The sequence below is a fragment of the Cryptomeria japonica genome, chromosome 6 (assembly GCF_030272615.1).
Source record: "Cryptomeria japonica chromosome 6, Sugi_1.0, whole genome shotgun sequence".
NCBI classification, from domain to species: domain Eukaryota; kingdom Viridiplantae; phylum Streptophyta; class Pinopsida; order Cupressales; family Cupressaceae; genus Cryptomeria; species Cryptomeria japonica.
Window position 1 is genome coordinate 236,889,213 of NC_081410.1, and position 144,179 is coordinate 237,033,391.

The window sequence follows — 144,179 nt, forward strand, 5'->3', positions numbered from 1 at the left end:
GAATCATAGTGGAGCAAGTGAAAGATTTCACAAAAACATGGAGGAGGTACACAAACTTTATGAAGAAATCAGAAAGCAAGAAGAGTTTGAAGCACTATTAGCCAGAAGGCTACCGAGAGGAAAAGGTAAGTACAAAGGAAAGTTGCCTTTGAAATGTTTTAACTATGATAGAATAGGACATATGGCTTCTAATTCTCCTAACAAATAATCCAGTGAAAAGAGAGATTATCAAGATGATAGATAGAAAGATAATCATTACAGAGGACACCGAGACTTCAGAAGAAGAGATAAAAAGACATGTCTAATAGCTGATGAGGAATCTAATGATGATAAATCAGATGAAACTGATACAGAGGAAGTTGTTTATGTGGCTATCAAAGATGGATCAGATGAAGAAAGGTATGAAGAAAAAGCTTTAATATCTCAGATAAATACTATTGATTCTTGGATCATAGATAGTGGATGCTCACATCACATGACAGGTGATAAACATAAGTTTGTTATGTTAAAATATTTTGATGGAGGTTATGTAAGATTTGGTAATGATGCACCATGTCTAGTGAGAGGTAAAGGATCTATAACACTTCTTGACAATGCTAAATGTAATGATGTTTATTGGGTTGAAGGTTTGAAATACAATTTGTTGAGTGTAGTAGAGCTAAATAATGCAGGATATCGAATAGAGTTTCTGAAAGGAATTATCAAAGTTCATGACAAGCATGGGAAGTTAGCAGCTACTGAGACACAAACAAAAGGTAACACATTTCACCTTGACTCAACTTGGAATAAGTGTCTATATGCAAAGATAGATGATATCTGGTTATGGCATAAAAGTTGTTGTCATGTAAATTTTGATAATCTGATCAAAATAAGTAAGAAGCACCGAGTAAGAGGTCTACCGAGTCTTGAGAAACCTGAGAATGCTGTATGTCGAGGATGCCAGATGGGAAAGATGACAAGATCAAGCTTTACAAATAAATCCTACACTTCTAAGGGAATTTTAGATCTTGTGCACACTGATCTTTGTGGTCCTATGAAAGTTCAGAGTTATTATGGTAATAAGTACTTCATATTATTTATGGATGATTACTCAAGGATGATGTCAGTAATGTTTTTAAAAGAAAAATCAGAAGCTTTTCAAATGTTTAAATGGTACAAGGCAAGAGTTGAAAATGAAAAAGGAAGACAACTGAAATGTCTAAGATCTGATAGAGGAGGAGAGTTCACCTCTGATGAGTTCAACTTATTCTACAATGATCATGGTATAAAAAGACAAGTCTCTGCACTGAGAACTCCACAATAAAATGGAATTGCTAATAGAAGAAACAGATCAATTGTGGATTGTGCAAGATCCTTGATGATAGAAAAGAAGGTACCTCAAACATTTTGGAGAGAAGCAATAAGCACTACAATTTATACCCTGAACCGAGTACAACTAAAGAAAGGAACCTTGAAGACACCATATGAAATCTGGTATGACAAGAAACCTAATGTAAGTTATTTTAAAATCTTTGGAAGTAGATGCTATGTTCACAAAGATGACAAAAATGGTAAGTTTGATCAGAAAAGTGAAGAAGGAACATTTCTTGGTTATTCTTCTAGAAGCAAAGCATTTAAATGTCTGATCAAATCCTCTAACAAAATAGTAGAAAGTGCAAATGTGAAAATTGATGAATTTGTAGAAAGAAATGATGAAGGAAACTCCAAAGAACCAAAAGATTATGAAGGATTTGTATATGTTCAACCGAGAAGTCCTACCGAGAAAACTGCTAAAAGAAATGAAGGGTATATCTAGTTACCGAGTGATGAAGAAGATCATACAGAGTCTATCGAGCCTGTATTAGCCAAGTATGTTAGAAGGAATCATGCATCAAGTCAGATTATAGGAGATAAGAATGATCCAGTGATGATAAAGAATAAACTGAGATAGAACACATGCTTGATATCTGAATTTGAACCGAGGATAGTGAAAGAGGCATTTAACAGTGAAGATTGGATAAATGCAATGATAGAAGAGATTGATCAAATCAAGAAGAATGACACATGGACACTGGTCCCAAGACCGAAGGACAAAAATGTAATCAGTACAAAGTGGATTTTCAAAAACAAGCTGAATGAAAAAGGTGAGGTCATTCAAAATAAAGCAAGACTAGTTTGCAAAGGTTATGCTCAAGAAGAGGGAATTGATTATGGTGAGACTTTTGCACCTATGGCAAGACTTGAAGGAGTGAGAACATTGTTGGCATACACTGCTTACAAGAATTTCAAAGTATATCAAATGGATGTCAAATCTACATTTCTGAATGGTATATTAGAAGAAGAAGTTTTTATTGAACAACCTGAAGGATTTGTTGAAGGAGAGAATAAAGATCAGGTATGTAAATTGAACAAAGCTTTATATGGTCTGAAACAAGCACCTAGAGCATGGTATGAAAGATTACACTCTTATTTAATAAAGATTGGTTTTATAAGGACAAGTGAAAATAGCAATATGTACATGAAGAATGATGAAAATGGAATACTGATCTCAGCCATATTTGTTGATGATATTATCTTTTCTGGAAATGACTCTTTATGCAAGAACTTTGGAAATGAAATGAGCAAAGAATTTGAGATGTCATTAATCGGTGAGATAAAGTATTTTATAGGTCTACAGATACTGCAAATGAAAGATGAGATTTTCATTACTCAATCCAAGTACATAAAGGAAATCTTGAAGAAATTTGGAATGGAGGATTCAAAACCAGCAAGTACTCCTATGACTACCAACTGTAAACTATCAAAGAATGATGAATCTGCATCTGTTGATGAGACACTTTACCAATCTATGATTGGAAAGTTGCAATATTTTGTTCACAGCAGGCCAAACATAGCACATGCAATAGGTATAGTTGCAAGATTTTCTACAAATGCCAAGGAAACACACATGATAGCAATCAAGAGAATTTTCAGATACTTGAAAGGTACTAAGGATTATGGCTTAGTATATCAGAAAGGAAATGAATTTTATTTAAAAGTTTATACTAATGTTGATTGGGCAGACAACATAGATGACAAGAAAAGCACAAGTGGTGGAGCTTTCTTTTTAGGAGAAAGACTAGTGAGTTGGCTTAGCAAGAAACAAGGATGTATTTCACAGTCAACAGCAGAAGCTAAATATGTTGCTGCAGCATTAAATTGTACCAATATAGCATGGATCAAACAACTATTGGAAGGCATAAATGAGAAAGTTACTAAGCTAGTAACTATATTCTATGATAATACTAGTGCCATTAACATTTCAAAGAATCTTGTTATGCACTCTAAGTCAAAACACATCTCTATCAAATATCATTATCTTAGAGAAGAAGCTCAAGAGAAGAAAGTGGTCTTGGAGTATGTTAGTTCAAAGGAACAAATAGCAGATATTTTCACCAAGCCACTACCAAGGGACACTTTTGAGTATCTCAAAAGTAAGTTAGGGGTCCTACCCCTATCTTCTACTCACTGACCGAGTTCAGTGAAAGCATCAATTTGATGACTCTAAAGAATATCTTTTAGGAGTTGATGTTGATTTACACACTTTAGGATGTTTTCTAAAGGTGTACAGGAAACAAAAATAGGGAACAAGAATTGAAGATAAAATGCTCTAACCAAGACTGAGTTGATACTGAACAGCAAAGGAATTACTTCACACAAGAAGAAATTATGTATTAGTTTTCTTTTGGCATTGTTGTCAAAGAGAGAGAAGACTAATGACAACGGGAGAGCATTTCAGAAATTTGAGCAATCACAATCACAACAATCTGAATTCAAATCTTTTAGGTCAAAATCAATTGGTTTTGCCATCAATGCCAAAGGGGGAGATTGTTGGCATTATAACATACATTAAGAGATTGTTGACATTTCAATTAGGATATTGAGAAGTTTGTTGATAATTATGGATATAACTAATTTAGGATGTTTACTGTCTTCACAATATTATTTTGTCATTGATGTCAAGAAATTGATTTTCTAATTTAGTAGGATGTTGCCATATCTTAAGAAGTATGTTTTGAAGAGAATTAAGATGTCGGTAAAAGACACAAAAAGAATGTGATGAATAAGGGGATGAATAAGTTATTCAATGTGCAACTATTACCGAGTTAGACAATGATGAGATCATGTTGTTTAGATTGTTTTGATATCCTACATATGCTATTGTTTGTAAGGTTAATACTATACTATGTTACCGAGCAAGGAACCTAGTCGGTAAACCCTAAGGTTATCGCTATCGGTTAATGAAGGCGGAATGTCTACCGAGTGAAGTTTAGTATTTACCGAGTTGCAACTAAGTAATAATAGAATCCATTGGATGTATACATGTGTTACTTAATGATGGAAGCTGATGAGATGGATATGATTAAATGATTGATACAATGTGTATGAAGTTTGTTAAGGATCTATGTCAATGGAAGATCGACAGGAAGATCTACAGCTCAAATTGAACCACAATACCCTAGCACAAGTTCCAAGAAATGTATGCAAGTTCCAAGGCGAGGTAAAACATTTTTAGATCGAAGGATACATTGAACCTGGTCAAGATTGAAGATCTGATGGCTATGATTGATCATGGGAAATGTGATCAAAGAGATTAAGCGGTTAGCAAATTGTTGATAAACAATGTATGTGGGCAAGTGTAAGCACATGGATGCTACATAGTGATTATCGAGCACAAAAGCTTGAAGACCTATTTGAATAACAGAATAAGGAGCCCATTAGAGGGACAAGATAAGTCCTATGACTAGATTGTATTGAGCAAATAAGAATCTGCTTTAGCATTTTAGATGCAAAGTTGCAGACATACTCATTATTGTTGTTTATTTGTAAGTGATAGAAAATCTCTTGATGGAGTGGACTTAACAGTCTTATTTGTAAATCCTCTAGCAAGGTGACATTCTAATTGAGTGTTTGAAACCCTTTAACAAGGTCACTTCTAACAAGGTGAAGATCCTAACAAGTCTGAGGGAAATCCCTTAACCAGGTCACATCTAGCAATGTGTTTGTAATCTTTAACAGGATTTGCTTTTAACCAAGCATACTCTAGAAGAGTATATTTCTTAGTGGGTCCGAAATCCCACAGTGGTTTTTCCCTATTTGGGTTTCCACGTTAAATCTGGTGTTGAATGTGTTGTGATGTTATCTATTTATGAGTTTGCATGTTTTACAATTTTGGTTACATATATCTGTTAAAGCTACCGAGGTTGAATCTATTGATTTCATGGAAGTTTAAGTTTGTATGATTCACCCCCCCCCCCCTCTCATCTTGTTAGCTTGGCATCTGTACTTAACAATTAGTATCAGAACTATCAAACCCGGTGTGGGAAAAACCTCGGTGGGATTTGTGACCCATAATATTCACTTACTGGCCATTAAGAGAATATTATTGCTACAATAGGGGCCTGCACATGCAAGAAGGCCAAGTGCCTAGAGCTCACTGCTCAATTACAAAAGAAGTCACACTGACTTACAAAAGTGGATTATACTAATCCAATGTCTTGTACTGCTTTAGATTAGCATCTACTATGCCAGATTTAGTACCAGTTTAATCTTTGCTACATACATAAACCCTTATCCAATAATTCGCATATTAGGTCTGCTACCTTTACATTATATTTCACATCATACTTCTTACAAAATAATCTACAATGATCTCATACATATATGAGTCATATTACAATCCTCCATGTCATCTTACAAAAGATTTTACAATTAATTACAAAATATATTAACACAAAATTGTTGTCGGCTAGGGTGTCAGTGTTCTTTTCGATGTCGGTGTTTTGTATGCTGTTGTAGAGTTTGTCAGTGTCAGTGTCAGTGTCTGCCTACCGGTATCACATGATTGCAAGGTTGACATCAATGACAATAGCTTTAATCACCTACAATATCTCATTGGAGTGTGCATTTGCCAACAATCTCCCCCTTTGGCATTGATGGCAACACTCATGAGAAAAATTCAAGAATGTATCCAAAAATTGAAGTCCAAAAAAAAATCTTGCCAAAAATTGTATGTCCAAAAATGTGTGCCTCCCCTGAGAAGATAATCTCTACTTCCTTGTGACTATTTTTCTCATCACACTACTCCCCCTTTGACATCAATGAAAAAGGTTGTCATTCATTGTCAGTGGAGTCCTACGTGGATTCTTGTAACCAGTGGGTTATAATCTGAAAAATATCTGTCAAAATCAGATTTAAACCATTAGTGAATGATTTACCGTCTTTTAGTGCCTCTTGAGTTCTCTGCACTGTACTAGTGAGTATGTGCATTTTCTCTTCTGGTGTCTTCAGTCTAGGAACTAGAGCCTCAGATATTTATTTTCTCAAAGAAATGAGGTAATCTAGTTTTGGACCAAGTCTACATTTCAAGTCCTTTGCTTTATCCTTTATTCTCTCTTTGTCCTTCTCAAACTTCTTGATTTTCTCTTCTTGCTCTGCAATCTTCTTCTCTATCTCCAAAAATGAATCCAATGTACCTATTAGATTGTCATTAGTATTGTTAATCTTATCTTGTGCTTTGCTAATTTCCTTATCTAGATCCTCTGTTAGAATGTTTGTTTTACAAGTGTCTCTGTACAATTTCTTGAAGTCAAGAATTATCTCTCCAAGTTCCGATAATAGGGTGTCCATTTTCTCTTTGTTCTTCTTCACAAATTCCTCAAAGAATTTCGCTTTTTCTTTAATCATTCTTTCCTTGAATGTATCCTCATTTATTTGATCAATAGTCAATATGTTGTTGGTGATGAACTTAGACAATGTGTCTAGTTGACCTAAAGAATCTTTGTTATCTACAATAGACTTTGGTGCTATCAGTTTAAGAATGTGAATTGTATCATAAATAGCCTTATAGGCTTGTGCATTGTACTCTATGATCTTATTTATTGAATCCAATAAGACCTATGTTACATTTGTAGGTCTGAAGTCTACCATAGAAGTACTAGATGTTTGTCCAACTGCCTTTACAATAGCCATGCTACTAGTTGTGGTAATCACCTTACTTGATTCGACCTCTGGTAGGGCAGTCTGTGTTTGTCTTTCTACAAACAAAGGTTTAAGCTTTTTCAGTTTTGGTCGGTGGCATTGTTTCTGTCTGAACCTGTGCTTCAACCTATACCTGTTATGGTTTCTCTATCTATAGCTTAGAAGTTTTCTCTGAGATTTCAACTGTCAGTTTCTTAGATGTAGTCTCAGTTTGTACCTTTGTACTTTCCTTAGCTGGTTCTTCTGTTGGTTTTTCAGTTGTATCTACTGGTTTCTCAGTGGTATCCTCTGTCGGTTGCTTTGTTTGAGTAGGTTTTTCTATGCTTATCTCAACTTCTACAGCCGGTGACTTAGTAGTCACAACAGTCTTCTTGTCCTCGGTGGTTTCTCTTTCAACCACAACATTTACTTCTTGAGTGTCTATATTTACAGTATACAAAACTTCAGACTCAGGATTAGTATCCTCTAGTGGAGTCTCCATACTCTTTGTGGCCGGTTGACTGTCAGTAGTATCTACCGGTGGAGTATCTAAAGGAGGTGGGGATACATTATCAGTTATTTTCAGGCTTGGAGAACCACCTACCTTACCTTTCCCCTTATCCCTATCCTTTTGATAGACTTTAATAGTCTTTGGTCTGAGTAATTCTTCCTATTTTTCTTTTTCCACAAAGAATATATCCCATGCATCTATTGTTTCCTTAGAGACTTAATTTACTCTACCTACCATCAGTGCTACATGTCGGTGAGAAGTGGAGAATACTGTCTGGTTTTCTTCACTGATTAGTTTATCTATTTCATCTGGTGAGTTGATTGGATGTACTACGAGTAATTTTTCAATCTTGATTTTCTTGTCCATCCCAACGATTCCTAACCTTCTAGCTTCTAATATCCTATATAGATCATTTGGTATTTCATCAACAATTTGCATCAAAAATTTCTTATAAATATCTAAGTGTAATATTACACTGTTTTCTATGCTTTCCTTGTCATCTCCTGATAATGTGTTGTATAATTTGATGATGTTCTTCAGTTTACCATCCTCGATGATTTCACTCAAGAGTTTATCCACTGGAGCAATATCCTATTTTACCTTTTGTAGCGTCCTAAAATTGCGACACTTGTAATTTCAATTGCATTCCGGTCTTCACGATGGCGACGCAACACGCAACCTGAATGGAGACCCTGAAACTTGCTCACGACACCAAAAACTGCATTTTTCAAGTACCCTGGCTTGAACCTCCTTGCACCCTGATGTCCCGGGAGGTGGGACCAGAGTGCCCAATGCCCTGGTCCCTCAGGACCAGGGCGCCCAGCGCCCTGGTCCCTGGGTCCTATTTTGGGCCTGGTCTCCTAAGGGGTCTCAGGTCTTTTTGTTTGCAATTTGGAAATTAACTTTCCTGGTCGGCCTAAGGTCGGGAAAATCAGTCTATCAGCCCTAAATGACAAGTATATAAACTACATTTTTCTCTCTCATTTGGAGATAACACATACATGACGGAAAAAGCGTGGAAACTATACTCAAGCATTCAAGCATTCCTTCAAGCAATTGATCATTTCAAGTCTCCATTCAAGGCTAAGTGTTGCATTCAAGACAAGGATTCAACCATTGAAGAGGAGATCACATACTACATGCTACATACAACATACAAACATACAACAAACAACAACATCTAAACCTTCGCACATAAGGATACAAACATCCTTAGAACAAGGTATTAGTACTTGTTTTACAGTCATTTACATTTACAGCTCTTGCTCATTTCTTGGTTAATTTGAAAACCGGGGTTTGACCTAAAGGCAAACCCCAGTTCCCTAACCCCCCAATCGTCTTCACTTTTCTGTGTGTAGGTTGCAGGTACGCGGCTGAGATTGAAGATCTGGAATCCTTGTGCAGAGACGAACAGATCCCCCTTCGTTTCGCGGATTTTTCGGAGGACCGTGGCACCGGGCGCCATCGTCCCGACAACTTTTGCTCAAATTTGCAGGACAGCACCGTATCGAAATTTTACTGCTAATTCCAGGTCCGCAGCTTCATACTGTATTCCTATCTCAGTTTATAAGCGAATCTTTCTCACTTTCTATGCATTCCTAGCTTAATTCTTCTATGCACATTCTTTACAAAAGAGGGTAGCCTTGCTGTCATAACCCTTGAAACTCATTTAGCATCCAATCTTGCATTGCATGGGATTGGATCTTGTGGGTTTCAACCCCTCTTTTGAATGTAAAGTCTCCCCCCTAAGTGAAAACCATCGAATCCTAGCGAACCTCCCTTCTCTCTCCTTGGAGTTGGAAGAGGGGAGAGCAACTAGGGTTCGATCGTGATTTTTTCGCTTTACATTTTGGTGAATCCGATGTGAACATCCTTTCTGATTTTTCATGCTTAGATCTGAAAAAATTGATTACATTTCCATGTTTGATCTTTTGCAAAATTTTAGAGGTGATTGCATAAAAACCCTAAAATTTCTTTTTAGTAATTAAGCTTGTGAAATATTTAATTGTTAATGCTTGTTTCAAATCTGTCCTTCTATTACAAATTATCAATTCATATCTATGTTTTAATTTTGAAAATTAAGCGGTTAAGTGTCAAAACCCTAATTTTTGAAACCCTCTTGATTCAACCTTTGTCTGACAATTTCACTGATCAAAACATCTCCAAATCAGCTGTAACTTTGGAGTCCGCAATAAAATCATAATATCTTTCATCCCTGAAAATTTGGAAAAAAGTTGCGAGGACCGTGGCGCCGAGCGCCATTGTCCCCGACATTTTTTCCGAAATTTCGGGAGCAAGATCTTACTGTATTTTCCTGCTAAAATCCAGAATTTTGGCTGATTTTATCAATTTTAACACCTTCAAAATTACAGTCAAAGTTGGTCTTGTGATTGCTTGGATTAAGGCTTTTAAACATTCAAAAATCATTGAAACTGAAATTTTGTGTCAAAATTGTGTTCTTACTGTCCTAAATCTGAAAAGTGCATTAACATTCATTAAAAATTTCAGTGCTTTATTCAAATTCTTGCATTTTGTGACTTTTGAAATTAAGTGCTTAATTACAACAACTTTGATTTCCGCTTTCAAAATTGAATTTTGCGTGAAATTGAGTCAATTTTTAAATTTCAAAATTTGCATTACTCTTGATATTCCCTCTAAAATCATAAAATTCAAAATTTCAGTTTCCCTCTTTTTTTTCAAAATTCAAATTTTGCATTTTTCGACAATCTGGGTAGGGTTCAATTTTGAGATTGCAACTTTAATTTGGCCTATCTACAGATCGTAAAATCACTCAATTTTTTTCAGATTGGCTTAAAAATCATCATACCTTTCATCCCTACAAATTTCGAAAAAAGTTGCAAGGACCGTGTTGCACTCCGAGCGCCACAGTCCCAGACATTTTTTCTGAAATTTCGGGAAACTGTCGTGATTGCATTTAACAGCTTAAATCCAGAAGATTGGCTGATTTTACTGAAAATTGCTACCTCTAAAATCAAAATTTTCTCTCCTTCTCTAGTGCATGAGTTTTACAACAATAAGCCCTACTTACACTATTCCCGTTAGACGAAGCCGTAGAATTAAGTCTCTCCGAGGTTTAACTACTGAGGAGATGGAACCTAATTTGAATAGCATTTTTAACGAGGACATGGGTAATTCCTCTAATCCTCCTAATGATGAAGAAGCTCTCCATGAGGTTTTTGAAGAACAACTTTCGAAATTGGATAACCAATTTGACGATTTTTGATAATGGATGTCTCAAGAATACCCCGATAGTCAAGCTCTTCCTTTAATTGAGGGTCTAAAACGTATGCTTCAAAGTGATAAGAATGGAATTGATATTTTGCGTGGTATTGCACACATTGTGGATTCGAATGTGATGCCTATGAAGAGTTGTGCTGAAAATTTGGGTTATACACAACCTCCTACTCAAGTCAATCATTCTATTCCTTTGATGACTTCTATTGCTAGCATACCTACCTTTACATCAAACATAATGGCTACTTCTACACAAGACATTCCCCCTGTGATCACTAGTCATGGGGGCAATCCTCCCTCTTCTTCAATTAACCCTATCCCTTCATTCAATCCGACTTCTTCATTCATTCCTTCAATGAGTGTTCCTATTACATCTCCGCAAATGAACATGACGCAAGGGGGCAATTCATTTAATCATTCCATTCCTCCTTGTAGTGTTCCTCCTATCCAATCATCTCCTATGACTAATTATCATAGGGTCCCACCACCTTACTCTTTACCTTCTTTCAATAACATAACACCTCCATCTCAATCTAACACATCTAATATGAACTCTTCGACTGAAGCGACCATTAACAATCTTGCACAAACTGTCTCTTCTTTACAGCAACAAATTGCCTCTATGAATCAATCTAAGTTTAGTGTGCCCACATTTGATGTTGCGAGCCCACTTTCTCTTGACATTGTTCGAGCTATCCCTCCTAAACATGTTGAAATCTCGTATTTGGAGCTTTATAATGGTAAAGGAGATCCTCTAACACATGTTAAGACTTTTCAAACAATTTGTACCGATTTTGCTTATGACCAAAGGTTGCTTGCAAAATTGTTTACTAGAACATTAAGAGACAAAGCCCTACAATGGTATTGCTCGTTGCCTTCCTATTCTATTACTTCTTTCGAACAACTTGCAAATGCTTTCATTCAACAATTTCAAAACAATATAAGTCCTAAAGTTACTTTGATTGATTTAATGCATTGTAAACAAGGTGTTAAAGAAAAAGTGACTGATTTCATTGGTAGATATAAGCATTTGTATGCTCAAATTTCTTTTCCAGTGCCTGACAATGATATTCAAAGAATCTTTATTTCTAATTTACAAAAAGATATTCGAGACAAACTTCTGTTTTCTGAGTTTACTTCTTTCCAACAGTTGTGTGCAACTCTTCACAATTATCAACTGACTGTGAGTCAAATGGAACAATCACATCCTATGGCTCCGAGTGATAAGGGTGATAGCAGTCAACAACCATTTGGGAAGTTTAAACCGAACAGAGATTCCATCAAATTCAATGAAAACATCATCAACAACAATGTGAATGCAGCATCAGGTGTGCCTCCTATTTCTAAATTTTTCAAGAAAGAAAGAAAGTATACTCCTTTGAATGAATCATTGCATAGTATTATGAATATGTTATTGGAACAAAATGTGCTTACTCTTCCTCCTATAAGACAAATTGATCCTGCAAAGATTACTTCACCTTATTTTGATAACAAATCCTTTTGTCAATTTCATCGTCAGCCTGGGCATGATACTGAAAAATGTTTTTCTTTAAAGGGTAAAATTCAAGATTTGATTGATAATAATACTATTTCTATTTCTGGAGTGAATGATAAAGGCAATACATCTGTAGCTCCTCCTAACCAAAATCTTCAGATTTTCACTGATCCATTACCTTCTCATACCTCTAATACAATTGAGACTAATGATTCCTCTTTTTCATCTGATGGTCTTGTGTCTATGGCTCCGAATGTGATTAACTTTGTAGAGCAGCAAGAAAACCCTAAAGAACCTTCCATCACATTTGATTCCAATGAAACCATTAGGGCACCTAATGGTCCTTTATACATAGTTGCAAAAGTCAAGAATACACCTTGCCGTGGAGTGCTTATTGATCCTTCGTGCATGGTTAATGTTATTACTGAAGAATTTCTTTTTACTTTGAAATTGAATCAAGTGATTTATGACAAAACGGATGTGATTGTGAAACTATTTGATGCATTTTCTTCTCCTGCAATTGGTTCTATTACATTGCCTATTGAGGTCTATAACAAATCCCTTGATGTGAACTTTGCTATTATTCCATCTTCCGAACAATTTCGTGTGAAGCTTGGCTATCCTTGGCTATCTTCCATGAAAGCTATTGCTTCTCCCATTCATAAGTGTTTGAAATTTCCCCATAATGGTGAAGTTGTTACTGTCAATCATAGCCTCTTTAAACCAACTGAAAGAACCTCTAGTGTTCCTCTTGATTACTTTTGGCCTAAACAATTCCAATCTCTTCCTCCGCGAAGTGATCATCTTTTCAAATCTTATCAAAAGTGGAAAACAGATATGATCCTATCTTTAAGTGAACCTAGAACACCTAAACTTGACATTCCTATCATTCTTGAGAAGGAAGTTCTTCCTTTGAAAGATAAAACTAATGTCTTTCCTCAAGAAGATTCCCAACCCATCCCTATGGATGTGACTATGTCTAATAAACTTCCTAAAAGTAGACCTATACCTCCTCGTCATGATGGACTTGGTCTTCTTCCTAAACCAAATATTCCTCCTTTAAATGGAGCAGTTCCTCCTCCTTTTTATAGAGAGAAGAGACCTTCTTCTTCTCCTATTATCCAGCCTAAGAGACCACAACCTAAACACCCAAGTGATAGGGATGAGAACATTCCTCCTCCTCAATCTTCTTCACTTCCTACTAAGACTAGACGAAATCGTTTTGCACGTGAACGCCGACGAAAGCGTCGTCTTAGAGCTCAAGCAGCTGCTTCTCAAACTTTGAAATCTCCAAAAACACCTTCAACAAGCATTATTCCATTTTCTCCTCAGCCAGACATTGAGCCTAAATCTCTTAAACATAAGATGCATGATGGTCTTGATCCTGTGCGAGTTAAAGATCCTATTTTTATAAATCTTGATGATGATATAGATGAAAATGTTATTCATGATGAAAATGTTACTCCTGTTCATTCTGATAGTGAATATGAACTTGTTGATATTGATAACCATTTATCTACTGAATTTTCTAAAGCACTTATCCTAGCTCCTAGACAAGAACAAAGTGGCTCGGAACATGAACATAGCCCTTGTTTGGATCTTGTGATAGCTCCATCTGTTGTGTTGGATGTTCCTCCTCTAGCGTGTTCCCTGCCTTCCCGAAACATTGATCAGCAAGATCGGGGGGTAGATGACGTGCTAGACTAGTTACATTAGCATAGCAGATTCTCTCCTCCTCTCTTGTGTTACTTCTTCTATATGTTATTCTCATTCTTCTATCTATTGTCCTTAGTGTTGTCTACTTGAGGACGATGCAAAGCATTGAGATCTCTCGATCTCTCTCATGTTGACTCAGAAGACACATGTGTTCCCTTCTTCTAGGTGACCTTCCTTGATTGGGGAATGAAGAACAATTATGCATACATACATATGATACATATACATGACTTATCATATAGCATACTGACCCCAAGGAAAGCGAAGTCACCTCGTGCTTTGTGTTTTATGTCTATTATCCTTGGGCTTATCTCACACTCGGGGGCTAAATCCTTGCGATAACGTGCTCCTTTCCTTTCTCATTCTTATGTGTATCACTACGTTAAAACAATCACCCCCGGTGAGGCGTGTGCGATCGCTTTAACGTAGGGGGGCATACATCCCGTTCATATCTTTTCAAGATACCTGAAAATTTCTTGGCAAATTTAACCTTGCCTTGAAAATTTTTGATATCTTTCTTGCATGACTCATAGTGAGGGAACCTTACTACTGACAGTCATGGTTCTCCCTTGTGATCTTCCCTTTTACTTTGTCAATCGAAGTCGTAAGATCCTTAGTCCACTGGGGGCTTGGTGTGTCTTGCCTCCTTGACGTGGTGAAAGTTTTTCAATGTTGTTTCCTTGTACTTTACCGGAAGTATGAGCATACATACTCCCGCTAAAGTGGGGGCTAAATGTAGCGTCCTAAAATTGCGACACTTGCAATTTCGACTGCATTTCGGTCTTCACGATGGCGACGCAACACGCAACCTAAATGGAGACCCCGAAACTTGCTCACGACACCAAAAACTACATTTTTCAAGTACCCTGGCCTGAACCTCCTTGCACCCTGATGTCCCGGGAGGTGGGACTAGAGTGCCCAACGCCCTGGTCCCTCAAGACCAGGGCGCCCAGCGCCCTGGTCCCTGGGTCCTATTTTGGGCCCGGTCTCCTAAGGGGTCTCGGGTCTTTTTGTTTGCAATTTGGAAATTAACTTTCCTGGTCGGCCTAAGGTCGGGAAAATCAGTCTATCAGCCCTAAATGACAAGTATATAAACTACATTTTTCTCTCTCATTTGGAGATAACACATACATGACGGAAAAAGCGTGGAAACTATACTCAAGCATTCAAGCATTCCTTCAAGCAATTGATCATTTCAATTCTCCATTCAAGGCTAAGTGTTGCATTCAAGACAAGGATTCAACCATTGAAGAGGAGATCACATACTACATGCTACATACAACATACAAACATACAACAAACAACAACATCTAAACCTTCGCACATAAGGATACAAACATCCTTAGAACAAGGTATTAGTACTTGTTTTACAGTCATTTACATTTACAGCTCTTTCTCATTTCTTGGTTAATTCCAAAACCGGGGTTTGACCTAAAGGCAAACCCCTAATCCCTAACCCCCCAATCGTCTTCGCTTTTCTGTGTGTAGGTTGTAGGTACATGGCTGAGATTGAAGATCTGGAATCCTTGTGCAGAGACGAACAGATCCCCCTTCGTTTCGCGGATTTTTCGGAGGACCGTGGCATCGGGCGCCATCGTCTCGACAACTTTTGCTCAAATTTGCAGGACAGCACCGTATCGACATTTTACTGCTAATTCCAGGTCCCCAGCTTCATACTGTATTCCTATCTCAGTTTATAAGTGAATCTTTCTCACTTTCTATGCATTCCTAGCTTAATTCTTCTATGCACATTCTTTACAAAAGAGGGTAGCCTTGCTGTCATAACCCTTGAAACTCATTTAGCATCCAATCTTGCATTGCATGGGATTGGATCTTGTGGGTTTCAACCCCTCTTTTGAATGTAAAGTCTCCCCCCTAAGTGAAAACCATCGAATCCTAGCGAACCTCCCTTCTCTCTCCTTGGAGTTGGAAGAGGGGAGAGCAACTAGCGTTCGATCGCGATTTTTCCGCTTTACACCTTCTTTTTCTTAGGAGTCATTTTCTTTACCAGAGGCCTTACTGCCTATTGTTTTTGTCTAGTTCTCCTGGGTGTAGGTGAGGGTACCGGTGAGGTTTTTATTTTCCTTTCTACCCTTTTAAATACTGTTGCTTCAACTTTCTTAACCCTTTTCCTGGACTAAATTCCACTTTCTATTATTTCAGCATTTCCAAAAACTTTCTCAGTAGGTTCCTTGGGTGCTTCAAGGAGGTCTTTTGCATAAGTTTCAATAATATTGTCATCTATCTCATAGCCCATTTTAGTTACCTAGATAGTTCTAGAGACAACTACCTCCATCCAGATTTCATCCTTTTTTATTACAAAACAAATTTCTTTCTGATACTTGTCCACAATAGCTTGTGACAGTCTTACTCTAGTTTTCATTCGAGCCTTTAATGCTTGAAAGTGTTCATTTAAGTTTTTCTCCTACTTTTCTCCCATATTGCTCAATAGATCCAACAGTTGTTTTCCTACCGGAATGTCAAAACCAAAATCTCTTGCACCAATATCGGGTACTTGTTTAGTTATGTACAACATCAGACAAACAAGTAGATTTCCAAATATGAATGTTCCTTTCTTATCTCCTTTAATCTTCCCCAGATTGTCTATCAATTCATCTTTGAGCCATTCACATACATCTATTCTAGCTTTGTTGTTGACCATGTCATATGCACTTTTGATAAATAGGCTAGAAACCGAGTTCAACCTATTTACATGTGTAGCTTTATAACCTAAGATCATACTGATAAATCTCACATTTATTTCCTTTACATCGTTTACCTTTAGAGACCTTTTGTCGAATGTTGCATCGGTTAAATCCATTACTGTATCATTTGAGACTCTCTTTGTTTTGTCAAGTCTGCTACCGGTGGAAGGTAACCCTATTACTACCTTAACAACTTCCTTTGTGATTTTATGAATTGTATCCAGCCAGAAGAATTCACCATGAACTCTCCTTAACACAATCCTTATAATATCCTTGGGAAAATCTGGGACACTAACGATTTCAGTAAAACCTAGGGTCTCCACTATCTTATGTTCCAGCTTGATATTTCCATGTTCATCACAAATCACGGTGCTATACATGTTTTTGATTTCATCATCACCTAATTCTTCTATATTACAATGTATATACATCCTAGGGTCTTCAGCATATACTGATCCCTTAGGAATTTGAGAAAGTGCACCTATGCTATCATCTTTCTTCGCTATTTCAGGAACCAATTTGAAAACGGGTCTAGGGTGCTTAATTACTTCAACAACAGTAGGATTTGCAATAAATTTAGGAGTGGATGAAGATTCCATGATTATAAATACCTCAATCTGTCTTTAGGATGAATGCTTTGATGAACTGCTTCACTTTTTTGCTAAGGATGCCTTCGCTTAGGAATTTTCATGTTCTTGAAGGTTTGAATGCTCGGTGAATGAAAAAAGGAGCCAAAACACTTATTTTATAATGTTATTTTCTCTAACTATGACATTAAATGCTCACCAATTAAGTCACAACTTAACTCATCTACCGGTATAGAAGTAATTTCAACTTCTCACCATCAACTGAGGTAATAATAGCATGTTTTTCATTTTGTTGCTAAACCCCCAAAGGATTTTCCTTTAGTTAGATGAAGAGTCTCCTGTCGGTGGAGTGATACTCTATTCTACCAGTGGAGGGGTATTCCCTTCAACATTCTGATCTGACTTTTTGATCCATTGTTTTTAGAATTATTGTTTTACCTCTTCAACCTTTTCTTTACCTTTCAAACTAGGACCTTTTTTATTTGCCAGTGGGGATTTGCTTCTACAAAATTTTGCAATATGTCCAATCTTGTTACAAGCATAACAAGTCACATTGTTTTTCTGAATAGCTTTCCCATATCCTATGCCGGTATGTATTCTGCATTGATTAGATAAGTGTCCAAGTCTTCCACAAACATAACATCTTACATTCATTCTATAATTTTCAGAGTTATGACCAACTTTGTTGCATTTAGAACATTGACCAGTGTGTGTATTGGTGTTCTGATAATTTCTAGATCTACACTGATTTTCTCTATGACCATACTTGTTACAGTTAAAGCATTTCCCATTGAATTTATAAGCATTAGGTTGTCTTACCATTTTGCTATGATCATGATTGTTTGCAGTACCAGAGCTTTCACCAGTTTCAAAGACAAGGCCATTTGTATCACCATTAGGTTTCTGATTCTTCAGCATGTCACCAAGTTCTTCTAAACTTTTCTTGAATTTCTCCTTGTGTTAATTTGCAGCAGTCAGTTCATTCTCCAAGAATCCTTTATGTCTAATGAGTTTAGTTCTATCATTTTGTGTGTGCATTAGATTTGTCTTCAACATATCATTTTCATGACTGAGTCTTGTGTTTTCATTTCCAGCATCATTTAGTCTTCTAACCAAGTCTTCTTCATTCTTCTTTCTGTCTTCAATTTCTTTACAAAATCTCATAGTCATATCTTGCATCTCATTCTTTGTTGTACTGATTTCTTGTCTTAGCTTGTTTACCATATCATTAAGAGTTTCCTTTTCATCTTCCTCTTTTTGCATCTTCTCACAAAGTTCTCTTCTTTTATTCCTTGCTATAGTGTAATTTTCTTGAAGTGCTTGAATGATATCTTGAGCAGCCTTCAGATCATCCTCAAGTTTGATATTCTTCACCTTTTCTGCATCATAGTCTAAAAGAGTTGTTTCCAATTGCTTTCTCAAGTTTTCCATCTCTACTGATGTCAAGATCTTCCTCAAGCTGTTAGGCTTCTGAAATAGAGGACCAGGCTCTGATACCAATTGTTAGGATTCCCAAAGATACTGAGAGGGGGGGTGAATCAGTATCTTTCCGGTAATAATATTTTCTTAACTTATAACATGAAAAGTATATTAAAACTATGTACCGGTAAACTAGAAATAATGCAGCAAATAATAATAACAACCACAACATGAAAAACACACCATAACACAATGTTTTAATGAGGAAACCCGGTGTGGGAAAAACCTCGGTGGGATTTGTAACCCATAATATTCACTTACTAGCCAATAAGAGAATATTACTGCTAAAATAGGGGCGTGCACATGCAGGAAGGCCAAGTGCCTAGAGCTCACTACTCAATTACAAAAGAAGTCACACTAACTTACAAAAATGGGTTATACTAATCCAATGTCTTGTACTACTTCAGATTAGCATCTGCTATGCCAGATTCAGTACCGGTTTAAACTCTGCTACGTACATAAACCCTTATCCAATAATTCGCATATTAGGTCTACTACCTTTACATCATATTTCACATCATACCTCTTACAAAATAATCTACAATGATCTCATACATATATGATTCATATTACAATCCGCCATGTCCGCTTACAAAAGATTTTACAATTAATTACAAAATACATTAACACAAAATTGTTGTCGGCCAGGGTGTCGGTGTTCTTTTCGGTGTTGGTGTTCTATATGCTGATGTAGAGTCTATCGGTGCCGGTGTTAGTGTTTGCCTGCCAGTATCACATGATTGCAAGGTTGCCATCAATAACAATACCTTCAATCACTTACAATATCTCATTGGAGTGTGCATTTCCCAAAATGATGAATATGCTAGAAGTGTGGAACAACGGACATCCAATAAAAAGCGGGAAACTCTTGGTGACATAAAGATTGAATTAGTACATGGATTTAAGGATTGGAAAACACCATATAAAGAGCCATCCCAGGATGAGGAATTTTATTTGCTAACTGGAGAAAATGAAAAGACCCTTTTAGTGGGGAAAATTACAAGCAACTTCCCATAGTCCTAAATAATCGTATAAAAGTTGCTTCCATACAAAGGGCTATTTTGAGGGCTGGAAGGGTTTACAGTCACAGAGAATTGTTGACCCCTCTAGAAGCTATGAAGCAACTTGTCTTTATAACTAGTAGCCATAGAATGGAGAAGTTAAGGAGTTTGAGGATCCATATTTTGCCAAAGTCGGTAGCATTAAACAAAGTGAACAAGAGAATGCAAGGAAAGCAAAGGAACTTGCAAATAAATCTTGATGACAAGAATGAAAGGACCAACCTCTTGTATAGTTGTTTCTGAGCATCTATCCATAGCAATTGTACCTTTTTCCTCCCAATTTTTGCACCCTGAGCTCATGTAATGATGACGTGTAATTAATTTTTTTTTAAATACCTCGTGTTCGTCAGAATTCTGATGTGAAATATGAAATCAGCACTATCGAGAAAAGTCAACCCAATGGTAACACACAAGTAGAAGCATGTGATTGGGATAGAATACACCAATGAAGTCCATCGATAGAATGCACCCTAGCGGCAATGGATAAATCTTGTATTACCGATAGCCAATGATGTTATTGGTAAGACTTATCCCACTGGACACTGGAAAAAGTAAAACACATCAGCAAAGGTTACGGTGATAAAGGGTCAAAACTTATGCTGAGGAGACATAATGTATCAGGAGGAGCTATGCTAAGGGAAAAGACATCGGATAAATTATGCCCATTGCCTGAACACATTTTAAGCTATCCCGATGCCTGATGAGACTAGCAGGATAACTCTCACCGATCAGCAGGAAGAGAGGTCATCAGCTTATGTTATCCCGATGAGTAAGAAGAAATCAAGAGGCTATGAAAATCATCTGACCAACATATGTCGACCAACAGGTAAAATCAGTTTCATCGGGATGCCGATGTGAAATTTCAACACGTCTAAATTTCGACGAACACGGGGTATACTTTAAAAAAAAAAAAATTAATCTGACAAAGAAATAGAAATCCCATAGTCGGTTCGAAATGTTCATCGGTTTTTTTTCTGAATTCTAACATGAAATTTTAACACATCGTAATTCTGATGAACATGGGGAAATTTTTGAGAAAAAACAAATTAATCTAACAAAACAAAAGAAATCCCATAGCTCGTCGAAAAACCGCTCCAAATGTACTAGTGAGTGAAAACCCTGCACAATTGATGAAATGAAAGTACACAATATAATACAGATTTATGCCCATTTGTGGGCTTATTTGGCAAAGAAAATAAAAGATATTACATTTTGAGTGCTTGTTGCCAGCCCTAGGTAGGGTTTGGATAGTTTTCACCAAAATGGCTATAACTTTTCAAATACAGATCCAAAATTAATGAAACCAAAAGGAAATTAAAGTATATTCATGCCACTTCAATCTCAAACTAGTTTCCAAAGCCAATCAATGCATTTTATGGTGGAAAACATGTGGATAACAGACTACAATATTCATAAAACTAAGAAAGAGTGCAAGGAATTCAAAAGTTTTATTATTCAAAGGCTCTAAAATTGACTGTTCTTCTTTAAAAAATTAGTCCTAGTTCCTCATTGTGCTCTTGGTGCTCCTGCACCACTGTGTTATTTCTCATATATTTAATGTTTGGTATATTTAATGTATTATTCTTTAGGTGATGTCTATGTTCCTGTGCAAACGCCGCCTCATTAGAGGCCATCATCCCCACCTATATTATCAACTGCAATGTTGGCAACACATAGCATGCTGACATCCACTAGTGCACATCATATTGACTCGGGAGTTGGTAGATCGATCTCTCTTTTTCTATGTGTTTATTTCCCTTGAAGTGTTCTTTCTTGGGGGCATTTCATAGTGGATTCATTTTTTGCAGCAAGATATGTACATGAGGATGCAGAGGCCACTAGTGGTGATACCATAGCAACATTTCCTAGATCTTCTTGTATTGCTAGTATGAGAATGTTGCCAATCACATTTGTGTTCAGCGAAGATTTGCTTCCCATAAAGATAGAGAAGGTTCCAGGTACTTTAAAATTATTGTGCTATATAGAATAATTGCAATTTACTTATTGATCACTCATTTTGGACTAATCATCCCATGATTTGTTTGCAGGAAATGATTTTTTTAATAAAAATCTTAATGAAATTACATTTGAGATATTTGGGCCCACCATATGTAAATGATGGAATGAGCAAGAAATAAATGGTTTTTATTTTAAAGCATGTAGACCATGGTGAGCAAGTTGAGCATGATCCAAGTAGACAACATTAGGAATGTGATGGGGCCCCACTAGGTAAAGAGGACCATTGTTATTCCTTTAAACAAATTTAATTGTAATTGATGTATTGATTAATGTAACATTTCGTGTTTCAACTCTAGAGGATTTAGAGGGTGTTCGGGATGTTGAGGATGAGGCTAGACAAAATGATCAGGAAGATGATGTGGCCCCATCAGGTAAAGAGAACCCCTGTAATTTTCTTTTAATTAACGGAATACTTGTAACAATAATAATAAAACTCATGAATTTAACCCATTTCTTTGTTATTGCAGTGAACCCCCCTTTGTATGCGCATCCTCATCATGAGGACAGGACTAGGCATACATTAACTAGATCATGAGCAAAGGGAAGAAGAACTGAAGAGGGGACAAATGATGAGGACAATGATAGTCTACTTAGTCTTTACGCCCAAGCTTCAAAAAGAAAGGAAAAAAAAATGATTGTAATCTTATTATATGTTAACAACTGGATTTTATGTGTTAATGGATTTAATTATATGTTAATGAATGATATGTGTTAATGAATTTTGATGAATGTTACTTGTTAATGAATGTTAATGAATGATATGTGTTAATGAATGTTGATGAAAGTTACATGTTAATGAATGTTACGTGATAATGAATGAATGTTAGACTTTAATGGGAAATTTAGAGTGATATTGGGGGGCAAGGGGGGGAAATGAGCTTCCACCTTCACGTGGTTGGCCCTATTAAGTAGAGAATATTAAACTATTTTTGAAACAAAGAGAAGCTCAATAAGGTAACGCACTTTTCAATATTTCATTATGCTCCACTATTAATCTTATTGATGGTAAGCATCTTGTTTACAGGTTACATATTCAGTGTTGCGGGTTGTGAACATGCTTCTATGAGACAGTTCCCCATTACAAGTGAATGCATGCCTCATTGGTTTTGTGAGTTTGTTTTGTTCTAGAACAGACATACTTTCTTTGTTCATTCCTTAACATTTGTTCATTTTCTTTTAGAATAGACACACTGCCTCATTTTGTTCGTTCATTGTTCATTTTGAGTTTATTTTGGGTCGAATTTGAAGAAAGAGCATGCAAAGAAGGAGGTGGAACTGTTGGAAACTGACTGTTAAACTAAGTTATTGATTCTTCACTAAAACCCCTAGATCTTGATTTTGATTCTCTTGGGTCCTAGTCAGAGCTTGATTCCCCTTGGATTCATCCAAGGTCCTTCTTAGGTGGTTGGATCGTCAATGATTATTCATCATCTGTTGTGCCTAATTTTGGGGCAAATTAATAAAGTAGTGTTGGCTGCAAAGTGTAGAATTTAAATTGCTATCTCATATACATTGCAACCTTTTGTAAGGGGTGTGATATGACCCAAACTACTATTCAAATTGCAATTGTCATCAATACGTATCTTGTCATCATTGGTGCAATCCATTCTTTATTTCTATTTTTGTTGATTTCTTCATACTATCATAAGGATGTGAAACTTCTATTAGTTATTTCTTATTGGTCAACTAGTTATCATATTGATTAGTAATCAACTTTAAGATCTTCCAATAGTTATAGTGGCATTATTTCTCACTAGATTTTTCCATCCTACTATCTTGATGACTAGATATGGTATTGTCAATATTTTTCTGTGGGTTTCAAGACCTAATTGAGCATCATTAATCAAATCGGTTTTTGCATCTATGCAATTCACTGTATGAGTGTTTACTTTGATTTCATTTCAGTCTATCATAAACTAGATAAATTCAAGATTACATTTGCTCTCAACTTCATTGGAGTAGATTTTATATCATATATTTGTTTGTGTGTGTGTGTGTGTGTGTGTGTGTGTGTGTGTGTGTGTGTGTGTGCGGATGTACCCATACCCAAGAATATTTTTTTTGCCAATTCCATGAATCCATACCCGATTTGTATCCGTATGCATACCCAAATCAGTAACTTATCTCTTAAATTATCTAAAAGACATCTTGTCTCATGTATGACCTATGAGGGGCTTCTAACTGATGTAGAACTAATGAAATTGTCCTCAAAACTCCACCTTTTCAAGCCTCAAACTAATGATGAACTTAGAAATCCACATTTTCTCTAAAAACTAATGCCTGAACTGATGAATGATACTAAGAACTTGCATTCTAACTTGAAGTTCACTTAACAGAAACTCCCACCCTTTATTTATTTTTATGTGCATGTTTATGGTAGTCCAATCTACTAAAAAATACTATCATGACTGTACTTTCATTTCTCATAGAAGGTGATCATATCTCCATGTTGCATTGTCTAATCTCAAACTTACTATCATGTGCCTTTATATTTAGAACTTGATTTCTATCATAATCCTTATTCTTCACTCCTCATTACTGGTCTGCAACACGGTATCACCATTGTACAAAGCCTTTGTGCATGCCTTATGACTATTACATCTTTGAATGCCTTTGAGTCCTTTTTTTTCTTTGATAGACTTGATCTTATCTCTCTATGACTGTACCTTGTCTTTGATTTGCTTTGCGAAAAGGATTTTATCGACTACAATTGGCATTGATGTAATCTCCTTGTATTACCCTTAAGTTTGGAGCCTTGAAATGGAGTGTATGCCTGATGATGGCACTATCTACTTTGCTTTCTACAATATTCTCATGTCTCCAACTCAAATGATTATCTTTTATGACTAGATATATCTTTGTAAGTGTTTTCTTTGTTAATTATTATCTCCTTGAGTTGTGTATGCCTAAGATTGAAATACTCTTCTTGATAGTCTTGTTGCTCACTATTTTGTAGAGTTTTCCTTAGGCACATGCACTATCACATGTTTCCCTTTAAACAAGGTCTAGGACTATACCTAACCCTACATTGTTATCCATGACTGCATACTGAGTTCTAGGTCTCTATCTTTATAATATCCTCCTTTGATAGTATTTTTAAACAACAATATGACTATCTATATGACTATTTATGAATGCTTTATGTACTAGTTGTAAGACATTTTTGGCATTTACTATTATGATTCCTTATGATAAGTCTTCTCATGCATTCTTGTAGCTATTTCATCTTTATCATCCTGATAATGAAGTACCTATTGCGCTTAATCCTTTGTAAGCTCACTAATATTAATCCTTTGTAATCAGCAAAAGTCAACCCGATGGTAACACTGACAAGTAGAAGCATGTGATCAGGATAGCATACACCGTTTAAGTCCATCGACAGACCACACACTAGTGGCAATGGAGAAATCTTTTCTTACTAATAGCCAATGAGGCTATCAGTAAGACTTATCCTGATGGACATTGGCAAAAAGTAAAATGCATCAGCAAAGGTTACAACGATAAAGGGTCATCGATGTAGACAAAAGCAGTCGAGATTTTTTATTTTCTTTAAATGTTGGGGAAGGTCGAAATTCCAATGAACACCACAAGACAACTGATGATATTGCCATACCTGCGATGTCAAAAACATTGCAGGATGCAGCCTCGTCTGTCATCGTAATCATCAAAATTTTGACATCTCCTTGAAGATGTCCATTGGTAGAACACACGCTAGAGACAATGGAGCAATCATGTCTTGTCGATAGCCGATGAGGCTATCAGTAAGACTTATCCCGATGGACACTGGCAAAAGTAAAATGCATCAATAAAGGTTACGATGATAAAGGGTCATCGACAAAGGTTACAATGATAAAGGATGCGATGAGGTGGGAACTTCGATGTCTCCTCGTCAAAAAAACATGTCGCGGGTCCATAGAAATTTCAGACGTGGTGTTGTCAGAATTTTGACGTGAATCCCATCATCGGAATCACCGAAGAAAAAATAGCGACGATGATTTTCTCCACAAATACGTCTGAATTTTGACATTTAGTTGTTTGAGTTCCGATGAATGGTCATCAAAAAACTGCTCCAAATGTACTAGTGAGTTCATATCCATTCAAAGTCCTGCTGATGTAATAAATATCCCTTTCTTTGTCTATTGGATCTTCTTGTGCTATCAGTGCCCCCAATGATACTTATGTTGGTGATATATAGAGGATGAGTGGCTTGCCTACTATTGGTGGTACCAAAACTGGTGGATTCATCAAATATTGTTTGAGCTGGTAGAATGATTTTGCACATTTATCTTCCCAACTGAAAGGTATATTCTTATGAAGTAGATGATTAAATGGATGACATTTATTTACTAGTTGAGCAATAAATCTTCTAATGGATTGTAGCCCGCCCTGCAGAGATCATAGCTGGCTAATGTTTTTAGGCGGTGGTATCTCCATGATAGCCTAAACCTTTGCTGGATCCACTTTGATGCCTTTTTTTGATACAATGTAGCCCAACAGTTTGTTGGATGTGACCCTGAAGACACACTTCTTAGGGTTTAATCTGACATTGAATTTCTCCAATTGTTGAAATATTTTATATAGGATGTCGAGGTGTTTAGATCTTGTGAATGATTTAGCTAACAAATCATCCACATAATCCTCCATCAAAGTATGCATCATGTCATGGAAGATTGTTGTCATGGCTCTTTGATAAGTTGCACCAGCATTTTTTAAACCAAAGGGCATGACAATGTGAATGCAATTGATCCTCTGGAGCTATCTTGATTTGGTTATAGCTAGAGAAACTGTCCATGAGAGATAGCATTGTGTGACCTTCTATTAGATCGATAATGGTATCGATGCTTGGCAAAGGAAAGTCATCCTTCAGACATGCCTTATTCATGTCTCTAAAGTCTATACAAATCCTTATGCTTTTATCTGGTTTGGAAACTGGTACAATGTTTGAGATCCATTTGGCATAGTCTATAGGTTGGAGGAATCTGACATCTAATAACTTCTTCAGTTCTTCTTTGACTAATAATGCCACATGTGGATTCATCTTTCTTAATTTTTGTTTGATAGGTTTAGCTCCAGGAGCGATGGATAAGTGATGCATGATTAGATTCGGATCCACTCCTAGCATGTCAACATAAGACCAACCAAAATTTATTTTCTTATCCTTGAAGAATTTGACAAAATCTGGTTTTTCTTTTTCTATGAGTGATTCTGTCATATGTATGATTTTGACTATTTCTTCAATGCTGATATTTATTGATTGAGTTGGCTCAATCAAGATTGGTGACCTTTCCTGGTAATGTTCAGGAAGAGTGTCAAGTCTCCCATATTTAGGTGTCTCAAAAAGGTTTTCACCTTTAGATTCATCCTTTATTTTTACTTTTTTTTGTTTTTGCGATCTAATACTGTCATTAAATGGTTTTCACTATTATAGTCATCTTTTATTTCATTTTTGCAACGAGGAGACTTGGCACTCCCTTGATTGCAGATATCGGTATGTTGTTCACTGGTGGAGCATGTTTATAGGTTGATTGAGCATAGGTATTGGACAATTGATTCATTGTTTGGGAATATCGGTATATCATGATTTTCGGGCTCTTCCCAGTCTATGGGGTCAGGATATATGAGTGGTAAGGAGTCATTTGGTGGGTTAAGATCAGTTGTTGTAAGTGTCATGATGGAGACATTGTCATAGTTGTTTGGGATATTGGTGAGGTCTATGATATTCTTGAGGTCTTTGATGGTATTCTCTTCAGCATTGCCCTGTTCATATTATCGCCGCTCATTCTCACTAGCCTCATAGGTATGTTGTGGTCCGAATTCAAACAGTCAAGATCTTGAGCCTCGTCCCTTATGAGAAATGGGTGTGTATGTGTGGATTGTATCCACCTCAATATATTCAGTAATATCAGAACAACTATCCCACTCATACTCATTGGAATTGGTTTCAAATTCATTGTCCCATGTTACCTCATTGAATCTAATAAGTATGTTGTATGGTGAGAAAAGATCACTGATAATTAACACAAGTTTAATAGCTTGTTATGATTCAGGATCGGTGCTTGTTTGTACTCTTTGAATTTTTTTCATACACTGATTCCTTTCTTTAAGTAGCAATTTCTCTAGGTCATGGCTTAGCCTTGGTTTGATCAGGTTATTGTACATGATGTACTTTCTTATAAGAAGCTTCCTCCCTTTGAATAGCGAGTTCTTCTTGTCGTCTCTCATTTTCTTCATGTTTTTTCTCCTTCCTTGTCTTTTCTACTGCTTGGTTCAATGCTTCTTTCCATGAGTCTTCGTTATGTTTTTTCTTTTCTTTCCATTGAGGTTTTTGATGATGAGCTCTCTTTTGCACAGGTGGTTAATGTTGGCCATACCCAAGTCTTGTGTTGTCTTTTGCAAATTATGACTGAGCTTGTATGGGTTCTATGATGCCTTCTTGGCACTTTCCAATAGGTCCTTTTCCTTTGTATCCCATTCGTTGCATAATCTGGAACCCATTTCCATATTGTTTTGTTGGTACGGCTACTTCTAGGGTAGCAGCTTTGATTTCTTCCTAATCCTTGTATAGCCAGCTAAGGATATCTTTATCTTTTGATTCTTCGGCCAGTGTGCCCATTTGGATAAACTTACCATCAAACTTTATGATGGTTTGTGATGCCTAATGTCTTGATGTGGAGGGTTGTCCATAAGACCTTGGTGATGTTGGCAACTTAGATAGACACAAGGGTTCAAAAGAGTACTCCCCCATGCCTTGGTCCTTTATTTTCATCTTTTTCTTAAAGTTCATGGATAGAGACTTGAGTTCTTCTTGATGGTTGAATGATGAGGAAGCTTGGGCCTCCCTATTATGCAGAATCAGGCTATCTTGAGCTACCCCCATAGCATTGCAATACTAAAAAGGGTTAGTATCTGCAAATATTGAAATTTCTTGTCCATTATAGGGGAACATGATACATTGATGGTACGTGGAAGGTACTTCTTGCACTTCATGGATCCATGGATGACCCAATAGTATATTGCATGTCAATTCTATGTCCAAGACTTGACACATGGTGTCTCTTTGTACATGACCTTCCTTAGTGGGTAGTATCACAATTCCTTCGGATGATCTTTCTTCATCATCATAAGATTTGATAGTGATTTTATTTTTGGGATTAATAGCTTTCTTAGAGAAGCCCAATGCACAGATAAGCTTGAGGGTACATATATTGAGACCAGCTCCCCCATCTATTAATACTCTTTTTACCCGATGTTTATACACTAAGACTTTGATATGGAGCGAAGTGTTATGCAGATGATTCAAATAGACATCATCATGTTCAAAAAAAGATATGTTGTGTGGCATTGTCATATGGGTCACCATGGCTTGGAATAGATTGACATCCAAATCATTTGGAATAGTTGTTTTGACAAGAGCTTGCTCCAAGATATCCCTGTTCTTTGGTGAAAGTTTGAGAAACTCAAGTATAGATATTTGAGTAGGTGTTCTTCGTAGTTGGTCGACCAAGCTATATTGACTCTTGGGGAGAGTTGTTGATGTTGATGTGTTCCCCTTCAAGACATATTTATGCGCTCTTGTTGTCACATTTATCGATGCATGTTCTTGTTTGTCTTTGATTTTTATGACATTCACTTGATTGTCATATGCTGATATGTGATTGATGATGTTTTCGTATATGTGATTAATATGAGCTCCTTTAGTGTTGTTTGACGTGGATGCTCCTCCCTTGTTGTAATTGGGAAGGGGATTTTTGAAAGCTTCATGGTCACCATTGGTTTTATGACCATCGACCATTAAGTTGCCCTTGTCTATCATGTTTTGAACTATGTTCTTCAACCTCATGCTTGATCATTTGTGCTATGCCCCTTGTTTCGATGATAATCACAATAATGTGAGTCATTCCACCATGATGGTTTGACTTGGGGTTCAAAGTTGCTTGTGGCTGGAAATGTGATGATCTTATTTGCCAATAGTTCTCAGAATGCTGATTCTAAGTTTTGTCCTAATGGTGTGTATATTTGTCGATACGGGAAAGTATTAGTGTTGTCTCTTTGGTTTGTGTTGTTCACCTAGTTGTTGTTGTTGTTTCCTTGGTGATTCTTATTGTTGTTTGACATTGAAGCTCCTTTCTTAGTATTTCGTTGATAAGTGTTAGTGCCTTGATTAGCATTTCTTTGATCATTATTGGATGGTGGGTTGCCTGATAAATTCAACATTGGTTGTTTAGACTTTACGTTGTTGGCATCGATTACCCCACCATTAACAATGTTTTTGTTCCTTGTCCAAAATCTAGATTTGTCTAAGTTGTTGTTATTGTTTTCATTGTTAAAGGTGTTATTGTTTGACGAACTAACACCTTCCTTAAAGAATTTCAAAGTTCCTTTCTTGATGGAATCTTCTTCTACTTGGATACCATTCTCTATTAATTTTGCAAAAGATGATATACATTGTAATTTGAGATGATAACTCATTTCACCATTCAGATTGTCTATGAAGATTTCCATCTTTTCCTTTTCAGGCACATCAAATGGATATCTTGCAACAATGCTCCTCCATCGTTGTAGAAACACCATGAATGTTTCATTGTTCTTTTGTTTTGTATTGCACACATCAAGCATGGTGATCATCTGTTGGATATTATAGGAGTATTGTGTTATGAATTTATTCACCAACTCATTAAATGATCTAATGGGAGGTGTGAGTTTTGACAACCATTCCATTGTTTTCCCTCCCAAAATTCTTGGGAATAATCTCATTAAGTATGTGTCATTGTGAGAAAACTCCAAGCTCATAGTACAAAATTCCCAAACGTGATCATGAGGATCACTCTTACCATCATAATTTTCATACTTAGGTATATCTGAATTTGGGGGAAAAGGTACCATGCTCAATCTCCTATCAAAAGGATAAGGAATTTTTTTGTCTAATGAGTATCGTATTGTGGTTCCTTGTTGCATGTCCTGCATTTATCTTTGAAGTGTTTGGATTTTTTGTGTAAGAACAACTAGGGGTGGATTTGTCCTTTGATGGGGAGCATCCCCTCATTCATTAAGATTGTCCTGATTGTGGGTATTGTCTTGTTCGTGAGTGTTATCTTGTTCATGGGTGTGATCTCGCTTGCGTATGTTTTCTTGATCATGTGCTTTTTCTTTTCTCATTTGTTCTTGATTTTAAGCATAGTTTCTCGCCCTTGTTCGTGAAATTCTCTCATCTGTATTCCTTAAGTTTTCTGTGTCAAAATCCTCAGGAATATTGACTCCTTTATTAGTTAGCATGAGTAGATATTTTTGCTTATTTGCTTCTATGAGTCTTTCTATGAGTTTTTGGAAAGTCGTTGATGATATGATGAAAGAATAAGTATCCAGTAGATTACTGAGAGGGGGGGTGAATCAATAAACTAAAAAACTAATACAAAATCCCAAACTCAAAATCAAACTCACAAAGTAAACTCACTTGTCAAGATCAATACTTAAATATTATCAACATCAACCGGTTTTACTATTATACCAACTTAACAGTAAACAAATTCAATCTTGTAAACATCAAAAAATGCTTAATCAAATATCAACATATTACATCTCTCAATGCTTCCAGTTATCATGCCTTATCAGAATAGTTAAGTAGTTAATCAAATAAACAAATAAGATCATAACCACAAAAACATTCACCACTTGACATAAATATTTATACGTGGAAAACCCAAATAGGTATAAACCACGGTGAGATGAGACTCACAAGGATAGCTATCTAAACTCTTCCGAAGTTCACCCTGTTAGGAGCCAAGCCTGTTAAAGCTTTTACAATAAGTCCTGTTAAGAACTGATTATGTTAGGAATCACCCGGCTAAGGGATTTACAAAAATGCCTTGATGAAAAGCACAATACCCTGTTAGGAGTAGCCTCAGCAGAGGGTTTGAGAAATCCAAACTAATGGACCACCTTGTTAGAGGATTTATTAAGTAACCAAGCTTGTTAGAGCTTACCTGGTTAGGGGATTTCAATTATGATGTAATTGTTAGAAAACAACAAGTTTTCTTGATCTATCTGAATAGAACTACATTTGCTTGATCAGATCCTTCTTAAGCTTCAATCTACCTTTACTCAAACTGCAAATCCATTCTTCGCTTTGGCAACCACGCACTCAACTGATTTCTACCAACTTTGCCAACTCTTTTACAAAACAACTTCATCGACCTTAAATTCAAATCAACTAGGTCGATAACACAATGAAAACCTAATTCTCATCATCGATATTACAAACAAGTCGATACAATCTTGACCATTAGAAATCATAACAATCTCTTCACATTCTTCAAGAAAATTCCAACCGCTCCATGATCACCGCTTCATCGGACTTGTAACTCATCACGTGCTATGCATTTGATGCAATCCACTTTGCTCCTTCCCAAGACAATCAAACCCACCAAAATAACTTGAACTTATCCTCATACAATGATCACATGTGTCTCAATCATTACTGCTCAATATTAGATCTTAAACCAACAAACTTGGATCAGTTAGGGTTTAACAAAAACAACTGGTAGGGTTTACCAGTTATAGAACATATAAAGGTTTTGCTATCTAAAATTTCATTACTCATGTAATTTTAGCCAAAGGATGCATTTTTATCAAATGATTGCATTTACAGAAGGTACATTGCAGTGTTTTTAAAAAGTATTTTCATTTGTATTGAACAATGATAGATTACAAATTGAGTTCATGCATTTGAAGCATATTTATACATGCACTGAATTCCTTAAAAACCTCACACAAGCCGTGAGCTTAGCATTTCTATCTTTCCTACATATCCAAAATAGAAAAGGATAGAATCAAATAGTGAGTGTAAGGATAACCAGTCATTGCCTTGGGTTGCTTTGACTGGTTATTGGCTGTCCCATTGCCCTTATGACTTTTTTTTCTCGATCTTCAAATTCTGAACAACCCCTACTTTCCTGCACAAAAGAGAAGAGGTGTCAGATTCAACAGATCTACACAATGAAAGATTATCCTACAATATACCATTTATCATATCCTATCTTATTTCTGTTTTGAAAGGGCGGGAAAGATAAAGACACAAATCACTGCTTCAGGAGAAAGAAATGTTTATGCTAATGTGTTTGTTTCATGTGCAGATAATTAGTTACTCTAATTGGCATGTGCCCCTGACCGAGGCTCCCTTCGGGTATGAGCCTGACATACCTTTTTAGAATAACTAATCTCAGAATATCAAAATGGAATGATGAAGAAAACAACTGAAGTATCAAAGGGACATATTTGTTTTAAATATGAAACCTTTTACTTTACTATTCATGATATATATAAAAAGAAAGCATTAATGGATAAACTATTTTAAGGGACATATTATTTCAATGTGAAACCTTACAGTATTTTAAAAGGTCAATGCTACATAGTGAAGATAAATGATTCAATGCAACAGGTTGGTATAGAAACAGAGTATCTGAAATATTTTAATGCATGTTCAAACAGTAAACTTCAATGAAATCAGAATCAACTGGTAATGAAATGAGTGTCACGAGCCCGTGCTTGAACTTCATTTCTACATAAGATCAAAATGCACAGTCAGGAGACATAAGGTTATGACTAATTGGAGCAAGGAAAATCTGCACTGTTATTCGATCTATGTTGGTAAGTCTGGGAGCATTTTCAGTTCACCTGGAGACTCCTCTACATATCTTCAATTATTAGAGACCTGCATTCTCAAGAACACCTTTTCCAAAAGGGGAAAAAGTCCACTTTTTCATCGCTCACAGAATATTTGTATTTGCTACTTGCACAACTTTTCAGAATAAGCTTATTAGCATGTATGTGAAGTGCGGAAGTTTGGGAGATGCTCGTAAAGTGAATACAGTTATTACAGCACACCGAAGACATGGGTATCTTCACAAAGCAGTCACATTATTTTACCAAATGCAACAAATAGGTCTCCAACCAGATCATTTCACATTTGTCAGCGTACCCCTAGCATGTGCCAAAATCAAAAATTTAGAACAGGGTATGGACATCCATCAAAGCATAAAAGATAAAGAAAATTTTGTCAGATGTTGTAGTTGCAACTGCCCTGGCAGACATGTATGCAAAATGTGGAAAAATAGACAGAGCACGTGAATTGTTTGACAGTATTCCTAAAAAAGATGTCTTCTCATGGAATGCAATGATTGTAAGCTATGCACAAAATGGGTTTGTTCAAATAATCCTCACACCAGATGAGAAATGTCAAATTCGAAGTTGTTTCTCTTCGTAAAGTTCTTGATGTGCACCTTCGATCTGATGTCAAAACATTTGAGCATGACGAAGGAGTGAGTTTTTCGAAAGGGTTGATAGTTCCAAAATGCTTCTGGAGAATAGAGTCTCTTCAACAACAATGATGTTCATTTGGAATTTATGGAAGGACAAAGTTTTATCCTCTGTGTATTCATTTTTAAAACTAGAAAAGCACCAGGAAAGAGAAGAAGATAAAATCTACATTGAATTTGCTTGTGAATATTTTAGCACCAGTAGCATACATATATTTTTTCATATAGAAATAATTAATGGCGGTAGCAGCATAGAAGAACCTCACCAAAAGATTTCACAAAGCAATAGAAATCCGAACAGCAATGGTGGCATCTCCTTATCTCTCAAACCCTCGAAAAGCTTCTTCAGCTGTTTTCTTCATTTTGCAAAAATGAAAGGGCTAAGTCAATGCGGAAGAGTATAAGATTTTAGGGTGATGACAAAGCCCTTTGTAATATTTATCCTTTTCTTCAAGTCCACTGGGCTTTGTGAAAACAAAATATAAAATTAATAAAATATATTTGATAATATCAATGTTTAAATGTTTCATTAAGCATCGATATTATCAAGTATGTTTTATTTTATTTTTTTTATATATATTTTGTTTTCTTTCTTTGTCTAAGCTTGCATCATTTTGTAAAAAATATTTAATTACAATATCATTATAAATTGTAATTAAGTATTATTATTATTAAAAGTGTAAAAGATGTATCTATGTGCTAAAAGGAGACTAAGTCTTTTGACTTAATTTTGAAGGATGAGTTAATTTTGGAGAGATAAGGCTACCATTGAAGAAGCCTTTTCGGTTTGGAGACATAAGGAGAGCATATAGGAGTATTCATGACTGCTTGGGAAATATTCAAAAGGAGTTGAGATAATTTTGGAGGTAAGGACATTTTAATAGGAACATGAGGTTGTTTGAAATCAAATGGAGTAAATTTAGGGAGGTTGGAGCACTTTTAGGCAAAGGGTCGAGTTTGGACTTTTTCATCATTTTAGGGAGCTTTTATTACTTGGTTGAGCTTTTTGAGGCTATTTCTAGTGATCTGTTGGGTTGGTTATTGATTGAAGAAGACTTTTCCATGTTTATAGCCCTTTTTGGTGTCTTCTAGACTCCTCTTTTTGAGGCCCTTTTCTTGCATCCGACCCAATCAGTTGGGAGGTTTTGTACTTAGTGTCTCGGAACACTTGAAAGGTCAGTTCAGATTTATGCAAGAACAGTGTTTTCAGAGACAGTTTCTTGTCCTTAGCATTTCTTTTGCATGGATTCTGTAACTTAGATTTAGAGATATTATATATGTGACAGCATCTTTTGGAGCGGTATTCTATGGAATCAAGCCTTGTTTTCCTTCCATTTTTTTTGTGTACAAGCATGATTGATGAAGTTAAATTTGTGAGTTATATTGCTCCTTGTTTACTTGTCTCAAATAGTACCTTAATAAAGGAACCTATGTATGTTTGCAGGTCATAGTATGTGTTTAAGAGTTCAAAACTTTTGAGTGAAGAATTACTCTTCCTCATTGGTTCATCTCAGGACCTTATTATGAAACACTTATGTAAACTTATAACAGGAAAGAAGTGTTTATCAATTAAAGTAGAATATTGTAGACTGAGGTCGGTTTTTATCATTTATCTCTCACATTTTGGTGTATCACCAGGTTCTAGTTAAGTTTAGTTCAGTTTTAAGTTCCATTTCTGCAATTCTTATCCTTTACCCTGCAAAGTTAGTTCAATATTAGAGAGTATCAGGTGATTATCCAATAGGAACCGGCCTAGGAACTGGAGGTTTCATTTCAGGTTATGCATTGCCCACATGCAGAAGTGAAACCCATGTTAGGCCAGATTGCTAAACTTATAGTTTAGTAGGGTGCAAATTTGTGCTTTAACAGGTTTAACCTTATACATCGATTTAACTTACAAACTACCATACTGGTTTACAACATCTTTCATAATTTTATCACATTGGTTACAAGACAAAAGCAATAACAACAATAACATCATCAATATCTTGAATACCGTTACCGATTCAATTGACATCAATGACAACATAACATATCATTAATGCAATCTTCATGCAAATGCCAACAATCTCCCCCTTTGCAATTGATGGCAATACAAATATCAACGCCTCTGATTGTTGTTATGGATGGGTGATTAGGAATCATGGTTTACATTACCAAGTATTTGCCATGCTCTGTATGTCTTCAGCTTGTCATTAGATTCCCTTTGCCAGTCACATAATTCTTCTCCTCCTTTAACAACAATGCCAAATTGAAAGTAAAACATGTGATGTTGAATTCTCACTGTGCATCAACAACATACTGCAACTTGATGCTCCCCCTATAGAATACATCCACTTCTTCATCAATCCATGTAAAATTCCAGAAGTAATTTAGGGACTAATGGAATCAGCATCATATTCAACTGACCTCATGAAGGGGTACAACCCCTAGTTGTCTTCTAAGACACTCAAATGTAGTCTTAGGCAGAGGTTTAGTAAAAATATCTGCAAGGTGCTCCTTGGTAGAAACATGCTCTAAGATAACATCTTTACTTTGAACTTTTTCCCTCAAAAAGTGATACTTCAATTCAATGTGCTTAGTCCTTGTGTGCAAAATAGGATTCTTAGAAATATTAATGGCACTTGTATTATCACATAAAATCTTTATAGGTTCTGAGATCTTCATCTTAAAACCTTCCAAAATGTGCCTCATCCAAATAGATTGTGTGCAATTCATATAAGTTGCGACATACTCAACTTCAGTAGTATATTGTGAAGTACAACTCTGCTTTTTACTACTCCATGAAACTAGCCTTCCTCCTAGAAAGAATGCTCCACTAGTAGTACTTTTTTGATCATCAATATTACCTGCCCAATCAGCATCTGTGTACACCTTCAAATCAAAATTTTCTCCATATGGGTACCATAATCCATAGTCAACTATACCTTTCAAATATCTAAAAATTCTCTTGGTTTCTATCAGATGTGCTTCCTTTGGATTTTTCTGAAATCTAACAACTATACCAACTCCATGGGCAATATCCGGTCTGTTATGAACACCATAGTGTAATTTGCCAATCATTGACCTGTATTCTTTTTCATCAATAGACTTAGATGCATCTTCCTTGGACAATTTACAACTTGTAACCTTTGGTGTTCCAACTGGTTTATAGTCACGCATGCCAAAAGTCTTCAAAACTTCTTCAAAACTTCTTTCACATACTTAGATTGAGTAATGAAAATACCATTCTTCATTTGTTGTATCTGCAAGCCTATGAAATTTTTTATTTCCCATACTAATGACATTTCAAACTCATTCTTCATTTCATCTGCAAAATTGTTTCTCATGACATCATTACCTCCAAATATAATGTCATCAACAAATACTTCACTGACCAGTATTTCATCTCCTTCAGACTTGAGATAAATGTTGTTGTCATCACTAGTTCTTGCAAAGCCTATCTTCATCAGATGTTTATGAAGCCTTTTATACCATGCTTTGGGTGCCTATTTTAATCCATATAAAGCTTTAAGCAATCCACATACCATGTCTTCCTTATCTGTCAATGCATAACCATCAGGTTGCTCTATATAAACCTCTTCTTCCAATATCCCATCAAAAAAAGTAGACTTAACATCCATCTAATATACCTTGAACTTCTTATGGGCTGCAAATGCAAGTAATGTTCTAACTCCTTCCAGTCTTGCTACTGGTGCAAAAGTTGTTGCCATAATCCTCTCCTTCTTCTTGCACGTAACCTTTGCAAACTAATCTTGCCTTATTCCAAACTACAACAACATCTTCATTTAACTTGTTTCTGAACACCCATTTAGTACCTATAACATTCTTGTTTACCGGTTGAGGTGCTAGGGTCCAAGTGTTGTTCTTCTCAATTGATCCAATTTCTCTTCCATTGCCTTAACCCAATGATCATCACCAAATTCCTCCTTAGCACTTCTAGATTCAATAGTGGAGATCATGCAAGAGTTCTCTCTTATTCTTCTTCTAGTAAGTACTCCAGCATCCTTATCCCCAATAATCTGCTCAAGACTGTGATTCGGTCTCACATACCTAGGAATAACATGATCATTCTCTTCAGGTTCAACTTCTTCATTATCTTCTTCTTTTGAATTTATTTGTTCTGGTTGAACAAGTGCATCAGAATTTGCTTTACCGATTTCAGATTTAATTGTTTCAGGTTCCAAAAGCAAAATGCAAGGATCTTCATCATTTTTCTCTAAATTGGTTTCTTTTGAAATTTTAGGACATTCATCTACTCAAACATCAGCACTCTCAAAAATTCTTTGTGACCGGTTGTTGAAGCATTTGTAGGCCTTACTCTTGGTGGAATAGCCAAGAAATATGCCTTCATCACTCTTAGCTTCAAACTTTCTTATGTAATCACCTCTTTTAATAAAACACTTACTACCAAAGATCTTAAAATAACTAACATCAGGTGATCTTCCATACCAATATTCATAAGGTGTCTTGTCCTAACCTCTTTTCACTAGAACCTGGTTCATTATGTAGATCATTGTACTTACAACTTCTCTCCAAAATGTTTTCACAACACCTCCTTGTATCAACACTACCCTAGATGCTTCAACCATTGACCAGTTGTTTCTTTTTGCAATGCCATTCTGCTCTGGTGTCCTTGGTGCAAAAATTTGCCGCTTGATACCATTCTCATCACAATACTTAGTAAACTCCATAGAAGTGAATTCACCACCTTAATCTGTTCTCAAACATTTTATCTTTTTGCCACTATCTTTCTCTGCTAAGGCTCTGAACACCTTGAATTGACCAAAATCTTCATTCTTATCCTTGAAGAATGTGACCCACATCATCCTTAAACAGTCATTAGTGAAGATCATGAAATATATATCACCTGAAATGCTTCTAGTTCTTATTGGTCCACATAGATCTATATGAACCAAATCTAACAAGTGCTTAGCTAAGAAAGACTTGCTCTTAAAAGTTGAAAAAGTCATCTTTCCTAATTGACATTCTTTGCAAAGAGCATTAACTGGTTTGTCTATCTAAGGTAGACCTCTTACTATCTTAGACTTTCTCACTTTTTACAATGTTGTCAAATTTTATATGACAAAATATCCTATGCCAAAGCCAGTTATCCTCTATCTTTGCAATCAAATAGTTGCTAACTTTAGGATTAAGATAAAATAGATTACCTCTGGTTTGTTTCCTAGTTGCAATCAATTCACCTTTGTTGTCAAAGATTTTGCACATACCATTTCTAGAATCTAGTGGGTAACCTTTGTCATTTAGTTGTGCCACACTCAGAAGATTATGCTTTACACCTTAAACCCAATAGACATTGTAAGCACTGCTCTTCCCATTGAAAGAAATAACTCCCTTACCTTTAACCATACAGGGTGAGTCATTGCCAAATCTGACAACACCGCCATCAAATTCCTTCAAGGAAATAAATTTGCTCTGATCACCAGTAATGTGATGTGAACAACCACTATCAATGATCCAATCATTAGAGTTATCCATCCTAGATACTAGTGCTTTCTGATCTGACATCTCTTCCTTAATAGCCACAAACACAATATCTTCACTAGCTTCATCATCAGATTCATCATAAGTAATACCACTGTCAATAGCTATAAGACAATCTCTCTTGCCTTTACCTTTATACTTCTTAAATTTGTCTCTCTTGTATTCATTTTCACTATTAGGGCAATTTGCTACTATATGACCAATCTTATTGTAAACAAAACATTTCAATGGTAGCTTACCTTTGTATTTGTCGGTGCCTCTAGGCAGTCATTTTGCCAACAATGTTTCCATCTCCACTAAACTATCTTCATCATCAACATCTTTGTTGGATCTAGATTCATAGCTATGGCTGATATCTCTATTTATTCTCACCGATGGGTTAGAAACAAAAGCTCGGAATGCATATTATGATTTATGTACACTACTATCATAACCATTTAACTCAAAGCAGTAATTTTTCCAATGATAGAGTCAAGAGTTATCTTAGTTTTGTTAATGGACTTCAACTTCTGAATAGCTGCAACTCAGATAGCATAGACTGGTAATAGGGTTCTCAGTGCCTTACTGATCACAGTGGCAACTTCCACTTTCCCTCCCGCACTCTTTATTTTACCAACTATCTCTTTTATCCTTTGACCATACTACTAGATATTCTCACCTTTAGACATTCTCATGTCATCAAATTTTCCTCTTAAACTCTCCTCTTTAACAATCTTAACATGTTTATCACCACTATAAATCTCTTCAAGTTTTTTCCATACTTCATATGCAGTTTCAAGACCATGAACATCTACATATTCAACATCAGACAGGGAACTTATAATAACTTCCAATGCTTGATGATTCTCTTGTTGTTCTTTCTTCTGATCATCAGTCAGGATACAAGTTGGTGCAATATACTTAGTTTATATATGATCCCAATACTAACTTCCAAGACTCTTAATGTAAATCTTCATTCTATCGCTCCAGATTCTATAGTTCTCTTTGTTGAACTTAGGACCTTCTTTCTTCATCATGATCTACAGGATATTTTCCTCAAGCTGTTAGGCTTAGAGATCTAAGAGGAACTAAGAATCTCTAATTCCAATTGATGATATGATAAAAGAATAAGTATCTGGTAGATTACTGAGAGGGGGGGTGAATCAGTAAACTAAAAAACTGATACAAACCCCCAAACTCAAAATCAAACTCACAAAGTAAACTTTCACTTGTCAAGATCAATACTTAAAGATTATCAACATCAACTGGTTTGACTGTTATACCAACTTAACAGTAAATAACTTCAATCTTGCAAACATAAAAAAATTCTTAATCAAATATCAACATATTTCATCTCTCAATGCTTCCAATTATCATGCCTTATCAAAATAGTTAAGTTGTTAATCAAATCAACAAATAAAATCATAATCACAAAAACATTCACCACTTGACACAAATATTTATATGTGGAAATCCCAAATAGGTAAAAACCACAGTGAGATGAGACTCACAAGGATAGTTATCTAAACTCTTCTGAAGTTCACCCTGTTATGAGACAAGCCTGTTAAAGATTTTACAATAAGTCTTGTTAAGAACTGATTCTATTAGGAATCACCCGGTTAAGGGAAGCACAATACCCTGTTAGGAGTAACCTCGGTAGAGGGTTTGAGAAATCCAAACTAATGGACCACCTTGTTAGAGGATTTATTAAGTAACCAAGCTTGTTAGAGCTTAACTAGTTAGAGGATTTCAATTTTGTTGCAATTATTAGAAAACAACAGGTTTTCTTGATCTGTTTGAATAGCACTACATTTTCTTGATCAAATACTTCTTAAGCTTCAATCTGCCTTTACTCAAACTGCAGATCCATTCTCTGGTTTGGCAACCACACACTCAATTGATTTCTACCAACTTTTCCAACTCTTTTACAAAACAACTTCATCAACCTTAAATACAATTCGACTAGGTTGATAACACAACAAAAACCTAATTCTCATCATCGAGATTAGAAACAAGTCGGTACAATCTTGACCATTAGAAATCATAACAATCTCTTCACAATCTTCAAGAAAATTCCAACCACTCCATGATCACCGCTTCATTAGACTTTTAACTCATCACACACTATGCATTTGATGCAATCCACTTTTCTCCTTCCCAAGACAATCAAACACACCAAAATAACTTGAACTTATCCTCATACAATGATCATACGTTTCTCCATCATTATTGCTCAACATTAGATCTTAAACCAACAAACTTTGATCGATTAGGGTTTAACAAAAACAAAAGGTAGGGTTTATCGGTTACATAACATAGAAAGGTTTAACCTTATACACCGGTTTAACTTACAAACTACCATACCGGTTTATAACATCTTCCATAAGTTTATCACACCAGTTACAAGACAAAATAAATAAAAACAATAACATCAGCAATATCTTGAATACCATTACCGGTTCAATTGACATCAATGACAACATAACATATCATTAATGCAATCTTCATACAAATGCCAGCAACCACATTCTCTTGACATTCTTGGAGAAGCTCTTCGGTGATCTTTGTTTCTCCCATATTTACATATTCATCAAAAGGATTGCACAATCTACGACTCATGCTGGATTCTAGTTGTGATTCCTTCCTTTTTTTTCTGAGATCGAGTGACAGTAGGCATTAATATATCTCTACAGTAGTGGATTCTTCTTCTTCTATTGGGGTTCTTGGTGGAGTCGGTGGCTCAAGTCAAGCTTCGTTGTCAGTGATAAGAAACTTTGGAAACAAGGTGGGGTTAATCCTTCATCCCCTATTAAGATGTTGGTTGAATGTCACTTTTTGAACATAAGCCCTAATTCTCAAAGGTTCTTTGTCAAATTTGTTGGTTTTTCCTTGGATATACAACCACATATGATGCAAGAATGCACGATGTGATGAAAAGAGTTGACGGTTGATATAGAGATTTTTTCTCCTCTTGAAAAGTGACTTAGAACTAGGTTGTCTCTTCTTCAACTTAGTCTTTTGATGAAGACTTCTTCTTCTCAAAATGTGGGGAGTGGTCATACACAAATGATCAAAGTTGATGTTGATGTTGGATATTGATAATTATTTTTTTGGAAACTCAAGTTTACTTGTCAAGTAAAGGTTTAGTTTGATTCTCCCTTGCGAAAAAGTGTGCCAAATGATATGAGTCAAGTTTCACGATGTAGAAACTTAATTTGACAACTTGAGAACCTAACTAGGTATTGTTTTGATAGGAGTTGTTGGATGATGGAACCTTTGATCACTCTCTTTGATGCTCCATAATCTTGTTGGATGAAATCTTATCTTTTAAGATAATTGAAGATTTGATATCTCTTTCTAAGGGTGCTTAGTTTGATTTGGAAATTCTCTTTTCTCCAAGGTTTTCTCTTTGCTCTTTGTTTTGAATTTGATTGTTGTATCAATTGATCTACAAGATGTTTTAATATCCATGACAAGAAGACATAGCACACATGAAAACAATGGTCATTCCTATGCTAAACATTGAGTGTATGTTTTGTGAGGATGTTTTCAAATCCTTGATGTTGTTAGTTCCCGAAGACAACTGAGAGGGGGGGGTGAATCAGTTGTCAAATAAATTCAAAACAAAACAACTTAACCAACTTTAATGCTTAATACTAGCAAACCAAACTTTTATGTCGGTAGATAGTTTTATCAGTTAATTACAGTACCAGTAAATATTAATGAATGAAATAGAAAGACAATAACATCCACAACAAATAACACCAATATTTGTATGTGGAAATACTGTAAGGGGAAAAACCATGGTGGGAAACCTTACCCACAATCAGATGATACTACTGCAGATAGTATGTGTATACAAATGGGGTCTGCCCTTGCAAAAAGGCCAAGTGCCTAGAGCTCACTACTCAAACACAAATAGGAGTCACACTGACTACAATTGGATGGGTAAATCTAATAAGGATGTACTGCTCAAAATAGCATCTTACTGTGTTGGATTCAGTACTGGTGTAGTTCTGATTATCCTCACAAAAACCTTGCTTCACCTTCAAATGATGTTTGTGTGTAAAGCTCTGCTTATTCTTGCATATACTGAATTATTTCTTCCTTCACATTTCACCCTTGATCTTACAAATAAGATCTTACCTTTATATCATAACCTAAGACCAATTTTAGTAGGTCAGCTCTAAAGGATATTACAATAAAATCAATTTACAAATAAAATAATATCCGATGTAATAACCGATTCAACATGTCATCTTGATGCATTTACAACAATAATAAAACATCTCCATAGCATGTTGTGTTGATCCAGAATAGATAAGCATGACGGTGTATAACTTGGACTTATTTGTCGGTAACAGCACATATGCAAACACGAATAGGCCAATGAACAAATCTCCAAGACAAAGTGTCCAATCGATGTCTTTGACATAACCAAGTGTTTTCCATATCATTCCAAGTGTTGGTGAACATTATATCCTACCGGTGTACCAGATACCGGTGACTGTGCATAAGTCACTTGCTTGCCGGTGAACATTGCTAATCATCCAAAGTGTCAGAGTTGATAAGTGTTAGTAGGTGTTGACATCAATGACAAAACCATACCAAAATACGAACAACCTCTCCCTTTGGCATTAATGGCAACACAAGATGGAAAAACCATCAAAGTGCCAAATAGAAATGCCAAATACCAGAAACCAACAATCTCCCAAAAAGAGATCATAACCAGAAATCAAAATACAGATACAGAGAGTAATCAGTTTCTCTCAAAATAACAATCTCTCCCCAAATGAATAATCTCTCCCTAAGAGATAATGTGTTTTTCCATATTAATCTCTCCCCATTTGACATCAAATGCCAAAGCCAATACGAGACCAGATTCAAATACAAAATACCAACCAATTCAGTATACCAACTGCTCCCCCTGAGAAGTAGCTTTCTCATCAAAGCTGGAGTAAAAGATTCCTCTATTAATTCTGTCGGTTGATGAGTAAGATCAACTATCTAAGTCTCTATCGGTGGGGGTATGACCCCAAGCTGATCTCTGAGATATTCAAATGTCTCATTTGGAAGAGGTTTAGTGAAAATATTTGCAATCTCCTCTTTAGTATTCACATAAACCAGTTTTACTTATTTTTCTTCAACATTCTCTTTCAAAAAATTTAGTTTGATAGAAACATGTTTGGTTTTAGAATGTAATACCGAATTCTTAGATATATCAATTGTTGCAGTGTTATCACAATAGATAGTTATGGGTTCCTTGCATTTTACCTTTATGTCCTTCAACATTTGCTTAAGCCATAATACCTGTGTACAGTTAGTTGCTGTTGCAACATATTCTGATTTTGTTGTTGATAAAGATGTACAACTTTGTTTCTTACTCAACCAAGAAATTAATCCGTTGCCAAGAAAAAATGCTCCGCTGGTGGCTCTTTTTCTGTCATCCACATCCCCTGCCCAATTTGCATCTGTGTATGCACATAATTCAAAGTTTTCATCTCTAGGATACCATAAGCCAATATTTGTAGTGCCTTGTAAGTACCGGAAAATCCTTTTTACCACTGATTCATGATTTTCTCTAGGATTGCTCTGAAATCTTGAAAGAATACATACTGCATTCATAATATCAAGTCTAGTTTGTGTTAAATACACTAAACCTCCTATCATAGATTTGTACCTAGTCAGATTAATAGGTGTAGATTCATCCCTTAGTGATAATTTGTCATTTGTAGTCATAGGTGTGCTTACCAGTTTAGAGTTCTCCATCCCAAATTTCTTTAATAACTCTTTCAAGTATCTAGATTGACTCAAGAATATACCTTTATCAGTCTGTGAAATCTGCAATCCTAAAAATAATTTTCTCTCTCCAATCATAGACATTTCAAATTCATGTTGCATTTTGATAGAAAAGTCTTTACATAATTCATCTTCTCCTCCAAAGATTATATCATCAACAAAAACTTCTATAACCAAGATGTCATCATTAGTCACTTTGTAGTATAACTTGTTGTCAGCATTACCTTTAGAAAATCCAATCTTCAAAAGATACTTATCCAATCTAGCATACCAAGCTCTTGGAGCTTGCTTCAACCCATACAAAACTTTCCTTAACCTGCAAACCATATCTTTGTTATTTGTCAAAGAAAATCCATCAGGTTGTTCAATGTAAACTTCTTCTTGAAGATCTCCATTCAGAAATGCACATTTAATATCCATTTGATATACTTTGTAGTTCTTGTATGCTGCAAAAGCCAAGAATAATCCAACTGTCTCAATTCTAGCTACCGGTGCAAAGGTTTCATTATAATCAATTCCATCTTTCTAAGAATATCCCTTACACACTAGTCTTTCTTTATTTCTGATTACCTTACCATCTTCATTAAGTTTATTTCTGAATACACATTTAGTTCCAATCACATTTTTATCTTTAGGTCAGGGAACTAATGTCCATGTGTTATTCTTCTCAATTTGCTCTAATTCTTCTTCCATAGCTTTAATCCAGTGTTTATCTTCATATGCCTCATTAACTAATGATGGTTCAATTTGAGAAATAAGACATACCTCTTCATTTGCCAGTCTTCCTCTTGTCATAACTCCTTTATACTTGTTTCCAATTATCTGATCTTCAGAGTGATTCAGTCTTACATACCGAGGTGTCTTTGTTTGCTGTTGTTCCTCAGTTACAGTGGAATTTTTAGATGATACCAGTGTAACTGGATCTTCATTTTGTACTGGTGGGTTCAATGTCGATTCATTTGTCAGAATCTCTATTGTCAGTTTAGAGTTTGTATACCTTGAAGTTCCTCTGAATTGTTCATCAATCTTTACATTTGTACTCTCAACAATTTTCTGCAATCTTTTGTTAAAACATCTGTATGCCTTGCTCTTAGATGAATAACCAATAAATATTCATTCATCACTTCTAGGATCAAATTTTCCAATATACTCATCTCTTCTAATATAGCATCTACTTCCAAATATTCTGAAATATTTAAGAGTAGGAGTAATACCAAACCATAGTTCATGAGGGGTCTTACTGGTTTCTCCTTTGATGTGAACTTTGTTGAATGTGTAGACCGATGTGCTTACTGCCTCTCTCCAATATACATGTGGTAGATTTGCTTCAGATAACATACTTCTAGCTGCATCCAAGATAGTTTTATTTTTCTTTTCTACAACCCCATTCTATTGTGGTGTTTGGGGTGTTGATAACTGTCTTCTGATTCCATTCACTTCACAAAATGCATTAAATTCCTTAGATGTAAATTCTCCTACTTGATCGAATCTCAAACATTTGATTTTCTTACCGGTTTCATTCTCTGCCATTGCTTTGAATAGTTTGAACTTCCCAAGTGCTTCTGATTTTTCTCTGAGAAAAGTAACCCAACACATTCTAAAATAGTCATCAATAATTAGCGATGCACTGCAAAAGGGACAAGGTTAGACTAAAAGCCTATGGTCGTATAACACACAAAAACACAAGAAATTGTTAGTGTTATTCAATCAAAGACTAATCTAAACAGGCATATCAAAAGAGACACAAAAAACAAAGTAAAACATTTAACTACGAATGTAAATGCAAGAAGACATCTCCAAATGTCTTCTACCATGCTCTTAGCTTCTTCTCCTTTGTTCCTCTCCTCTCCAAGTTCCAAATTAGTGTAGCTCTTAGCATTTTTTTGCACTATGGATGCTTATGGAGGTTCAAGATTGTAAATGATTACTCTAAATGCTATGCAAGTATGAATAAACTAGAAATGAGATTATTATCTAATCTAGTGTTGATTTTAATCCAAAAGAGTGAATATGAGTAAGATATGCTAAATGTTATCTAAAATTCTCTATAACTTAGATGCATACAAGTTTTCGGGATCTCGATTATGAAGAAATGGGATCTATTTATAAGAAAAAATGAGCAATGGATGGTTGAGATTGAGTAATCTCAACAAGGGTCAGGATTGAATGATATTCAATCCATGTGATAGCTTTCAACCCAATCCCAGGATGACAAGTGTCAATGTGAGATAGGTTGAGAGGAGAGGGAATAAACATTAAATGTTTGACATGACCTGAGAGTTAACTTGGGAGTTAAGGTCAAGGTTAGGTTGAATGAATAAATTATTTATTCAAAGAATAAACCTTTTATCCAATGGATAAACTCTTGTGCAAAGGCAAAAGGGATAACCATGGTCAAAGCAATAAATGCTTGAGGAGACACATGATTGCAAGTTGAATTAACCATAAATGGTTATGTAAGAGCCATTAATGGTCATGTAAGAGCCATTAGTGGTTTTGGAAGACTTTAGAGGTTAAATTATTGAACACACAAAGCATTAAATGCTTTTCAAAGACTTTGAAGTTTTTGAGAAGTGACTCCAAGTTGCTTAGGAATGTGACAATAATTAGGGGATGGATTAGGTTAATTAGGAAGGGGTTAGAAGAATCTAGAAGGGGGTTAGGTTTGCAAGTGGATTTGGTGGGTGAGGGAAAATAGGATTTTTATTTAAAATAAATTAATTTATTTCAATAAATGTGTGCAAGTTGCATTTGTAGGAAAATGCAAGTGGGGGGATAAATGATTTAAATAAATGTTTTATTTAATTTTTTTAAAAGAGGAAAAATGGGGATTTTAATTAAATAAATAGAATTTATTCATTTAATTGATTGTGAATTTGGTTTAATGAATTAATTAAAATAAATTGAATAATTTATTTAATTAATAGAAGAATGTTTTAAGATGAATTAATTAAATATCAATTTAATTAACTGATGGCTTAGTGAATTTTTAATCAAATAAATAGCAAATATTCATTTAATTAAAATAGACAGATTTATGTGATTACATTTGCCCCTCTTTGAGACGGTGCAATTTTATTGTGTTGTTTCAAAGAAAGAAAAATAGGAAAAAATGCCTCATAAAATGTTGATTTAATGGGTGGTATGCCCCCTCGAGAGATGGGCCAAAAAATTTCGAAAAATCGGGCGATCTCTCAAAAAAGAATGAAAATTGGCAGGGTGATAGAAGAGAAGGAGTTAGCAATGCTGGTGAAAAATAGAAGAAATCGGAGATAAAATGAAGAAATGGAAGGCTCAAGAAGTTCACGGCGGTGAGCGGGGGAAAATTATGGTTACGACAAAGGGTTTATATGGGGAGAAAGGGGTGAAAACAGGCTCATTTGCATCTGCGACCATAGTGAAATTATAGCTCTGATAGTGATTTTCTGGAAGAGCAAGGAGTAGTCAAGATGCCGGTACCAGTAGCAGAGCATCGATTAGAGTGCATCTGTTGATTCCAGCAGCCAGACGACTACGGACCAACGGTATGTAAATTTGAATTTTTAAATTTTCTGCATTTTTGATATGTTTTTAGCTAGGTCCAAGTTGAGTCAAGACAATAGCGCTGAAACTTTGTTTTAGCACTTTTGTTAAGTGAAGTAGTGCTTTTGTGCCGCAATGGCGCTTTTGCATAGTTATTTTAGCGCTTTTGTTAATAGTGGCGCTATTGTATAGTTGTTTGAGCACTTTTGCTAGTTTAGTGCTATGGAGTGGTTGAGTGAGCATTTTTGCTGAGATGTAGCGCTATTGTGTAGATGATATAGTGTTATTGTAGTTTGAGCGCTTTTGCATAGTTGATTAAGCGTTTTTGTTAGGGTAGTGGCGCTATTGTTAGGAGATAGCGCTTTTGTGCAGAAAAATAGATGCCCCAGTGTTTGAACAAATAATCTTCGGATGCCAATGATGGATGGCTGCAGATGTGAAGCGAGAGTTGTTTTGAACCATAGCAGCCCTGATGAGACTTAGGTCATTAGAATAAATGTCTGTTGAAGTCTAGGTGTGCCATGATTGCTTACCTGTTGAGACCTGAAGATACTTGATCAAAGTATCTATTGATAGTCTAGGTTTAAACTTAAGAAAGTTTGAAACAAAACAACTGATGATGATGGTCGATTGCAATTGTGTGGGAGGATCTGTGCATCTTATAGTTGCGCGAGAGACATCCTGCCACATAGGGGCTGCGTGATTGGTTGACAGAGGCCGAGGTGGATTGCATTGCAATGACTGGGTTGTACGATGTTATGCATATGTTCGTGATTCGAATGAATCACGGTTTGATGACAGCAATGGCTGAGCACTGGCATAGTGAGACATGTAGGTTTCACTTGGCTCAGGGGGAGATGACTGTGACACTAGAGGATGTATGGTGCATCTTGCATATACCTATTCGAGGTGAGCTAGTGACATATGATAGAGCGTGGGGTACCCTATCAGTGCATCGATTCTTTGATGAGGATGTGTATATTGATGATGGCGCCATAGCCTAGGAGGATATTGCCGCATTGTACAAACCATTACCAGTAGTGTTGTCAGGGATCATTGGGGGGCTACTATGTCTAGATAGGCGATCACATGGTTTAGCCATTAGTTGGGGGTAGGTGATCAAGCAGATGATGACATAGGGGACTTGATTTGCCTAAGGGCCATGCATGCTAGCACACTTATATCATGAGCTGCATGAGGTCGTATATCGAGGGAGGGGCTCATTGGCAGTGGGAGTGACACTGCTACATATTTGGGCATGGGAGCACCTACCAGTTACCCGACCAGTTAGTTTTAGGTTTCAGGCAGTCGACCAACCATATATGTACATGTATAGTGGTATGATGAGTCAGCCCCACCTAGGGAAGTTAGAGTGGTGGCGGTGGGCACTGGATGATCTTGATGCAGTTATTTGGAGACCTTATATTGAGTGCGAGCCCTGGGAGGATGATGCGGAGGCGCTGCCATATGTATATGACCCAATTCCTCATTGGGAGGATAGCCTACCATGTGGAGAGATAGTTTCCAAGCAAATTCATGAGACAGTTTGGACGATAGCAGGGATTGCCTAAGGGATCAGGGGAGTATTCTAGGGTGATACGAGAGAGGTATGCATGGGGGCCAGTACTACCCTATGATCAGGCTTTGGCAGAGTTTCGAATGTTACAGGTGAGGTCATGGGATATACAGCTGAGGGTGGTAGATGCAAGGGTGTCAAAGGAGTGTACACAGTATATGGTGGCTCATCTGATACTTTAGATATCAGATCCGACAGAGTCGATTCCCAATTTTGAGGAGAGGGGATAGAGACGAAGGAGGAGAGGAGGTCAAGGACCGATAGTAGATGGCAGTGATGGAGGAGGAGGAGGGGATGGTGGAGATGGAGGTGGAGGAGGTGGTGATGGAGGAGGGGATGGTGGGGGTGGTGGATTCCAAGGTGGAGGTGGTAGTGGTGGTCAAGTGCATCAGAGAGGGAGAGGCGGTTTCCCATTGTGGATATCACAGGGACCTCTGATGTAGGGAGGAGTTAGATTGGGTGGGAGAGGTATGAGGGAGAGAGAGGTATCGATGGAGAGAGGGGAGGGAGCCACTGGAGAGGGAGCTACAGGTGAGGCACCTATGGATATAAGGGAGGGAGAGATAGGGGGTGGTGATCTTCAGGATCATATGATATTACATTTGTAGACTCAACTTACAGCAGCCTAGACACAGGTGGAGGTTGCAGCTAGAGATGTGCAGCTATTTGCATGAGAGTCAGAGCTGACTATAGTGCTACGAGAGAGGGATGGTGTAGTGGAAAGAGTGACTTAGTTGCAGGAGAGAGTGCGGGCCTTGGAAGGAGTACCAGGACAGGGGCCGGTTGTGGAGGCTTTGGTGAGGGAGGTCCGGCGAGCACAGGCCAAGATAGAGTATTGGAGGGGTTTATATGAGCAGGTGGTGCCAGCTAGTCAGCGAGCACTGAGCTATTCACAAATGTGACAAACTAGGTCAAAGCGGTCTTAGAGGATACAGAGTAGTGGGGGTGTGATGGGTCCTCTACGGAGAGATAGGTCAGGTGGTGCAGGAGCTAGTGGGGGTTTGATGGGGCCTCCACGGAGAGATAGATCAGATAATACAGGGGCTAGTGGTGGAGCAGGTGGTGATGGTGGTGCAGCATCTGGGCAGAGTGGTATCTGAGAGAGCATTTTGCATGCATGCATTTATATTGTTATCTTGGACTATGTCTTGGATGGCTCTTGGTAGCTGATTTTGTAGACTTCATTGTACTCCGATACATGAGATGATATATATGAGGAAATCTTGTTTTATGATATGCATGTTGATATGTATGGATTTTATGCAGGATGATGATTTTTATGAGTTTATGCTTAGATGGATATTTGTTTTATGCTATATATATGTGTTTATGAGATGATTCCTATATGCATGTTTTATGATGATTTATTCTTACATGATGTCTATATGCATGGTGTATGATGTTGGATGCTAACATGTGGTTGTACGTTAATATATGTGTTCTTTTGATGGTTTTTTGGGATAGAATGTCGGATGTATGCAATGCCATGATGTTTATGTATGCATAATAAAATGATAGTGTATGATGGTATAGATAGTAGTTTGTACTTTATATTAGCACAATGATGGGATAATGATATGCAATGATGTTAATGCAAATGCTTTTTGGAATGATTGATTTATTTATGTATATGCATCTAGATGGTTAAAAATAAATGTAACATGGATAAACAAATGTAAATTACAAATTTTTAAATGATGATTTCTAAAAGAATGTATATGCTATAATGTATGAACCAATGTTTGAGACAAATGGTTTTATGATTTCTAAATGCCCCAAATATGATAAAGTAAAATGATAATGTGATGATAATGCAACTCATGCTTAATAACCACACCTTAATGCAATTAGAAGGGATAATGAATGCAATCTAAATGAATCCTAAGTGAGATAAAATGGATGAATGAATGCATTTTAACTAATGAATAGATAAATGAATGTATGCAATTATGGAAACCTAAACAAATGTATGATACATAAGTGTGGAAATGATGATAAATGATGATCACTAACGGATGTTTAAATGAATGTATAGTAATGAGTAATCATGGTAGGAAGTGCAAAATAAGGATAATTATCTATGTAAGTGAATATAAATGTTATGAGGGTAATAATGAAATGATATAATGATACTAATGTAAGTAAAATGAGAATGAACTATATGGGGGAAGTGCAACTAAATGATATTAAATGCATGCTAATGAATGGCTAAAGAATAATGCAAATGCAACTAAAAGGTAATGAAATGATGATGGGATGATGATAGATGAATGCAAGGTGTTTTAGACTTTGCATGATGCATGTGATGATGTATCAGAGTACTCTGTCACGATTGTATCCAAAACCAGCTCAATTTTTGCATAACTGCTCATATTTAACTTTGTTCACACTTGCATGCAAAATTATGTAAATAAATGAGTAAATGGATGGATGGTATGCAACGGAATGCAATATAAACAGATGAGATGAAATGACGATCCATAGTGCTTTATTTTTCATCATCGAGCTTTAAAATGTTGTAAGAAAATACAAGCAACTTGATATAATGATTCAAGATGACCTGAGTATTCCTTACATAGATTTTGATATAGAAAGTTAATACAAACAACTTGATATAATGGGTCAAGTTGACCTGAGTATTGCTTGCGGAACAGACAAGGATCATCTCCTTTTATGCATGACTTAGATCATCCTCCTTGATCTTTGGTAGATCATATCCTAAGACAAGTTCATACCATAATAAGAGACAAAAACCTTTATCCAAATTGGATGAGGTAGGAGGAACCAAAGAAAGAGCATTGTACTCATAAGCAAACAACATATATAAAGAAATAAAGAATATGGATCCTTGGTAATGGTTCATGCTCATATGGTCGAGGTATATGTTGTAGTCAGCAAGTCGTAGTGATCTATGATTGTATTTGGCCTATGATCACGTGGCTTGGTGAACTTCCCATGTAGACACCATTAGTACATGCCCCAGAACTTCATCGGAATAATGCGCCGAAGATACATAAACAATGTTGTAGGAACCTGATATGAATACATAACCCACAAATCAACCAAGTATTTGATAGCTTAAATAGAATTTTCTTGTCAAAGAAAATGTTATCTTGTCTTTGTCTTGGTAAGGAAGGATGCATCCTTGTTGAAGACAGTTTGAGTTTTTGATGTTGATTGTTTGGTTGATTGGAGAAGTGATCATTGTGTGAGTATTTGTGTCAATGCTTGTTTGGCATCTACGCGGATGAGTATGTACAATGTGTTGCCATGTTTTTGTTTGTCTTGATGTTTTATCATGTTTTTGGATTTTGTGAGATAGTTTTGAATGTTTTTGGTATTTTGTGATTATTTTTTAATGTTTTTGGATTTTGTGAGATATTTTTGAATGTTTTTGAATTTTGTGAGATAGTTTTGAATGTTTTTGGATTTTGTGAGATAGTTTTGAATGAAGAATCAATAAATCACAAGTAATGCAGAATCCACTTTCATCAAATAGGTTAAGGGTATTGCCCCTAGTTTTTAGGCATGACTCTGAAAAAGCGGGATGCACGACACATGAAGTACTATCCTTAATTGCAGATCAATAACGAGGCATGGTTTGGACTGATGGATGAGTGAATGTAGTGGATGTGATCGCAACAAGTATGAAAGACAATGGAGTCATAGCCTTTACGAGTGGCGCCTGTTTGTCAGGTTTTCACCATCGTACTTACCCAAGGTGCCACCAGAGTGGTTGTTCACCGTTTGGATGCATGACTTTTTTTTACTTATTTTGATGCTTTTGTATTTTCTTTAGGACATTTTTCTTAATGTTTTTAGTGTTTTTGCCGGTATGTATGGGAGCCTGATGCTCGATGCAGCTTTATGTATAAAACTTTTTAAGGTGCATGTTGTTGATCGGATCTGCTAGTGGTTCTCCTTCAGATGTAGCCAACTGATATGCCCTAGACCCAAATACAATAGTGACAACATATGGACCTAGCCAATTTGATTCAAACTTTCCCTGATGTTCATGGTTTGGTTGGTTATGATGATTCTCTCGAAGAAAAAGATCACCTACCTCAAAAGTATGAGGTCTAACCCGATGTTTATAGCTTCTGCTCATGCGTTGTTGATAGGCTTTGAGGTGATTGTATGCAGCTTGTCATTTCTCATCAAGTAGCTCTAAGTCTTGGAGACGGGATACTCTGTATGCTTCAACATCAATGAGATTATGTAATGAAACTCATAGAGATGGTATCTCGACCTCAATAGGTAAGATAGCTTTTGCACCATAGACCAGTGAGTAGGGAGTTGTGCCTGTAGAGGTTCGAATACTAGTTCGATACGCCTGTAGTGCTAGATTCAATTAAACGTGCCAATCACGACCGGCATCATTGACTGTCTTCTTGAGGATTCTCAATATGTTCTTGTTTGATGCTTCAGCCTGACCATTGCCTTGTGGGTAATAGGGAGTGGAAAAGCGGTGTTGGATGTGAAATTTCTCACAGAGTTCACGAATATCCTAATTTTTGAAAGGAAGACCGTTATCTATGATAATGGATATGGGTACACCATACCGACAGATGATGTAATTAAGGATGGACGAGGCGATCTGCTTGCCGGTGACTTGGGTAAGTGGAACATCTTCAATCTACTTTATGAAGTATTCGATGGTGGTAATAATTAATTTGTGATCGTTGGATGAAGATGGATGAATTTTACCCACAAGGTTAAGGCCCCATTGACAAAAAGGCCATGGTGTTGTGATTGGTTGCAATTCTTATGCTAGTGCATGTATCAGGTCGCCATGAACTTGGCATTTCTTGCACTTTCTGACAAAGTAGTATGAGTCTTTTTCTATGCATGGCCAATAGTATCCAGCTCGTATGATCTTCTTGGCTAGTGACAGGCCACTTGCATGAGTTCCACAAATTCCTTCATGTACCTCTTCCAAGGCCTTTATTATCTCATCCTATTCTAGACATCGAAGGAGATACCATCAAGACTACATCAGTATAGGGTTTCAACAATAATGGTATATCGAACGATTTGGTGAATGAAGGTTTTACGTTGGTTATTCTATTGGTTAGGAGGAAGTGTGTGATCGCGGAGATAGGTGTAGAGCTCACCATACCATGGGGATTCATAACCGATAAGGTGACATATCATCTCAGATTCAGGGATATCATAAGCGGGGATCCAAAGCTATTCTACCAAGAACTCATAGCGTGTTGAATTCTGTGGAAGATCTAGGAGAGATGCAATGGTAGCCATAGCGTTAGTAGGTCGATTTTGATCTCTTAGTATTTGCTCAAAGGTGATAGTAGTGAATGATGCCTTTAATTTGTCCACCATTTGTTTGTATGGCATGATTTTGTCATCTTTAGTCTGATATTCATCAGTTGCTTGTCAAATGACTAGTTGGGAGTCGCCATATACTTGTAGTTCTTGTAACTTCCATTGTATGGCTAGCCTGAGTCCTATGATCAAGGCCTCATATTCAGCTATGTTGTTTGTGCATGGAAATGTAATGCTATAAGACTTCGGGATACTGTCACCTTGAGGTGTGATAAATAGAATGCCTGCCTCCGAGCCATGCCTAGTGTATGAACCATCAAAGTATAGTTTCCATGGTTGTGGTGCTGTGATCATGAATATCTCTTCATCTAGAAAATTGGAAATGAGGGGATGATCACCTATGAGTGGTGCATCGGCCAACTGATCTACAATGACTTGTCCTTTGATAGCTTTACGGTCCACATACTCGATGTCAAATTCACTTAGAATCATCACCCATTTCGCCAAGCGGCCTGTCAATGCTGCTTTGCTAAGTAAGTATTTGAGTGGATCAATCTTGGCAATGAGTTGTATTTTATGTGTCAACAAATAGTGCCTTAGTTTAGTGGCTTCCAAGATTACTGCTAGGCAAGCTCGCTCAATAGGTGTGTAATTGAGTTCATAGCCAACTAGTGTGCGAGAGATGTAGTAAACAACGCACTCTTTCCCTTCTACATTGTGTTGTGCCAATAGTACACCCAATTTTGTACTTGTTGCTAATATATAGAGTAACAGAGGTCTGCTCGGATCTGGTGGGATCAACAATGGTGTATTCATGAGATAGTCTTTAAGCATCTGGAATGCTTGCTGGCATCTGGCATCCCTCTGAAAGCGAATGTTCTTGTGTAATAGGTGTGTAAATGGGTGACACTTATCTACCAGTTGTGCAATGAATCTTCAGATAGATTGAAGTCGTCCTTGTAATGTCCTTAGCTAACTGATGTTCTTTGGAGGTGGCATGTCCATGATTGCTTTGACCTTTGCTGGATCGACCTCGATACCTTTACTTGAGATGATGTATCCTAGAAGCTTCCCTGAGGTTACTCCAAAGACACATTTCTTTGGGTTGAGTCGAACATGATATTGTTCGAGTCTATCAAATATTTTATCTAATATTTCCAGATGACCTTCTCTTGTGAGTGATTTTGCTAGTAAGTCATCAACATAATCTTCCAATATAGTATGCATCATATCATGGAAGATGGTGATCATTACTCATTGATAGGTCACTCCTGCATTCTTGAGACTGAAAGGCACTACATTATAGCAGTATGTTCCCCATGGACATGTGAAGGTTGTCTTATGTTGATCCTCTAGTGTGATCTTTATCTGATTGTATCCTGAAAAGCCATCCATGAGAGAAAGCATGGCATGTCCTGCTGTTAGGTCTACTATTATGTCGATGTTTGGTAGGGGGAGTCATCTTTAGGACATTCCTTGTTTAAATATCTAAAGTTAGTATAGATACAGATGCCCCCATTTGGTTTGTTGATAGGCACAATATTGGATATCCAATTTGCATAATCAATTGGTCTAATAAAACCAACATCTAGGAGTTTCTTAAGTTCTGCTTTGACTAGTACTGCAATCTGAGGATGCATCTTGTGAAGCTTCTGCTTGACAGGTTTGGCTCCTTCTGCTATGGTGAGGTGATGCATGACCAAATCAGGATCAAGCCTAGGCATGTTTGCATATGACCATGCAAAGTTGATCTGATGCTTCTAGAAGAACTCGACAAATTTAGGTTGTTCCTCTGGAGTTAGAAGAGATGCCAGATGTATGTGGTGAGGAGTTTCAGGAGTCCCCACATTGTATTCTTGTGTTTCTTCAATGAGAATTATCGATTGTTCCTGTTGTGTACTAGCAGGGAGAATGTCAAACCTTTCATCCTCCAATGCCTCAGAGAGGTTTTTACCATTGGATACACTCTTTCTTTTTACTTTTGTTGGATCAAACAGTGCCATAGTGTGGTATTCACTGGAAGATCCATGTTTTATTTTTATATTTTTGCAGCTGAAAGGTTTGGCATCCACCCCAAAGTATGATGTGCTATTAAGTTCTATGGCGAATCCAGCTTTGTGATCCTGGCTTGGTATGTTATCCCGTAGTTCCAAAAAGTCAATGATCTCCTCATCATTTTAGAAATGGTCAAGACATGGGGGATTAGGTTGGTTTCATTCGATGAGTTTGGGATGGATAATGGGCATTACCTCATCAATTAGGTTAAGTTCGTTAGATGTGTCAGTGAGGCTTAAAACGTTGTGGTGAAGGTCATTGATGGTACTCTCCCTGACAAAATCAGGCATAGGATGGGACATAGGGTCTTTGGAAGAAGTTTCCAGCTCAGGAACCCAAGAGGTCTTTATCTTTGCAGGGTGGAGGTAGTGATGTGTGTTCCTCATCTAAAGTATTAAGCTAGATGGAATCAAATTCCCATTCATATGAGTTGGTCTCTGAGTCACTTTCCAGTATTTGATTACTATACCATACTAGGATGTCCTTTGAGTTAAACATTGCATGTGTGATTAGTTGATGTACCTTTGTAGATGAAATGATTGGTGTTGCAGGAAGGATTATGGGGATCAATGAATCCGATACGGGGAGTATTGATAGTGTTGACTCTATGGCTTTTGCTGGAACTATTGGTGTTGTCAATACTATTGGGAATTCTGATATAGTTGTTGCTGCTAATGGTGCTATTGATGTTATTGCTGCTGGTGGTGGGATCACTAGTTTGATTGGTGGGAGGATGGGTATTATAGGTGGTTGTGCTGGGATTTTTAGGCTCACTAGGGGAGTTGCTATGGTGTTTGATGTTTCTTTTATAATCAAAGGTGACCTCTTTGTAATAGGTTGATATAGAGGTTTGCTAGATTTTCCTTTAAATCTTAGCTTAGGAAGGATCTCCTTTTGAAAGCCTAGGCCTATATTATACTTGGGCTTTAATTCTGGCTGCAACAGTTCATGTCATCATTGCTTGTAAGGTCCCAAAGCACTCTGACCATCATAACCCATTCTTTGCATAATGAGAAGGCCTTTGCCATACTGATTTGTGGGAAGCTTAGCTTGCGAAATATTGGTGGTGATGGGATCTTTATAGATCCATTCTGCTAAGTCCTCATCTTTGGTCTCTTCTTCTTGACTCTTTCCCAAGATGAAAGGTGTCAAAGTATATACTGGCTTGATCACTAGTGTTTGAAGTAACCGTTGAGGTTTACCATGTGTTCTAGGAGAAGTGGGCATTTGTCCAACATAAAAGAGTTGGCTCAAATTGTATTCCCCAAGACCTTCCTCTGCTATTTTCATCTTGAGCTTTTCTTGCTTGGGTATAGTGGTGTTTGAACTAGCAAGAGAGGTTGGACTTATGTATGATGTGGAGGAGATGGCTTCTCTATTGTTAGGAACGGTAATCTCTGGTTGAGGACTGATATTATGACAATATGCAAAGGGGTTTGCATCACCTAGGATTGTAATTTCTACACCATTATGTGGGAACTTGATACACTGATGGTAGGTGGACGGAATGGCTTGCATGGCGTGTATCCAAGGTCTTCCTAACAATAGATTGTATGGCAGAGGAAGGTCCAGAACTTGATAGATAATGTGTTTCACCATAGGGCCCACTCGGATTGGTAGCACCACAACTCCTTTGGATGAACGTTCGGCATCATCATAGGCTTTGATTGTGATTTTCTTGCGAGGATCCACTGATTCTATTGCATATCCCAAAGCTATGACTAATTGTAAAGTACATATATTCAGGCCTACTCCATTTTTGATCAAGACTCGCTTGATCCTATGCTGGTTGATAAACCCTTTAATGTGGAGTGAGGCGTTATGAGGTTGCTGGAAGGATGTGTTGACACTTTCAGAGAAAGTGAGACAAGGTGATGACCTTAGATTTCCAACCATGGCTTGGAACTGATTTGTATTTAGGTTTGCAGGGACTGACGCCTCTTGGAGAGGTTGATCCAAGATGGTTTTATGAGATGGGGATAAGCATAATAGCTCTAAGATAGATATCAATGCAGGCATTTTGTCTAACTGTTCCACAACGTTATACTACTTTGGGATAGGTGGGGTGCCTTGTGGAGCTTCCTTTATGGTAATCTCGCTGCGATGTGTAATAACATTGCAAGTGGAGCTAGGATTTTTTACGGTTATAGTTGCAATTTGTTCACTGGCATCGTATAGGTGATTCACAGTATAATTATATGCAGCTTGCGTATAATTGGTGGTATCTGTGTTTCTCCCTAAAGTGGAAGGACCCCTTTGATCATGTGATGGAAGTGGATTTTTAAACATGAGATGATCATTGTTTGTTGTCTTTGGGTCATGTCCTTCGATTTCAATTTTACCTCGGTCAATAAGATCCTGAATAAGATCTTTCAATCTGTGACAACTGCTTGTCTTATGTCCTTTCCCTTGATGGAAATCACAATGTTCAATATCCCTCCACCATGAAGGTTTGACTTGAGGTTCATAATTTTATGTTTTGGGTAAGGTTACCAGATTTTGATAAACCAATTGTCGTAATACTGTCTCGATGGGTTCCCCTAAGGGAGTGTATGTTCGCTTTGGTTTTTGTTGACGCGGTCTGGGTTCATCTTGAGATGTGATGCGGCCTTGATTTGGAGGAGCAACTGTGTTAGTCTGAGGTGGGGGATTTTGTCCTACAAATCGAACTACAGGTTGTGTACTTTTGATAGTTCTTGCATCCACAACCCCGTCGTTGACGATATTTTTATTTTTGTTCCAGAAGCTTGGTTTGTCACTATTGAAATGTGGGTGAGGGCCATCCTTTGGTTCATTGTAGATTTTGATAAGTCCTTTCTTGACGAGAGCCTGCTCACATTTTAAGCCTTCAGTGTTCATGTCATTGAAAGAATCTATGTCTTTTACGTCCAGGTGAAATTCCATTTCTTCATTTAAGTTGGAAATAAATATTTCCACTAGTTCTTGTTCAGGTAACTGAAGAGAACGTCTTCTAGACATTTGATGCCATCTTTGCAGGAAGACTGAAAATAGTTCACCTAGTTTTTGTTTAGTGTTACATAGATCAGCTATGGTGATATCACGTTCAATATTGTGTGAGTAATGTGCCAAGAATTTATGGACTAACTCTTCAAAGGTCCTAATGCCACCTGGTAATCGGGAAAACCATGATGTGGTTGTTCCTCCCAAGCCTTGGGGAAAAAGTCGCATTAGGTATGTATCCTCGTATGCCACTTCGAGGCAAGCTAGATGAAATTCTCTAACATGATCACAAGGATCTCCTTTTCCTCTATACTTTTCAAACTTGGGTGTTTCGAACCCTCACGAAAAAGGTGGCATATGAAGATTCCTATCAAAGGGATAGGGACAAATGTCATTGAGTGAAAATTGATTGGTTTTTACACCACTATGAATTTGTTGGGCGAGATTTTTGACTTGTTGCCGCAACATTTCTATTTCACTTGGAGGAGGAGGAGGTGGGGGATTACCTTGATGAAAGTTGTATCTAATGTGCTCTCAACCTCTTTCATCCTCATTATGAATTTGACATTCTGATGCTTGTCTTAGTTGTGCAAGGTCAAAGTCAGAGGGGAGTTTGGCTCCTTCTTGAGCAAGTTTTAAAAAGTGAGCATCAGCATTACTCTTGAGTATTTCATCAAAAAGCCTATTGAAGAGAGGGTTGTGTTGCGCCCTTTCTATTGCCGCAGGAGTAGGAGTGTCTAGATTGTCATCATTTGCATAAAAGCTTTGCGGTTTAATGACTCTCGGTCAAATTCGTTTGATTTTCCTTGAAGGTAGAGACGCATGTGACGTAGAAAAACTCTATGATTGACAAAGATTTGTCTATTTAGATAAAAGAATTTCCTCCTTTTGATCAAAGCCTTTGAGCTCAATGGTCTTCTTTTCAAGTTGATGTTTTGATGAAGATTCTTCTTTCTCAAGATGTGAAGAATGGTCATATAGTTTGAAACCTTTCTTTTTTTTTGATCTTTTTGGTTGTTTTGAAAATTGTTTGCTTGGATGAATACTTGTTTTGATTTTTGGATTTTTTATGATGTTTCTTTGACAAGAAAACAAAGCAAGCACACAAACACAAGAATGTTGCCTTTAAAGGCACAAATGAGTATGGGTCTAGATCAACCCAATCTTTGGACTTTTTATGACCCTTTCCTTTAAGTGTATTTTAGGTGCTTTTCTTTCCAAAGCCTGAAGTTGGCTCAATTTGTACTTGGTCTTGACTAAAATGAAAACACTTCAAACACTTTGTATCCCTAAGGTCAAATGGCCAGTTGCGATAAATTCAGCCCACATCTTGATATTTCTTCAACTTTGGTACTACATACCTTATGAATCCCACCGTGGCAGGTAAGGATGTGATATACTAAGTCTTGCACGAGCATAACAAATAGATGATCCCTATGATGGGGGAGTCATCACTTTCATCAAGCCACAAGTGACTTTTCAAAAAGCTATGTTTCTACTCAAGGAAATATGTATGGTGAGTATCTTGGGAGCAAAACCATCTATGCTCTTGCACTGAATTATATCACAAATATCCTCAATCAATAGAACGGGTGGGCTACTACTTAAAGGTGTTTAGTAATGTTTCATGTTTTTGGACATAAGTTCATTCTGCAATGACTCATTTAAGAACCTTGTAACTTGTGGTGGGGCCCATTTGTCCTTTCGGCAAGTTACACTGTAGGAATAGCTATACCCAAGGCTAAAGCTTTCGCTCTCACCTGATTTCTATAACGGCTTGAAGGATTTACCACGCGAGGTCGTTCCCAAGAGTGATGTGTCTCTTGGCAGGCCTCTCTTAAAAATATAAAATATGAGTGTTACTAACACTTTTCTCTTGCACCTAGGACCACAAAAGCCAAGGGAGAGGATAGTGTGTGTTAGAAGTAGGACCACTCAACAAACTTTGCACAAGTGTGTCAATCACGAAAAGCACTTGTTCTTTTTAACCCATCATCGCAATGTGTTTTAACTATTTGGAGATGTTGCTCCAACCATCATGGTGTTCTTTTTAACTTCAAAGGCAAAATGTTTGAGTAAACTAGAATTTGAAATCCTAGTCAACTTAATTTGAAACACGTATGCATGAAGTAAATCGCTTGCAAAATGAGACGAATGAATTGTTCCTTTTATTTGCACCAAAATTTGAAGTGTTGATTGTGAATTTTAGTTTGATGCAAGAAATAAATTTTGTCTTGTTGATTTTAAGCACCAAAAGAAAAATTAAGCCTAACTTGCAAGAAACAAAGTTTGTGTTGTGAACTTTTAGAGCACCAAGGGAAGTGAACCTAACTTGCAAGGAAATAAAATTTTCTTGTAAGTTTTTTAGAGCACCAAAAATAAAGTGAGTTTATCTTGCAAGAAATGAAGATTGTTTTTTAAAGCACCAAAAAGAAGTGTTTTTGACCTTTTAAGCTAAAAAAAGAGTTATTCTAAAACCTGTACATGAAGCAAATAGTTAGAAAAAACCGAAAGCATGGTGGGCTTCTACAAGCCTAAGAAAATTTATTTTCTCAGTTACATGGTCTTTTTTACAATGTTCTATTACAATAGCGCTACTCTGTGTTCAAATAGAAGTGCTACTTAACACAAATGCGCTACAAGGAAGATAGAAGAGCTAAAGTATGATATTTGTGCAGTAGGTCAAAAGCACTAAAACCTAAACAACGGTGCTAATTAAGAGACAAAAGTGCTAGAATATATGCAAAAGTGTTAAAAGACTAAATGACAATAGCGCTGGAATGTGAACAAAAGCACCGAAGCGCAACCTGTGTGTCAATTTAAACAAAAAAGTTAGTAGTTTGTAAAAAACTTGTGTGTTGGATTCACGTCAGGTTCACCAAATGATGCACTCCAAAAGGGACAAGGTTAGACTAAAAGCCTGTGGTCATATAACACACAAAAACACAAGAAATCGTTAGTGTTATTCAATCAAAGACTAATCTAAATAGACATATCAAAAGAGACACCAAAAACAAAGTAAAACATTTAACTACGAATGTAAATGCAAGAAGACATCTCCAAATGCCTTCTACCATGCTCTTAGCTTCTTCTCCTTTGATCCTCTCCTCTCCAAGTTCCAAATTAGTGTAGCTCTCAGCAGCTTTTTGCACTATGGATGCTTATGGAGGTTCACGATTGTAGATGATTACTCTAAATGCTATGCAAGTATGAATAAACTAGAAATGAGATTATTATCTAATCTAGTGTTGATTTTAATCTGAAAGAGTGAATATGAGTAAGATATGCTAAATTTTCTCTAAAATTCTCTATAACCTAGATGCATACAAGTTTTCAGGATCTGGATTATGAAGAAATGGGCTCTATTAATAGGAAAATTGAAGCAATGGATGGTTGAGATTGAGTAATCTCAACAAGGGTTGAGATTGAATGATATTCAATCCATGTGATAGCTTTCAACTCAATCTCAGGATGACAAGTGACAATGTGAGATAGGTTGAGAGGAGAGGGAATAAACATTAAATGCTTGACATGACCTGCGAGTTAACTTGGGAGTTAAGGTCAAGGTTAGGTTGAATGAATAAATTATTTATTCAAAGAATAAAGCTTTTATCCAATGGATAAACTCTTGTGCAAAGGCAAAAGGGATAACCATGGTCAAAGCAATAAATACTTGAGGAGACACATGATTGCAAGTTGAATTAACCATAAATGGTTATGTAAGAGTCATTAATGGTCATGTAAGAGTCATTAGTGGTTTTGGAAGACTTTAGAGGTTAAATTATTGAACACACAAAGCATTAAATGCTTTTCAAAGACTTTGAAGTCTTTGAGAAGTGACTCCAAGTTGCTTAGGAATGTGACAATAATTAGGGGATGGATTAGGTTAATTAGGAAGGGGTTAGAAGAATCTAGAAGGGGGTTAGGATTGCAAGTGGATTTGGTGGGTGAGGGAAAATAGGATTTTTATTTAAAATAAATTAATTTATTTCAATAAATGTGTGCAAGTTGCATTTGTAGGAAAATGAAAGTTGGGGGGGATAAATGATTTAAATAAATGTTTTATTTAATTTATTTAAAAGAGGAAAAATGGGGATTTTAATTAAATAAATAGAATTTATTCATTTAATTGATTGTGAATTTGGTTTAATGAATTAATTAAAATAAATTGAATAATTTATTTAATTAATAGAAGAATGTTTTAAGATGAATTAATTAAATATTAATTTAATTAACTGATGGCTTAGTGGATTTTTAATCAAATAAATAGCAGATATTCATTTAAATAAAATGGACAGATTTATGTGACTACAATTAGCATGAAATATCTATCACCTTGTAAACTTTTAGTTCTAGTTGGACCACATAAATCAGTATGAATTAAGTCAAGAGCATTATTGGATTTTTCTAGAATACTTTTAAAAGATGCTCTAACTTGTTTTCCAAATTGGCATTCCTTACATACCAGATTGTGAGGTTTAACAATCTTAGATAAATCTCTAACTTCCTTAGTAGTACTAATTTTTACCATGCAATCAAAATTTACATGACAAAGTCTTTTATGTCATAGCCAACTTTCATCAATATGTGCAATCAAGCATGTCTTTTCATTGTTATTCAAATGAAAGATGTTGCCTCTAGTTTGATTACCGGTTGCAATTTCCAAACTAGTTTTGTTCATAATTTTGCATTTTCCATTCTTGAATTGTAACTGAAATCCTTTTTCAACTAATTGACCAACACTTAAAAAATTATGCTTTAAACCTTCTACATAGTAAACATTGTCAATATTATGCTTACCATCAAGAGATATTGTACCTTTACCTTTGATCAAGCAAGCTTTATCATCTCCAAATCTTACTAGACCTCCATTATATTCCTGAAAAGTCAAGAATTTTCTTTTATCACCAGTCATATGATGTGAGCATCCTGAATCAATGATCCATTCATCCTTAACTTCAATTTTAGCTGCCAAGGCCTGTTCTATCGGTTGAATAGTAGGTGCCAGTTGATCTTCTGTTATAGAAACAAAAACCCATCCATTATCTGTCGGATCTTCATGAGAATCATCAGTGACTCCTTCATTAGCAAGATAACAAGATTTGTCTTTATTCTTCTTAAATATGTATCTCTGATATTCAGGGTTAGGATTGTATGTTATCCTAGCTTCTTCTCTTAGTCTAGCATGTCTATCAGGGCATCTAGAAGCCATATGACCAATCTTATTACAGTTAAAACATTTAAAGGGTGCTTTACCTTCATACTTACTTCCAACTAGACCTTTAGGCATTTTCCTTGCAAATAGTGCTTCAAGTTCTTCAAGTTCTTCATTTTCTCTCCTGCTTTCCTCAAGTTCTCTTGCATAAAAGGCTTTCCAATCAGACTTGTCAAATGATGGTGCAGATAATGTTGATGCCTTAAAAGCTAAATCAGTCTTTATAGTAGCAACAAGACCAAATTCCTCAATTTCAAAAGCTGAAAGTTTTCCAATCAATGTATCCCTAGTTACTAATGTATTAGGAATTATTCTCAACTCATTTATAGTAGTAACTTTCATTTTATATACCGGTGGCAATCCTCTTAAAACTTTTGAAGCAATTTCATCTTCACTTAAGGTTCCTCCACAACATTTAATACCCAAAACAATTTCATTAACTCTTTCCATAAAAGTAGAAATCCTTTCAACTTCTTCCATTTTTTAGATTTTCATACCTGACTCGGAAGCTTTCAAGTTTTGTAATTTTGACTGTGGAATCTCCTTTATTCAGTGTTTCCAAATGATCCCAAATAGCTTTAGCAGTTGATCTATCTGATAATCCCATGATTTGTTGATCTGATAATGTGCTCAAAAGTGCTTCTCTAGCTTTGCAATCATTTTCCTCATCTTTTCCTAAGGTAGGTGGATTAGGTTGACCGGGAGTAGGAGCAGTATAGCCATTATTTGTAACTTCCCAGATGTCCTTTCTAATGCAATTTAGATGTGTCTCCATTCTTATCTTCCATATGCCATAGTTGGTTCCATCAAGTTTAGGACTATCCTTCCTGAAATAGTTAGTAGACATTGGATCTCCTCAAGCTGTTAAACTTCTGCAAAAGAGGACTAAGCTTTGAAACCAATTGTTAGGTCCTAGAGATAACTAAGAGTGGGGGGGTGAATCAGTTGTCAAATAAATTCAAACCAAAACAACTTAACCAACTTTAATTCTTAATACTGGTAAACACAAATTTTATGTCGGTAGATAGTTTTATCAGTTAATTACAGTACCGGTAAAGATTAATGCATGAAATAGAAAGACAATAACATCCACAACACATAACATCAATATGTGTATGTGGAAACCCTGTAAGGGGAAAACCACAGTGGGAAACCTTACCCATAATCAGATGATACTATTGCAGATAGTATGTGTATACAAATGGGGTCTGTACATGCAGAAAGGCCAAGCGCCTAGAGCTCACTACTCAAACACAAATAGGAGTCACACTAACTACAATTGGATGGTTAAATCCAATAAGGATGTACTGCTCAAAATAGCATCTTACTATGCTGGATTTAGTATCGGTGTAGTTCTGATTGTCCTCACAAAAACCTTGTTTCACCTTCAAATGATGTCTATGTGTAAAGCTCTTCTTATTCTCGCATATACCGAATTATTTCTTCCTTCACATTTCACCCTTGATCTTGCAAATAAGATCTTACATTTATATCATAACCTAAGACCAATTTTAGTAGGTCGGTTCTAAAGGATATTACAATAAAATCAATTTACAAATAAAACAATATCCGATGCAATAATCGATTCAACATGTCAGCTTGATGCATTTACAATAATAATAAAACATCTCCATAGCGTGTCATGTTGATCTGGAATAGATAAGCCTGTCGGTGTATAACCTGGACCTATTTGCCGATAACAGCAAATATGCAAACACGAATATGCCAATGAACAAATCTCCAAGACAAAGTGTCTAATCGATGTCTTCGACATAACTAGGTGTTTTTCATATCATTCCAAGTGTCGGTGAACATTATATCCTACTGATGTACCAGATACCGGTGACTGTGCATAAGTCACTTGCTTGTCGGTGAACATTATTGATCCTCCAAAGTACCAGAGTTGATAAGTGTTAGTAGGTGTTGACATCAATGAAAAAACCATACCAAAATACCAACAGATGTTATGATTGGTTTGATTTACAACAAAAGACACATCAAATAGACTCTTTATTCAAAGGTCATTGACAATATCATAGCCCACTAGTCTCGATACTTCGTCAGCTCAAACAACCCTGTTATCCCCTAGAGGGCACCCATTTTTTTGTCTTTTTCCATAAATTAACCCAAAGTGAATTGCTTCACAATTGAGTAGTTATCTTGGGAGATATATGGTGAGTGATCTTGGGGGCAGATTCTTCCCCACCCTTGCACTATGATATTGCCAATGTATGGCAACTGACTCAGTTCAAGGCTTCTAATGCTAAGGTTCGTAGTAAGGATTCAGTTCGATGCAGAAAATGATAAACTTAATTAAGAGGCTTCCCAACCTTTATAACAAAGGCTTTCGCATCACAAGGAAACTAGGGGAAGGCTATCAAATACACACTTCTGTTGGAGGGGATTTTCATCAGCCTCCACATTTGATTATAGTCAGTTGGTAAACTTGGCGATAAAGTCATTCCCCACTTGGGTTGTACCCTTCACACTAGCCCTTTTGAGGCTTCGGGAAGGTAGGCCCTCTAATGGTTTTAATGCTTGAAAGTAAATAAAGAAATAAAAAGTGGATTTGTCTTTTTGATCACCCAATTAAGGGGAGAGAATATACCTACCACTTAAGATAAATCAAACCGAGTTTTTTTTAACTTGTTTCAAAGCAATGGTTAGCTAAGTCCTATTTGGAGATGTTGATCCAACAAGCATGGTGTTTTTTTTATCCCACAAAGCAATTTGTTGTCTAACTAGGAAACTGAAATCCTGGTCAACAAAATGAAAGCACGTTTTGCTTGAAAGTAAATTGCTTGGTAAATTGACAATTTGTGGATTGTTCTTTTTAACTTGCAATAATAAAGTTGATTGCCCTTTTTAATCCTTTTGCAAGAATTTGAAAATTTGTTGATTCCTTTTAAGCCCAAATCTAAAGTGTGAATCCTAACTTGCAAGAAAGCAAAGTGTGATTTTGTGGTTCTTTTTACCTTGCAATGAAGTTCTTTTTAAGCCCAAAGGAAAGTTTTCGTTCATTTTAAGCCCAAAATTGAGGTGTGAAATTATTTTTATACCAATAGGAAGATGAGTTATTTTTAATCAACTTAAAAAGAAAAGTTAGAAAAAAAACTACTAAATCCTAGCCTAACTCCTTCCAATCTGCAAGAAAACCGTTAGCAAAATCCAAAAAACCTCAAGTGAGCTTCTACAAGCCTAATTTTTTTTTAACATCGGATTACAAATTTCTATCTCTGTTTCATATGCGCCAAAACAAAGATTATATGCACAAAAACAGAGCTTATATGCACTACAGAAACAGTTAAATGTGCTACCAAAACAGTTAAATGTGCTACAAAAATAATTAAATGCACAATAAGAACAATTGAATGTGCGAGGAAAATAGTTTAAACACATAATAAAGACAGTTAAATGTGTGATAACAGAGGTTGTATGCATGAAAAGAACCATTGTATGCACGAAAAGAACCGTCATATGTGTTATTCTGCATTTAAAACCTGTAGGTGTGAATCATGCAGAAAAAAATAGAAATCTCTAAAAATGGGGTACGAGCCCCACGGTGGGCACCAGAAATGTGAGCTCAGATTGCAGTACTTGCATGAGAGAGGAAAACAACACAAACACACCAATGGGACATTATGTTAGAGATCTAAAATCATTAGAACAAACAAATGAAATAAAGATCTTAAGCACATCTCATTGTTCTCTATCTCCAAGGATCCTTCAAATCAAGGTGGCTCTTAGCTTGGAAGAGCACTTGATCTATAGGATGACAACCAAAAGAACAAGGGATATATGATGATTCTAAGATCAAAATGGAAATGCAACTATGATCTTAGTGAATGATCTAGATATGAAACTTAGATAATGCTATGATGCAAGATATTGATATGAAGCTAAAAATAGCATGAGAATGGTTTAAAATATCATTAAACTAGCATATAGATGAAGCTAACATGATATGTAAAACTAAATTATATAATTACTATTATTAAAAAGAGTTTAACAATGCTTGATGAAATGAGACTATAAGTTTGATGCACAAAGACTTGGACATATGGAAAATGAAGAATGAGAGCTCTATTTATAGGGAAAATAGGGCAATGGAGGGTTGAGATCGAATAATCTCAACAAGGGCTGGGATTGAAAGTTACTTAATAGATGTTTACAATTTTCACCAATGAAATGGTGATAATTATCAACAAGAGGTGGCTTGAGAGGAGATGCAAGAGGCATTAAATGCCTAAGAAGACATGAAGGTTACCTTAGGAGGTAAGGGTTAAGGTTAGGTTAGAGTTATCCATTGGATAAAGCTTTTACCCAAGGGATAAACTCTTGTGCAGGGGTTAATAAGATAACTAGGGTCAAAGCCATAAGTGCTTGATGAGACCCTTGGGTTAGATGAGGGTTAAGCTAGAGAGAAAGTCTCTAACCATGTGGGAAGGATTGAGTTAACCATTAATGGTTTGGAAGACTTTAAAGGTTAACTTGTTGAGGATATAAAGCCTTTAATGCATTTCAAAGACTTTGAGGTATTTTTGAGAAGTGAGTTCTCTTAAGGAATGTGCAAATGTTTAAGAGGTGGATTAGGATAATTAAGATAGTATTAGAAGAATCTAGAAGGCTCTAGAAGAGGTTTAGGAGGCAAGTGGGTGGTTTTAATTAAATGTAAATTTAATTGAATAGGCTGGAAGGAGAATTTAATTAAATGTGAATTTAATTAAAAATGGTTAGAAGGAGGATTTTAATTAAAATGGGAAAGGGGATTTAATTAAATGTGAATTTTAATTAAATGGCTTAGAAGGGGGATTTTAATTAAATGTGAATTTAATTAAAATGATTAGAAGGGGAAAATTATTAATCAAATCTTTAATTTGATTAATGGTTAAAATAGAAGAATAGGGATATTGATTAAATCTTAATTTAATTAATTAGAAGAATTAAGGATAATTAAATGAACAAAATTCACTTAATTTGTTGTGCAACTTTTAGGTGTCTACATCTTGTAGCCGAGCTAATTTGTGGTATTCTTTTATGATGATTGCATTGTTGTTGGATTGATTTGGATACCTTGGTGAGTTGGGTCTTGTATAGTTGTGAGCCCTTGGTTTTGTTGAAGTATTTTATGTTGTTACCCTAAGGTCTAGGTGCATGCAAGGGGGAGAGTGGGCTTCATAATGAGTGACTAGGATCGCATGGAGTGGGCTGTCAGGTCCATTTGGGGTCCAGATCTCTAGGTATCTCACTAGGAGTTTTCCAATGTAAACAAGTGATAATTAATAATTCTTGGTTTGGGTAGAGTAGTTCATCTTAATGAGATAAGAAAATAATTAGTCCCCTTTTCCTTGCCCTGCAGTGGTTGACCGAGATAGGATTGGGAAGGCCTTGGTAAAACCTAGGTAAGCTAATCTCTTTCAATCCATGAAGTTGAGATTGCTCCACATGTGCTTTAGGGCATCCGGGACTGGTGCCCAGGTACCCACATGTTGCATGTGATGACACTCTTTCTCCCTACATGTAGGTCCTAGCACCTTGATTTCTGCTTGGTTGTGTTGCCTTTGGAAGGTTCTGTGTTTGGAGGGGTTGTGTTGATGGTTATCATTTGGTTATTTTATGTTTGCTTGGCATTCCTTGTTGTATTGGTCTTTCCTTTGGTTGTTAGGTGGTAGCCTAGATCTAGAGTATGTGTGGGATCTTGTGTCATCTCCTAGCACAGGGGGTAGTTCCTTTGGTTCCACATGGTCAGGTGGTTTGATGCCTTCTTCCATTGGGATGTTCTTCATTGGATGCTATGCGTGGATGTGGATATCTTATCTTTGGCTTTGGATGGATTCTTGTAGCAGATTGATGTAAATGAGTATATGGCATTGTATGTAATGATTCATGATGTAAATGTAATGTAAATAGATCATGTCCCTTTTGATGAAGGATATTGTATTTATGTAGTAGTATGTTAGGAGAATAAATAATGTAACTTGTAATATTGGTTCATTAATGGAAATTGATTCATGGATGTTTATATGGTCTTATGTAATGTTGGATATATGTTAGATTATCTTGTGATTAGTTCATTATGATAGAAATGTATAAGTAATTTGGGAGTAGGAACATTTGGTATTGGTGTTTTAAAATGAATTTAAAAGGATTGGTTAAGTATGCTTAGTAGATGGTTATAATGATGACATAGAATAGTGAAAGATCATGTGTGCATTGTAAGAATGATTCATGCTAGGAATTAGTATGCATTAATTTAATGTGGTAATTGTGATATCATGCTAATGATGTTGTGTTGTGTTGTGTTATTGTTTATGGTTAGTTTAAGTGATGATGTTGAGATGCCCTAGAAGATGTTTGATATGTTGTGTTTATTTCCATTTGCATCATGTCTTATGTGAATTTGATTGTGATGGTTATATGTTACTTAGGTAATGATGATTATTGCATTTGAATAAGATGATAGTAATGGTTGTATTAGTTAATGTTTTAAAAAAAAAATTATCTCTATTGCATGTTAGTTAATGTATTTTCTCTAGGGTATTTTGGCGGGCATTGCACTTTCCATTGTAGATCATATTTGTTTAAGTTTATGTGGTGTATTACTTACAATCTAATTTAATTAATAGTTATTACTAAAAAAAGAGTTGACAATTTGTTATGCTTCTTAAACACACTAAAAGGCTCTTAAAAGGATCTTTTATTATGACATTACCTTATATATCATATTTGTTGTCCTACAATCCTTATCATTCCTTTAAGGTCATTTTTACCCTATCATTTAGCCTATATTGGAGGCAATCATCTTTACATTTGATTCCACACTTTCTATCTCCATAATATATGGTTGGGTTCTTATCTTTTTATTCAATCATATTTTTTATTTTCTTACAAGATCTTTACCTAACCTCATCATTTATTTATGATTTACTTATATAGGGGCAATATATTGCCTTGATGCTTATTGAAAACTAGTGACCTTACATACTTGTTGTATGATGATACGTCCTGGCATCTCCTTGGATATTGTCAAGACAAGCTAAATTATTTGAAAGACAAAGGTAAACATGTTTACAATTGCACACCTTGATAGATTGATCATGCATGTCACATATTAATTTTGTGTATTAGATCAAAGATCTTGCGACATCCCTTACATAGGTGAAGTTGGATGCTATTTCAAAACCAAAATCAAGGAACATGATGCAAACATTAAGCATGAGTGAGTTTTCAAGCCGTCTCTAGCTAAGCACTCATCCTCCACCAAACACCACATCTACTTGGAAAATGCCCAAATCCTTTACAAAGAAGACAACTATTTTAAAGGAAACTTTAAAAAGCCATAGAAATCTTTAATCACTCGTTCAACCTTAATCGCGACGAAGGATGGAAATTGAGTTCCTCATGGCACCCCCTTTATCTAGCCTTAAAAACTATCACCTCCCCACTCCTTACTCCCTTTTTTCCCTTCTTACCCTTATCTCCCCCTCCCCCTTTTTTATTCCTCTTTTAGATTTTTTTCCCCTCCTTCCTATTTCATTTTTTCCTTCTTTTTGGTTCCTTTTAGCCCTCCTTGTTCTTTTTTTAGATGTTTTTTTAGGTGTTTCTTCAATTATTTTCTTCCCCTATGTTTCCTTTTTTCTTGATGTTATTAATTTTATTTATTAACATTTTCTTCTTTTGCCCTCCTTTTTTTTTATTATTACTCTTTATTTCCTTCTTTATTTTTGTCTTTTTTTATTACTATTTATTTTAATTATAATTTGTAAGCTTTTCTATTTTTAATTATAATTGAAATATTTTTTCCTTTTTCATTTATTTTTACTAAGTTAATTTTGTTGGCAAATGCACACTCCAATGAGAAATTGTAGGTGATTGAAGGTATTGTCATTGATGGCAACCTTACAATCATATGTTATTGGCAGGCACCGGCACTAACAGACCTTACACTGACATACAGTTCACTAGCACCAAAAAGATTGATTACCGACACCATGACCGACATGAATTTTGTTTAATTGTATTTTGTATTTAATTGTAAAATCTTTGTGTAAGCCAACATGGCGGATTGTAATAAGACTCATATAAGTATGAGAACTTGTAGATCATTTAGAAGAAGTGGATATGGTTAGATTATTGCAAACCTAATTGTGCGAATTGTAAGGCATATTTTGGATAAGGGTTTATAATTATTACAGAGCTTAAACCAGTACTGAACCTGGCATAGCAGATGATGATCTAAAGCAGTGCATGACATTGGATTTGTATAATCCATTTTCGTAAGTCAGTGAGACTTATTTTGTAACTGAGCAGTGAGCTCTAGGCACTTGGCCTTCCCGCATGTGCAGGCCCCTATTGTAACAGTAGTATTCTCTTATTGGCCAGTAAGCAAATATTGTGGGTCTCAAATCCCACCAAGGTTTTTCCCACACCGGGTTTCCTCGTGAAAAATATTGTGTTATGGTGTGTCTTTCATGTTGTACTTATTGTTCTTATTTACTGCATTAATTTTGGTTTACCGGTACACAGTTTTGGAATGCTTTTCATATAATAAGTTCAGAAATTTCACTAACCGATCAGATACTGATTCACCTCCCCTCTCAGTATCTTTGGGAATCCTAACAAATTTAAAGTTTTTCTCTTTTCTTGTTTTTGATTTATCTGAATCTTAATATTTCTATTTATTTTATTAATATTATTTTTTTTGTTTTTCTCTTTTCTTTTGTTTTTCTATTTTCTTTTCTCTTTTTAGCTTGTTTTTGCATAGTCTTCTTTTAGTTTCATTTCTTATATCTTAGTGTTTTTTCATTTTTTATTTTCTTATATTAAACATTTCTTTTTTAATTGATTTTTGTTTGACCTTTGTGCCACTCTATTCTCCCATTTTTTTTTTAAGTTTTCTTGGTTTGCAATTCACCCATTTTTTTGCTTATAGCTCTCAAATATTGATGCAATAAAAATTCACACTTTAATCTTGAAACAATTACAAACAAAGATTGCATTGTTAAGGATCAATGTCATAATGTTTGGATTTGAATTACAAACTTTTTCAAAAATTCAATGACAATCATAAATTCAAAGATGCAATTTTTTAATAGTTACAAACCAAACTAATATCTTATATTCATTATTCTTTTATCGTCAATTATAAAATTAAATACCTTATCTAATTTCCACATATTTATTCAACAATATATATTAATTTAAATTGATTATTTATTTATTAATTACGTTTTTTTTCAATTAACCTAAACTTATTCCTTATCCTTTCAAAGAGTGGGTAGTATTGCTAATATGATTAACTCTTCAATTATTGGATGGAAAAGGTCAAACGGTCAAAATCAAATTAGTATAGGGTATGGCGAAATTAAAATGTGAGGCAGCCAAGTCAAATAAGTTGGTGCAAATTATTGCATTTCTATCGTCTACACATAATTAATTACATGTTTTTTCTTGTCTAAATCAGTCAAAATTTGGAATCTAGGAGAACCGTTCAATTTTCGTTTTTAGGATAAAATATGTGAACATTATGCGAATATCTTACACTTGGGTATTGACAATTATTAGAGAAATGTAATTTCTTCAACTAAAAACGTTATATCTTATTAAAAAGATATAAAATATTATTTTCTAGAGAATTAAGTTAAATAAGTAAACAAAATTAAAGGAAGGAGTCAAGCTAACAATTTAAAATACATTTTTTGAATTGATGGAGGGGAATAGATATTTAGTTTTGTAAATATAATATAGAATTTTATTGTGAATTGTGTTAGATGATTTGAAATGAAGTTCTTTAATAAGATTAGGAGCTTTACCATTCCAACAACTACAAGACAATTTGCTTTCTATTGTGATTTAATTTCATAATTGCAGAACTAATCTCTGTAGTTGTAAATTCAAACTCAGTACCTAGATTCATCACCTAAAACCTATTTACTTTGACTATTTGAATTTGTGTCTACAACTTAGTGGTTTCTACAATACCATTAAAGTTTACTGTGCAAATTATATTCTTCTTAGTCAACCCCTTTTATTTAATTGAATTGTTTGAAGAAGGAATGAAGACATGTCAAGAAACCATGCACTATAACTAATAAGTTACTATTGAATTACTGTTTTTGATGTAATGATGTGTTATGATGCTTTCTAAGTGATTTCATGGTGTTTGTAACCATCCATAGTTAATGGATGATAAAAGTGAATTAGAGTTTGTCCTTTTACACAATAACCTATCATGCAAATTACACATTTTACACTCAAATCCACAAGTAGTAGCTAGTTGGAAGGGATATGACGTGAAATCACAAATGTAAGACTAGAAATTGAATGCGTGTAAAATATCAATAAATCAACCACAAACCCTCAAATCTACACAATATTCTAATCTAGACAATAAAGCATGTACAACAAATACATAAATTCAAAAGAATACAAAACAAAGTATACCTTCATACATTCATCTTGATTATCTCTATTACTCTTTAAAGCTTCCTTAAATGGTAGTAATGTTTAAACTTGTTGTTGCTTTTGGATTAGATTGTGTGTGTTTTTTTTACATCAACATTTTGAACCACACTTTGTGATCCATCATTGGGATGATAGAGAGCATAAAGAGATTGAAAATGAGCAAGTTGTAGACCTTAACAAACTAAAAAGAAGAGAAGGTTGAAGAGAAACAAAGTATGAGGTTAGGACAAGAGGTATCATTGACCTAAAAAAGACAAAAAAAAAAACCGGGGGGGGTTGATAAATAGAATAACAAAAAATAACTACTACAAAAGCAAAGGAAACAAAGAAAGGAGGAAAAAAAAGAACATAAAGGAGATATAAAAAAACAACTCAAGAATAACTATAAATAAAAATAAAAAATCACAATAATAATAAAATGAATGATAAAAAAGATAGAACAAAAAAAAGTCACGCTATTAAAATCACAAAAAGTAAAAATGATAGAGAAGAAGAAAGATAGACTAAAAACAACCAAGGGCAATGAGATAAAAAAATATAATACAACTAACTAAAAGAAAGAATCCAAATAAGGAAAAACAAGGATAAGCCAAGCACAATAAGAGGACACAAAAAAGAAAATGCAACTGGAACAAAATATACTAAATTATCATACATACAAAAATCAACCAAACATATAAATTTGATTACATTACAATTAAATAGAATACTCAGTATATTAATTACCATACATAAAAAATCAACCAAACAATAAAATTGATTTAGATAACAAAAAACAAAAATACCCAAAAAAAAACATCCAAACAAACAAAAAACACCCAAACAAACAACAACGAGAAAAAAAGAAAAAAAACAAGAGACTTGACAAGAAATGAAAAGAAGCAAAGAAGAAATGAAATAAAGAAAGACAATACAACCAATTACTAACAAACAAGGAAGAGAAGAGAGGAAAAGAAGAAATACTATAAAGGTGAAAGTATAAAAACACATATAATCTTATATGTTAAAAGGACAAAACTATAATAATAATAATAATAAATCTAGATAGCAAATATGCATCAAAACATACAAAAAACAACGAAACATACAAAAAAAATATAAAGAGCGAATATAAACTAGAAAACCTAAATACCTTCAAACAAACAAAAGCAGGCCCCAATAAACAATACAAAGAAAAAATAAAATAAAAGAGACAAGACATTAACAAGAAATAATAAGGAGAAAAGAATGAAATTGAAAAGAAAGACCAAAAGAAGTGTCCTCTTATTGTGCTTTGTTTTGCCTTATTTGGATTCTTTCTTTCTTTATTTTCTTTATTTTAGTTAGTCATATTATATTTTTTATCTTATTGCCCTTGGTTGTTTTTAGTCTATCTTTCTTCTTCTCTATCTTTTTTACTTTTTGTGATTTTAAAAGTGTGATTTTTTTCGTGTCTTTTTTCTCTTTGAGACACTCTACAAAATATAATATTAATAATATTTACGAACTATTTTAATAATATTTAACAACTGATAATACAACTATATGTGTATGCAGGGAAATAAATTATACTAAGGTGTAACTTTTAATTGGGTTGAGATTGAAATAAATATACATATGAGTAACCGAGTTAGAGATAATAGAATGATTAAGAAGGTATAAATAATTTATTAGTTTTTTTATTATACTATCAACTTTGACTTCTTTGATCAATTAATTTATTACAATAGAAAACTAGAAAATAAGATATAGTATTAAAACATTGATCAAGAATAAATGGCAAATGCACACCTCTTTAATTTTTATTGTTTATAATAAATTTACACACACAATTTAGTCCTATAACTAGACCACGTCCACAACATAATATAACTAGTACATCTTTGCAATATATTACTTTTAAATTCGATGTACCTATGTCTAAGTAATTAATGATTTTAAAAATTGCATTTGGGATATATAATACATAGGAGGAAGTCTATTGAATTCTTTAATAGCAATCAATCTTTATGACTAATGTTAGCAGATAAAAAGTGTACCAAATGGAGATATAAGAATGTTGATGCAACTAAGACTAATTTGAGATTGGCCAATTTCGACCTCTTTGAACAATTAATTTATTGCAAGAGAAAACAAGAAAATAAGATATAGTTCTAAATAGTGATCAATAAAGTATGATAAATACGTACTTTTTATTTTTTTATTGTTTGGGACAAATTCTACACTCACATTTTGGTCCTACAACTAGACCACATCTATAACATAGTATTTAACTAGTACAACTTAGTAATATATTACTTTTAGATTTGATGTACACTCACATGTGCTTGTACATATGTCTAATTAATTGATGGTTATGAAAAACACATTTGAGATATATATAATACAACACTTTATCATCATTGTGATTAGATATATGTATTCTACAAATGTGATATGTTTTAGTGATTGAAGGTAACCAATAACTTCAAGTTTTAGAAGCCACAAAGGTCTAGAAACTAGTACCTTGACTTGTTGCAACACCTTAGTAACTTTAACCTCTATGCATTATACTAATATTGTTGATTGGAAACAATTGCCCTACATACACTATTGCATGAACACCCAAATTTCAAAAATTCTCATAACATTCCATTTTTTTCCAAAGTATATTTTTAGATTTTTGTCCATTTTTAGAGTCAGAATCCACATATTTGAAGTACTCATGTTTTGTTTATACATTTCATTTATGTAGCATTTCCTAGCTCATGTATTTTTTTGTTGTAGATCATATATTTATTAGTTTAAGTTATTTATTGCATAACAATCTAATTAGTACAAAAGAAAGAGTGGATAATTTTCTAGGCTTCTTAAAAAAACTTAGAGGTTCATAAAAAAAATCTTTTATCATGAACTTCCCTTTTATATCATATTGTTGAGCCTATGATCCTTATCTTTCCTTTAGGACCCCTTTTCCCTATCATTTCACCTATATTAGGGGCAATCGCCTTTACCTTTTCTTTCATGATTTATATATTGTTTATATATGCTTATGTACTTATCTTTTGGTTCAATTGTATGTTGTGTGCTTACAAGATCCTTATCCAACCTATAGGACATCATTCTTTTATGACTTGCCTATATTGGGTGTGGCATTATGTTTTAATTTATTGTCATTTAATGATCTTACATGTTCGGTGTATCATGATACAACATGACATCTCCCCAATTGTGTCCTTAGACACCATCACAACGCACTCAACTACTGAGAAGACAATGGAAAACAAGTGTACATGTACACATCTTGATTGATTAGTCATGTGTATCACATATCAATTATGTATATTAGACCAAAGTTGTACTACTCAAGATAGAACCTCATCGTCCTTGGCTCTAAACCACAAGGCATCCACATCGTTTCAATGACAATCACGAATTCTATGATACAAAATTGTTAACAGTAACAACTCAATTTAATATCATATCATCATTATGCTTTTATTATCAAATATAAAACTAAATCCCTTGTTTTATTTCCACATAATTCCAAATATAATAAGACTAAATTAATTATTTCTTTATTACAAAATTTATTGCTTATTCTTTTATTGCTAATATGCTAACTCTTCAATTATTGCAGGCAAAATGTCAAACGGTCAAAATCAAATTTAGTGCTAATGGCGCAAAAGCGTGAGGTAGATAGCAAAGTCAAAATTATTGGTGCGTATTATTGTATTCCTATCTCGTACCAAACGTTGACTTGCACTTTAAATGATGTTTTTATTTTCTAAATCGGCCAAAATTGCAAGGGTGGATCAAATTTGTAGTCTACGCTCCTTACAAAACCTATATATCTACCACAATAGTTTGTTTATATTTCATTTGTAGGATAATATAATTAAGTCCTAAAAAATGTGAGCATTAGAATTGAAGTGGATATAATAGCTACTAAATTTTATTTTCATTTTTAAATGATAAAGGAGGGAATAATTATTTATTTTTGAAAGTGATAATAGAGGATTTTGTTGCGAATTGTGTTAGGTAATTTAAAGTGATACTTTCTAATCATTTTTGGAACTGTAGACTATAAGTTAAATTGTTATTTAGTATCGTTTAGTTTCATGATTATAGAAATAATTTTTGCGATTGCAAATTCAACACGAAAATTTAGATTCGACTTTTACTAGTGGAAATGAATTGTGTAAACTTGATCTCTTATAACCAATTCGTTTTGCCTATTTGAATATGTGTCTACAACTTGATTGTATTATGCAATGTTTATTCTCCTCAATCAACCCCTTTATCTAATTTATAATTCGAAGGATTGAAGATATTCTAAGCAATTATATAATATATGTAATGTATTATATTGATATTAATGCTTGTTGATGCAATCATATGTTATGATGTTCTTTAAGTAATTATGTGATGTTTGAAAATATAGATAGTTTATGAATGTTAAAAGTGAATTAAGGGTTTTTTTCTTCTTTTATACAACATCCTATCATGCATATCATATATTTTGTGCTTATGTCAACAAGTAATACACAGCTGAAGGAGCTCCATCGTGAATGATAAATAAATTAGTTTTAACAAGTTTTGGGATCAAATACACAATTATGAACTTAAACCAAATCCAATTCGATCACTATTGCTTCAACCTAAGAATAAACAAATCAAACTAAATACAAAATAAAGAAGAAAAATATAATTATATACTTCTCGCCCTTATAATTATTGATCAATTATATAATTAATTAAATAAATATTTTTATAGAGATTATTATTTATAATTATATAAAGGAAGAAAGTACAATTTTAAAATGCATCCAAAACCTCTTAGCATATAAAAGTTTATAAAAAAATAATTTTGATGGTACTTAAGAGCTAATAATACATTTATGTGTATGTAGAGAGTTAAAATATACCTTATAAGTAAAGGATTAAGGATCTAATATGTAAGTTCTAATTGAGTTATGTATACATTTATTGAAGTTGATATTAAAATAAATAAAAATATAAGTATAAATGCACATATCTTTTAAAAAAATCATTGCTCCAAGTGGTAGAGATGAAGCGAAAGTAATGAAATAAATTTAAGTATAAAGCTATAATTACAAAAAAAATTAAATGACGAGGATAAAGAAGATACCAACAAATGATATGGGTGAGCTCTAGTGGTAAGGATTTTTACTTAGAAGGGTTAAAAGATGTGTCATAAAACTTATTATCCTCAGGGAACTATCCACTATGATGCTATAACACACATAAATGATGATAATGTATTCTTGTAAATTGTCTCTCTATGGATAAATAATATACAATGGTGGTATTTTTCTTAATATCCCTTGCATTGTATTGTTGGCAACAATGCAACAAATTGAGATGTTGGGGGTGGGGTGGGGGAGTGAATCAGTTTGCAAGAAAACTTACTGTAACTTGAACCACAAAATAGATCTGATAATTAACAGTTAAAGCATGAAATAACACCACATTAATAAGACACATAACACCAAGATTTTTGACGTGGAAAACTCAATTAAGGGAAAACCCACGATGGGAACCTACCCACAATGAGATAATACCCTGTTAGGAGTAAATGTGAATATTACAATGGGAATGCACATGCATTCAGGCATACTACCTAGAGCTCATTGCTCAAAATAAGAGACCCAGAAAGGCTACAACCTTAAGGGAAGTCTCACAGCCTTACAAGAAGTCTCATTGACTTACAAAGATGTTTAGACTACAATCCGGATCATATGAACTGTAAAAATAGCATCTCCATATGCTTGAGTAAAGTTTCGATTAAGCACATAGTCTGCTCTGCAATACTTCTCTTCTTCACACTTCCAAAAGATTAGATCACTTGTTCGCACATCCAACTTGATCATACACTCACATATACAATGCAAACATGCATCTTACATGATTATTACATATATTTATACTAGACATCAACCTATATTTCAAGGTCGGCCAAACCCTCAATACAAATTACAAAATAATATCCTCACACGCTACAAAAACACATGCGGACCAAAACAAAGTCATCTACGACATAGTCTGGACCCAAATCAATATCACAAATATGAAGCATATCCAATAATTACTCCTCGATCATCCGCAACACGCTACAATCACAGAGAATGTCGCATAACACGAAGAACATCACCAGACAAGGAAAAATATTCAATAACATGCATAATAATCAATGCAGACCACCAATATGCATAGAACATGATCTAGAAACATTCACAAGAAATGTGAATTACATCACAAAAACAACAACAACTCAGATTACCAGAATCATCACCATCTCACCACCGAAGCTCAAGAACAACATCAAAACTGACTGTCAACATGAAAGATTTGCTTGTGGACATCCAAATCATGAACCAATCGAACTGAGGATACACATCAACGTCCAAAACAAATCTCATATATCTGCAACTAAAGGTATAGAAATCCCGAAGCAATTTGGAGAACAAATCAGAATACCGAATAACACGAACAATTGAATAGCATCCTCAATACCGGATCTCATAACTTGATCAAAACATCAACAGACCACTAAAAATTATGTTGAATCAACTAGAGATAAGTATCTCTAAACCCATTAAACTACATCAACTCATCTACAACACATTGATGAAACCAACTCATTTAATCTGACTGCAATATTGGAATACACAGAAGAATATGTTGACATCAATGACAACACATCATTCCAGCAAACTCTCAGCAACATCCAACAATCTCTCCCTTTGGAATTCATGGCAACATATGAATATGAAAAACAATCAATGCAAAGAAATAAATTAACTCTCGACAATCTCCCTCAAATCATAGACAACTCAAAATTCTTTAGGATTTTTCACGAGCTTATCTCCCCCTTCGACATCAATGACAAAGGTTCAGGAATCAGAATTCCCTCACCACAAATCTGAACACCATCACTAACTACTCCCCTTGAGTAGTAGCCTCACTCATCAATCTGGATCACAAGATATCTTTGTGACTGATGCAAATCCATGCATCTTAGATCTTATCAGGAGGGGCAATTAGCCCTAACTTCTCTCTAAGATACTCAAAAGTATCCTGCAACCTGTTCCTTTGTAGATACATACTCTAGTCTAACTTCTTTCTCATTCACTTTATCTCTCAAGAAATGAAACTTGATTGATATATGCTTTATCTTGGAATGCAACATTGGATTCTTTGAAATATTGATAGCACTTGAATTGTCATAGTATATTGCAATAGGCTCATCATACATAACTCCTATATCCTTCAGCATCTTCTTCATTCAAATAACTCGAGTACAATTGCTAGCAGCAACAATGTATTCAACTTTTGCAGTAGATAAGGAAATAAAATTTTGCTTCTTACTTGCCCAAGAGACCAACTTCTTACCCAAAAAGAATGCACCACATGTAGTATTCTTCTAGTCATCAACATCACCAACCCAATCAGCATTTGTAAAAATACTCAAAGTTAAATCATCATTCTTAGAATACCACAAACCAAAATCAGTTATCCCTTTCAAATATCTGAATATCCATGAGATTCCTTAGGATCAGCTTGAAATCTAGCAACATGACACACAACATTCATTATATCAGGTCTAGTCTAAGTCAAGTACAACAAACCACCAATCATAGATCTATATCCGGTTTGATTATCTTTCGGATAATCATCATCTTTTGTTAGCTTACATCCTGTCACCATAGGTGTACCAATAGGCTTAGAATCCTCAAAACCAAATTTCTTCAGCGGTTCCTTCACATACTTAGACTGAGATGTAAAAATACCTTTGTCCAACTAAGTAATTTGCAATCCCAGAAAGAATTTCATCTCACTAATCATAGACATTTCAAATTCATTCTGCATCTCTTCAGCAAATCTCTTACATAGGTAATCATTCCCTCCAAAGATAATGTCATCAACAAAAGCTTCAACAATCAAGATATTTTTCTGATTAATCTTGAAGTAAAGATTACTCTCAGCAGTACCTTTATTGAATCCAAGCTTCATCAAATACTTATCCAATCTAGCATACCAGTCTCTAGGGGCTTGCTTCAACCCATACAATGCTTTCTTCAACTAACAAATCATGTCCTTTTCTTCTATCAATTGAAATCCATTTGGTTGCTCAATGTAGACTTCTTCCAATTCACCATTAAGAAAAGATGATTTGACATCCATCTGATAAACCTTGAAATATTTGTGAGCAGCATAGGCAAGAAATAATATAACAACTTCAATTCTAGCCACTAGAAAAAAAGTCTCCTCATAGTCAATTCCTTCCATACATGAATAGCCTTTACAAACAAGTATGACTTTATTTAGAACAACTTCACCCTATTCATTCTTCTTATTCTGGAATACCCATTTGGTTCCAATTACATTTTTATCCTTAGGTCTAGGAACAAGAATCCATGTATCATTTTTCTCAATTTGATTCAATTCTTCTTCCATAGCTTTAATCCAATATTCATCTTTACAAGCTTCATCAACAATTTTAGGCTCAATCTTAGAAATCAAACAAATTTCTTCAACAAGTATTCTCGTAGTCATCACACCTTTATTCTTATCACCAATAATCTGATTTTCTGAATGATTCAACCTTACATACCTGGGAGTTTTAGGATTTTTTGGAATTTCAGGCTCTTGAACTCTTTCTTCTGCATTAGCATCTGCATGTTCATTCTCAAGCTTTTCCAGAGCAGTCTGAACTTGACTTTGGGTTTTCACTTGTCTACCTTTATCTGAACTAACATCCTGATCATCAAAATCATATCCACAAGATCTAATCTGATACATATTTCCTTCATCAACCTTCACATTAGCACTTTCAACAATATTTTATTATAACACTAGTAGGCCTTACTTTTAGTAGAATAACCAGGAAAGATCCCTTCATCACATCTAGAATCAAACTTTCCAAGATATTCATCTCTTTTGATATAGCATTTACTACCAAAGATTCTAAAATATCTAATAGTAGGAGTATGACCAAACCATAACTCATAAGAGTCTTACCAGTGCCAATTTTGACATTTACTTGGTTAAGAGTGTATACAACAATACTCACAACTTCTCTCCAAAATATATGCAAAACATTTCCTTCAATCATCATTGTTCTAGTAGCTTCTCAAACTATTCTATTCTTCCTTTCCCAACACCATTTTGGTTTGGTGTCCTAGGAGAAGATAATTGTCTCTTGATTCCATGCTCTTCACAATATGCATTAAACTCATCGGAGGTAAATTCTCCACCTCTGTTAGATCTCAGACATTTCAGCTGCAAAACAGTCTTTGTCTCAGCCATAGTCTTGAAAATATTGAACTTCTCCAATGCTTTAGATTTCTTCCTTAAGAAGGTAACCCACATCATCCTTGAATAGTCATCAATCAGCAACATGAAATACATGTCACCATACAAGATTCTTGTTCTAGAAGGACCACATAGATCACTATGCACAAGATCCAACAATCCATTAGAATTATACTGTTTTCTCTTATAAGTAACTTTTGTCTGCTTCCTTACTTGACATTCCTTACATACCAGACTACAAGGCTTTATTAACTTCGGTAGATCTCTCACTGCCTAAGTAGAACTTATCTTAACCATGCAATCAAAATTTAGAGGACACATCCTTTTATGCCATAACCAACTTTCATCAATCTGAGCAATCAAACAACTTTTACCACTAGCACTCAAGTGAACTATATTACCTTTGGTTTGTGTTCCTAATGCAATCTTAGTTCCAAAGCTACTCAAAATCTCACATTTTCCATTCTTGAATTGCAATTTATATCCCTTATCAACTATTTGACCAACACTCAAAAGGTTATGCTTTAATCCTTCAACATACAACACATCATTAGTATTGTTCTTACCATCAAGAGAAATAGAATCTCTACCAAGAATTACACAAGCTTTATTATCACCAAATCTTACTAAACCATCATCATACTTTTCAAAGTTAAAAAAATTACTCTTATCACCTATCATGTGATGAGAGCGACCACTATCAATTACCCATTCATCTTGCTCCTCAGCTTTAGCAGCTAAATATTTCTCCTCATTAATGCAGGTCGTAGAATCTATAGTTACAGGATCATCTTCCTTGATAGCAATGAACACAAATTCATCTCCTGAATTTCCCTTATCCGACTCATCATTTGTCACACCTTCATCAACAACATAATAACACTTCTTTTGATATTTAGGCTTATATGGCTTAAATGGCTTCTTGGGATTTCTATCTCTTTCTGGACACCTTGAGCCAAAATGTCCTATCTTATTACATGAAAAACATTTAAGAGGTAACTTCCCTTCATAGTTACCGACACCTTTAGGAAATCTTATAGCAATAAGTGCTTCAAGCTCCTCAAGCTCTCTTTCTTCATCTTCCATCTCCTTCATCTCTTTCTCATATCTAGATACTCTTGTAGAACTTTCTATTGGATCATATCTCTGCTTCCTGGAAACAGTAGCTTTAAAGGTAGATTTAGTCTTAGAAAGAGGGTCTCCAAACTTACTTAGCTCAAAAGCAGAAATCTTACCAAACAACATATCTATAGTTACGTTTGTCACAGTCTGGATCTCATCAATAGTAGTAGCTTTATGTGTGTAAGTAGGAGGCAAGGATCTCAACACTTTAGCAACAATCTCAGACTCTTCTAAAACTCCACTAGCACATATGATTCCACACACAAGCTCATTCACTTTTTGCATAAAAGAAGTAATATTCTCATCTTCACTCATCTTCAGGTTCTCATACTTTCCTTTTAAGCTCGGCAACTTGGCGACTTTCATATGACTTCCACCTTCATGCAAGGCCTCCAATTTTACCCAAATCTCATGAGTGGTCTAAAAGTCCATTACAGTAGTCATCTCAAAATTTGACAAGGCACTCAACAATGCTTTCTTGGCTCTAATATTGTATTATACTTCCTTTAGCTCATCCAGAGTAGTAGGACCATTCTGTGGAACATTATACACATTCTTAGTGATCTTCCAATATTCTTCTCCAATGTATCTCAAATGAACTTGCATTTGGTTCTTCTAGAGAGTATAGTCTATTCCATCAAATCTTGAACTATCCTTCTTGAAAGAAAAGGTTTCTATCCCATATCTCCTTAAGCAATCAAGCTTCTTCCAGAGGATCTAGCTTTGATGCCAATTGTTGGCAACAATGCAACAAACTGAGAGGGTGGGGGGGTGAATCAGTTTGCACCAAAACTTACTACAACTTGAACCACAAATCAGATCTGATAATTAAAAGTTAAAGCATGAAACAACACCACATCAATAACACACATAACACCAATATTTCTGACATGGAAAACTCGATTAAGGGAAAAAACACGGTGAGAACCTATCCACAATGAGATAATACCCTGTTAGGAGTAAATGTGAATATTACAATGGAAATGCACATGCATTCAGGAACATTGCATAGAGATCACTACTCAAAATAAGAAACCCAGAAAGGCTACAACCTTAACGGAAGACTCATTGCCTTATAAGAAGTCTCACTGACTTACAAAGACATTTGGACTATAATCTAGATCATATGAACTGTGAAAATAACATCTCCATATGCTTGAGTATAGTTTTGATTAAGCACACAGTCTGCTCTACAACGCTTCTCTTCTTCACATTTTTGAAAGATCAGATCATTTGTTTGCACATCCAAATCCATCATACACTCACATATACAACACAGACACTCGCAAACATGCATCTTACATAATTATTACATATATTTATACAAGACATCAACCTATATTTCAAGGTCGGCCAAACCCTCAATAAAAATTATAAAATAATATCCTCACATGCTACAACAACACATTCGGACCAAAACAATGTCGGCTAAGACATAATCTGGATCCAAATCAATACCACAAATATGAAACATCTCCAACAATTACGCCTCGATCATCCGCAACATGCTACTATCACCGTGAATGTCGCATAACACGGAGAAAATCATGAGACAAGGAAAAATCTTCAATAATGTGCACAATATAATCAATGTGGACCACCAATACGCATAGAACATGATCTAGAAACATTCACAAGAAACGTGAATTGCATCATAACGACAACAACTCGGATTACTAGAATCATCACCATCTCACCACCAGAGCTCAAGAACAACATCAAAACTGACTGTCAACATGAAAGATTCACTTGTGGAAATCCAAATCATGAACCAATCAAACTAAGGATACACTTCAACATCAAGAACATATCTCATATATCCACAACTAAAGATATAGCAATCCTAGAGCAATTCAGAGCATAGACCAGAATATCAAATAACACGAACAACTGAATAACATCCTCAATACCAGATCTCATAACTCGATCAGAACATCACACAGACCACTAAAAATTATGTTGAATCAACTAGAGATAAGTATATCTAAACCCATTAAGCTGCATCAACTCATCTGCAACACACTAACCAAATCCAACTCATTTAATTTGACTACAATAGTGGAATACATAGAAGAATATATTGACATCAATGACAACACATCATTCCAACAAACTCTCAACAACATCCAACATGTATAATATGTTTTTTGCCCATTTCTTTGAAAATTATAATAGATGTTTATCTATTATGATATCAAGAATTGCCATGATAATGTATAGCTATTGATATATGCCTATTGTATCTTGAGCTAACATTATGCTGGACGAAGCCCTTGGGAATCTTACTTCAGATTACTTCTCTAAATTGTTTGAGGACAACAAAAGGTTGAGGGACCCATGCATGGATGACTCCTTACTCCAATGTCTCCCAACCCCTCTCACAAAGAAAGACAACAATGTTATAATGGCACCAATTACTGAGATGGAGGTGTGGTATGCGGTTTTTTTGATGGGTGCCTTTAAGACCCCTAGGTCGGATGGCTTCCCCCCATCCTTCTTTTAAGACTTATGAGATATTGTTGGTTCAGACATTGTCATGGCCACCAAGGACTTCTTTAGATTAGGAAAGCTATTAAATTAGTTGAACAATACTTTCATTACCTTGATTCCTAAAGTATAGGAACCTACCCTCCTAAAGGACTTCAAACCAATCAACTTATGTGACACAATCTACAAGATCTTTTCTAAGGTCTTGGTCAATAGGATCAAATCATTCTTGGATGCTATGATAATCCCTTGTCAAAAAGGTTTTATTCTAGGGAGACAAATTCTGGATGCGGCCATTGTCACCCATGAAGTTATTCACTCAATGGACAAATGACATCAACTTGGAATGGTTTTAAAATGGGATATCTCAAAGGCCTATGATAGTGTGAGTTGGGACTTCTTATTTAAAGTCCTTCAAAGACTAGGGCTTGGAGAGAAGCTACTAAATCTCATCATGGAATGTATCTCAACGATTAGATACTATGTCATGTTGAATGGGGTCCCTTGTGAACCTTTTTTCACCTCAAGAGGTATTAGTTAGGGAGACCCCCTTTGTCCCTATCTTTTTATCATCTTGGCTAAAGTCTTGAACAAAAATTTCAGTTCTCTTATCCACAATGGAACTCTTATGGGGATTAAATCAACTTCTAGTTTGCCCCTTGTGGTCATGTAGCAGTTTGTGGATGACACCATTCTTTTTTGTGGTGGCATTTGTGGTTGAGGCTAAAGGTTGGAAGTCTTTCCTCAATTCCTATGTTGAGGCTTCTAGGCAGCACATCAATTATGACAAAAGCAATATATATTTTTTTCCATACTACTGAAAGGCTCCAAACTAAAATTAAAACTATTCTTAGATGTCAAATCGCTTCCCTTTCGGGTACTTACTTAGGATTACCTCTCATTGTCAAGGAAGTGTCTAAATCCTTTTGGTTCTCCATTATTGAGAGAATGCAGAAGAAATGGTGGGGTGAAAAGGATGACTCCTAAGCAGCGTGGGGAAACTTCAGCTTCTAGCTTCTTCACTTCAGGGGATCCTAGTTTATTTCCTCTCCCTATTTAAAATTTTTGTAGCTATTGTAGATAAGGTTGAAAGTACCCAAAGGAAATTCTTTTGGACTGGCATGGAGGAGAAAAAAAGACTTTCTCTAATTTGATGGGATAAGGTTTGTGTTCCTAAAGCCTACGATGGACTAGGGATCAGAAGAATTGTTGGCATTGTGTTACCATTGATGTCAACTGATATAGCATGTTACCGGTATAGTAGGACAATCGGTATGGGAGAATAGTTGATATGTTGTCAGTGTTATCAACCGGTAGTATGGACAGTGAAGCCAACAGATAAGCAAGTTGGAATAATCAGTTTGCATGTCAGTGTTGGGAAGAAGGAACCGGTTAGTGAGTATGCATGCTGATGCTAAACAAGCTTGGTAGAGAAAAGATCAGTGAGTGATTTGAACTGACAAGTGTGTGACCGGTAGAGCTTACTGCAGTATGAACTAATGAAGGGTCGAAAGTGAAACTGGTACACTAGTATGTTGTCAACTAGCAAGACTCCCACTAGATGAAGAGAAGGTTAACAAAGAGTGTGCTACTTTAGTGAGAAAAGATGACATATGGAAAAGCTACTGGGACATATGTCAAGTTGAAGATGTATCCTACCCTCAGTGAAATCACATTATTATCGGCAGGTGACATAGATCCTCCTCCACTGGTGTTTGGCAGTTGAAGCGCAATTGTCTATTCTTCCTATTGGTAAGTGGTAATACCTTTCTTATCCCACAACATACATGTCATACATCATGACTCTCCGAGATAAGATAGTCATAGTACTCAAAGGCGGGTGATATGATGCATAGACCGGATGACCAAAGTGGAAGATGAGGAAGCCTCTAGAGGTCTAGATCTAAGATGTGCACCGGATCAACATGTGAAGTCAAGATGTGTTGCAGGGATAGAGAAAGAAGAGTTGAGACGATGTGTTTTCCATCTTAGAAAACTAGTTGAGAGGAGAATTGATCAGATGAAGATGAGGCTCTGTAGTTGCACACATGAAGTTACTAAGGTTCAGATTGTTGGAACCCTAAAATTTTTAAATTTTAGAATTCCAGATTCTATACACAAAAGCGGATTTCTATGTTCAATCATGTACAACACCTATAATCAAGTAGGTTCGTCCATTTCTAGCTCTCAGAAAATAGGTTTGGTGCATATGTCAAGAGGTCAATTTTCAGGTATGTATGTGGTTGCAGATGTGGAACCATCCCATGTATGCCTTTTTGAAGTATATTTTCTTTCCATCTGAATACTATTATGTCAAATTAATTATTCCTCTGTAGTTTATGTATATCTGAGGACCTACGTTTCAAATTTTAGAATCATACGATATCATTTGATATGTTTTCTAAGGCTAATCTAAATGCAATTTTTTCAAATTTAAAATATGAAATTCAAAAGTTTTATCAAAATGATATGGTTGGATATTGATAAAATTCTTGCAGGAGCATCACGTTGAACAAATCATGCCTATGAAGCATTAATATTTTGGAGCTATATGTTTTCTTTTCATATTTTTATGATAGCCATTTATTTACATTTTATTCTAGAGATGAAATATTAATGTCTAAAATTCTAGGCATGATGACATTATTTGTATTACCTAAATTTTTGTTAGGGTTTGCAAAAGTTTATTTTTTCTTAAAAAAAAACTAACACAAATTGCAGCTTATATGTCTGCGAGAATTGGACGAAGTTAGTTCCTATATATATTTTTTCATAAATAATTTTGCAAAGGGCATTTTGTGCAAACATATGTTTAAAATCATTTAAATAAAAGATGGGAAGAATATATTTTTGAATCATTGATTTAAAAATATGCTTCATAAAAGCATCTGGTGAAGCATATATTTAATCTTTTAAATAAAAGATTACAAGAGAAAATAAAAGGATTTATTTAAAAGGGCGAAATATGAATGCTCGGATTTCAATTTTTACAAAATATATAACGAGTTTTATGGAGAGCATATTTTGTAAATCTTTTAAATAAAAGATTTGATATATTGCCAAAAGAATTAGAAGTTTTTCCGAAAAGTAAATCATTTTAATAAATGATTTTAGAAAACTTTATAAATAAAGATGCATCAATATTATGAGATGGGGCCCAATGGGTTTAACCCGTCGGGTATTGGTGTAAGCATTCTCAAGCTTTCCCGATCCTCCGATGAAGAGTTATTGTTATATCAATTATTGTTACTATTCGAGTGGGTCTTCTTTTGGCACCAGCAAGAGAGTTTGCATTTGTGGTATTAGATGTACGAAGTGAACGTATGGCAGTTGGGCATGCACTTGATCTTCCTGTGTATCTTGGAGATGCAAAGTGGTTCTTCTCAAAATGGAAGCAGAAAAATAGTCTATGTGGAATGCTACGTGTGACAAATAAATCAAACATTGTTTTTTCATATAGCAACAAAAATTCTAGTCTGAATTTGAAAGAATAGAAATAAACAAAGACAAAAATCAGCAGCAAATTTCATTCACGTTTTTACTATTTGAGCGGCTTTTGGGGGCTAAATATGAGCTTTAAATGGTTATTTTTGTCTCTCAACAAAAAGCTCAAACCATTCATCTTACCTTGGAGGTCATTTTTACAAGATTTTTGATGTTTTTGGAGTGTCGACAAGCTCAAAAACGGCCCAGATTTGAAAGTGATGGCCTGAAACATTTCAGCCAAAAAAATAGGTACACACAAAATGGATTTATTGAAAAAGCTACGGGAACTTTCAAGTGATTGCAATTAGCAAATGCCAGTTTAAGCTATGCTTTCTTAGTGCCTCTATATCAATATAAGTATATGTTGATTATTCTCCATAAAATGGTTGCAAGAGAAATGGATCTAAAACTGTGTCAGAAGCTTACCGCTATCAGTATGAGAAAGGCAATAGGCGACAACGCGAGCGTTGGGAATCATGGAAAAGACATACAAATGAAAGTGAAATCCCTACACATGCTCTGCAGGATTTAAAAGATCTTTTCGGCCAGAGACAGTAATGGTTAGAAAATGATTTTGATATTTGCCTTCACCTCAATCTATGCACATTTTTCTTTGGGTTCGACTAGAATGTCAATAGAGATGGAAGAAGAAATTGCTTGTGGAGTTCTCAATTGGTGGCTTTCAAATTTCATGAAGTGCACAGGCCTAATCAGGTATAACATCAATTACAACAACGCTGATAAGGCAGATACATGAAGCATTCGTTAATGATCATAATAGTCGGGTCACCTTGCTAGTTGCAACCAGTGTTGCAGAGGCTATGAACCTCTTTGTACTCTTGTCCTGTTACATATTACATGTTTGGAGGTGATTTCTTTCGGAGGATGAATGTGTGTTGTTATAAAATTCTCCAAACCACCTTTAACCCTAAAGCTATCGCAAGTCGACATAATAGAAATAATGTTACCCCAATAGTGCATTGTTGTGCTGATGGAAGACATTGGTAAGATTATTTTTCTTTTACGTCACCGAGAGATCGGCAAGCCTCAAAAGCACATACCCCAATGGCCGATGGAGCTAGGCAGAAGAAATAATAACTCATTGGGCGTCGGTATAGAAGTAAAATTGCTATCCTGATGAGCCAATGAGGTGTGCAAAACTATGCCAATGGAGATCACTAAGGTAATATTGTTTTATTTTGCCATTTGGTAAGTATTTCAATTTAATATTTTGCATTCTGATTTTTAGCCAATGGTAAATCATTATGAGTTTAAAAATAAAGATGAAATTTTTTCAAAATGTTATTAAAGTGACATTCTTATTTTGAAATTTTTTATCATAATGATTTTTTTTTTTTTAGATTTCTTCTTTTAAAAATTATTGAAAGAGTTTTGCCTTAATGTTTTAATGGAGATATATCTCAGAGAAATTCCTTTAATGAATATTTGCCTTAGGGAATTTATTTTTAAAGATTTTATTTTTTAACATGTTCCTAATGTAAATATCCTGACTTGTCAAATAAACTAATTTTATCATTTCTGTGCAGGATAGTGTAACAACAAATAATATTTCTTAGGTTTGCATGCACATGAAGTATTTTCTTGCCTAAGGAATTCAATATAGTATTTTATTGTCTGAACAATTTTTTTTACAGCTCATGTAAATAATATTGAAAAGGGAAAAATATTATTTTAGAGATTATATATTTTCCACATTGAATTATTTTGAAAGGAGAATATTCTATTTACAAATGCTTTTTGACAAATAGTGAAAATAATGAATTACATTTGATGAATGATATTTTCTTTTCTCTTATAAATATACTTGTCATAGATCAATGAATAGAATAATTTATTAGGGTAAATATTTTTTATTTTTCAAAATCATAATGTGAATAATATTGATTACGAAAGGATACATTTTTACCAAAAGGGAAAATCATTATTTCATTTTTCTATGTTGTATTTTTTTTTTTTTTATAAGGCAATATCTTGGTCAAAGGAAGTAATTACAATTTATTTATAAATGCCTTTTGACATATAGTGAAAGTAATGAATTATAGTTGATTATCGAATAAATGATTTTTTCTTTTATAAATATGTTTACCCTAATTATTGAATTGAACACTTTTTATATTGGGGTAAATAATTATAATGCTTTTAAGCATCAAAGTGTAATTATTATTATTTTGACAAAATGTACTTTTACCACAAACAAAATGATGAAATTGCATTTATTAAAGATGAAGAGTAATGTTATAATGCAATCCTTTCATATGCATATTTTTGCTTTATGTGTATAAATTGAATATTTTTATTAGGGTATATTATTCATATCATGTACTTAATGGTTTGATTTGTATTTGCAAGGGTATGTCCATGTGATAAAATATTTCCAGCCTATTTTAGATTTCCCTAAAAGGTGAGAAGGTATAGAAGTTTTTCCACGAATATCATTTTTACACAGGGAAGTATATGCTTTTATTTGCTATATAAAATCTTTTACCTTATGTTATTTAATGAGAACTATTACTAGGGAAAATTATTTTTAATATTTACAACTGTAAAATATTTTGATTTAAGTGAATTATCCTAAAACAAGTATTTACATAAAGATTATTACCTAATGAAAGGTAAGATATAGTTAATGGTCAAATCAAAGGGATTTGATTGGTTCACTTTATTGTGGAGGAGATATTGAGGAGATGATGAATATTTTTTGAGAAATATTATCAAAGCAGAGGATAAAAGATATCTTATTAAAGCATTATTTAGTATGGTGTTTTAGGGTTTTCCTTTTAAACTATATCTGTAAACCAAAGGGTGTGTCGTTTGGAAAACAACTGTATGCAGCTTCCTTCTGTAAATGAAAGGGTGTGTCCTTTCATTCGTGTCTATTGGCTCACATATTTATATGGAGTCATTTTTTGTATGTAAAGGGGTACAATCTATCGCTGCCCGTAAGGGCTATAGGCTATATGTATTAGAGAAGTCTGTAGGAAGAAGAAGCATCATTTTGTGCAAGCAATTTGTAATGGAGTATCTGCAAGTGCAGCTTATGTATGCAATTATTTCTTGAAGATTAATATACAAGGTTCGTTGTTTCTTTTCCAAATATTGTGTACACTTTTGTGTTGATGATTATCTTTGTCCTCTTGATAAATCTGTGTATAGATTTGCTATGATGTGAATCACATGTTGTTGCATTAAGTGAAAGATTAAGTTCTTATTGTTTGTGTAACACATACTGAACCTTCATAGTTGATGAGAAATTGTCTCTTGAGTTGATAAGATATTTTGTCTGCAAAGTGTCATATATATCCTTGGATAGAGGCACTGGTCTGTTATTGATCTTATAAGGTTTTGATCTGTATGCATTCAAGGTCTTTGATAGAGAAACATTCTTCCCAAATCCTATATGAACTGATCTATGCATATTTCTTTTAAGTCTTGAAAGCAATCTCATTTTCAATATACATTTACAATCATTTTCTTTTTAAAACATTCAGTTAAAGCACATAATAAAGTATGATTTCAGAACAATAATTTGCCAGTTTTACAATTTGCTAAAAGGTTTAAAGCCACTTTAAATAGCCTCTTTCATGCTTGAGAGGAAGAGGCACACCCACCTAGGTTTAGTGGAGCCTAAAGTGCAGAGGGATCTAGTCCTTGACTGTCCCTATTCGTTGGCCAAGGCTGATTGGATTACTTGAAGATTTGGCAAGCCATTCTAGTTTTTCTAATCTGTGGTTTTGGGAACCAACAGATTGTCGACTCTGCTGGGGAGAAATTATTAAGATTCTGCTGGGGAGTTAAATTGAAGAAATTAGTAAAATATAATCTAGAATCTCTGGTGATAGATCATTGAATTAGTAACCAGTTGAGAGTTGCCCATCTGAGTTCCACAACCAACAGATTGACGATTCTACTGGGGAGTTGTCATACATAGTTTGGCATTCACCTAGAAGCTCTGGTGTTTTTTCATTGAAGATTTGATAAGTTTTGTTTTCCCCATCTGAGTCACAAAACAGATTGGCGACTCTGCTGGGGAGTTGTTCAGAAGAAGTTTTCAGAGTCTTTGGTAGTTTGTTTCTGACTCTACTAGAGGGAGGATCCCAGAAGATTAGTTAAGCTAGTAATATTTTCCTTTTAGGAGGTGGCGACTCTATATTAACAATTTTTTCAATTGGCAACTCTACTAAGAGAGGAAACCCGGAGGGAAATGAGAATTCTTCCATTTGATAGTAATAGGAAATCTATTACAAAATGTCTCAAAATTGGTTGAGTAAACTATTATTTCCAGTGGACAATAGGCCATTGGACCTTAGAAGATTTTCATGTGAGATTGATGATATATTTTTACATTTTGCGCAAGTTATACCAAAAATTTATGGTGAACATAATGAATCAGTAAGGTGGCATTTAGAAGCATTCTATTCATTTATAGAATACCATGACATTGATGATGAAGGGAAAGTAATGATATTATTTGCCCTAACATTGGAAGATAGGGCAAGGGAAGAATATGACTCACTGTCTGCATGTAGCATTTCATCCTGGAGAGAATTTGAGAAATGGTTCTCACATGAGTTTTATATTGTAGATGTTGACGGAGATGACAGTTGTTTTGAGCAAGATGAAGAACATATATTCAATGAAAAAGAAGAGTCGTATGTTTCCCCTTTGGAGGTATTCTTTGATTTAGAAAGGTATAAGGATGAATCTATAACACAATTGTTCATAAGGATGTTCAACATTTATAAAAAAATACCTTCAGATATCAGGCCTTCATTTTCAAGAAAAATGCATGAGTTACGGATTTATCATGATCCTCATGTAAAACTTTTGCTCAAAATTTTAGAAGAAGAACTTGATGTTGTTTCGATATCACATGAGAAGGACAATAAGGATTTAAATAGAGAAGAATCCATTTGTGTGAATGAATGCAAAGGGGAGGAAGAACCATTTCTTAGTACAAAAGAAATTTCTTATTTGTTAGAAAAGGAATATGAAAGGTATGTTCAGAAAAATGGTCCAAATTTTTTTCAAATAAAGAAAACTAATTGACTAGGGCACATTTAGGGTGTGTTTGATGAAGAAAATAATGATTCCCAGAAAAATAATATATCAAAGAAAACAATCAATGAGGATAGTTTTCCTGTGGACAAAACAAATGATGATTTTCATAATAATGAGAAATACATGCACAATGATGAGTGTAATGGGGAGTATGTGCCTGAAAATCCTTTTGAATTTTTTTTAAATCTTCAGTATAATGAGACTTCACAGAAGTGTGACGAAATAATTTCTAAATGTGAATCTTTTTTTAGTCCCTCTTGTGAAATAAACATTGACCATCCAGGATGTGAAGACGAAATGGATTTGCATTCAGTATATAGATTTGAAGGAGCTTCAACAAACCACGATGATGAAGATTTCTAGGAAGATACTTTCAGTAAAGGTATGTATTGTGATTTGCCGTCTGATTTCTTACATGTTGAAACACAAGAAGATTCCCAAGGAGATAGGAAGGATTTCCCTATATTCTTAAATAAATCAATTAAGGAAAGTACAGAAGAAGCTAGGATTGAGAATAGTTTTAGTTTTTCAAAGTTATTATATAATAAAACTATGGAAGAAAAGGAAACACATGGGGAAAATGGTGAAATATTTTCACATAATATCTGTGAAAGTAATACATGTTCGGAAATCCTACTTGAAAGACAAAAGGAGGAAAAAGGTATTTTTGAAGATGCCCTAAATTTTTCAAAACTACCATGTGATAATATTATGGAAGATGAAAAAATAATATGTGGTGATGCAATACTTTTTCAAAATACTCGTGAAAATAAGGTTTTCCCAAAGTTGATGTGCGTAGAAAGTATAATGTCATTTGAGTATAAGAATATAATACAACATAACACAAAAGATAATTGTGAAAATTTGAAAGACCTCAATTCATATATTATGATTCAAGAGACAAATATTTCAAAGGATTATAAGAAATATTTACCAATTATTTTTTACCTAAGGAATGTTGTACAGCCCGAAAATACATTGCACGGTGAAAGGAATATTCTAATTTATAATATTGAAGTTCTCTGTGAAAATTACACTCAGGAAAGGATTATATATGGTAAAAATTATTTAAATTATTCAACAAAGGAGGCATATGATAACATGTTGGGGTTTTCAAATGAGCATGAAGTGCATTGGAAAAATAATTGCAAAGTTAGAAGTCCGAAAACCAAAGGTGATCAAGCATGTGGTCACCAAGAAATATTAATGGAATAAATTGTGTCTCATAGGTACATATTATTACAGGAACAAAATCAGGTATTTGACAGAGGGAAGAGAAAATGTTAATTTGTGGGACCTAGGGCTACCCGAGATTTAGATGACAATCATACAAGAGGGAGTACTATTTAATGGTCTACTCATCCAGAGAAAACTGAGATCTCGCTATGCTCACAGGGAGCATACATCCCCAGAAAGAGCCACTGTTGGAACCCTAAAAATTTTAAATTTTAGAATTCCAGATTCTATACCCAAAAGCAGATTTTTGTGTTCAATCATGTACAACACCTACAATCAAGAAGGTTTGTCCATTTCCAGCTCTCAAAAAATAGGTTTGGTGCATACGTCAACAGGTCGATTTTCAGGTATGTATGTGGTTGCAGATGTGGAACCATCCCAAGTATGCCTTTTTGAATTATATTTTCTTTCCATCTGAATACTATTATGTCAAATTAATTATTCCTCTGTATTTTATGTATATCTGAGGACCTACGTTTCAAATTTCAGAATCATACGATATCGTTTGATATGTTTTCTAAGGCTAATCTAAATGCAATTTTTTCAAATTTACAATATGAAATTCAAAAGTTTTATCAAAATGATTATGGTTGGATATTGATAAAATTCTTGCAGGAGCATCACGTTGAACAAATCATGCCTATGAAGCATTAATATTTTGGAGCTATATGTTTTCTTTTCATATTTTTATGATAGCCATTTAGTTATATTTTATTCTAGAGATGAAATATTAATGTCTAAAATTCTAGGCATGATGACATTATTTGTATTACCTAAATTTTTGTTAGGGTTTGCAAAAGTTTATTTTTTCTTTAAAAAAAAACTCACACAAATTGCAGCTTATATGTTATCTGTAGGAATTGGACGAAGTTAGTTCCTATATATATTTTTTCATAAATAATTTTGCAAAGGGCATTTTGTGCAAACATATGTTTAAAATATTTTAAATAAAAGATTTAAAACATTAAGTTCCAAAAGAAATAAGTGCAAATATTAGATGGGAAGAATATATTTTTGAATCATTGATTTAAAAATATGCATCATAAAAGCATCTGGTGAAGCATATATTTAATCTTTTAAATAAAAGATTACAAGAGAAAATAAAAGGATTTATTTAAAAGGGCGAAATATGAATGCTTGGATTTCAATTTTTACAAAATATATAACGAGTTTTATGGAGAGCATATTTTGTAAATCTTTTAAATAAAAGATTTGATATATTGCCAAAAGAATTAAAAGTTTTTCCAAAAAGTAAATCATTTTAATAAATGATTTTAGAAAACTTTATAAATAAAGATGCATCAATATTATGAGATGGGGCCCAATGGGTTTAACCCGTCGGGTATTGGTGTAAGCATTCTCAAGCTTTCCCGATCCTCCGATGAAGAGTTATTGTTATATCAATTATTGTTACTATTCGAGTGGGTCTTCTTTTGGCACCAGCAAGAGAGTTTGCATTTGTGGTATTAGATGTACGAAGTGAACGTATGGCAGTTGGGCATGCACTTGATCTTCCTGTGTATCTTGGAGATGCAAAGTGGTTCTTCTCAAAATGGAAGCAGAAAAATAGTCTATGTGGAATGCTATGTGTGACAGATAAATCAAACATTGAATTTTCATATAGCAACGAAAATTCTAGTCTGAATTTGAGAGAATAGAAATAAACAAAGACAAAAATCAGCAGCAAATTTCATTCACGTTTTTACTATTTGAGCGGCTTTTGGGGGCTGAATATGAGCTTTAGATGGTTATTTTTGTCTCTCAACAGAAGCCCAAACCATTCATCTTATCTTGGAGGTCATTTTTACAAGGTTTTTGATGTTTTTGGAGTGTTGGCAAGCTCAAAAATGGCCCAGATCTGAAAGTGATGGCCTAAAACATTTCAACAAAAAAACTAGGTACACACAAAATGGATTTATTGAAAAGGCTACGGAAACTTTCAAGTGATTGCAATTAGTAAATGTCAGTTTAAGCTATGCTTTCTTAGTGCCTCTATATCAATATAAGTATATGTTGATTATTCTCCATAAAATGGTTGCGAGAGAAATGGATCCGAAACTGTGTCAGAAGCTTACCGCTATCAGTATGAGAAAGGCAATAGGCGACAACGCGAGCATTGGGAATCACGAAAAAGACATACAAATGAAAGTGAAATCCCTACACATGCTTTGCAGGATTTATAAGATCTTTTCGGCCAGAGACAATAATGGTTAGAAAATGATTTTGATATTTTCCTTCACCTCAATCTATGCACATTTTTCTTTGGGTTTGACCAGAATGTCAATAGAGATGGAAGAAGAAATTGCTTGTGGAGTGCTCAATTGGTGGCTTTCAAATTTCATGAAGCGCACAGATCTAATCGGGTATAACATCAATCACGACAATGCTGATAAGGCAGATACATGAAGTATTCGTTAATGATCATAATAGTTAGGTCACCTTGCTAGTTGCAACTAGTGTTGCAGAGGCTATGAACCTCTTTGTACTCTTGTCCTATTCTATATTACATGTTTGGAGGTGATTTGTTTCAGAGGACGGATGCATGTTGTTATAAAATTCTCCAAACTGCCCTAACCCTAAAGCTATCGCAAATCAACATAATAGAAATAATGTTACCTCGATAGTGCATTGTTGTGCCAATGGAAGACATTGGTAAAATTATTTTTCTTTTACATCATCAGGAGATCGGCAAGCCTCAAAAACACATACCCTGATGCCCGATGGAGCTGGGCAAAAGAAATAATAACTCATCGGGTGTCGGTATAGAAGTAAAATTGCTATCTTGATGAGCCAATGAGGTGTGCAAAACTATGCCGATGGAGATCAATAAGGTAATATTGTTTTATTTCGCCATTTGGTAAGTATTTAAATTTAATATTTTGCATTCAGATTTTTAGCCAATGGTAAATCATTATGAGTTTAAAAATAAAGATGAAATATTTTCAAAATGTTATTAAAGTGACATTCTTATTTTGAAAATTTTTATCATAATGATTCTTTTTTTTTAGATTTCTTCTTTTAAAAATTATTGAAAGAGTTTTGCCTTAATGTTTTAATGGAGATATATCTCGGAGAAATTCCTTTAATGAATATTTGCCTTAGGGAATTTATTTTTAAAGATTTTTTTTTTTAACATGTTCCTAATGTAAATATCCTGACTTGTCAAATAAACTAATTTTATCATTTCTGTGCAGGATAGTGTAACAACAAATAATAGTTCTTAGGTTTGCATGCACAAGAAGTATTTTCTTACCTAAGGAATTCAATATAGTATTTTATTGTCTTAATGATTTTTTTACCGCTCATGTAAATACTATTGAAAGGGGAAAATTATTATTTTAAAGATTATATATTTTCCACATTGAATTATTTTGAAAGGAGAATATTCTATTTACAAATGTTTTTTGACACAGTGTGAAAATAAAGAATTACATTTGATGAATGATATTTTCTTTTATCTTATAAATATACTTGTCATAGATCAATGAATAGAATAATTTATTAGGGTAAATATTTTTTATTTTTCAAAATCATAATGTGAATATTATTGATTACAAAAGGATACATTTTTACCAAAAGGGAAAATCATTATTTCATTTTTCTATGTCGTATTGTTTTTTTTTGAATAAGGCAATATCTTGGTCAAAGGAAGTAATTAGAGTTTATTTATAAATGCCTTTTGGCATATAGTGAAAGTAATGAATTATAGTTGATTATCGAATAAATGATTTTTTCTTTTATAAATATGTTTACCCTAATTATTGAATTGAACACTTTTTACATTAGGGTAAATAATTATAATGCTTTTAAGCATCAAAGTGTACTTATTATTATTTTGACAAAATGTACTTTTACCACAAACAAAGTGATGAAATTGCATTTATTAAAGATGAAGAGTAATGTTATAATGCAATCCTTTCATATGCATATTTTTGCTTTATGTGTATAAATTGAATATTTTTATTAGGGTATATTATTCATATCATGTACTTAATGGTTTGATTTGTATTTGCAAGGGTATGTCCATGTGATAAAATATTTCCAACCTATTTTAGATTGCCCTAAAAGGTGAGAAGGTATAGAAGTTTTTCCACGAATATCATTTTTACATAGGGAAGTATATGCTTTTATTTGCTATATAAAATCTTTTACCTTATGTTATTTAATGAGAACTATTATTAGGGAAAACTATTTTTAATATTTACATGTGTAAAATATTTTGATTTAAGTGAATTATCCTAAAACAAGTATTTACATAAAGGATTATTACCTAATCAAAGGTAAGATATAGTTAATGGTCAAATCAAAGGGATTTGATTGGTTCACTTTATTGTGGAGGAGATATTGAGGAGATGATGAATATTTGCCGAAAAATATTATCAAAGTGTAGGATAAAGGATATCTTATTAAAGCATTATTTAGTATGGTGTTTTAGGGTTTTCCTTTTAAATTATATATGTAAACCAAAGGGTGTGTCCTTTGGAAAATAACTGTATGTAGCTTCCTTCTGTAAATGAAAGGGTGTGTCCTTTCATTCGTGTCTATTGGCTCACATATTTATATGGAGTATTTTTTTTGTATGTAAAGGGGTACAATCTATCACTGCCTGTAAGGGCTATAGGCTATATGTATTAGAGAAGTTTGTAGCAAGAAGAAGCATCATTTTGTGCAAGTAATTTGTAATGGAGTATCTGCAAGTGTAGCTTATGTATGCAATTATTTCCTGAAGATTAATATACAAGGTTCGTTGTTTCTTTTCCAAATATTGTGTACACTATTGTGTTGATGATTATATTTGTCCTCTTGATAAATGTGTGTATATATTTGCTATGATGTGAATCACATGCTATTGCATTAAGTGAAAGATTAAGTTCTTATTGTTTGTGTAACACATATTGAACCTTCATGGTTGATGAGAAATTGTCTCTTGAGTTGATAAGATATTATGTCCGGAAAGTTTCATATATATCCTTGGAAAGAGGCACTGGTCTGTTTTTGATCTTATAAGGTTTTGATCTATATGCATTCAAGGTCCTTGATAGAGAAACGTTCTTCCCAAATCCTATATGAACTGATCTATGCATATTTCTTTTAAGTCTTGAAAGCAATCTCATTTTCAATATACATTTACAATCATTTTCTTTTCAAAACATTCAGTTAAAGCACATAATAAAGTATGATTTCAGAATAATAATTTGCCAGTTTTGCAATTTGCTAAAAGGTTTAAATCCACTTTAAATAACCTCTTTTGTGCTTGAGAGGAAGAGGCACACCCACCTAGGATCAGTGGAGCCTAAAGTGCAGAGGGATCTAGTCCTTGATTATCCCTGTTCGTTGGCCAAGGCTAATTGGATTACTTGAAGATTTGGCAATCCTTTTTTGTTTTTCTAATTTGTGGTTTTGGGAACCAACAAAGATGAAGATTGTTGTTTCTAGGATGCTAAAAATGTGGTATATATGAAAGGCATACACATATAATGATACAATAAAAACATAATGGAAAGATTAATTGAAAACTAAATTAAAAATGCAAACCATTAGGCTTCCTTGAAATGTCCCATTTTCCTCTATTCTTGAGGACCTTGAAGGTGTTGGATTAATTGGCTCTTAGTGGAGCAATGACCTCCAAAGTGACAACTTAAGAGTTGAGTAGCTATTTGATCATGATTGATTATGAAAATGATATGAAATGCATGATCTAAGAAACTAGATTAACATGCTATGATTAATCCAAAAGCTAATTAATAGATAATTGAAATGCAAATTGCCTATAGTAATGATGCTAAGAATATGAATGCAAGGGATCCTTATTGCTCCAAAATGGGGGATATTTATAGGAATTCCAAGGCCAAAGATGAGGTGGCAGGAATCAATGGTCCAGATCTAATATGAAGATATCAAGGGCCAAGATTGAGGAAGTTGGAGAAGAGGTTGGAGGAAGGGACACTTGTTATCTCTGTGGTGAAAAGTGTCAAGGAGCCTTGCTCATGAGAGGGAAAGTGTCCAAGGGAGGAGACATGTGGCAAAAGTGCCATGTGTCTCAAGGAGAGAATATCCACACCATGGGAGGTTAGGATAAGGATGTTAGAATGTGCAAGATAGGATAGGGTTAGTTAAACCCAAGGTTAGGTGGAATGGGTTAGGCTGGGGGATGGTTAGGTTAGGTGGTTAAAAGTTAGGAGCCATGTGCTCATTTGAATTTATAAATTCAAATAATTTGGAAAATGATAATTAATCTCAACAAACTTGAGTTTGTTAATCTTAATTAGCAATTAGAAGAATTGATTTATATGGGGGGACATTAATTAATTTAGAACTAATTAATGAAAGGGGGATATGAAATGAACTATATAAATAAATCATGTAGATTTATTTACTAGTAGATGAACAAAGAAATTAATCAAATTGCTTGTGAATTCAATTAATTGGGAAGGGGAATTAATCAAATAACTATATATTTAATTAACTATCTTCAGACCATTTTTAGGTTTACATAGTTTCCACCGATGGAGATGGATGGAGGTTGATGACATGAAGTCATCAAGAGTGCCAATCGATAAACAAGGATACAAGTATACAAATAGGTGAACAAAGAGACAAAAGTGAAGTACTCTCAATCAGATGAAGATGCACAATGGTGAGTCACCCTAGATAACTGTTGAGGACCGATATGCTTGATGAATGGGCAAATGCGATTCATCAACAAGACAGAGAAGGCGAAGACATGAAGGATAACTGGTTAGTGCTAACCAGTAAGGCGATATGTATTAGTAAGGTTAGGTCATGTCGGTAGGGTGAGTTGTACCAATGGAGTGTTTGGTTGGTGATCCTATCCGTACTGACATAGCAGACTAAGTTGAGATGTATACTAATAGAGATGCCACATAGAGTTGAAGTGGCACGCATGCACAGGTCAGTGTAGTGTGTCGGTGAGGTTGTTGGCGGTTGGTCCAACATTTAATATCGAGTGTGAAGTTGGAGGGATGTGTTGCAGAGGTGTGCGGCTTGAGGAAGGTTCAACAGAGGTGATAGATGGGATGCATTGATCGATGTAGGATGTCTAGGTATACATTGAAGTAGGTGGTGCAAACCACCCAACCATTTATGGTGATTGACCAAGAGATGAGCTGACGGATTGAATGCAGGTTGCTAAAGATAGAAGGTGTGCACTGGAAGGCACAAAGTTGGAGGTGATGTACATGCAATCATCTCTGAGACATGATCTGATGAGATTTGATTGGATATGGTATCCCTCGTTAGTCGGTGAAGAAACCCTAACACACCAATTTTGAATCTACAATTTGGCAGGAAAGTCTGGATATAAGCATGCGGACCAATGATGGAAATATGGTGATGCTGCATGGAAGAGTGATGTCGGTGAAGTAAGTGGAACCAAAAGGATATTCAGTCGATGAAGTTCATTGAAGATCGTAGTGATCAAATGAGAGTGTGGTTAAACCGGTAAGAGGGTTTAACTGTGAGTTAAACCGATAAAGCCCAAAGTAATTGATAAAGTAGAAAGATAGGATAAGTACAGAAGGGAATCGATGGTGTTCAAGCCAGCAAGAAGGCAGTCCAGAGTGAAGTAGTTGTATGCATGTGTGGGAGATAAGATCTGGTAGGTAGAGAGCAAAGAAGGGATAAACTAGTGAGCAAAGTAACTAGAAGCAGGTGTATGATCTGACTGTTCATCCAATAGGTAGAGGTAGAACTGGTGTGTCAACAGCAGTAGGTGAAGGTGAACAGAGAGAAAAAAGAGAAATAAAAGGAAGAGTAGGAGTCAACCGGTAAGGTAGAGGAGGAGTAAAACCGGTAGGGTGGAGTGTATGTAGTGGTTACAAGATTCACTTATATCCAAGGTTACTATTGTTGTATTAATTTGTTATATATTGTAATTACTGGGTTGGAGCTCGATACAGGGGTTGGTGCTCCTTGGGTTGGTGCCCTAAAGTAGGGGTGGTGCCCTAACTATTGTAACCAATGTAACATTTTGAGGTTGGATTGAAGCAGTAGACTCTAGACTCTATCAGCTTTACTCACCGAAGTTTTTCCCATCTTGGGTTTTCCTCATATATACCGATGTCATGTGATGTGCCTTTGTGTGGTTGCATTGTGATGTCTTGCTTTATCTCATCGACAAGTTTACTTAGTGTTTCCATTGCTCACTAATAATCACTCTTAGTATTAAGAGGTTAGGTAATTGGAAATCACTGATTTAGCCCCCCCCCCCTCTTAGTGGCATCTTGTATTCAACAAGAATCTCTCATTTTAATAAGACCCTCCTAGCCAAAACTTCTTGGATGGTTAATTGCCATAACATTGAGTGGGGTTGCATAATGTGTTCTAAATACCTGGCCCATGATAATTTTCACAAGTTCCTTGATGTGGAGGGGGTCCCTCTGGGATGAATAATACATCAAATGCAGAGAAATCATTAGTCATGGCATGTAGTGGCTTATTGGTAATGGGAGAAACATACGGCTCTGGGAATATTTCTATTTTGGAGATAAACCTCTCGCTTCCTCCCCCTCCCTGCGAAGTATCCATCTTTCCACTAAGGAGTTCTTTGGCTTGCATATGTCAGATTTCTTTTCTGCCAATTTCTGGAAGGACATTTCTAACAACTGTTAGGATCAACCCCATCTTCTCCCTATTGCTCATGAGTTGCATGAGATGCTAAAATTTATCAACCCCTCTTCCCTTCTGAACATAGATTCATCTAGAAATGGAACCCTAATGGGGTGTTCTCGATCAAATCTGCCTACCACTGTCTCCTACAAATTGATGACCCCCCTAATTGGAAGAAGCATATTTTGAATCTCCATGTTATCTCTAAACTCAACTTATTTTTGTGGGTGACACTTGATAATAAAATTCTAATCCTGGATAACCTCCCAAGAGAGGATTCCAATTTCCCAATAGATGTGTCCTTTGTAAATTGAATGCTAAAAACTCTTCACATCTTTTTCTACGTTGTGACTTTGCCAGAACCCTTTGGGATATGGTTTGTCAAAAATTTGACCTCCAATGGCCTATGAATGAAATATTGGTGCAATTATTGCAGGAATGGGGCAGATCATCCCACAACCTCCTCATTGGCTAGCTCTAGAAAATATACCACCACACCTTGTCTGGTGTATTTGGAAAGAAAGGAACAACAATTTTTTTGGGGGAATTGAAACCTCTGTAGTGTTTGTCTTTCAGGAATTTATTAAGCTATTGATGGAAAATATTTCAATTATTTTAGTCAAACTTCCCACCAACCTTTCATCCTCTATTGATTATGAAATTGCTCACAAATGGAACCTTTCGGCTTCCTTCACTGCCTTTGACAATTCAAAGCACATTTGAAGGCTAAACACTAAATGGAAACCTCTTGATTGGGGCTACACAAAATTTAATTTTGATGGTGTTGCTCAGTAGGGTTTGGTTACTGGGGGTGGAATCCTAAGAACTCATACTGGAGAATTGGTTGCAAGTAACTTAAATGGCCATTCCAGCAATCAAGTTGAAGCTATGTCTTTGCTTTGGGGCCTTCTCATTACCCTTTCCATAGGGGTCAAGACAATTTCAATTGAAGATGACTCAAAGCTGATAATTGATGTTGATAAAGGGTTTAATAGAATAAAATGGTCTATTAATGGTATCATTAGAGACACATTCTGACTTTTATCTGCCTTTAAATCCTTCTTATTGAACCATACCTATAGGGAAGGTAACTATGTGGCGGATGCCATGGCGGCCCTTGGTCTTAATTTGCATGGACAAAGATGCTAGAGAATTCACAACTCCCTACCCCCCTCTATCATAATCCTTATTGAAGGAGAGACTAATAATACTACCTCTAATGGACATGAAATTTACTAAGTCTTTCCCTCATTCCCAATGTACTAGCTCTGAGGGGTGGACGAGGGAATTTTTTAATTCAAATAGTTGTAGCCTCCAACCCAATGGTACCAATGGCTATCTGAGGTGGATTGCCACGCATACCACGAAACATTACACTAAATTTTTACTCAATTTTTAGCACTGCCTTTTGATCCTCATGATGACGTAATTCTCTTGTGTGATGAGTTATAAGGGTCGTATGGAGGATCGTGTGACCGAAGGGCAAGTTAAATATTTTTTAATAGGTGGCAGCTTGGAAAATGATGAGTTTTCATGCTCTGACTCCGAGATGGCAATAATTATTTTCCTTAACGTCCCTTCGACTAGCTGGGAGTATGCTTCGCATACTTCTCCTAGTCTGACGAAAAACTGCAGCAATTATTTTGTTGAAGGGTTGCTTTATGTCTTATTCTTTTATGGCAACAAATTTTTTTATTTCTCCAATGCATTGCTTTGTTATTTTCATTTCCATACTAAAAGTTAAGGAGAAAACACTGGCTATCTATTCTAAGGAAGTGGAAATGGGAGGTGACCGAGTTTTCTATGAGCCAGACAATCTAGAGGACTTAAAGAAGGATGTTGTCATATGGAACTTAATGGAACCCTAAAATTTGAAAATTTTAGAGTTCCAAATTCAAGCCAGAAAGCAGATTTCTATGTTCAATCATAATGAAGCAGGTTCTTCCATTTCCAACTCTAAGAAACCAGGTTTGGTGCATGAACAAGGTGGTCGATTTCTAGGTATGTATGTGGTTGCAAAGGCAAAATCATTCCAGGTTTCAAACCTTCATCAACCCATCTGATATGTTTTTGAAAGCAAGACCAAAGGCAGTTTTCAAATGTTTATGCCAACGAAATTTTCAGAAATGAAAAGTTATCGACTTTCGTGATCAAAATATTTGCACTCAGTAATGATCTCAAGAAACCGGTTGGTGAAAGGTTTTTTGGTATATGGGATTATGACCCTGAGCGATTTCGCAAGGATCAAAGAAGTTCTAATATGCTTTTTAATTGTTTCCTGACTGATCTTGACATAAAAATGCGTCGATTTTTTTTTTTGAATTTGAATGATTGGAGAATAACCCACCTAATATTTTTATGTCAATTTCTTCTATTTTAATTTTCATAGAGATCAGAGGTCATTTGATGAATTAATTTAAAATTTATATTGCTCCAGCAGGCCAATTTACAAAGGAGGTACCTAAATTCGGCAGGTTGATCAAAATTTAAATTAAAACCCGTGTTTTATTTAAATTATCATAAACTTTTGCCATCTTTCATGACTCCATGATGCTTGGTTAATTGGCAACAAATTACCTCAGAATTGACCACAGGAGAAATTAAAAAACTTCTCTATAATTTGAGAAAATATATTTGAATAAATTTAAGGCAACATTTGTGAGAGTTGTTTTGAAGTTGATTGAACGTGGAGAATATAGAAAGAATGATACACTTGCAGAAAAAATGCAACTTCATTATTATCTTATGTAGAGTCTTCTCTTGTGCTGCATTTTGTTGTGTCACATTTCCATATTGCACTTGATGCTATGACAGCTCCGCATCAATTTAAGTTTGCAATTGCTGCAGTGGCACTTACTGGAAAAGATATTGCTACATGGTGTTTACATGGGAACAATCTCTCAACCATTTCTAGGATAGATCTCTTGCTTTCTTTCTTGGAGGATGCATACTTTTAAAAATGAGTGGGATTGGGTGGTTGGTTGTGCAACAGGAATGGAGAATGGGTCAGTGGAAATGGATGGTAGCCTCTCAACATGGTAGGGACAGCGGCTTTCAGGTTGCTTCTACGCATCGCCCATGTACAAAAGGTTTTTGGATGTGGAGTGCTCCATTGCAGCGGACTGCTCTAGACGGAACTGAATACAGTCTTTTACTTTTGGATAGTGAAGGCATTGATGCATTTGATCAAACTGGGACATACAGTACTCAGATATTTTCATTGGCAGTGCTTCTTTCAAGCGTGTTTGTATACAATCAGATGGGAGGAATTGATGAAGCTGCTCTCAACCGCCTATCAGCCCAAGGGAGTAGTTAGAATTAGCCTTGAAATCCTTGCATGATGCATTTATATTAGCAAATGGACTAATCAGCATTTTTGCCTAACCCTAAACATGTCGTCAGGCATCAGGTTGAGGGAAAAATAGCTAACCCGATGGCCGATGAGAGCTTGATGGACAAGAGGATATTTACATCGGGCATCGTGGTAACTAAAAAAAGTGTTACCCCAATAGAGCAAGCTACCCCAATGGACAAAGCGTGAAGATATTGAATTTCAGTTTTTATTTGCAAAGAGGTAATGTTATTTTTATAAATCAAGCAAAGGTAATTTATTTTTAATTTTTGCTTCTGATTTATTTTTTAAAGGTAAAATTGATTTTAGGAGGTTATTAATTAACATTTTACCTTTAAATTTAATTTTTCTTGAAAGTAAATAATCTCATGTGTTTTCTATATAATATATTTACATTTTGAGATTTTTTTAAATAATGTATAAAGTGACTTTTATAGATTTATTTTCTTTAATATTTGATTATTGTAATTTAAGGAATGTCTCATTAGATATTTTGCCCTAATGGTTGTGTCATGTAAAGTTAATTTCCTTTTAGGGCAAATTAATTTTTACGAAATATTTCTAATGGCATTATATTTCAAGATAACCATATCAAAGGAAAAGTATTGAGTTTATTGTAATATCTCATTATGGTATTTTGTGTGCAGAAAATTATATTTGTTTCTTGGGTGAACATTAGGAGGGAGTATTTCTTACTCAAAAGATTAAACATGATTCTTGACACTTCCTTATTTCAAGATAATAATCTCTTATTATTCTTAAAAGTATTATTGTAGGGAAATGTTATTATTTCAAAGACTAATGATTATTAGTTTTCCAAAAGTTAAACTTCCTTACCAAAAGAGGTTATTATAGCAAATTTATTTTTACTTTGGAAATTATTCAAGTGAAAGTAAATCACTCTCATTGGAATATTTACTCAAGGAGATTTCATTTACTTTTGGAGCCTTATTATATCATATTTTTAAGAAATATTTTTACTCTAATTATGTGTAAAGATTATATATCTCTTTAGGGTAAAGTATTTTTAATTTTTCCAAAGTGGATACAATATTATTATTCTTAGGGAATATTATTCTTTTTGAATTTTTTATTTTGGTAAATCTTGTGACTATATGGCACAGTATTTTGAGTTATTTTTTCCTAAGTGTATATGGTATATTTCCTTTTAGGTCAAATTTGATCTCGCAAAATGTTTCTAATGTTATTAAAGATATTATTTTAGCCCTAGAAGGATAAATGTTTGATTTAATGCAATATCTAAATAGTGTCATTTCATGTGCAGAGAAAACATATTATTTCTTCCATGGGACAGGAAGTATTTCTTACTTTAATAAATTAATATAATACTAGAAGATGTAATGATTTTATTATTTGTGAAAAATACATTAAATCATTATCTTGGAAATACTTCCTCAATGGATGAAATATATTCACTAGTATTATGAATAATATTGGATTAGTCAATTGGATGATATTTTCACTCTAAGTGAATAAATTGAAACATGTGTATTAGGGTTAATTTTTTATGCGGAATCAAAGTGTGAATTTTTGTAAAAGTATTTTCCTCAAAAGTTGTAAAAACTTTGATTAAGGAGAATTATTTTTTATGTATTTGAAAAGATCTAATTTTTAATGCAAAAATTAACCAAAGGAAAATCATGATTTACTTTCCATTTGAGGAACCCGATTGGTTTAATTTATGTGCAGGAAACTTTTATCAAAGCTTGGAAATTAGGAACTCAAGCAGAAACGAAATATTAAATCTGCATTATTAATGTCTTAGTCTTGTATTTTAGGGATTCATTTGTAATTGTTTTTCCAACCAAAGGGTATGTCCTTTGGGAATGCAATTGTTTGTAACTCCCTCCTGTGTATGAAAGGGTGTGTCCTTTCATATGTGCCTTTTGATTCATATATTTAAAGGGAGTCAGTTTTACAGAGGGGGGTGAGATTTTCATAGAACATCATGTTGTTGTAAGGACTGAAAGTCATTTGTACTAGGGAAGTCTGTAGGAAGAAGAAGTACCATTTTGTGCAAGCAATTTGTAATGGAGTATCTGCAAGTGCAGCTTATGTATGCAATCATTTCCTGAAGGTTAATATACAAGGTTCGATGTTTCTTTTCCAAATATTGTGCACACTTTTGTGTTGATGATTATCTTTGTCCTCTTGATAAATTTGTGTATAGATTTGCTATGATGTGAATCACATGTTGTTGCATTAAGTGAAAGATTGAGTTCTTATTGTTTGTGTAACACATACTGAACCTTCATAGTTGATGAGAAATTGTCTCTTGAGTTGATAAGATATTATGTCCACAAAGTGTCATATATATCCCTGGATAGAGGCACTGGTCTATTATTGATTTTTCAAGGTTTTGATATGTATGCATTCAAGGTCCTTGACAGAAAAACATTCTTCCCAAATCCTATATGAGCTGATCTATGCAAATCTCTTTTAGGTCCTGAAAGCAATCTCATTTTCAATATACATTCACAATCATTTCTTTTCGAGGGCATTTATTTAAAGCACATAATAAAGCATAATTGCAGACAACAATTTGCCAATTTGTAATTTGCTAAAAGGCTTAAATCCACTTTAAATAATCTCTTTTGTGCTTGAGAGTGTGAGGTACACCCGCCTAGGTTTAGTGGAGCCCAAAGTGCAGAGGGATTTAGTCTTTGACTATCCCTGTTCGTTGGCGAAGGCTGATTGGACTGCTTGAGAATTTGGCAAGTTTTTGGGTTTTCCAATCTGTGGTTTTGGGCACCAACAAAACTATTGCACTAAGGCAAGCATGGTGGATTTTATGGAATGCCTTAAGGGGCATGATGAACAACTTTCTATTCAATTTGTGAATTCATGGAATAACAGGCGAGTTGTGGTGGTGGGGATTTATTTTGAAGTCATGGAGGAATTCATTGCAAAGGCTACATGTCTTTCCTTAGAGGGAAGAAGGTGGAAACATAGCAGCCATACAACCAATAGTGAAGGTCTAAGCACATTTTCCAAAGGGAAGGAAACCCCGGTGAAACTCCAAGGAGGATTTGACAAGGAGGAACTCAAATACCCCTGGGATATGGTATGTCTTCTTATCATGAAATATTTTACTTTAGAAGGCCACCATAAAATCTTTTACTATTATCACCTGCCTCTTCTTAACCATTTTAGAAACAACGATTTACTTTGTTTGTTGTTTTATTTACTCCATTCTATGGAGAGCTCAATCAAAGATTCCCTTTACCCCCAAAATGGAGGTAAACCGTCAATTCCCCTTCACCAAGGTTTAGTCTATAGGCTATATGACTACCATCTATCCCTCTACCCTCCCAGGAACATAATTTTGGTTCAGCTACCCCTACCCGCTTCCCTCCCTTTGGCATCTTATGCTTCTAGTTTTACCCCTCCATATTTTTTTAGCTTTCCAGTGAGGCTTTTGCCTCCCTTGTGGTGCCTTCATCCTCTATCACCATCACTAAATTAAGCCCTCCTTCCTGCCCATCGACTTTGGGATGGGACAAGATTTCTTTGGGTTCCAAAAGAAAATGAAATGTTGGGAAGTGAAAAGGAATTATTATAGATAATACCAACTCTGAAGGGTCTGAAGAAGAAGACCCCATTGATGATACTATTGGTAGATGAAGATCTCGCAGATTGGCTTCTAAGGGCTATGTGGATAAGAAGGTGGAGGCCCGCACTCACATGACCACTGAAGAAGATATGGAGGGGGGTGGTGAACGAAATATTATTAATATACCCAAAAAAGAAGAGAATTGTGCTGCCAACATGGACTTTGTTGGCCTGGTGGACCCTGGCCCCTTAGTGGGACCCGACTTCTGTCAACTTTTGGAGACCCAAATGAATGTGAATCTAGACAATATTATCGAGGGACTAGAATAAGGGTCACCTTCTCACCCCGAGATCCTGAATAATGATGTGGATCTCTCGGAAGGAACTCACAAAGAGAGGAAGCTAAAGTACAAAAAGAAAAAAGATAAGGATGGGGACCTTGAGGATGAGGGGAATATAGAACCCATTGATTCCACGAAGGAAGAGCTATGAAACCCTAGCACCCATAGGCCTGAACTAGAGCAAGAAATCCAAAAACTGAAAGAGGAAATTAGGATTATCAACAAAAGGATGGACGTAAGAGACAAACTTTACATCAGTATCAATAAGTTCTGCATCACGGTCCTGCATAGTTCAACTTTGATACTCTCCCTGCTTCATGATAGAACAGATGATGACGAGAATGGCAGGCAAGCGGCCAGGGATCTCTTCAAAATCCTCTATGAGAACTGGGAAAAGGTCATTAGTATGAAAGGGGCTCGTAATTTGGCCCCTTAGTTTCTATGTTTTTGTTGCATAGTTTAATTTGGGGTATGCCCCCGTGCTGTTAATTTTTGTTGAACTCTCATTTATGGTTTAAATTGTTGACTTTCATCTAAACTATCCTCTAGTTTTTTTGTTGTTAATATGTTGTTGATAGTCATAGACTATGTTAAGGGTCAACACCCTATATATCATTGCTTTTTGAATCAAAAACTATTATAATAAGGTTTTGTATCTTGTGTTTAGTGTTATAAAATTACTTATAGTATTTTCATCTATCTAATGATATTTAAAAAAATACTAACATTGAACTATTGTGGGACACACCTAGATATATCAATGGGTTTGATGGAAGGTAAGGTGATAAATTGAAGTTACAAAAGTTCTTGTACCACAATATGTGTATATTTTACAGTCTAGTGAAATTTCCATGCTCTATTGATTTTAGGTCAATAGTTTTCCATGAGAATTGTCAATATTATGAACATTATATTTAGGAGATCATGATTATGTTAAATGAAACCCTCATTACCCAAGTACTTTTTAAATTTGATTTCAAATAAAAGTTAATGGGATGAGTATAAGAATTAGATATACTATAATATGGGAGATTCCTATCTAACAATTTAATCTCATCATTGCATGTACTAAATTACATATTTAGAAAATGAATTGTAAGTATTGAAGACCATTTTTTATTTGATGGTTACAAGGATTTTATTATTAAAACACATAACTCAATGATTGGTGGTTGATAACTCATGTTAGGTAGCATATTTGAAATAAAAACCTATAATAATTGATGGTCTTATTTGATCCTTGTTTACATTATGATGATTTTCTAGATGCATCTTTGATCCCAACATTATGCTGGAAATGATTAAATAAAATATATAACTCGATGGTTGGTGGTTGATAACTCATGTTTGGTAGTATATTTTTTAATCTAAACATATAGTTATTGGTTGTCTTATTTGATCCTTGTTTATATTATGATAATTTTATGTATGTATCTTTAATCTCAATACTATGTTAATGTCATAAAGAAGGTATAGATCTATAGATTATTTCTCAAATATAGCCAATATCCATAGATTATTTATTGAATCTATTGTTAAGTTTTCTACAGGACTGATCATTTGATTTTCATGCTCTTTATGGGCTTTATGCTATTACAGGTACAATGACTTTGCTTGTCCTTTTCAGATATTTTAATTATTTAAGATTTTATTTGTGGATAAACTTGTTGGAAATTACAAAAGCCTTATCCATTATCTCTAAGGTATCTCTAGGCCATCTTGGAATGTGGAAGCATGGATAAACAAAGCTAGGTAAATCATTAATTCTTTTGAAAATTGCATTATTTCTCATATTTATAGGGAGTCCAATGTTGTTGCCGACTACCTTGCTAACAAAGTAGTTAGTAGTGCTAGCAAAGTGACATGGACCAATGAAGATAGGGTGGACACCAATCAGCTCTACATGCTTATCCTTCATGACAGAATTGGGGCCTTCCAAGGTCTTAATCTTGCTAGACGACATAAATTCAAACATGTATGGATTCAGGGTGATTCCAAAAACATTATTCATCATATTAAAGGTATTTCTAGGCCATCTTGGAGTGTGGAAGCATGGATAAACAAAGTTAGGGAAATCTTTAATTCTTTTGAAAATTGCATTATTTCTCATATTTAAAGGGAGTCCAATGTTGTTTCCGACTACCTTGCTAACAAAGGGGTCAATAGTGCTAGCAAAGTGACATGGACCAATGAAGATAGGGTGGACACCAAGCTCTACATGTTTATCCTTCATGACATAATTTGAGGCAGTAAGGACAATGAGTAATACTATTTTTATTACTAGTAGTGATTCTAGAAATATTGTCCTCTTTCTCCTTTTGGCATGTGTTGGTAGCTGACAATGTAATTGTTGTGCCATTATTTTGCATGCTTTGTGGGTTGATATCTTTTTTTTGGACATCTCTATTCAAAGTGATTGTTGTGATTTCTCTGAGCATTATGGGGGAGCTAGGAAGCGGGTTGAGCCTCCGAGTTATGAGCAGCTAAAGAATAACCATAAAATCTGAAGGCTTCTCGTGAAAGGGGGTGTTACTCCCTTCAGGATTTATGGCCACCATTTTGTTCTATTAAACCATTTCTGCCATAATGTTAGGGTTTATTTTCCTTTTTTCTTATTGTCTTCTCTTCTGGCTAGCTTCAAAGCTCATAGGAAGAATCTGGCCAAGTACCCTATCCTTCATGAAGGGTTGCTTGTGTTAATCGATAGTCAATTTTGGGCCCTTCCTACCCCTCCTTCTTATATCCCCACTTCTTTAAATGATAATACTAGTGTCAGGGAGTCTAGGGATGAGGAATCCAGTTTGTATTTGTAGGATGAGACTTTCTTTCCTCCTTAGAAAGCTAAAATTGAGAATACTCCTAAAGATAAACCTATTATGGGCAAGGGTAAGAAGGGTCTGAAGCAAGTTGTTATTTCCTCCTCTTCTACCTCTATTTGTAATGAGGACTCTGACTATGGTGGCCATAGGAGGAATTCTGAGGACAATGTAGTCAACAAGAGAATTAGTCCGGAGCCTGGGAGTCATAATTTTGAAATTCCCTCCTCGTCTCTTCATAAGGAGACCATTAATACCATTGGGGTTGTTGTTCAGAAGGACCTTCATGCTAAGTGTGTCAAGCTTAATGATAAAAGGGATGACTATGAGGATATCTTGGGTATGGCAAGAGACCATGCCATTAATAATTTCAGGCTTAAATGGGTCTTCCATGAAATCAAAGAGGTTAAACTTAACCAGAGGGCTTTGAGTAGTAAGATGAAAGCTTTGCCCACTTCTACTTGTTAGGATAGACAAAGTGGTGATAGTCAGTGGACTGAGGATGAGGAAAAATCTATTGTGGATTCTATCAATAGAGTTGTTGAAGGTATTGATCATATGAAGAAAGGTTTTGAAGATAGATTCACCCATGTTGAGGATAATTACAAGAAAATTCGGGCCACCCTCATGACCATTATGTCCAACAGTCATAGAATTGTCAAGCAGATAGTCGATGCTACGAATATCATGGTGAATAATCTTGACAGTGTTCAATAGGACAAGATGTTGATTGTTATCTTGTCATTCATCCTTCATAACAAGAGTAAGTCACCCTACAAAATTTTATTTGAGTCCTTATTTTTCTAGAAATTCCTTGGTTCAATCCTTATTCCATTTGTAAATTATCTCTTAATCCGTAGCACCAAGTTTTAATGGTCGGTTTGAACCCCATGAACCCATTGAACCTTTTTGAAGAGAGTTCATAATATTCATTTAGGTACCATAGGTTCTAAGTTGCCTAAACAGTTTTCATGCTAACGTTCACTCAAAGTGTTTTGCAGCAGTTATTTTTCATGGTCTCGTATGATGTGTTATATCCTCTTTCTTTAGGCCATGAACCCTTTGAACCTAGTTCAAACAGTTCAGTGGTGTTCAACATGTTCAATGAAGTTGAAAAGACCAACGACACTTAACAAAGTTAATCTTTTCAAAGAGAATTTTCTTGGCACAGCGTACGCTTTGAACTACCTGAACCCTCATGAAGTTAGTTCAAATTGATCATGCGTGTTCAAATCAAGTGGGTCACATGGACTAAAAGACATGATGGTGCATTTATTGCTAAGTATGATGAAGATTGAACCATATCTTGGGTGACGTCAACTGGCTGATTTTTCAAGGCAAGTAATCATTTTTGGGAATTGGCAGTTACTCCAAAAATGCCGCCATGCATTCAATGCACACGTGTGATGTCCAATCCCAATGCTCAGCACATTTGAGTTGACGATCAGAATTAATGCACTAAATAAGTTCGTATCACTTCTTTTGCTATAAGATATTAAGTGATTGATTTTTTAAACTTGTTCTTCATTGCTGCGGAGTGTTTGATAGAAGGTTTGTTTGCTGGTAGTCGCTCAATTGGTCTCAACTATGAAGGTAAAGATAAGAAGCCATCTCACACCAAGCACAAGCCTAATCCAGCTCTAGACTTTTTTGTTCCTCGATATACAAGTTCACGGAGTACTACGCAAAAGAAAATGGACCAGGTCAAAGACATAGAGGCAAAAGACAAAATCCTTGATACTCAGATTTTCAAAGGTGAGGACCTTGACAACGACATTGTCAACACCATGGATTTTCATATGGTCACTGTAGCCATGATGCCGCCACCTAAAGTGACTGGAGGAACAACTAGTTCAAGTGCAACTCCTAAATGGCTAACCACTTTAGTAAGCAAGAAACAGAGTTTCATTCCAGTGTCCATCCCAATTCAGGACATGGTGGTTAAATACACGGAGAAGGGTCCCAAATAGAAGAAGTTCAAAACAACTACCAGATGAGATGCTGATGAAAAGACCGGGAGGTGGGTTGCTGAAATTGCCTCTTATAAGCCCAAAGATGAGAATAAGGAGGTAAATGTAGAGGACTTTGAGGTCACCAAAGTGGAGCTCGAGAACATGAGGAGGGATTTCGATAATCACCTTTTCCAAGTATCGGCTGAGAAGATGCTCACCAGGTCAGAAAAAGATGGGCAGGAGAAAATAGAGCTGAAGCGGCATATCAAAATTCTTGCTCAATTCATTGATAGTATAGGCTGTTTTGGGGCACTTCCCATATCACATGCTTCAAAAATATTTGACCCTACTACACCAGAGAACAAGAAACTGATGAATTAAGTTTAGTGGGCCAAAAGCATCGTGGGGGCCATGGAGAAATGGATTGAAGGAGTGATTAGAGATGGTGAAAACTATATCACAAGCTCCAGGAAGCTATGCGACGAGTTGCAAAACCTCACTGTAGAGATTCAGAATCAGATTGTGCCATGGGAAAAAGAAGAGCATAAATGGGAAAATGTCTTACCCATGCTCACCAAGATAGAAGAGTATAGAGCTACAAAAATTTTAGCAGAAAATTCAATTAAGTTGGTAACTGATGAGTGCCAACTCTTCATATTGAAGAAGACTATAGTGTGGCGGGTAATCACATTCAAGTCTATGATTTCTGATGCCAGGGCTTCTGTTTATGAGCTTCAGGACCTTTAGTGTAGCTTGGTCAATGACAATAAAGTGGTTAATCCAGACCACGATTGGCAACTGAGACTTTGTGGGCTAAACACGCAAGATGCAGTAAAGGCTTTTAGGCTGCACATGGAGAAAGTTAAGGCCAAAGGCAATTTTACTCCCAAAGATATAACACAAGTCACTCGAATTAAATCCATGACATTTATCGGTAACGTTCAGTTATCTAAGCATGCCGAGAAACTGGTGAAGCACAGGTGGGACAAAGAAGCTGCAAAAGGAAAGATCAATGCCATGAAAAATCCAAGTCAATCTATAATCCAAAAGCTTGCAACCACCCACAATGCCTAGAAAAGTGGAGGAGAGGATGACAATGGAGAAGAAGCATAACATGATGATAATGCTTTTTTTAAATTTTTTATGATCTTTTCATAATCTTGCAATGACTTCGGGACATCTATTCCCTAAATACTCTGTTGGTTTTTATAATTGTTTCAGAGGAGGTCGAGTTTTCAGGGAGACCTCCTCTGTTCTTTAAAAAGATACTATAAATTAGATTAAGATAGGGAGAGAAGGGGTTAGAATAAGTTAGATTTTGTTTTTGAAAGTTCTGTTTTGGTTGAAAGGAAGTCATCAGTTTTTCAATTATGAAATTGGAAAGAACTTATACGTGTATTGTTGTGTCTTTGTTGCATGAAATACATATATATATAAAGATCATATGCATTTTGGAGAGGGAAAATCTTTGAGTTTTGAATCTGTGGAGTGGTATTTCTTTGCAAATATTAATCTAACTAAATGAGTGTGATTATCTTTTTGATGGTAGATGTTGTTATTAATCTGGGGCCTCTTTCTATGTGATTTTAAAAAGATATATGTTAGAAAAGAGATTTTATTTCTCTTACCTATTTTTATTAAGTGCTGAATCGATGTTTTTGAACTTTGTTTTGATCACCTCTGATTTTCATGTTGAAGCGTTTTGAAGAATAGTTTCTCTGAAATATTTGTAAACTAGTAGCCCCTTATCTAAGAATGAAGTAGGCAGCCTTATGTGCTTTCAGGTTAAAAGCATACCAATTTTATTTAATTAGATTATTCCCTAAATAACTAATGGAGGGAGTTGTACCTATCGAAAATTCAGAGGGAAGTGGTGTATGTCACACTTACCCAACTGTTTAGTTGAACTTTTGTCTTTCAAAGAAGGTGACAGAGTTTCAAATCAATTCAATTAGAAGAAAGGCAAAAATCTATTCACTAACACTGATCAATTTGGATGATGATAAAGACAGGACTTAGGGGGATTCTAGCCCTTGTAAGCAGACTAGGGGGAATTTGAAAAAGAAAGTTGCTACCCAAAGTGTGGACTACAAGGAGTTGAGGTCTGTTGCTGATTATATGAGTCTTCTGTTGGTTGAGGTCATTGAGACCCTTAAGAGCCTTATGTAGTTTTTGTTCTCTGGTTCTCTAGTTTTATCTATTTCTTGTTGTTGGTATGTGGGTCGTTGCTGGTTTTTTGTTGCCCATCTGGACTTTTGCTGGTTCTTTGGCTTCCATATGCATTTTCTATCTTCTACAACCTATTTTGTTTTGGGTTTTGTTTTGATGTTTTGATTCTAAACCTTTTAGAATATTCTATGTAAAGGGTTTTAGGGACCCTTCAAAACCTGTTTTGTCCTTAATCCAAAACTTGTTGGAAATTCACTCATTTTCATATTACCTGTAATAGCATAAAGCACACAAAGAGCATGAAAATCAAGTGATCAGTCTCGTAGAAAAATTAACGATAGATTCAATAAATAATATATAGATCTTGGCTATATTTGATAAATAATCTATAGATCTATACCTTCTTTATGGCATTTATGTCACCTTCTTCCAATATAAGCACTAAACATATTCATGAAATAACAAATAAAAGCATGAGGTAAATAATAAAACCAATTAAATTCATAATATTTCAAGATTTGTAGAAAACAAATTTAATAGGTAATCTCTCATCATAAGTGTAATTTAAACAATGTTGAATTGAAATAATATATGCTAGTCAAAGGGTTCTCTTTACCATCATGTGTTATGAAACTAGGCACTACAAATACCATTGGTAATGGATAAACCAGTGCCACATTCCAATAGATTACAATGGAAACAAAAATATTAGCTAGATCACTTGTTCCATACTTTTTGGAGGATTTTTACAAGTTAATTATATATGTTATTTCATATCTCTTAACTCACTCATGATGGTGACCAATTGGTGAGAAATATTTTGCTTATAGAAGAAACAATAGGAACAATAGTCCAATGGGGAGTGGAGGATACAAAAGGTATGAGTAGACAAAGAGAGAGTGGAATAATAAATTAATATTGTTAGTCAAAGGAAGAGTTTATATGGGTTGAGACATGAAGTTGAGTTGGATAGTATAAATGCAAGATTTAGAACAATACACGTAGAGATTAAAAAATATCAATCCTTCTAATTTTAAATCAAACTATAACTCCAATTCAAATAAAGAGTGTTCAAAAAAAAATGAATGAAAATATTACCATTGTAAAACTCTTTTTTTGTTGAAGTAGTTTTTTAAAGATGCAATTAATCAATTTTCTCAAGGATAAGGATTCATGTGAGAATTTTATAGCACTTTTCTATCAAAATATGAAGAACATGCATTTTTATTAAGGATTGAGATAAATTTATAGATGTTTTCTTGAGTGTAAATGGTGAGGATTTGATATTTGAATAAATGATGGATATTGATTTAAGTGAGTGGATAATCTTCACTAACTAAGAATAGTTAAGAAGAGTTATTATGGCTCCTTAATAGGTTTAAATAGGTGAGGATTTAATAGGTTGATTTTTATTATTTATTTTGACTAATTAATTGTGCATGGGTTAAAAAGAGGAGGGAATCATAGAGGAATACAATTATATTTGTATTCTTTATGGAGAATAAGTGAAAATAGATTCATTTACTTATTTTAGAATGAATGAATGAGCATTAACCTAGTTAAATAGATATATGAGTTATTTAATTAATTAGTGTCGATAAATGAACAGGGGAATTAGCATGATAATGAGGAAATATTGGCATGGTATTATGATGCAATATTAGGCATAATGTTCAAAGGTGGCAAGAATAAAGTGTATGTATTTTACACTCTTTAGAATAGTCTTGTGAAGTAAAAACATATCAAAGAAAGTAGTTATGGCATTTTATGGGATGAGATAGCATGCTACGGGTATTGAGATTTTTATTTTACGATTGATTAATTGTTTGGACTTAGATTGGAATTGATACAAGTTGATTTACTAGGCTGATTGAATGATAATTGATGACTAGATTTCAAACTTCAACACTTGTATGAATACCAATTTTGATTTTGGATCATTTGGTTTAAGAATTTCCCTCAAGAGGACAAGTAGGCTTGAAGAATATAGGCGTTGTCTCAAAATAGATGAAATAAAGATAAGATGATTATGGATTAATGTAAGAGATAGATTGGTTTTTCTATTAGCAATACAAGAAGGGATTATTGATAATTCATAGCTTTAGTTAATGGATGGATGTTAAAGATAAAAAGGTTATTGATGAATGAAAGGGATAGGAATATAATTTTATGATGAAGAATTCAATTTGTGATATTTTTTTACAAGAGAGAAAAGTATTAAAGAGGATAAATATACAATAAGTGTGGTTGATGAGAATTGATTTCATAAATGAGAAACTCTAATATACAATCCATATTTTCTAATAATAGAAAAATTAGAAAAGAAGAAAGCTAATATTATCATAAGTGATAAAATTTACAACTAAAGAAAGGGAAATAAGTTCCCAAATATACCTCCCCAATTAACTTATAATTATATGAATATAATTTCATACCAACATTGCCCATAAGTACAACTTAGGGAGGCTACACACATAAACTAAAAGGAAGATGGGTCCTAATAACAAGGCTTGATAAAAGTGGCAATTTATACGAATATTTGACCATTTGTTGTTCTAATCATTTAAGGGAGGAAGCTAAGTGTATATTTTAGTATGATCAAGAAAATGACGAAAACATAATAAAGTAGTTATAGCTTATTAGTGAGGCTTAAGAGAATACATATGGAAGTGAGCAAGTCTTCTTTGGAACTCCAAGACAACTTCAAACATCAAATAAAGAAGATTCGGGGATGCCCAATGATTTCAATATGTTTTAAATATTTATATTGGATTAGGGATAAAATATGTTTTTTCACAATATGCTTCTCCATCTAGTAGGTATGTTGGATGGAGATAAAACCCATTTTTCCAAAAATAAGAAAATGAACACTTGTAATAACCACAACATCAAACATGGTGATAATCATGGAAAATAATTATGTTTCCATACCCATCCTATCTAATCTCACTTGATCTATATACATAATGAACTTTACCATTTTTATTATTCTATCTATATCATCAATCATTCACTTAAACATGGTCAACAAGAGAAATTACAATGCCTAATAATGTGGTACCTAATAAGGTGGCTCAAACAATATACAATAGTGATATTTTAACATCCCCTTGGTTTTGCATTAACATGCTTGAAATTGGCAAATCCCAATAAATATCGATCAAATGTGATTTTATTATAATTGAATAAAAGAGCAACATGATCAATTAGGACCAGTGCATGTAAAATCAATTCCTAATGTGAAATTAGCTTTGCAACTTTCCCACCCCTATTATGTTTTTGAATTTTGAATTCCATCCGCGTGACCACTATTCCTGGGGAGGATCCTTCCTCCCTGCAGCCAAACCCCCCTCCCAATATTGTTGTTGATTCACATGCTTCACATGAGGCCCATGTGTCTACTTCTGAGACCCCACTACCTACGGGTAATGCGGAAAACATTGACAAGAACAAAATTTCTTGTGATTCACCCTCTTTTGTACTGATGAAATTTGCCCTTGGTCAGAAGGATGTAGACAAAAGGAAGGAGAACTATGAATCTGGTAATAAGAAAGCTCCTTCTATTGTGTCAGAAAATGCTGCCAGTCAGAAGGATGTGGAAATGGTAGAAAAGAGACTAAATCCAACTAGAAAGGAGCCCTTGTCGGTTCTACAAATACAACTTTGGAGACGACATTGGTTGTTAGGACCCAAAAGGAAACTGAGAGGGGGGGGGTTAATCAGCTGTCAATTAATTTCAACACAAATATAACTTACTTCAACTTAATACTTAATACCGGTAAACCAAACTTAATGTCGGTTAATAGATTAATAGTTAATATCAATACCGGTGAAACTTAATGCATGAAACAGAAAGAGAAACAACATCCACAACACATAACACAAAGATTTTGACGTGGAAACCCTGTAAGGGGAAAACCACGGTGGGAAACTTTACCCACAACCAGATGATACTACTGTAGATAGTATGTGTATACAAATGGGGTCTACACATGCAGAAAGGCCAACCACCTAGAGCACACTGCTCAAATGGGAGTCGCAATGACTACAGTAGGATGGTTAAATCCTAGAATAATGTACTACTCAAGATAGCATCTCCAATGTTGGATTCAGTACCGGTTAAGTTCTAACAAACACCTTCAAACCTTCCTTGAACCTTCTCTTATGGTCTGCTCAAATGATCTTCAATATTCGCACATACAATGTTACAATACCATACCATAACCTTACATATCATATCCTCTTCTATCTCATCTCAAATGAGATCTTACATATATACAAAACCTAAGACCAAATGTGTAGGTCGGCTCACTAAGAATATTACAATTTAAATCAATTACAAACAAGTCTAGATGTGATGCATCATGTTGGCTCAATACATTTACAACAATATCCAATCAATAAATCATCTCCATAACGTGTCATGCTGATCTAGAATAGATAATGCATATCGGTCCATAACCTAGACTAATCTGCTGGTAATAGCAAATATGTCAACCCGATTAGACCATTAACCAAAATACCAAAACCAAGTATCCAAACCATGTCTTTGACATAATCAAGTGATCTCAAGATGATAACAAGTCATCATCAGTGTCGGTGAACAATATAACCTATCGATGGACAATATATCGGTGACTATGCATAAGTCACTGAACTTGCCGGTGAACACAATGTGCCGGTTCATCATAACCAAAGATCTCCAGAAGGATAAGTGTTGATATCAATGACAAAACTAATGCAACACATCCATAATACCAACAATCTCCCCCTTTGGCATTGATGACAACACTAGATGGAAAAACATCTAAGTGCCAAAATAGAATGCCAAAAACCAAAAACCAACAATCTCCAAAATAGATCAATACCATAAATCAAAATCAAAATGTAGAGAGTATATATCTCTCCCCCAATGAATAATGTCTCCAAAGAATAATCTCTCCCCCTAGGAATAAATATTTTTTCATAGATCTCTCTCCCCCTTTAACATCAAATGCCAAAGCAAATAAATACCAAAACATAAAACCAACTAATATGACCAACTACTCCCCCTGAGAAGTAGCTCTCCTTAATCAAAGCCGAAAAAAGGTTTCTCTGTTAGTTTCTATCAGTTTGATGTCAAACTTCAACTATCTAAGTCTCTACCGGTGAGGGTATTATCCCAAGCTTCTCTTTGAGATATTCAAAAGTTTCCTTTGGCAAAGGCTTAGTAAAGATATCTGCAATCTGCTCTTTAGTATTCACATAAACCAATCTCACTTCTTTTGCTTCAACATTCTCTTTCAAAAAGTTATATTTGATAGAAACATGTTTAGTCTTAGAGTGAAATACTGGATTCTTTGATATATCAATTGTTGCCGAATTATCACAATAAATGATTATAGGTTCTTTGTATTTTACCTTTATGTCCTTCAACATTTGCTTAATCCATAATACCTGAGTACGATTAGTTGCTGCTGCAACATATTTTGATCTTGTTGTTGATAATGATGTACAACTCTTCTTCTTGCTTAGCCATGAAATTAATCTACTACCAAGAAAGAATGCTCTGCCAGCGGTGCTCTTTCTGTCATCTACATCTCCTACCCAATTTGCATTGGTGTATGCACATAAATCAAAAAAAATTATCTTTAGGATTTGATAAACCAAGATTTGTTGTGCCTTGTAGATATCGGAAAATCCTTTTTACTGCTAATTCATGATTTTCTTTAGGATTACTCTGAAATCTTGAAACAATACATACTACATTCATTATATCAGGTCTTGTTTGTGTCAAATACAGTAAACCTCCAATCATAGATTTGTATCTTGTCGGATTAACAGGAGCTAGATCATCCTTCAACGTTAATTTATCAATTGTAGTCATAGGAGTACTTACCGGTTTAGAGTTTTCCATAACAAATTTCTTCAATAGTTCCTTCAAGTATTTTGTTTGACATATGAATATATCTCTATCAGTCTGTGAAATCTACAATCCTAAAAAGAATCTTATCTCCCCAATCATAGACATTTCAAATTCTTCATGTATCTTGTTAGCAAGGTCCTTACACAATCCATCTTCTCCTCCAAAAATGATATCATCAACAAAAACTTCAATAACCAAGATGTCATCATTAGTCACTTTGAAATATAAGTTGTTGTCAGCATTACCTTTAGTGTAACCAAGCTTCAAAAGATATTTGTCCAATCTAGCATACCAAGCTCTAGGAGCTTGCTTCAATCCATACAAAGCTTTTCTTTATCTGCAAACCATATCTTTATCATTTGTCAATGAAAATCCATCAGGCTGTTCAATGTAAAATTCCTCTTCAATATCACCATTCAGAAATACACATTTCACATCCATCTGATAAACTTTATAGTTCTTATGAGCTGCAAATGCAAGAAATAATCTGATTGCCTCAATTCGAGCTACTGGTGCAAAGGTTTCACTATAATCAATTCCCTCTTTCTGTGAATATCCTTTACACACTAATCTTGCTTTGTTCCTGATTACCTTACCTTCTTCATTAATTTTATTCCTATATACTCATTTAGTTCCAATTACATTTTTGTCTTTAGGCCAGGGAAATAATGTCCATGTATTGTTCTTTTCAATTTGTTCTAAATCATCTTCCATTTCTTTAATCAAATGTTCATCTTGACAAGCTTCAATAACAGATGCTGGTTCAATTTGAGAAATTAAGCATACCTCTTCATTTTTTAGTCTTCCTCTTGTCATAACACCTTGATACTTATTCCCAATTATCTAATTTTTTGAGTGATTCAGTCTTACATACTTGGGTTTATCCACATGTTACTGTTCTTTAGTCGCTGTGGAATTCTCTGATGATGTCGGTGTGACTGGATCCACATTTTGTACCGGTGCACTCTATATTGGTTCATTTATGATTATCTCAATTGCCGGTTCAGAATATACAGACCTTGAATTTCCTCTAAAGTGTTCATCTATCTTCACATTAGCACTCTCAATGATCTTCTGCAATCTTTTGTTAAAACATCTATATGCCTTGCTCTTAGATGAATAACCAAGAAATATTCCTTCATCACTTCTAGGATCAAATTTACCAATATACTCATCTCTCCTAATATAACATTTGCTTCTGAATATTCTGAAGTACTTAAGAGTAGGAGTATTACCAAACCATATTTCATAAGGGGTCTTACCAGTTTCACCTTTGATGTGAACTCCATTGAAAGTGTAAACTGTTGTATTCATTGTTTCTCTCCAATACACATGAGGTAGATTTGCTTCCAATATCATGCTTCTAGCTACTTCCAGAATAGTTATGTTCTTCCTTTCCACGATTCCATTTTGCTGAGGTGTCAGAGGTGCTGATAGTTGTCTTTTGATTCCATTCACTTTAGAAAATGTATTAAATTCCTTTGATGTGAATTCTCCTCCTTGATCTGATCTCAAACATTTGATTTTCTTACCAGTTTCATTTTCTACCATTGCCTTGAACAATTTGAATTTTCCAAAAGCTTCTAATTTCTCCCTGAGAAAAGTAACCCAACACATTCTAGAATAATCATCAATAATTAGCATAAAGTATCTATCTCCTTGTAGACTTCTTGTTCTTGTTGGACCACATAAGTCAGTATGGATTAAATCAAGAACATTATGTGATTTTTCATAAATACTCTTAAAAGTTGTTCTAACTTGCTTTCCCATTTGACATTCCTTACATACCGGATTATGAGGTTTCACAATCTTAGGTAAATCTCTTACTGCCTTAGTTGAACTAATCTTTACAATGCAATCAAAATTTACATGACAAAGTCTCTTATGCCATAACCAACTTTCATCAATATGTGCAATCAAGCATGTCTTATCATTGTTGTTCAAATGAAAGATATTACCTTTAGTCTGATTACTGGTTGCAATCTCCAATCCAGTTCTATTTCTGATTTTGTATTTACCATTCTTGAATTATAACTGAAATCCCTTTTCAACTAATTGACCAACACTCAAAAGATTATGCTTCAAAACTTCAACATAGTAAACATTGTCAGTATTGTGCTTACTATACAAGGATATAGTGCCTTTTCCTTTGATTAAACAAGATTTATCATCGCCAAATCTTACTAGACCTCCATTGAATTCCTAAAAAGACAATAATTTACTCTTATCACCAGTCATATGATGTGAACATCCAGAATATATGATCCATTTATCCTTTTCTTCAATTTTAGCTGTCAGGACCCGCTCTACTTATGGAACAGTAGGTGCTGGTTGATCTTCTTTTATTGCAACAAAATTCCATCTATTGTCTGCCAGTTCTTCATCAGAATCATCAGTAAATCCTTCATCAACATAGTAACAAGATTTGTCTCTATTCTTCTTAAATCTGTATCTCTGATATTCAGGGTTAGCTTTATATGTCCTTTTAGCTTCTTCTCTCAATCCCGCATGTCTATCGGGACATCTAGATGCCATATGACTAACTTTATTGTAATTAAAATATCTAAATGGTGCTTTACCTTCATACTTAATTCCAATGGGACCTTTAGGAATTTTCCTTGCAAATAGTGCTTCAAGTTCTTCCAATTCTTCATTTTCCCTTCTGACATCTTCAAGTTCTTTTGCATAAAGTGCTTTCCAATCAAATTTGTCAGATGATGATGATGATGCTCTGAAGGCTAATTCTATCTTAATAGTAGCAATAGGACCAAATTACTCAAGCTCAAATGTTGAAAGTTTTCCAACCAAGGTATCTCTAGATATTGATGTATTAGGCACTATTCTCAACTCATTAATAGTAGTTACTTTCATTTTGTATGCCAGTGGAAATGCTCTTAAAACTTGGCATACAAAATGAAAGTGTCGGTGATCTCCAATTGATAACAAGACATCATCAGTGTTGGTGAATAATATAACCTGTCAGTGGACAATATACCGGTGACTATGCATAAGTCACTGAACTTTCCGGTGAACACAATGTGTCGGTTCAACATAACCAAAGATCTCCAGAAGGATAAGTGTTGGCATCAATGACAAAACTAATGCAACACATCCATAATACCAACATTGGCTAACTTCATCCAAACTGAGGGGATGGAGATTAGCCTACCTGATAATAGCATGGATAAAATTTCTTCATCCCTGCATCTGGTGCTTGTTGGAAGATTTTTTCCTTTAGACCATCTATCAATATGGTTAGGCGATGGGTTGCGGAAAGATGGAAGCTAAAGGGGAGTGTTGACATTTTCTCTATGTCGGGAAGTCTCTTCCTTTTCAAGTTTACTGTGGATGAGGACTTGATCTTTGTCCTTTCGGGCTCTTGGTCTTATGGCAAGCATGTTTTAACACTCTCCAAATGGAAACCTAGGTTTGACCCCTTTGTTGAACTCAACCATATGGACCTAGTTTGGGTCGGGCTTCTTGGCCTCCCGCTGGAGTTTTGGGATGACCAGATCTTCTGTTGGATTGGGAACTCCTTTGGCAGCTATGTCACTGTTGATTTGGTCACTCTAGCTAAATCCAGGTTAGTTTATGTCCGTTTTTGTGTTAATGTTGCTATTAAAAAAGTGTTGACCAGCTTTGTGTCTCTCAAATCAAAATGGGGAAAATAGTCTCAGCCTCTTGTCTATGAAAATGCTACTCTTTACTATCAGAAATGTGCCAAACAGGGACACACTATTGCTGACTACAAAGCCCCGACTGCTAGTGAACCCAAGCTTAAAGAGAAACTTATTGTTAATGATGATCCTATAAGTCCAAGTTCCCCCTCATCCTCAGCCCCTAAGGGATTGACTGACCCCTGTGGGGTGATTGAAGACTATCCCCACATAGACAAGATCCTTGAAATAATCAAAACCCTTGTTGATTCTGTGAAGAAAATGAGACCAATTGAGACTCTTGAAGATGGGGAAATCCCCCAGGTGATCAACTTGCATTGATCCACCAATCCTTCTACCTTCCCCTCAATGGGTAAGGATGAAAATAACCATACCCCCCTTCCGAATGGTGAAGCCCTTCCCATGTACCACCAAAACAACCAAAAAACCTATGATGAGAAATGTACTCCGAGGAGACCAAAACAACCAATTCTCACATCTCCACCTCATTCTCCTAGCAATCCTTTGACCTTGGAGGATTTGTCTAGGTTGATCCTATTGATCTCTAATGTGAAGACCTCCCCCCCCACCCCGCTATATTTCTTCTGTGGATAATGAAGAATGGTTGACAGAAAAGAAGAAAAATGGAGACCTAGGTTTGACCCCTTTGTTGAACTCAACCATATGGACCTAGTTTGGGTCGGGCTTCCTGGCCTCCCGCTGGAGTTTTGGGATGACCAGATCTTCTGTTGGATTGGGAACTCCTTTGGCAGCTATGTCACTGTTGATTTGGTCACTCTAGCTAAATCCAGGTTAGTTTATGTCCGTTTTTGTGTTAATGTTGCTATTAAAAAAGTGTTGACCAGCTTTGTGTCTCTCAAATCAAAATGGGGAAAATAGTCTCAGCCTCTTGTCTATGAAAATGCTACTCTTTACTATCAGAAATGTGCCAAACAGGGACACACTATTGCTGACTACAAAGCCCCGACTGCTAGTGAACCCAAGCTTAAAGAGAAACTTATTGTTAATGATGATCCTATAAGTCCAAGTTCCCCCTCATCCTCAGCCCCTAAGGGATTGACTGACCCCTGTGGGGTGATTGAAGACTATCCCCACATAGACAAGATCCTTGAAATAATCAAAACCCTTGTTGATTCTCTGAAGAAAATGAGACCAATTGAGACTCTTGAAGATGGGGAAATCCCCCCGGTGATCAACTTGCATTGATCCACCAATCCTTCTACCTTCCCCTCAATGGGTAAGGATGAAAATAACCATACCCCCCTTCCGAATGGTGAAGCCCTCCCCATGTACCACCAAAACAACCAAAAAACTTGTGATGAGAAATGTACTCCGAGGAGACCAAAACAACCAATTCTCACATCTCCACCTCATTCTCCTAGCAATCCTTTGACCTTGGAGGATTTGTCTAGGTCGATCCTATTGATCTCTAATGTGAAGACCTCCCCCCCCCCCCCCCCCCCCGCTATATTTCTTCTGTGGATAATGAAGAATGGTTGACAGAAAAGAAGAAAAATAGGACAAGGAAGGTGGATGTGGGCATTGATAACGAATTTGAAAGACCAATTGAGAGAGTGTTGAGGTAGAAAGATATGGTGAGGGATATTGCAAGGGGGCGAAAAATGACCCTGGATGGAAATAAAAAAAAACTAAGAAATGAAGTTCCTCTCTTGGAACATAAGGGGACTCAACAGCCCCCAAAAGCAATTTGCTATAAAGCAATATATCTTAGATATGAAGATTGATATTTGTTTACTGCAAGAAGTTAAAATGTCTTACCCAACTTTTGCAATGCTTGTTAACAAACTTTGGTCGGGTGTTGCATTTCTATATGTGGAGGATGTTAGGATTCCCACAGATACTGAGAGGGGGGGTGAATCAGTATCTAACCGGTGAATATAATTTCTTAACTTAAAAACATGTAGAACATATTATAACAGTGTACCGGTATGCAAGAAATAATGCAATAAATAGAATTAAAAGCAACCACATGAAAAATACACCATAACACAATGATTTAATGAGGAAACCCAGTGTGGGAAAAACCTCGGTGGGATTTGTGACCCACAATATTCACTTACTGGCCAATAAGAGAATATTACTGCTATAAGAGGGGCCTACACATGCAGGAAGGCCAACTACCTAGAGCTCACTGCTCAATGGGAAGTCTCACTGACTTACAATGATGGATTATACAAATCCAATATCTTGTACTACTTCAAAATAGCATCTATAATGCCAGATCCAGTACCAGTTTTTGATTTGCTTCTTACATAAACCCTTAACCTATAATTCACATAATAGGTCTGCCTTATTTCGCCTAAAAATGATCTTCTTACTTCATTACAAATGTTCTACAATGATCTCTCTTATATAAGAGTCATTTTACAATGATGCCAAGTTGGCTTACAAATATTTTACAATAATAAACAAAATATAATATAACAAAAAACTTGTCGGTCTCTGTGTCGGTATGCTTCCTTTCTCTGCCGGTGCTGGTGGTCTGAGTGTCAGTGTAGAGTCTGATCTTGCTAGTGTTGGTGTAATAGGATTGTAAGGTTGCCATCAATGAAAAAACCTTCAATCACCTACAATGTCTCATTGGAGTGTGCATATGCCAACAGAGGATTTGGGTGCGTCTAATGGAATTGCTACCCATTGGAACCCCTGCAAGCTTCAAGGTACTATACATGTGCTTTCACAAAATTATTTGGCCATGACCTTCCAACTTGGTGAACTTTGTTGGCACTTGTTCAATATATATGCCCCCAATTATAGGATGGGAAGGTGTCTGGTTTGGGAGGAAATTGTTGATTGCATCATTGAGGGCCAGAATACTCACTACATGTTGGCTGGCAACTTCAACACCCCTCTCTACCCTTCTGAGAAATGTGGTGGTATTATGGATTATTTTGATAATATGGGGGATCTGGCCAATCTTATAAATGTTACTAGTCTCTTTGATTTAGATCTTCAGGGTATCCCCTTCACCTAGTCTAATAATAGGAAAGGGAACCACCTTATCCAAGTCAGAATGGACAAATTTTTAGTCTCTACTAAATGGGATATTGGTCACAACTCGTTTCTAATGACCCTTCCAAGAATTGCCTCTGACCATAGCCCTCTCCTCGTCCACTGGGATAACAAACCCCCCTTGGGACCTCCTCCTTTCTGATATGAGATTATGTGGGCCTCCCACCCTGATTTTAGAGAACTAGTTAGGAGGTGGTGGGCCTCCCCTGTCCAAGGGATGACTATGTTCAGGATATCTGAGAAGCTGAACCTCATCCGTTGGGAAGTGAAAGGCTAGAATAAAATAAATTTTGGTGACATATTCAAGAGGAAGAAGGATCTGTGCTCCAGACTGGAGCAAATTCAAAACATTATGGCTATGAGTAATCCTCCTTACTCCCTCCTTCATGAAGAAGAGGACTGTAGAAAGAAATGGAAGGACAATCTAACTAAGGAGGAGATCTATTGGAAGAAAAGATCTAGAATCCAATGGCTGAAGGAGAAAGACAAGAATTTTGCCTTCTTCCACTGCCTAGCTAGTATTCACAAAAGGAGAAACATGATCAAAATTCTAAGGGATAACAATGGACAGGAGATCACGACCGAGGCCCAAATTGGTCAAACTGCTACTGACTTCTTCATCCATAAGTATACTAAGATTGGGGGAAGAAGTGATGCACTCCGAGATAAGATTTTGAGTAAACTACCTACAACCATTGGTGAAGAGGATGATAGCCAGCTTCTATCACCTATTTTTATGGAGGAGGTACGTGTTGTTGTCTTTTCTATGTGCACCTACAAGACCTCGGGTCCAGATGGTTTCCCCTTGCCTTTTTCCAGAAAATTTGGGACATTGTCAGCTTTGATGTCACTAGAGCTGTGAAGGATTTCTTCAGGACCGGTAAAGTTTTGAAGAATTTGAACAACACCTACATTGTTCTTCTTCCCAAGTCTCAGGACCCTAAATGCATGATCTATTTTCAGCCTATAAGTCTCTTCAATAGTATTTATAAGATCATCTCTAAGGTCTTATTGAATAGAATCAAATCGTTACTTCCCAAGTTTATCAACCCTTCTCAAAAAGGCTTTGTCCCAGGTCATCAAATCTTGGATGTGTCTTGGTCAATGGGGTTCCTTGGGGCTACTTCAAAGATGAAAAAGGTATCAAGCAAGGGGACCCCCTTTCCCCCTATCTTTTTATTATGATTGTCAAGGTTTTGGGCAAAAAATTTCTGAATATGGCAGTCAATGGGATAATACAGGGAATCAGAGCTTCTTCTACTATTCCCCCTTTTATGATTCAACAATTTGTGGATGACACCTTCATGTTTGGTAAATCCTCTGTGATAGAAGCTAAACACTAGAAGAACCTGCTTACTGAATATGCCTCTTCTTTAGGTCAATGCATTAACTATAACAAAAGTAATCTTTACTTTTTCAACACCCCTATTGACTTGCAAACCAGAATTCTTAATATTCTTGGGTGCCAATCTGCTAATTTACCTAGGACTTACCTGGGTCTCCCTCTTATTTTTAAAGAGGTGACACCGACTTTCTAGAATACTATCCTTGAAAGAATACAAAAGAAACTCACGGGCTGGAAGGTTAAATTCTTTAGTAGTGTAGGGAAGCTCCAGCTTCTTGTTGCCTCTCTCCAGGGTATCCCTATTTATTTCCTTTCCCTATTTAAAATCTTAGGCTCTATGTGGGAGAAGCTTGAGAAGATTCAAAGACCTTCCTCTGGACTAGTATGGAAGAAAAGAAACGCTTGTCACTTGGCCAAAGCATTAATTGCCAAAGTGGGTTGGAACTTGGCTAAAGGGGAGGCAGATCGGTGTAACATTATCAGCGCTAAGTACTTGGAAAGAGAAATTATGCTTTAACTTGAATTCCTTTGGCTTACCTTCTAGGTCTAAATTATGGAACAACATACTTAAGATCCTATTATAAGTGAGGGACTAAAGTGGCAGTTTGGAAATGGAAGAAAGATCAGATTTTGGGAGGATACATGGCTGGAAGATAAACCTTTGGCTGGAACCCACTTCTGCCAATTAATGAACATCATGAAGGACCAATTTGGTGATTAGGTTGTTGATTACATTGTGTCGAGAAGAGGAAAGTGGAAAAATATCTCTTTGATCTTCATTGGTTGGCCTGACCTCTTTCCTAAAGCTTTGGACCTTCAGCCCCTCATGCACATGATGAGGATACCTTTGTCTCTCTATGAGGATAAATTCATCTAGAAGGGAACTCAGTCTAGGGATTTCTCGGTTAGGTCTGCTTATAGACAAATTTTGAGATTCAATGGGGATACAGAATGTTGGAAAAAAAATTGGAACCCGCAACTTATACCAAAGATTAATTTCTTCTGGTGGACTCTCATGCATGGAAAAGCACTGACTCGAGATAACTTAAGGAGAAGGGACTTCTAATTGCCTAATAGGTGTATCCTCTATAAATATGAGGAGGAATCTATCAACCATCTTTTTATTCACTGCCCCTTCGTTAGACACTTATGGACCATTATCCTTGAAAAATATGGCCTCCAATGGGTTTTCCATGGTGGATACACTAGTTTGTGAAAGGATGTCATCACCTTCTCACTACCCCCTGGTTATACAGCTGTTGAAGCAGATTCCTCCTCATATATGCTAGAGTGTTTGGAAAGAAAGAAATAATAGAATCTTCAGTGATGCTGAAAGCTTCCCTGACAATGTTTTTAATATCTGCTTCAAGATGATCATGGACAATATCTCAGTGACTAGATGGAAAACTCCCTCCAATCCCCCTAACCCGACTGATTGGAGGGTTGTTGAACATTGGAAACTCCCCCCAGAGTTAAAATTGTTCAAAAACATTAAAAAGATCAACATAAAAATGACCAAATGGAAAGCCCCAAGTCCCTCATGGCACAAATTAAACTTTGATGGGGCGGCCCACAATAATTGGCAAGCCGGAGGTGGTGTCATAAGAGACCATCAGGGAGATCTTATAGTCGCCTACACTAGAAGATTGAGGAATCATACTGTCAACCAAGCTGAGTGAATGGCCCTTTTATGGGGAATGAAGTTCACCATTGTTATAGGTATCAAACAACTTGAAATTGAAGGTGATTGAAAAATACTTGTGGAGGCTGTCAGTGGAAGAAGTGCGGCAGGATAAAAAGTGGAAGTGATATTGAGGGATGTTAGAATGCTCTTAGCTAACCTTGATAGTTTCACTATCCACCATATTTAGAGAGAAGGGAATGTGGTTGTTGACTCCATGACTGCTTTCAGTATGTTGCAAGATGGCTTACGATGTTGGAGGAATGTTCATCTGCTGCAATTAGCCACCAAGGAGATCCTTGAGAGAGAAAGATTAAATGCTAATAATGTTTAATCTCCCTCTGCTTTACCTCTTAACCATTTGTAATCTGATGAAGAATATAAATTTTTAAATTTTGAACTTGAAGTCGGAGCCCGACAATTGCTGGATGGACATCCCACTTGGTGGCATATGGCCTAGTCATTTTTCCCAAAATTACTCAAGGTGGTTCGATAATGATTTTATTTCCTTGCGGAGTACCGATATCGGGAAAGGTAGTATTTTTTTAATCATCCAAAGGAATGACATTGGTGGTGATGAAGGCAACAACCTGTCTCACTTAAGCAACACTGGGCAGATTGAAGGTTCACATGAGTGGAATAGATCTCGGGCTTGGTGGGTTTTTTTAAACATGACTTGCAATAATCACGACGATTATTGCACTGCCTTATTACGAAATTTGGTGGGTTTGTTCTAGACTCTTAATTTACTCTTGAGCAGCTCTGCATTTATAATTCCCTACTTCTCGCTACTATTTTTAAGCTGTAGGAAGTGGATATGGGGGGTGACAGACTTAGACTTGAACCGGATAAGACAGATGATTTCAAAGCCAAGTCGACAATTTGGTTTGTGTGCACGGAAGGAGGGATAGATAAATTCATGGAGAATATGAAGGGAAATGATGAGAGGTTATCTAAACAATTTGTGGCTTCCTGGGTTGATAGAAGGGTCACTATGGGTGGCATTTCGTTTGAAGTGAATGAGGAGGTTATAGCACAAGCGACAAGCCTTTCCATGGAGGGCTAGAAATGGAAAAAGAAGAACCATATCTCGGACACCATTAGTCTGAATCAATTCTTCCGTGATGGTGAGAACACTATGAAGCGGACTAGTGGGTTCAATTGTGAGGAGCTTCCACCACCGTGGGACGAGGTGTGCTACATCATCATGAAATATTTTACCCTCGAAGGGCAATATGGGGCTTTCTACTACTACCATCTCCCATTTCTCAATCATCTTAGAAATAGGGATCTTATTTCTATTCCATTCTTTTTACTGCATTCTATGGCTGCTAATGTCAAAGATGTCACTGAAGTGAATAAAAAAAAAGGGATTATACTATTCTCCATCAAGGTCTCATCCCGACCTCATTTGCTTAGAGATCACAACCTCAAGAGGGTATTTACACACATAAAGGAATACTTAAATCTAAGTATTATTTTGTGAGTGAACTAAAAGATGTGTGCTAATAATTATCTTGCAACAAGAGATGTACTAACACATTATCAGATCGAGAATTGTGTGAGATGAAGAATAAAAATATTCATAATTTTGTACTAATAAATGTTTTTCCCAAATATTTAGATCCTTGTAACCACATGTTAAAAATAAATACTCCTCACACATTTATTAATCTACCTGTCCAACAATAAATATTATGATAATTAAAAAAAAGAAAAAAGAAAAAAAATGAGTTTACATGCATTAAGGACTACACCAAGCATGCTACAAGAGAAAATATTAAAATTACAAAAAACTTGTAAGAATAATTTTAAAGATATGAAATTTTGACTCTACATGAACCATCACTATAATAGACATATAAGTACTTGTACTTGGTAGATGATGACACCCATCTCCGTTAGCTCCTTAACTTTATTTTTAATTTCACTCTTCCATTCAAAAGGATATCAATCAGGTCATATAATTGGAGTTTGACTACTTAGTATTAAGTGAATGACAAGATCATGTGATCTTTGTGGGGGAAACCCTTTAGGGTTCTTGAAAACTTGGCTATGCTAATCTAATATCCCTTACAAATTTAAAGGATGGGTAGGATGGGAGGGGGTTTGAGGTTCAATAGAGCGAAACTAAGTCATAATTCCAAAATGCCCCTTCTTTAGTAGCTTCTCCATATAGTGAGAACTAACTAAGTTAACATTTTAAGTGTTCATATCTTATAAAGTATTTTTTCTTATTGAGTAAATTTCATTCAGTGTTGGAATAATTACAAGAGAGTGACCTTACACCCAATACCACATTAACACCACCAATGGAGAACATACATGTCAAAGATTATTTAATACTTAAAGTAATTTTTTGTATTATGGAGTTTTTTCCAACATAAGCCATGATATTCCCATTAGCCATTGTAATTTAGAAATGATTGTAGGAATAGACATAGTAATTGAGTCGGTCAATGAATTTAATATTATTGAAATTTTGATTGTTTCTACCATCAATTAGAACTATAGCTTGTGTGTGCTTGATGTAGCCAATAATTTAAAGGATTTAGGAGGAAGAGAATCTTGCAAGAGAAGGAAGAGAGATCTAAGTTGACTTTGTTTACTTCTTGTTGAGGTCTTCTTCATCTTCTAAAGACTACTTGGTATCATTTGGCATCCCTAGAAAATCAACGAGATACACTTATTGTTCTTTATTTCTATGATATTTCTCCCATTTTAATCATAGTTAAAACATATTCCCTTGGCCTATTTCTTAATTAACTCCTCTCAAGATAACTTATGAATAGTGTTCAACATAGTTCCTCTAATGAAGTAATCATTCTTTTGTCAAAATGATTGGGAAAAGAATCATATTTCACTATTTATTCTTCCCTATGTTGTCTTTCTTCCCTTTTCTATTTTCCCTTTCGATTTGGAATCATAAAAGGTAATTCAAAAGTTTTAAATATTTCTTTATTTTGACAAAACATAGTGTGTGTTTTTATTCTCTTTTCTTTGATATTTTTCTATATAATGTGTATATTGTGCTTCCTTTTATTATGACATTATCATGACTTTTATTTTATCTTTTTCTTTTTTAACCTATGCCACACCATTATTTTTATTTATAAAATATAAAAAACATAAAAATATATATATTATTTTTTTGTTCATTGCCTTCTTGCTATTGAGTTTATATGTTGATGTCTTTTACATTGCAATCAATATTCATGGATGGTAAATTGAATGCCATTAACTCTTAGCCACATTTCCCAATGTTTTTTAAATCATAAGCGACATTATGATTAAAATAAAAATTCTTTCACATGTTTATTATCTTGTTTCACATGCATAGATCTTAGCCAATAATTTATCTTAGCAAAGCCCATTTTCAATGGCAAATTATTCTTTATTTATTACTCCAATCTCATCATATGTTATTTTTTAGTTGATAATATCTTAGGCCACAATCTTTTATTTTGTCATCACATTAGGGGGAAGGAGGGGGGAATGCTTGCACTCTAATGGTTGAACTTCAAAGCTGATGTCTATTCTAAACATAAATAGGGAAAACCTACTTCTTGCATTGGGCATTGTCAAATCTTCATCTCCTTACCTTCAATTAATATCATAACTTTGTGCACAATCAATTTAAGGGGGCATAAATCATATCCTATCCTATTACACATAAACACACTATGCAATGGTAAATGCAACTTCTTAGGCTGACCATAGACCTTCATCTAAGTGATTTTTCATAGGCCCTACACCATTCACATTAATCATAGATTATATCCTTCATGAGGGCCAACTTGTTGACAACTCTATGATCGTTACATACAACATGATCGTTTCTTTTGTCTTGACCTCCTTTATAGGGTTTCATAGAGGCCAACTCTCTAACACCTCCATGAACAAACTCCTAGACTTGACATCTAAGAGATAAAATTCCTTAGACTTGCACAAATTGTTTATAATATACATTGATATCTTTTTGTACTAATGAGAAAAAGACACAGAAAACAATATGTAGTGATTCTACTATATCCTTTTCTAAATTAGATTGAACATCTTGAGTCATTACTTTTTCTTTAACATAAATGATTTGCTTAGATTCACTTGTACACTAAAGTATGACAAAATATAGATATAAAAAATGTGTACTTAACACTCTCAATTAGACCATCGTACCGTAAAAGATAATTACAACAAAATTTTAAAAAAATTAACATATAAACTACCCTCAATCCCCACTTCAAATTCAACCTTTTTAACGCCTCAAAAATACCCCTAATCATAAACTCCATAATCCCTCGACAAAGTTCAAATTAAGATATGATATCACTTTAACAATTGAAAGAATATCAATTATTTGTCATTACTTAAATGTAAATCATAATAGTTTTGAGACATAGGGCTTGTCTAGGTTCCTTTTGTACACATCACAAAGTGCTTAAATTCAACTTACAAAGTCATTTCAACCTCCGACATAGCTTGTATAAGTGTTTATTTACCATTCAAAGACAATAAAGATTTTTGAGTAATTGACTTAATTAAATTCCAATACTACGGAAGATTCCTTTGCCGCCCATAATAAAATAATAATAATGCTTTTTAAGAAGACGTCTATAAACTCTATTATTGGAGAAGGTAATTTATTTGTACGCTAATTTTTTTTTGCATTGGATACGGCGATTTCATCTGGATATCGTTGTAGTAATTCCACTTTTACCAAATAAAGCAGGTTTTCCTTGTGCTTTCATACCCTCTTTTACAAAGACAATTGTCATAGTTGTTGCCAATCCTCACATCGCTATCATTTTGGTTTATCTCTAGTAGTTGTCTTTTATTGATTTTTTATTGATTGATTAGTATGTAAGATGGTGTATTACATATAGAAGTTTGACAAATAATATTATAATAATCTTATCTTTATTTGTCATTAATAATCGATTTCCATCTTTGAATCTATCATCAATAATCAATTTCTATCTCTGAATCTATCATTTCTTTCCCTTAGTTCAAGTGTAGAACTAATGTAGATTATTTCGGCGCCTACATATTTGAACCTCAAATTTTAAATTTTAAAAATTTGAACCTTATTGATATTTACACTAGTCATTGTAAGTTGATCAAAGCATGAATTATTCGAAATTAGAGCAGGGTGGTGTATTTAAGGACTAACCTATAATCATTTTAGTTATGTTTGGAAGGTGAAAATGAATACCTGGGTCAATGGGCATAAGAAAGGATTGGTTGCACATTGTCTACTTGTGATATCACGCTAAGAGTATACTGCATGCTTGCATGCCTTTCTCAACCTTGGTTTACAGTCCTTGAATTGGTCCATTTAGGGGCTAACTAAGAAGAACATGACCCTCAAAACTCAACGAAGTCCCTAACGGTATTTCTAAATACTTGTTCTTTACCAAATTCAAAGTGCATGAATGAGGCAAACAAGTTATTAGTTTTTAGTTGCATCAAATTTGAGCAACAATCTTCTAATAGGGTATTAATTTATGATAACATGATAAATGCACTTCCAACAAGTGTACATTGATATTTACATTAGATCTAGAATTTAGTATGTTACATTTAATTTAATTAACTTTCATATTTATTAATATTTACTTATTTGCTTTGATTTTTGCATTAGCCTAGCTATGTTTGTGTAAGATGTGTATTTTCTCTTACATTGTTGTGAACTTAACATTTCTACATAACCTAGAGTTTAGTCTCAAAGTCCATCCTTCACTCTAGTGAGGGTTTTTAGATCTATTTTTTTTGTTACATCCTTTTCTATAATATTTACTAAGGATTTGGATTCACCCATTTTTGTGTCTTATTGTCACATCTTGATTTAGGTTTGGACTCATTTTAGCACATCTATTCATTCCATCTACTTGCCCTTAGATTACCCATCACAATGGATTATTGTAGATATTTCCCTTTAATTGATTTACATGCATGTCTTATTGATTATGACGTGTTCCTATTTTTGTGACTTTCAATCCTTTCACCTCAACACTATCATGCCTTTCTATGTCATGGATGTGGATGTACTTTCTGTTATGGGTGTTATTTTATCATGTACATGCATTTCCCTCCTTCATTGAGTTGTTTATTACTTATTATTTTATTTTAGATTAATTTATTTCACTTTATTGAACATACTTCTCTTATGACTTGTGATAATGATAAGAATGCAACCAATAAAAAATGAGGCTTTACTTTGCATTAAATTGATACACCTTGTTTGATATATATTGATGAGGTTACATTTATCTACATATGCATTATGTCATTGCACATTATCCTGGTATTTTCCCTAGTCTCATTACCATGGATTTATGTTTATGTTGATGCACCTTGTGATGAATATAAGGATATTGATCTATATGCACTACCTTTTTTATTTATGACAATATGTCTCATGATGTTTGTTCCTTCACATCTCATGTTAAGAACTATGGATACTCATAACAACTTTTTACCTATTTATATAATACATGGAGATGACTTACAATATGATTCTAACA